At 50.0% G+C, this 103,381-nt stretch overlaps 7 protein-coding genes and 4 non-coding genes across 12 annotated transcripts; 6 read left to right on the forward strand and 5 right to left on the reverse strand.

Moving 5' to 3' along the window:
- The first annotated feature begins 2,035 nt into the window (after positions 1 to 2,035).
- On the forward strand, positions 2,036 to 7,655 carry OTOP2 (otopetrin 2). Its single transcript, XM_058817439.1, has 7 exons — positions 2,036 to 2,168; positions 2,739 to 3,167; positions 3,664 to 3,800; positions 4,389 to 4,447; positions 5,080 to 5,213; positions 5,663 to 6,552; positions 7,111 to 7,655. Exons 2-7 carry the CDS (start codon positions 2,771 to 2,773, stop codon positions 7,279 to 7,281), a joined length of 1,788 nt encoding a protein of 595 aa, XP_058673422.1. The 5' UTR covers positions 2,036 to 2,168; positions 2,739 to 2,770; the 3' UTR covers positions 7,282 to 7,655.
- Positions 7,656 to 13,651: 5,996 nt separating this feature from the next.
- Positions 13,652 to 21,259, forward strand: OTOP3 (otopetrin 3). Its single transcript, XM_058817442.1, has 9 exons — positions 13,652 to 13,679; positions 14,704 to 14,863; positions 14,993 to 15,126; positions 15,515 to 15,924; positions 16,983 to 17,119; positions 17,870 to 17,928; positions 18,492 to 18,610; positions 19,425 to 20,365; positions 21,089 to 21,259. The coding sequence occupies exons 4-9, from the start codon at positions 15,540 to 15,542 to the stop codon at positions 21,257 to 21,259; spliced, it is 1,812 nt and encodes a 603-aa protein (XP_058673425.1). The 5' UTR covers positions 13,652 to 13,679; positions 14,704 to 14,863; positions 14,993 to 15,126; positions 15,515 to 15,539.
- Positions 21,260 to 23,253: 1,994 nt separating this feature from the next.
- On the reverse strand, positions 23,254 to 50,090 carry HID1 (HID1 domain containing). The gene is made up of 19 exons (XM_058817131.1): positions 49,906 to 50,090; positions 42,745 to 42,894; positions 40,261 to 40,431; positions 37,495 to 37,608; positions 35,784 to 35,890; positions 35,192 to 35,308; positions 34,241 to 34,463; positions 33,784 to 33,840; positions 33,548 to 33,688; positions 33,070 to 33,160; positions 32,291 to 32,442; positions 31,038 to 31,116; positions 30,314 to 30,478; positions 28,969 to 29,196; positions 28,357 to 28,490; positions 26,791 to 26,871; positions 26,314 to 26,405; positions 25,843 to 26,001; positions 23,254 to 25,389 (listed from the first exon to the last, which is right to left on the reverse strand). Exons 1-19 carry the CDS (start codon positions 49,969 to 49,971, stop codon positions 25,326 to 25,328), a joined length of 2,391 nt encoding a protein of 796 aa, XP_058673114.1. The 5' UTR covers positions 49,972 to 50,090; the 3' UTR covers positions 23,254 to 25,325.
- A 3,075-nt stretch (positions 50,091 to 53,165) lies between these two features.
- Positions 53,166 to 72,660, forward strand: CDR2L (cerebellar degeneration related protein 2 like). Its single transcript, XM_058817365.1, has 5 exons — positions 53,166 to 53,340; positions 65,717 to 65,829; positions 67,204 to 67,352; positions 68,254 to 68,418; positions 69,916 to 72,660. Exons 1-5 carry the CDS (start codon positions 53,262 to 53,264, stop codon positions 70,799 to 70,801), a joined length of 1,392 nt encoding a protein of 463 aa, XP_058673348.1. The 5' UTR covers positions 53,166 to 53,261; the 3' UTR covers positions 70,802 to 72,660.
- Positions 72,661 to 75,620: 2,960 nt separating this feature from the next.
- Positions 75,621 to 77,787, forward strand: MRPL58 (mitochondrial ribosomal protein L58). 2 transcript variants are annotated; one of them, XM_058817420.1, is made up of 6 exons: positions 75,621 to 75,813; positions 76,132 to 76,168; positions 76,299 to 76,358; positions 76,897 to 76,979; positions 77,079 to 77,263; positions 77,560 to 77,787. In XM_058817420.1, exons 1-5 carry the CDS (start codon positions 75,649 to 75,651, stop codon positions 77,256 to 77,258), a joined length of 525 nt encoding a protein of 174 aa, XP_058673403.1. In that variant the 5' UTR covers positions 75,621 to 75,648; the 3' UTR covers positions 77,259 to 77,263; positions 77,560 to 77,787. The 2 variants fall into 2 exon arrangements, with proteins under 2 accessions (XP_058673403.1, XP_058673402.1); XM_058817419.1 differs by having other exon boundaries at positions 77,079 to 77,248.
- Positions 77,788 to 78,425: 638 nt separating this feature from the next.
- On the forward strand, positions 78,426 to 78,498 carry TRNAR-UCU (transfer RNA arginine (anticodon UCU)). Its single transcript has one exon. It is a non-coding gene; the product is annotated as a tRNA-Arg (tRNA).
- Positions 78,499 to 79,533: 1,035 nt separating this feature from the next.
- On the reverse strand, positions 79,534 to 79,606 carry TRNAR-CCU (transfer RNA arginine (anticodon CCU)). Its single transcript has one exon. It is a non-coding gene; the product is annotated as a tRNA-Arg (tRNA).
- A 2,450-nt stretch (positions 79,607 to 82,056) lies between these two features.
- On the reverse strand, positions 82,057 to 82,129 carry TRNAR-CCU (transfer RNA arginine (anticodon CCU)). The gene has a single exon. It is a non-coding gene; the product is annotated as a tRNA-Arg (tRNA).
- Positions 82,130 to 82,365: 236 nt separating this feature from the next.
- On the reverse strand, positions 82,366 to 82,438 carry TRNAR-UCG (transfer RNA arginine (anticodon UCG)). Its single transcript has one exon. It is a non-coding gene; the product is annotated as a tRNA-Arg (tRNA).
- Positions 82,439 to 88,697: 6,259 nt separating this feature from the next.
- ATP5PD (ATP synthase peripheral stalk subunit d) lies at positions 88,698 to 91,259 on the reverse strand. Its single transcript, XM_058817376.1, has 6 exons — positions 91,204 to 91,259; positions 90,646 to 90,775; positions 90,010 to 90,106; positions 89,448 to 89,519; positions 89,090 to 89,152; positions 88,698 to 88,972 (listed from the first exon to the last, which is right to left on the reverse strand). Exons 2-6 carry the CDS (start codon positions 90,765 to 90,767, stop codon positions 88,841 to 88,843), a joined length of 486 nt encoding a protein of 161 aa, XP_058673359.1. The 5' UTR covers positions 90,768 to 90,775; positions 91,204 to 91,259; the 3' UTR covers positions 88,698 to 88,840.
- Positions 91,260 to 91,367: 108 nt separating this feature from the next.
- On the forward strand, positions 91,368 to 100,433 carry KCTD2 (potassium channel tetramerization domain containing 2). Its single transcript, XM_058817536.1, has 6 exons — positions 91,368 to 91,625; positions 92,920 to 93,028; positions 93,551 to 93,642; positions 94,325 to 94,420; positions 96,158 to 96,283; positions 97,012 to 100,433. The coding sequence occupies exons 1-6, from the start codon at positions 91,368 to 91,370 to the stop codon at positions 97,039 to 97,041; spliced, it is 711 nt and encodes a 236-aa protein (XP_058673519.1). The 3' UTR covers positions 97,042 to 100,433.
- The last annotated feature ends 2,948 nt before the right edge of the window (positions 100,434 to 103,381 follow it).

Raw genomic sequence — 103,381 nt, forward strand, 5'->3', positions numbered from 1 at the left:
TTCCCGGCTGGTGAACCCTCGGGGAGTTGGACAGCCCCAGGAAGCGTCTCCAGCCCCGCGTTCCCGGTTCCCGGGCACCCTCTGCTGTCCGAAAGATGGAGCCAAGCCTGGGTGCTGGCCGAAGCACGAAGCTGTCCCAATACATAACACCCAAGGGTGAATTGGTGGATTTTTGTATCCCCTGGGACATGCTGACGTGGAGGAGGAATTTCCTGCTACTCTCTTGTTCATTTTACCTGTAATGTCCTGACCCTGGGAAAGGAGAGCTCCAGGGCGGGACTGTGTGTGTGTCACCATGGCCCTGGGACAGGCACAGGGCTTGGAGAGGGTGGACAGAGCCATCGGATGGGTGAGAAATGGGAGGAGAGTCGAAAACTGGGGAAAGGGTGTAAGACATCATCAGGGGGGCTTGGAGGGAATGAGCAGAGAGGAAGTAAATGAGAAAGGCAGCTTATTTTTGTAAGGGAAATAAATGCTCCAAGACAGGAGGGTGGCCCTAAAGCAGTGCCAGGTGCACCCACGCAAGCTGCAGTGATTAATCCCTGGGTGGCTGACACAGCATCAGCCTGGGGACACCTGGAAGTGCATCAGAGCCAGAGCCTGCGGGGTTTGCTCACCTCAACAGGTTCATTTGCATCAGCTCAGCCTCCCTGGGCAAGGCCTGATGCGATGCAGTAGCCGCTGAGGCTTTTGATGCTGGGATCCCTGCAGGTGAAAAGCAACACAGTAACGTCTGCAATTCATTACCGACGTTATTTCATGATTCTTGTATTGTTACTAATTAAATTTGTTGCGTTGTACGGTGGCTGCCAGGGGGACTGGGAGCATTGCCCGAGGCAGTGAACACTCTTTCCTCTATTGCTGGCTGGGAAGGACAAAAGAAGCGCAGTAAACGAGCGCCTTTAGCCCGAGGGGCCTCTGAACCTTTGGCCTCTGCAAAACATCACGATCAGCTGGGATTTACTTGTGGGAGGCCTGGGCTTCCCCTGGGAAAGGCTGCAGACTGAGAGGAGATCAGCCACTCACCCCAAAAGGAATCCCGTGGCTCAGCAGAGGCCAGGGAGAGCAGAGCTGGTGCAGCAGGTGGCAGCAGGGCAGGGACGCAGGGGCTGTCCCTGGGCTGGGCAGTGCATCCTCAGCTCTCCTTCCCCATCACAATCCAGTTTGCTGTCCTGCAGTGCGCCAAGAAGGACACAAGCGGGCAGGAACGGGACTGAGAAAACACAGCAAATGGCCCCAGCTCTGTGCTTGCCCTGAAGGGTGAAAGCAGCAGAGACATCTCCAAATGAGGCATCTCAAGGACTAAAACTTGTCCCCATCCACCCAGTACTGCCACGGGACTCCTGTAGCTCCCGCACAAAACATAGCTGGGTGAAAGGGACCTTGAGCAGAAACTTCCCTTACCAGACAAAGGTTTGAATCATCCCTGCCCTGTGGTTTGTGACATGGTTACTCCTTAGAAGGAGAGGAATTAAGGTCCAGAGAAAGGTGATCCTACCCTGAAAGATCAAAGGCACTGCGTCAGCAAAGGAGACCACAAATCCCAGTCCCCAAATCCTGCCCTTCTCTAGTGCTAAACCTTCCTCGTTGATGACAGCATGGCTGGGAAAGGATTAAGTTACTGTGGCACCGAACAGGTACAAATGCAAATTTCTTCCTTTTCCTCAAGAACCTTCGAGGCATGGAGTGGACTGATTTGAATAGCACAGGGTGGGGCACAGTGTTTATTCTGCTCCAGTGAGCAGAAAGCCAAGCACAAAATCATCACCAAAGACAAGTTCATCACCTAAACCATCTCCTCTCAGGGGAGGAGACCTCATGCATGTAGGGAGATGGATTTGGTGGGGTGGCCTTGCTCTGTGGTGGCCATGACCCTGTGACTGAGCAGTCCATGCCATGCTTAGCGGTGTTGTCAACTCATGCTCTTGCTAGGTAAATAACCCTTATCTCCTCATCTCTTTCCAGCTTCCCCAAAATCAGCTATTGCACAAAATGGATCACATGAGTTTCTCTGAGAAGCCCACAAAGCCCTGCTGTCAGCTCCAGATATGGTATAAATCACAGAGACGTCCCAACAGGTATAAATTCTTCAACTGACCAAGCTGCAGCAACAGGGAAACTTCTCAGCCTGGCAGGAGCAGAGATTTGGATCCCAGGCAGCAAAACAGGTTGGTGGAATGGCTTTGTTTGAATGGTTAATTCACTTTATTTCAGGCTTTTCACTGAGAATGAATGAAATGCCAAACTTGGCACAGGCAAGGGGCTTTAGAGGGCGTGACAACTCAAGTATTTCACACCCTTCCTGCAGGAACTGCTACAAATTATGATGTGATAGTCCAAAGATTTTCGGGGGTTTCTTACCTTTTGGAGGCCTGTTCTTCAGCAAGGAAGTGTAACAATTTCTCAGAATATTTAGTGTGTGACATTTAGAATTTAAACCACACTGGCTGTTTGCCCCAGGGTATTTGATCCTGTGAGTGCTTTTTGGTGCTTTTCCAATTCTCACATTAATAAACACGTAAATGTGGTGTGACACGTCATTAAAATGACCTGGGATCTTCCCGAGCAAGAGCATCTGAAGTAAAAAAGTCGTCAGGGAACCAGGAAAGGGAAAGTTTAAAAATCAGCGCACCCTTCTTCTTGCACTCCCTGTCTCTGCAATACATCCTGTGCTGCTCATCACGTGTGCTGGGCTGTTCCAAATGCACCTCTCACTCACGGGCCTCTCTTCTTAACAGCTCTGACCCTCAGGCAGAGCCTTGGCTGAGCCATGACCGAGGAGCCCGGGCAGAAGGACAGCGAGCTCGGACACCTCCCCTGCAGCATGGGCTGCGGGCACAAGGACGACAAAGCCGGCCTGGCTTCGAGCCAGAGCGCGTCCTTCAGCCACCAGCCGCCCTCCACTCCTGCCTCCAAGGAAGTGTGGAAGAAGGGTGGCCGCATGTTCTCCATCCTGCTGGCCGTGCACCTGGCCCTGCTGGCCTGCACGCTGGTGAGCAGCGGCGCTTTCGAGAAGATCGCCGTGCACGACTACGACGTCTTCTTCCTGCTGACAGTCATGATGCTGATTGTCATCATCTGGATCATCTTCTACCTCGCCGGCACCTCCCGGTGCCCCGGTGCCATCCTGGGCAAGGACTCCCACGCCGGGCCCATCTGGCTGAGAGGTAGGTGCTGGGGCTGGAGGGGAGATACAAATTCCAGACCCTAAATCCTGCCCTTCTCTAGTGCTAGAGATGGACAGTTCATGGGAGCATCTGTTATTACAAGGGAAGCAGCAAAGATCTGGGCACAGCCTCTTCCTGCTGATGGACTGGGACATGGCACCATGCCCTGCCTCAGGTCAGCTCCTGGTCCTTGCACTGGATTCACTGCCAGGTCTCCCTGAATCCACAAAGGCTCTTGGCAACTTACACCAGGATCTCTTCTGCTGCTTTTGCAAGAGCTGTTAGCCCCAGCATACCAGGCTGATTGAAAATCAGTTCCAGCTAAAATTATTGTATGATTTTGTTGCTGCCAAGATAATTTGGGTGCTGGGAGAGGAAAAACATCAGTAGAAGCAAAGCCTCTTCATGACAACATTTCCTCTTCTTCCTCTCATCCATCTGCATTAGCCCATGTGCACACATCTGTCCAACCACAGATAATTTTGTTCCCCAACAGGAGGCCTGATCCTATTTGCCATTTTCAGCCTTGTCATGGATGTGTTCAAAATAGGATATTACTCGAGCTTCTACAGCTGCCTGTCTGCAATCAAAATCATCTACCCCATTGTGCAGGCAATATTTGTGGTGGTCCAGGTGAGATGGTTGTGCTCTGTCTTGGGGAGCAGTAGAGAGACACAGGCACCAGTGGAAGGAGCTCTGATCTCTTGGATTTAGTTCAGCTGCCCCCACAGCAAATGCAAGGCCTTAACTCAGCCCCCACCCAGCCCACATCTTCTCCCTCCAACAGCTTCCATCTATGGCAACTCAACTCACTCTAAGGCAGTGATTTAAACTTGTTGGCATTTTTGTCACAAACTCTGAAAAGCCCCCAGCCAGCCAGGCCTCCTTGCCCATGAAGAACAGAGGGGGAGAAGGGCAATCAAGGCAGGGGGCTACCTTGCAGTTTGAGGGGCCACACAGAGGACCCCCTGCTCTGGGACAATGCCAAGGAGGGAAGAGATCAGAGAGGGACAATTTAGACAGAACAAGGATTGGCCATGGGCAGAGCAATGGCAGTGGGAGCAAAGAACCTCCAGCAGAGGGCCAGCATCATGAACTATGAGGCTGAGCCCAGATGGACCCAAGCGAAAGTTTGCTCTCTGCTCTGCTCTCCCTCCTTCGGAGGGGTCCTTTGCTTTCTTGTTTTGCTGGGAGTAACAACTCCTTTTCTCTTCCCTGCAGACATATTTCCTGTGGGTCTCTGCCAAAGACTGCATCCACGTGCACCTGAACGTTACCAGGTGAGCACAGCTGCTCCTTGAACCCCACTGGCCCAGCAGACCTGGGCGTTCTGTACTCTCTCATACAGCTAATGTGTAACCAGGGGATAATCCCTTAATGCTGCCCAAAACGAAACTTGCTCAATCTCCAGCTAAACTTAGATCCCGGCTCAAGCAGCTGTGGTTAATGACCTGTAGATATATCAGGGTTGGGATTCAATTAAAAAATACAAGCATTACTCAAAGCAGATAGTATTAAATAAATAATTATCATTAAATAATGATTCATAGTTGACTTTTTCTTCCCTGGGGAAGATAACTATGCAGTGGGCAAGACTCAGGTTAAAATGAGATCTTGTCCACTTTTGCAAGACTGGATCTGCTGGAGACCAGTTCAGATATTTTAATTTATTCACTATTGAGAAACTCTTTCAAAAGCAACAACGGGAATCAAGTCTTGCTAATTCTCATGAGCATGGACAAAAAAGCCAGGAAGAGAGTGAGGGCAGCAAAGAAAGGATCAAGATTTCTAGCCTGGGCCATTGGAGTCCTCACACCACTTCAGGCAGATGCCACAGTCCCAAATCATGGATGGGAGAAACATGGGCTAGAGCCACTGCTTTAATGTCACAAACCTTCTCCTCCTCCTGCAGATGTGGCTTGATGCTGACACTGACTACAAACCTGGCTGTGTGGATGTCAGCAGTGACAGATGAGTCTGTCCACAAGGCACATTCAAAGCTGAAGAAAAACATGACAGAGGAAATCTTCAGGTGGCTCCTGAAAGGTAATCTGCCTCTTTGCGAAGCCATCTGGTCCAGGGAGAGATCCCACCAGGTAGAAATTGTTCCCTAGCAAGTCAGATTTTATCCCTTTTCAGAAGGTCTGTTTAGAGCTGGAGGTACCTTTGTCAGGGCTGGTTTGTTAAAAGCCAAGTATGGATGTTCATTTCCTAACCTCTGTCGGACAGGAGTCAGAGAGGTGGAAGACTCTGTACAAATGGGATGGGATTGAAGAAGGGAAGGAAAAAGAAAGATTTAACCTAACAGTTAACGTTTTAAGAAAGAACCTGGGCACAAGAAAGCTGAGGGTGAAGTGTCCTTGTTTTTAAAGTGGTCACATATTCTTTTGTTCTTTGTTTTGATTTTCACTGACCCCAAACATCCAGTTCTTCAGGGAGAAGTCTTGTTCCTTGTTTTAATACCATGGCACCTGTCTGGTTTTGTCTTGTTTCAGTGGGAATGAGAAGCAGCTCAGTTGAAGAATGCAATTGCAACAGCCAAATCTGCCAGATCTTCAAAAATGGCTACTTTTGGCTGTACCCTTTTAACATTGAGTACAGTCTCTTTGCCTCTGCCATGGTCTATGTCATGTGGAAGAACGTTGGACGCTTCATAGACCACCACTCCCACCACATTCAGCGCCTGAAGTTCAGGCTCTTCCGAAGGACCTTCTTTGTAGGCATCATGTTGGGCCTCATCATCCTCGTGAGTGGTTTGGGAGTCCTCATCCTGTACGAGGTGCAGGTAAATTCCAGCACTGAATCCAGCAAGAAGAGCCAAGCACTCACCATGTACTACATCTTCAACATTGTTTGTCTGAGCCTGATGTCTCTTGTCTGCATCGGTGGCTCCGTCATCTACCGGTTTGACAAGAGGGACATGGACCGGCATAAGAACCCCACCAGGACCCTGGACGTGGCCCTGCTAATGGGGGCAGCCTTGGGGCAATATGCCATTTCCTACTACTCCATTGTGGCCATCGTGGCCAGCACGCCAAGGGACACTATCAGCGCACTCAACCTCACCTATGCCCTCCTCATGATCGCCCAGCACACCTTCCAGAACGTCTTCATCATCGAGGGCCTCCACCGGCAGCCCCCCAAGGAGGACTGCAAGCATGAGTCTCACCAGAAGGACCTCTACGGGCTCACCTTTGTGAACATCAACGCCGTGTCCCTGCGGGTGCCCGACACTGGCACCACCTTGGCTGCCAGTGCAGCGTCTGGCACGGAAGCCATGCACACTTCTGACCTCGTCAGGTCCCTCACTGCCCCCAAGAAGATGAACTGGAGGAGGAAGTTCTTGAGGGAGATCTCCATGTTCCTGCTGCTGAGCAATATCATAGTGAGTACATGCAGGGAGAAGAGTTTGTGGGGAAGGAGAGGGCTACAAGCAAAAGGGAGAAGGGTCTGTGAAGGAAAAGGTGTGGCCTATGGAAAAGCAGCTTTTTCTGTGCCTCTGCTGTACAGAAAGTACATTAGTTATATTTATAAATGCAGAATTCTGATTCCCTTGTCCCCTAAAAAAACAAAGTGACTGCCCTGAAATTAAGACATTTCAGGCTAGATCAACAGACCTGTCACTTACCACCAGAATATCAGACACAGGAGGTGGATGCAAGAGAATAATCAGTTTCAGTGCTTTTATTGTGCATAAGTGGATGTGTGGGATAGATGACGTTAATAAATTACATTAAACCATTCCCTTCACTCCCCCAAAGAAGGGATGTAAAGTGACAAATATCTGGGGTGAAGTCTGGGTTTTCTTGAGACATGGCAGCAAATCTCTTCTCGAAACCCATGGCCTAGGAGGTTGCTCCTTTCTTGGGAAGCTGTGACTGCAGGCCCCTGATGCAGCACACACCTTTCTCACACAGTGCTGCTCTCCCATTTCCTCCCACAGCTCTGGATCATGCCAGCGTTCGGTGCCCGGCCCCAGTTTGACAATGACACAGAACTGAACTTCTATGGCGATTCCATGTGGCCGGCCATCGTGGACATTTGCCTGCCCTTTGGCATCTTCTACCGAATGCACGCCGTGGCCAGCTTGCTGGAGGTCTACATCATGTCCTAAAGAGCTCCCTTGCAAGGAAGATGAGATCCTCCTCAAGCAATCCACCTTCTTCCTACCCCAGGGCTGGGAGCTGCCCAGATGTCCCCAGGGGTCTCCAACACTGCCTGAATCGTGTCCCCTTGCAGTGTTGGGGCATTTATGAACTGTCAGTGAAGATGATCCAAACATAATCCAGATTTTATTTTTGCTACTTGTGTGTGGATGTGCCTGTGTGTGTCTGAAGTTCTTAATGCTTAAAAGAGAACAGATTTTAAAAAAGGAAGTTATCTAGGGTGGGATCATGGTGATTACCCTTGGTTCACACAGAGACTCACCTTCCTTGTAAAGCCTGTTCACTCCATGCCACTGATGGACTCTCCAGAGCGTTCTCAGCACCCTCGGGCAGTCAGAGCCTCCCTGCACACAGAGAGCTGGAGAGTGCAAGGGCTGACAAAGGCCTGGAAGGACAGAAAGGGAAACTGCTTCACCTCCTCGTATGGCCAGTCGGAAATCACTCCCCTGCAGAGATGTGAAAAACAAATTGGTGACCACCAAAGGCTTTGGGAAACATTTTAATCTTTCCTCTCTGTATTGCCCATGTGTATGGGCCCTCTCAACACTTCTCTGTGCCAGCCCGTGCCTTCCTCTCCAGGAAGCTTCACTGCAGCCTCCTCTTCCCAAGGAGGGAGAGCTGTGCCTGTGGTCCTGGGCTAGCCCTGATATGGGATTGCTCTAGCACACTTTCTTCTCAGCTCTCCTGAATCAGGGCTCAAGAATCATAAAGACGATGTGGGCAATACAGTCTGGGGGATAATAAAGAGATTTTTCTTTTTTCTTTTTTCTTTTTCTTTTTTCTTTTTTTAAATACATAATGATTTTTTAAAAAAATATGTGAACATTTTTGTATGCAAAGTTATTTATTGATTTTCACCGTAACTGAACTCCTGAAGGGACCCTATGATGCAGAAATCAATGCAAGGCCAGTTTGATCTCCAGCACCTTGAAGGGATTGCTGGTGCTGGATCCTCAAGCCTGTGTGTGCTTTGAGGCTTAGAGTACAGCCCTGCACCCAGACCCTGTGGCCCTGGCTCAGGTTTCTGGGTGCCTGCAGCTCTCCACGAACCACTGAATGATTGAGGGGGCTTTCAGAGCACGAGTCCTGGGCTGTAGGAGTAGAAATAGGCCTCTCTGCTGTACCCAGCATCCAGGCAGAGCCTCAGAAAGCCCCCTCTGCCAGGACAGGAGGGTGCATGTCAAACTGGCACAGCTGAGCTCTGTTTGCATCCTGAGAAATTAGGGTTTAACCATTCTAATAAAGGCTTTATTGTTCCATCAGGGTTTATCGTTCCAATAAAAAACACTGCAGAGGTGGCAGAAACCATCAAGCCTTTTCCCATGGACGTTTGCACATCCACCAAAGAAAAAATAATAAATGGAAGTCACGGGACTTGAAATGGAGTGATGCAATTTTCCATCCTACAGACCAGGCTGACGTGTTTCCAGCCACCTTCCCCTCCAAGTCCAGATCACCAAACCAGCAAGGACCAGTGCCTCTGGCTGGTGTGACACCAGTGTTCCTGTCTGCCAGCAGCCTTCCTCTGAATTGGGTAGGACATGGGGGAAAGCCCAACCTCCCCTGCCCTCAGAGGGCGGCGCTGATCCAGCATCTCCACTTGGGTCACTCCTTTCCCTCACCAGTCTGGGAGTCTTCCCAAGCCCAACTGACCCTCCAAAGGCCTGGTTCTATTTTTACTGTTGATCTGGTAAAGATAAAATCTTCCTCTAGAAACCTTACCTTTCCTAAAACAAAAGCCTCATTATTCTGTGGCTCCTGCAGTTGAAATTAAATCAGAGAAGAGACGCAAACAGTGCAGACGTCAGTCCTTCTTACGGCTCCACACATTGTTTGAGCCCAAGCTGCTGAGCACACACAGGGGCAGAAAACACTTTTAATCACCCAGTCTGTTCCAAGGGGGCACACCAGGATTCCTCCTACCTGCTCTTGCTGGGTCCTGCTCCCAGGTTCCCAGGAATGGGTGCCCTGGGTCAAGCAGGGCACACTTTGAACTGCTCTTTTCTTCTGGGCAGCTGCTGTAGGGGCACTTCTGGGGCCAAATAGATTCAGGATGGATGTGAGGAGAATCCCCCAACAACTCAAGCAGCTCTGATAGAGGCAGTAATCCCAAATCAACTTCTCCAGGGTGGTGGGTCAGCTGGAACCACAACATTCAACCACAGTCCTGTTGGGATAAACCAAAACACTCTGGGGATGGTAGAGGCTCCAGAAGGATCCCTGGCTAACCTGAGGTGTCTCCAGGCTGCAAGCACAGGGATGACAGGGGCTTCCAACCAAGGGCTGAATTCTTCTTCTGCCCTTCAGCCACAAACATGTACCTTGGGAAAAGCAGTAGATTGGGAAAGAGCTAGTGAACCCCAGCTATATACCAAAAAAAGGGGTATATAAATATAGGGGGGTATATATATAGCCAGAGGGAAAGTGAGCACAAATGCAAAGAAGAAAAAAAAGAAGAGGCCTAAAAATCTAAACCCTAAGAAAACTCTGCTGTAAACCCTCTTGTGTGCTCAAGGATACCAGGAGGTATCAGCTCACAGTCAGTTACTGTGCAAAGGGGTGTGCTCCAGGGCTGATGGAGAATCATCCAAATGTTCTGGGCGATTCCTTGGCACATTCAGTCTCCCAGGTGTGTCACCCAAACCCAGGCACAGCCCTGGAGCAGGCACTGCCACATCCTAAGTGCACAAATCCATGCCTTTCCTTGGAGCTGCTCTCTGGCAGGTGACACAGCAGGTGACACTGCTGCTGGCTGCTGCATCAGTGCCCGTTTCCCGTCAGAGCTGGGACACAGCTCCCCACAGCCCACTCAAAGAGCAGGATGCATCTTCTTGAGGGAGGGTTTGGTGGAAGGGGAGGACACCACAAACACAGTACGCAAGTTATGGAAGGGATCATGCTTGGCCCTTTGTACACACATCCTCATGTCAGATCCCTGCAGAAAAGCACTGCTGGTAGCTCCATCTTCCTGCCTGCAAGGAGGGAAACCGAGGCACAGGAGCTGGCTGAGCAGAGAGCCTGTCAGAGCAGAGCACGAGGCTGGGCCCCAAGGCCACCAGCAGCATTTTGCTAACTGCTCCTGCCAGAGCATCCTTAGGGAGCAGGGATTCCATTCCCATCAAGGCATGGGGAGCCAGGACAGAGACGCCTCAAGGTGACTGTTTAAATGGCAGTCACTGCAAGTGAAGAGCTACAGGAAAGCAATGGACTGCCATGGGGTGCACTAGGTCCTCACAGGGGCTTCCAGATTCGCCCACTTTGGTATAAAATCCACTTTGGCCTCCCAGGGATTTGAGCACCTGCTGTGCTGCAGAGATTTGGTGGAAACCCAAACCCCACAAATAAAAATTACTCCCCAGGGGTTGGCAGGGTTTAGAGCTCAGCACTGCTTGAGCTCAGCTGCTCCAGTCCCAAGACCTGAGACACCATGTGAGAGTCAAAAAGGTCTCAATTCAGACCCTGGCCTGAGGGACCCTTGCCAGAGCCAGCAAGGGCGAGTAGCAAGAGAGGGAAGAGAGGAAGAGCAGGAGATCAGAAATCATTGCTCAGAAAAGATCAGGGAAGGCCATAGCCAGGATCAGGCCTGAGGCATCATCCCACCCCACCTGGGTTTTGCATCCTCTCCTCTGCTTCTTAATCATCTGTTATTTGAGGGCGAGATTTGTTTTATTAGGGGAAAAAAAACCAAAACAAAACACTATTTATCTAGGTGGTTTGCTCTGAGGTGTGTCCAAGACGGGAGGAATCCGAGTTAATTATTATCTGTCAGTGCAGTAGATGGAAAGTGGATGGATTGAGAAGGTCACAAGGCTGGAGATGAGGGATGGGATTGCAGCACTAGGTGCCTGTGAGCAGGATTGGCTCCAGCAGTGTGCTGAGAGCCAAGTCAGGAGGCGGTGGCAGAGGAGGCATTTCCCAGTGGTCCTTAGCAGTGAGGAGGAACTCAGTGCAGGCAGGAGGTCAAAAAGACCTGGACCAAGAGGCGGCAGGAAAGATAGAGACACACTCACAAGGGGAGCCAGGCCATACCCCCAGAACCCATGGAGGGGATGGAGGGGCAGAGCTGGGCAGTGCAGCACAGCTCACCCTCACCCCCGCTGGATGGAGCTGCTCTTTGCAGTGACCCCAGAAGCCTCTCACTCCCAGCCCCAAGGAGACGTCACGGCCGTGGTTATCAGTGCCAAAGGAAGGGCGTGGGCCGGCCGGGGAGATGTGAGGAGCCCCGCGTTCCTCAGGTGGCCTTTGGGCAAATACAGTGCCTGGGCACGGAGCTCCTTCCTCCCAGGCCCTGTTTACTGACCTGCTGGGCCTGGCCTGGCTGTTATCACTGCTGAGTGCACAGATAGCACCATTAATAAGCACACTGCTGATAGCAGGGGGGCAAACACTGCTCCAAACGTTTACCAGCTTTCTCCCAGCCTGTGAGTAGAGGCAGCTTCTCCGGGGCAGTGATTCCTGTGATCGATCCAGTGACTTGGACTCACCTTCTCCTTCCCAGCACGCTTGCTTACTTAATGATTTAGTTAAACTTGTGTCAATACATTCCAGTAAAATAGCTGCTCTTCTTCAAATTAAGGACCAAATAAGGAGGATTAACCCATTTCCCAGAGCTTTAAAACTCCTCTGGGTTCAATTTCAGCTCCAAAGCCAAGATAGGGCAAGTCAGGCTAGGAAGGATGCCTCATCTTTGCAACACAGATACCCAGTCCCCTTGACAAAACTACTGAATCACAGCAGGCACCAGCATTTTATTTCAGACCAATCTTTGAAGGAAAAACCTCCAGTTTCAGCCAGACTTTAGGATACATTCGGACTCATGGCCTCCATTTCCTACTTCTGTATGGTTACCCCGATTTAGGATGATAGCACTGAAAAAGATTAGATTTGTTAATGACTTGCACAGAAATAGTTGGCTTTGGCCAATAGAGGCCACCAAATGGCTCTTGGGATATCCCAGTTTCCTGCTGATCTCTGGAACAGATTCTGGAAAAGAGCCAGGCCCCTGAAAGAGCTCAATTGCACTCAGGGGATCTCAAAACATGAAAGCAAGGACATCCAAGTAGGCCATCCAGACAGGCTGGAGATGCTGATGCTTTGGGGGAAGGCAGAACAAATCCAACTATGGTATTCATGAACACTTGCCCAGACTGGAGCACCTGGGCTCCACCACAGCAGTGCAAGGGCTTGGTCAGACATTAAACATGACCTTTTGCAGGCAGACATCAAACAATGGCTGCACCAGCACACACCGGGTGTTCTCACCCAGCAGAAATGGGGCCCTTTCAGCCTTGTTTTCCAGCCCTTTCGTCACATCCCCACACACGATAACCTGTGCTCCCCCAACCACTCCCACCCCTAATCAGCTTCTTGGGAATTATTTCATGGCTCTGAACTCCCAGCTCGTGTGTTTGCCAGCTGTAAGGACCTCAGGGCTTGGGGGTTCATCCTGGGACACACAATTAAGTCCTGTCCTGCCAAGGAGAGGTCCATCCTCTCTTGATGGACCTTCTAAATTCACCAGCTCAGAAATGCTGAATCCCTCCTGCCAGCCACAAAAACTGGGACATCAGCTCACCACAGAGTCCCAAGTGAGAATCAGTTTGTCCTGCAAAAAGAGAGGGATCAAGAACAGCACAGGTTGGACCTAAAGCATCCCTGACCACACTTGCCCAAGACTGTGGGTCTCACTCTGAAATCAGCATTAGTAGGTTGTAGTTATCACCCTCAAAAGCAGCACCTTTCTGCCAAAAAGGCATCAAACTGGTGTCATTCCTGCACCAGTGCAGGGGTGGACTGCGAGCTTTACCTTTTGGGTAAGATGTGTGCCCTGGATAAAAGCAAAAAGAAATTGTACACGTGAGGGGAAAAAAAATCTTAGGATCTACCTAAAAACAAGGGAGTGGGGAACTCAAATGCGTTTTGGCTGAGGCAGTGTGGGTAAGCACTCCCAACACAAGCCTGTGCCAGGAGATTAGCTCTACACCTGCCTGAGCCATGGCACAAATTAGTCACCACCGTTGTGGTTTTACCAGTTGGCAGAGCTGTTGGTGTGAGGCAACACAGCAGGTGCATAAAGGAGCTGCTCCCCATTGGCTGCCTGTGGCAGATCTGAGAGCTTCCCACTCCCACTGAGTAATTAATGAAATGACAATAATAGACACAAAGTAAACAAGGTGGAAAGAAAATAAATCAATGGGCTCGGAGCAGAGGCTGCATTTAGTGAGGAGCAGCCCTGACGGCTCCTGTCTGCACCTTGGGCTGTCAGAGTCTCCCGTGCATCCTGGTGCCATTCCAGCCACCGGCTTCAGACCGGCTGCACTCGCGGCTGGGCCGGCTCCTCGGGCAGGTAAGGGCTGGGCTGGGCTGGGCTGGGCTGGGCTGCTCCCCACAGCACAGCACAGCACGGGGGTCAGGGGCTCGGGTCCCTCTGTGGGCAGTCCTGTCTGGGCACTTGGGTGCCTGAATGGGCTTCCTGCTGATGTTATGGCTTCTGAGCTCCCTTTGGAGCACTATGGTCCTAGAAGAGAGGAGGGAGTTTGCCCCTCTGCTACCAAGTTAGGAGAATTTTGGAGAAAAATGAGGAAGAGTTTAGGATCAATCTCCACCAAGAGATGTGCCAAGGAACTCAGGGCTTGGGGGCTCATTCTGGGACACACAAATTATTCTTGTCCTTCCATGGAGAGGTTCATCCTCTCCTAATGAACCCTCCAAACTCACCAACTTATAAAGAAATGCTGAATCTCTGCTGCCAGCCACAAAACCCAGAGGAGAAAGGAGGAGGCTCTCCATCTCGAGGTCCCACAAGGAACAATTTATTCCAGGTGAAGAGAGCAGGACAAAAAGCCCCTTGCTCTATTGTGCAAGGAGTTTTGCTCAGATACAAGTCAGGGGGTGGATACAAACAGCTAACTAACAGGGAATCCTCAGGGGAGCACTGAGGGGATTCCATCAGTGTCTGGGGCCACTTGGGGCAGGAGGGTGGAGAGGATGGGCCTCATGGGCACCTGGGGCTTCCAGGAGTAGGGGAATTCCAAAGGGGTGTTCAGACATGGATTGGCCCCAGGTTTGAGTGGCAGGGAAGGTTCGGGAACAAAAGGGGCTGGGTTGCCTTGCCAGGCAGGGAAAGAGCTGGAACAAGGGCGGGGAATGGCGTGAGGGACAGCTGTGAGGGAGGGTAAAACCCAGGGTTAAACCAACTCGGGGAGAACAGGGGGGTACAACAGAACAAAACACTCAACAAGGAATCAATAAAATAAATTCGAACCGCCACACTTCACTACAACCAGAGCCACACTCTGGAATGAAAGCATCTTTCCATGTACCAAATCTATAGAGAGGCTGACGTTGCCTGATTGCTTTATGTCAACAAGATTTCGCTCTCAAGAGCAGTACAGCCCTACCAAGATTTTACTGGCAGATGGATGGAAAAGCTCCCCAGCTCTGACTGTCGGCCTGGGCCCATCCCTCCAGCTCCTCCGTGTCAGTGCCCTCACGGCCTTGAGCTACAAGAGGAAAAGCAAAGAAAAACAGGTACTGATTGTTTCCCAGTCTCAGCCCACCTGGGTGGGAGTTTGGATCTTCTCCCAGCAGCTTATTCCAAGCTTTACAGATCCTTTGTTTATTCTCTCCAACTCTACCACAATTTGTGTGACCATTCAGGGAGCCTGTAACTCTCAGAGCCCAAAAACAGAAGGAAGAGGTTGGACCCATCGACTGAAAATCAAACAGCTCTGAATTTCAAAGCAGGTCTAAGCTTGCTCTTCATTTCCAGCTAATCCTTACGACAACAAAGGGTAAGGAGAAAACCTGAACCCAGGGCTGGAGAAGCTGTGAAAGGTGAGGGTGGGAATGGTTTGAGCACCTCTGGTCCCAGCAGCTCCTGGAACTGTGGGGCAGGTACAGGTATCAGACACCCACTTTAATCCCGTGTCTCTGAACAGGTTTTGGCAGAAGGGCCTTTCCCCAGTGCCCTGCAATGACTCTGTCCACTGGGAAGTTTTAATGCTTAACCTGGGCTAAAAACCAATCTCCTTTTCCCCTTCATCCAGCTTCTGGAGAAGGAAGGAAAAGCTGCAAGCAAGGAAGGGAGGTCACCACACAGTGAAGTGGCCTTCACAGCAGAGCATACAGCCTCCCATCTCAGCACATCCCCCCTTTAAACCTTCCCTGTTTTCAATGCAGCAGGTGATCCCCAGGCAGATGAGCCATGTCTGACAAGAAAGTCTCCAAGCCCTGCCATCACTGCAAGAGCAGATCAGCATCAGTCCCAGCAGACACCACCACGATCCACTATGAGAAGTTCTGGCTGTACCGTCACTGCTCCTCAGTGGAGCAGAGCCACCGGCAAGCTCAGAAGGCTGGGCAGCTCTTCTCAGGGCTGCTGGCCATGAACGTGGTGTTTCTGGGCAGCGCCTTCATCAGCAGCATGATCTTCAACAGGGTGGCCATCACTCTGGCAGATGTCTGGATTCTGCTCTCCGTCCTCAAGGTCTTGTGCGTGTTCTGGGTTATTTACTACCTGATGGGCACCAGCCGGAAGCCACACGCCGTGCTCTACAGAGACTCCCACGCCGGACCCATCTGGGTTAGGGGTGAGTTGTGCTTTTTTTTTTTCCTCTCATGCCTTCTTCCAAGGCTTGGAAGGCAAAGAAATTCTCCCCCTGTTACTAGAAGAGCTAGAAGCTGTAGGATATGCAGTTAGGGCATTGGGAACTTCCCAGTTCTTGTCAGGCTGATGGGCACAGTGGGTGCCACAGAGTGGAAGCAGAGCAGCCAGGAAAGCCTGAAACTCGGCTTCCCTTCAGCCTCCAGTCAAACTTTGCTCTCTGGTCCCTTCACAAAGAGAAATCCAGGCATAACCCTTTCCAGGACAGCAACTGAGCACCGTGGGAAAAACCATAGGAAAGGTTTTAGGCAGGAGCACTTTGAGAAGTGTGTTTATCCAAGAGCACCAGTGGCCCTATGTCACCATCATCCTCATTTAACATCACCGCAGCCTTGTTGCCAGGGAAGGATTCTTACCCATTGAGTCACATGCCAGTGACACCCAGGCTTTCCTGGGAGATTTTCCCTTCAGTATTTGCCCCACTTTGAGAAATTACCCTTCCCGCAGCAGCCCTGCCTCTGGTCTATCGTGGAGTTTTTAATTAGGCACTGTCTTGTTAACTAAGCATGGAGAATCAATTGAAGGAAGCTGCAAGGTACTTGTGTACCTAAAGCTGCAGAGGCATGTCCAAGGCAAAAGGGAGAAACAATCAAAGGGTTCCGACTACTGCAGATGGGACTGCTACAAGCCTTAGCAGACTTGTGGTTTCCTCCACAAGGCAGAAAGCATGACCCTCCATTAACTTACCCCTGCCATTTCAGGTTGTACAGAAAAGCCCCAAACCCCCATCCCCACCTTCATCCAAGCACAAGAAAATACCTTGCAGTTTCCTAACACCTTTAACCAGCCAAAGCACGCAGTCAGGTTCAGGTTCAGGACAAAGGCTCTCCTTTGTCCTCCTCTCCTCAAATCATAAGAATTCCAGGAGAAAGACTGCCAGCTCCACACAAATCCAAGAAGCACAAGGCCCCCTATCCCCAGACAAGCTCAGATGCTCAACAGACATATCTGGGTTTATTTACTGGTCCTTTGCTCTTTGTGCAGGGTCAGTGCTGCTGTTTGGCAGTTGCAGCATCCTCCTGAATGTGTTTGAGATTGGCTACAGCACAATCCTTGTCCGCTGCAAATCCAATGTGGAAATTTTGTTCCCTGTCATTGCAATCCTTTTTATTGGCACCCAGGTACTGCACATTACCCTTCTGTTCTCTCTTGTCTGTTCTCTCTGTCCCTTTCCTGGGAGCTCCAGGGCTGGGGGGTGGCTGGGAGATGTGGGAAGGTGAACGAACATGGGGCATTCTCCTGAGCACTGAAAGCATTACAGCATCACACACCACTTCAAATGCTACCTGCACTCCCTGTGTGCCACCTAGAGAGACAGGGGAGAAAGATTCAAAAATTACCCTAGAAATACCTGACATACCATAGGATCCAGAGGAATTTGCTTTGAAACAAAGTACGAAGAGAGGAAATTTCACATTTTGCCAGAGATGTCTTTGCACCAGTCTGTGCCTCAGCTCCTCTTTGTACTTGCCAATCCATCCACCCAACAAAATCCTTTCCACACAAAGATATCTCACACCATTTTCACCTTGTTATTCAACACCACCCTTCTTTACAGACCCAAAGCCATATTTGAAAAGTAAACTAATTCCCACCTCAGCAGCAAATACCCACATGAACAGGACAGAGGAACACAGAGCTCCGGGATGTGCATTCAGTGCAGTCACACATAAATGCTGCCCTTACCCAAGGATGCCAGCACCTGCCTCAGCACTGGGGTGCAGGTGCACACATGTTCCTGCACCCTCACACCGAGGCAGCTTTGCTCCTGCTTGGACCTGTACCTTCTTTTCTACCTGTTTCTTTCCACCATGTGTGCAGCCAGCTGCCAATTTCACCCTGCTCACAGTGCTATTGTTCTCCACTTGCAGATTTACTTTCTGTGGCATCACTCTAAGGACTGCATTCAAGTCCAGCACAACTTCACCAGGTAAAAAACAAGGACAAAAAAATGCCTTCTACTGCTCTAAAAAAACTTTTCCTTTATGCCTGTGATGTCCATTATGATTCCTGCTAGAAATGTGTGCATCTGATCCTATACAGACCTTATATTTTGGGTCACACAGGAACCAAGCTATGCGTGGTTCGGACCCATCCTCCCTCCACTGAACTGAGCTCACCAGCTCCCTTCAGTTTTCCTTTGTGCCTTGGAATGCTGCAAAGCTTCTTCCTTCCTCCCAAACATCTTCCTGCTGCCTGTCTCAGGCACCAGCTCACAGACTGGAGGATGGGGGGGGGGGGGGTCTCCCCATTCCTGTTACTGGGAGATGTCCCAGCTGAGGCCAGTTTCACCAGGCACTACCTGCCCTGCTCCTTTGTAAATGGCAAGTGGGAATATGCTCAGGTGTGTTTATGCAAAGCCACACCCCACGGGCCTCAGGTACAGCGGGCACAAATCTGTGCTCAAATCTGTGCGTGGGCCAGCGAGAGGGGAAGGACACGCTGGCTGTGAACCGTCTCCAAACATTGTACAAGTCCTGTGTCTCCTCCCAGGTGTGGGCTGATGGTCGCCATAGCCACCAACCTTCTGGAATGGCTCCTGTCGGTGACCAACGACTCCCTGCACATGGAGATGGAGTCTCAGCTGCGCGAGGTGGAGCAGCGATTCATAGGCAAGGCTCCTTCTTCACATCCCCATTGGTGTTAGGCTGACACAGGTGACTTCTAGGAAAACATTTCACAGAATCACAGAATATACTGAGTTGGAAGGGACCCGCAAAGATCAGCAAGCCCAGTTCTTGGCCCTGTACAAGACCATTCCCAAGTAGTCCACTGTGTGCCCCAGAGCATTGTCCAACACTTCTGAACTCTGTCAGGCTTGGTGCTGGTGCACTTCTCTGGAGACCCTCTGGGTCTCAGTGATTCAGATATCTCCAGTTCCCCCAAATGCTGCAACTTCCCTATTATTGGAGGTTGTCTTGAGGAAATGGGCTGCAAGGGGAGAAGATCTTCACCTGGAGGTAGGGGATCTGCTGTGAAGCCCTAAAACTGAAGTCTAGGAAAGGAAAATCCCACCATGAATTAGCATTTTTGCTCACTTTTTCCTACTAACTGCAAGCACAGGGTTGCCAGACTAGAAGAGGCTCATGTAATTGCTGTGGTCTTCTTTGTGAAGATATAGAGGAGTAAAGGGGAATCTAATATTCCAGGGGGAGAAATAGAGAAGGCTTTGTTGTGAAGGAAGAGGAGTCTCTCATCCAGCACCTGTGGTGTTGACCATAGATAGGAAAAGACATTAGCTAAGCTGTGTTATTCTGAATCCTCATATACTTTAGGACTGAGCAGTAGCCAAATAACTTCCTTGTGATCCCTGTTTCTGAGGCACAGACACACATGTTGTGCCTGTACTCAAGAAACTCCCAAAGACAGCCGTGACATCCAGGTCATCCCTCCCTTAATTGTCACCTTCCTCTTCTCAAGCTCCAGGCAATGAGACTGCCTTGTGCATATGCCCAAACACGACCATCTGCAGAGTCTTCCAGGAGGGCTACATCCTGCTCTACCCCTTCAACACTGAGTACAGCCTGGTCTGCTCCTCCATGCTCTACGTCATATGGAAGAATGTGGGGAGAACCATCAGCCACCACCACAACCTGGAAAAGAGGCCCAAATTCAAGCTCAAGGGAGTGCTCTTTGGGCCAGTGCTGGGCACCAGTGCTGTAATCATCGGGGCTTGTGTTTTCATGATGTACCAGATCCAGGCCGCCACCTTGGACCCCAGCCGCCAGGTCCTTGTGATCTATTTTACCTACTACATTGTGCTCCTGCCCCTGATGAGTGTGTGTGCCGTGGTTGGGACACTCATCCATGCCTTGGAAAAAAAGGAGCTGGACACGGTGCAAAACCCAACCCGCAGCCTGGACGCGGTCCTGCTGATGGGCGCAGCCCTTGGCCAAATCGGCATGTCCTACTTCTCCATTGTGGCCCTGATGGCCAGCAACCGCAGAGACCTGCTGAACAGGCTTGCCCTGGCCTACTCTGTCCTCATTATCATTCAGAACATCACCCAAAATGTTTTTGTCATCGATGGGCTCCACCGGCGGCACGTTGTAGCAGCAGATGAGGCCAAGCATGCCAGACGCTGCGAGCAGCACACGGTGGCTGCAGAGCTGCCTGGGGAAGAGGAGAGCGCGCAGGACAGCGTACAGGAGCACAGCCAGACACCTCCTGCCAAGGAGGAAAAGGAGGAAGACAGTAAAGAAGTGCAGAATTGTGAAGCCTGCCGCCAGAGACGAATGAGCGTGCTGGAGCTGGGACAGGAGATCCGGAAAGTTTCCCTGTCCTACATCCATACCTACTCTCGCCTGACCTGGAAGAGAAGAGTATTGAGGGAGATCTCGTTCTTCTTAGTTCTGAGCAACATCATAGTAAGTATTGTGCTCTCTGCTCTGTCACAGCTCCGGCTGAGCCACGGTGACCTGTGACACAGACGTGACCTCTTTGTCTTTCTCTGTATTCCAAACAAAAAACCTTTGCACACCAAGTCTCAAGTACTGGTGAGGAAAGCCAAGACTGGTTTTGCTGATAATACCCCACCCTCATAATTGGAAAGTCTCTCTTTTACCCTTAGAGTCAAGTATTACTGTGTTTCATGGGAGGAGACAGCTACTAAGTCCTTACTAGCCAAGATTTTAGCCTCTGAGAAAACCCCCACTAGGCTTATTAAGGGTGTTTCATGAGAAACATGAAAGAAAATGTCAGGTACCAGCATTAAGTCTCTGTAAACATGAGTGTCCAGGCTTGAAACTCACACAATAAAGTACACTGTGGTCTGGGATCTTGAATCAACACTGCAGCCTTAATCCAGTGAAAACCCATTGCCCAGGGAAACAATGAAACCCCGTAGAAAGAGAAGCAGGCTGGGGCAGAATGGGGCTGTCTTTAGGTTTCCAGGGATTCAACAGGATTTGAATTAGAGCAAGGAGTCAACAGCATAACTGTGGGATTTTCCTTCTCCTCGCTGGCAAGGTGACTACTGTGATACTCCTAAAATATTCTTACAACTCTTGAGCCAGTGCTGAGATTAGGGTGCAAGTAGGGGACAGTTTGTCATCCTCTGACTTGTGTCTCTTTCCCTCACGTCTCTCCAGCTGTGGATCATGCCCACATTTGGGTCTCACCCCCTCTTCGAGAATGGAATGGAAAGGTCATTTTATGGCTACTCCACCTGGTTTGTGATCGTGAACTTCGGTCTCCCCTTGGCTGTGTTTTACCGCATGCACTCCATCGGGGGGCTCCTGGAGGTCTACGTGACAGCCTGAGCCAAGCTGGACCCCCAGCCCAGGGGCTGGGGAGAATCAGTGATGCTGAACAAAGATGCAGTAAGCAGTAGATATGCACATGGAAGCTTCTAAGACGTTTTCCCTCCAGTTTCTGCTTGGACTTCTTGTACAACATCACAGTGACTTTCAGAAGAGGTTCTTTAATGTTGTCCTTTTCCACCATAGAGAATAGACTCAAAGCCCATAAACAAACTCTCACTGCTCTCAGGAATCACACATGCAGTCAGCAGTCTGCCAGTGGATGCTGTTTGGCAGCAAATGGGACTTTACCAACTCCTATTGAGATCACCCAGATAAAAGAATGCAAGGGCAGCCTTCAGCAAAAGCAATGAAGACTGGCCTACACCAATTCAGAAAATCAAAAGCAATCAAAAAATAAAAGCTATTACATGACCTTGCCTTACTGAGAATAAACACTTCTTCCTACAGGCACTCCCAGAGCCTCAGGTGGGAATCACTAGGGAAGCACTGTGGGTGATCTTTACACACCACGGATGATGTTATCACTGGTGTGGACTAGCCAAGGTCCCATCCTTGTACGAGGGCTAGTTCAAGAGCAAGCCACTGCCACATCCACTGTGAATCTTTCCCCATCCCAACACGTTGGCCCTTGTTGCTGCCTTGCACACCCACAAACCTTTCTTGAGGTCACCATGCACAAAGGAAGGCAGCTGCAGAGGTGCCTGATCAAAGACCCATTGGGATGTGTTCCATAGCAATGCTTGCTTTGAAAGCATGTACGAGAGCAAGGGGCTTGTGACTATGAGTCCAAATCCAGAGCTGATGAACTAAAATAAAGAGATTGAGTTTCCATGTGTGTCTTGTGAAGTCTCTGGGTCTGCTCAAGGTCAACTCACTTAAATTGTTCTTACATTCAGAGGTTGTGTGGGGCTCTGAGCAACCTGGCCTTGAGGAAGGAATTCCTGCCCATGGCACATGAGCTTTATGGTCCCTTCCAACCCAAACCATTCTGGGATTCTCAATTGAAATCTGTCATGACCCTTACCCAAGCATGGCACAAAAGGCATTCTCATTATTGCTTCTGTTCCTTTGTAAATGAATCCCATGATCAGTGTGGGTTTAGGATTAGAGCCTATTTATGGGGGATTTTTGGGATTTGCTAGTAAAGCAAACTCTCCCAAGACAGTAACAGTGAGGATTCAGCATTGAGGCAGTTTTACTTTCTGTGAAACTCGAAGTGAGACTGATTGCATGAGCATGAACTTTGCCCAATAAGTGTTTGTATTTGGGCCCATGTCAACAGAAATATGTCATGAGAAATAACAGCTGGATAAATTAGGCTCCAATAAAGTTAATTATTATTCTCATGTCAGTGTTTGTACCATGGGATCCACAGGACATACATGCTAATGTCTGACCTCAAACCTTCTTTGTAGTGATTGACAGCCTGGGGACAAGGAGAGATGGCACTTTGTGGGCAAACCATGACTTAGATTTTGTCCAGTTTAATGGATAAAACACTGGTTTAAGTTACTGAGCTTTCAGAGAGCAGGTGACTTTGGAATGAACACTGAATACATGACTGAAGACATGATCAGCATGGACAGGAATGAAGCCCACCAGCTCCAACTCTCACCTACAGCCACCACAGATCAGATAAACAGTCAAGACCCTCCATGTCCTTTCCTAACAGCCCCTAGGGCCAGGGTGCCTGTTTTACAGGTCTCAACTGCACAAAGGTTGTAGCACATGGTTCACTAACTCAGAAGACTTGATCCTGTTTGATCTTTGATGATGCTATAAACACAGAAATGGCCAAACCCACACAATTCAGGCTCATTTCCCAGAGTCAAATCTTCATTTTTGATTATAAAAAAAATTACCACTGCAGAGGAAGCCAGCCCACGGTCCACTAGTGGCACAAAAAAAACCTCAACATAAAACAAACAAGATTATAAACCTCCCTCTGCGGAAGGAGAAAAAAAAAAGTACCCAAGTGCATGTTTCAGTTATCTTTATCTTTCTGTCCATAAGTAAGCAAAGAGTTTACAGTGCAAGTTGATTTCCACAGAACAAGGATCAGACTCCAAACACCAAGAAACAAACAAAAAGGCTTCCAGAGGAACTCACAAAGAAATAAAGCAGAAAAGAGAGGACGGAAGAGATCATGAGAACCAGCAGATCCATGGGAGGGAAGAGGCAAAGCACGTGGGACACAGGAGGCCCCATTCCAGCTGTGAGGTGCAAGTGCCATACAATCAGAGTGTGGCCCCACCAAATCACATTCTTATACATGAGATTCTCCAAGTGAAACAGACCCTGTTCACACCTGAACAGAGGTGGGGTCAGGATGGGAGTAGTGGTGGGTGGCAAAGTGGGTTGGAGATGGGAGGCAGGTGGGGGAATAACCTCTCTCTATTTCACGTATTTCTTATCCTTCAGAAAACCGTTCCGATTTTATTTCACTTTCTGCTGGCCTGGGACTCCATTCTCTCCCAGTGCCCAGAGGAGGAAACCACCTGACTAGAGGCCAGTGGGAGCCAGCAGCACACTGGAGCAGCTCTCTGGGAGAGGATGGCCATGCTGTTACCACTGCAGCTGCGAGGGTTAGGCCAGGGTTACAAGTCACAGAGTGTGTCACACTGTCCCTGTACTTAATGTGACAGACCTGTTTCCATGCAGTGACGCCGCTGGGCCTAACCTGTGGCAAACAGCTCACGACCAGCAATCCTCCCAAGAGCCTGAATAAAAGAGCACCAAGGATTATGCTTTGATGGAAAGGTCTCAGTTCATGACAGGACCCCTCACATTTCATTGCCTAAAGACCACGTGGGTCTAAGACAGCAGCCCCTCCCAGCAGAACATAACATTTGACTCAAACCTCAAGAGTGTCTCCACTCACCAATGTGTAACCCCACAATGCTAAACCAAGCCAGCTACAGCAGATCTCCCACCAATTTCCATTCTGGCTTCCCAAAATTTACACATGCTTGGGACCCAATACATTCAAGATCCAATAACTTGGTCAATAAGCAAAATGCCCTGAAGAATTCAACTGTGCCTCAGCACTCCACTCCCTACTGACACGGAGATGCTTTTCCTCCTACAACTTCCAAATTCCTCCTACAACTTCCCTGAGTGGCTCCCTCAAACCCTTGCCTTAACAGTAGAGTGCAAAAGACCGTTCTGCTCCCTGCATTGCATCAGCCTGCCAGGCAAAGATGGAAGGATATGGTTCCTTTCAAATCCAGGTGACGGTGTCCTTTCAGCCAGTGGGAGAAGACTTAAAAGAGTTTAAGTCATGTCTCTTCTCCTTGCTCTAACTGAGCCAGTCCCTTCCTCCCTGTGTGCTCACATGGATTAAAAAGGGCTTTTAAAAGTAAGACAGGCTCCTTTGCAACAGTCCACCATGAAGGACAGGTTGCTGGGCTTGGAAGCCAAGGAAAAACTTCTGACCCACACCAACAAAACTTATCAAGCAACTTTCCAGGAAAGGACTAGAGAGATTCAGAACTGAGACACAAAGTTCTCCTTCAACATCATTTAGGTGGGAAAGACTTCCCTATATGCAACTGAGACACCAGGGAGACACCTGCAGCCAGAAGGGATGCCTTGGAAACTTTATGGAGCTACATGGAAGTAACTGCAGTTTCCAAACCCTGTCTCCTGCAGGAATAGCAGCTTCTCCCTTTGCACCCAATTTACAGCTAGTCTTTTTCAATTAAATGCTGACTCTGACCAGGACAAGGACAGGGTCAGATTGGTTTCCAAACCACATCCAGAAGCAAAAGAGTAACAAAGGAGCTAAGAACAGTCTTGATTTCTAGTGCAACCACAACAATGGACAATCCCTTAGATATCTTTTACTCAAGGTTCGTGGTGAAGGGTGAGGGAAGAGAAGTGAGCTGGGGGGAGGGATGCCCAAGCAGGTCCCGATTAAAGCTTTAAATGACAGGGAGGTAAATGAAGTGATTGTCCTTTTGGTCTCTCAGCTGGACGTGAAATGCAGGAATAGCTGTGATGAAGCAGCACGCCACAGTCCTTAGATCCAGTGTATTTCTCTCAGTAGAGGCAAGTGTTCTCTTCAGACCCGTTGAATTTCAAACAGCTTAACATCTGTGTCATACCAGATGGGGGGATCCACATTCCTGAGACAGAAAGACAAGAGCCACTTTACTCCCTGAGGCCAGTTACATGGAATTCAAATCTCACAGCCACGATTACAGGAGCTGGCTGCACAGCGTGCCTTCAGCTTTGCATAAAAGGAAATCACTGGTTGAGAGACAACACACCTTACAGGGATGACAGTATCTACAACATCCCACAAAGCCAGAGCTTTGCATAAAATCTCTGCACCAGACCCTCTGGGCAGCTTTTCTATTCCCTGCTGCTGCCAGTTCCCAAACAAGCAGCACTCCCAGAACAACCCCCTTCATGTCACCCCCTCAAAGTTTAGGAGTAGCTGATACACCCAAGGGAAAAAAATCTTCCTATCCTGTAAATATGAGATAAGCCAGGGCTGGCTGAGGGCATGCAATTGTCTCTGTAGGCCTCCCAAAAGTCTGGAAAAGACCAAGCCAGGCTGCACCCAGCTGCTTTACCTCAAATAAATAACTCCCCACATGTAGGTGCGGAACCACATGGCAGTGCCCGAGTTTGCCTGGTACTTGCGGATGAGGATGGGGTGAGGCACTGGCAGCAGCCCCACCAAGGTGCCATGCTGCAGGAACTTGAGGATCTCCGACTCATCCGTGAGACCCCTGCCAAGATACAGACCAGGAACATCCTTAGCATGTCCCACAGACACCTCCAAAAGTGCTGCAGCATGAAGGACCAGCCTAAACAAACACAGACACTGAGCTGTGGCCCAGAACACACCCCCTCTCCTCTGGAAACAGAGGGATCAGACAAACAAGATGTTTGGCAAGCCAAGTAACAACTCTATTGAGCCCGGGATGCTTTCAATTAAACTTCACAAGGTTTCCCTTAGAGGCCCTCCAAATTCAAACTCTGCCAACCTCACATTGCTCCTTAAACACCACACAGCCCTTCCTTTCCAAAAATCTCCTTACTTGTCAATGCAGATCTTCTCCACCTGAGGGACCAGCACCTGTAAGAGCCGCATGATTGTCTGCAGGGGGAGCTTTGACTTCCAAGACATCACCTGTAGGTAGGAAAACAGCAGGGAAATCAGTACACTGCATTAGCAGGTTTTTACAGCTGTCTCCACAATCTCTGCAACAAATGAAGTTTACAATAATCACAAAGCTGGTGGGTGAACTGAGTGCACAGGAGCAATACAATAAATCCTAGAGCCCTAGAATTATGAGGCACCCAATAAGACCAGTGGGACATTGGTTTGAAACAGGTAAATAAAATATTTCTTTGAAGATGTCAGTAAACTAAAGTTCTGGAGCTTTGACCTCAAGTGTCTGTGAGGAAATGCTGCTCTTGGAAAGCCTCTGATGGCAGGGAAGGGGCAGGGTGTGTGAGGCATTTCTGCCACAACTCTTTCTCATTATTTATTTCCTGTGTCCAGATGCCCTTACCCAGTCAGGAGTTGGAGTCCACTGTCCACTGGAGGATGCACTGGAGAGACGCCTTCGATCCCTCCGGGAATGTGATGCCTCCTATCAATAAACATTATTTTTAACAAATAAAAGCAAACAAATGCTAATCACACTTAAGAGTAAGAAATACAATCCATTTTCTGCTAATATTCTCCCCAGATTTTCTAGACCACTACTGGGAAAGACAGCTCAGCCTGTCTCTAGAACATGTCAAACCTACCCAACCGTCATTCACCAAACCCATGTGCTCTCACCCAGAGAGTGGCAATATTTGATGAAGCTGGAGGACCCTGTGGAAGGTCACAGCTCCAGTCACCACTGTTGACACTGCTGGAACAATCCACAGTGACAGAGTTAAAACAGCACTGACAAGAGACTGTTCAGAGGGATGCTTCTCTCTTTTGGCACAGAGATGATATAGCTAACAGCCACAGATTTTTCAGCCTCTGTATACTGAGTATCTCTGGGATTCTTTATGTCCATTCTGGAATATCTTAAAGAGCATTTTTCCAAGGGGAGGCTCCCAGCAACTCCTATCTAATAACTCTCGCCTCTTGAGGAATGACACACTCAACTTGGCTTTCCATATTCATGGTGGGAAGGAGGGAAGGAAATAACCCTCTAAAATCACTGTCAATCTCTGCACAAGGTGAAAACAGAGAGGCTTTTTCCTTTAGCAATGCTCCCTGACCACTCACTGCTACAGCACAGAGCTGACTTTTCTACAAAACAAATGGGCACAGCACTTCCTTCCAGCAGCCACCCTGCAGCTCCACACAAATAAACTCATTCACTCAGCACCTTCTCAACCAGAAACAGCCAGCTTGGGGTAGAGCTGTGCCAGTGCTTTTCCAGCTTGGGAACAGTTTGAGCCAGCTGCTGGACACAGATGGAAAGACCCATGATTATGTTTCATGGGCTGCTGGAAGAAGAAAACCTTCCACAAGTTCTCAGTCAAGATCTCATTTAATGACAACATAATTGTGTGCTTAAGATGTCTTGCTAGCCACAGGCTTCACCTGGTACCAGGCAAGGCCAGGAAGGGTAAGAAAATTGGTCCTGGAGTATTTGAGATTTCTGTACATTCCAATTTATTCAAGGCCACTCTGAGGGCAGCACCTTAGCCTAGCCTTCATGGGAACACATTGGGAACACAGCACCAGCGAGTTAAAAGATTCTGATAGAGCTCTCCATCCCAAGGGAGATGAAAAAGCAGCAGCAGTAAGAACCTGAGTTGGAAACATCAGGATCAGGAGGTTTCATGGACATCCTCTGGCAATTCTGCACTCACTGCTCTGTCATAGTTTTTGTGTTGGAGAAAGCTCACTCAAGTGCCCCAGCTCTTGTGTCATAGCATAAACATGAAACACCCAAGATGATGCAACAGCCCTTCTGGACCACGTTGTGTCCCAGCACCCTGCACGTGTGCACGCTGCCTTTAATGCGATGCCCTTCTTTAATGGGCAAACACACCTCTTCTTCTAACCCCTCATTTTTGTTCACTTCACACCCAGACCTTCCCTGCACACCAGCATCCAGCCTTACCCCACTCCAGGACTCCCCATCACTCAGGGCTGCAGGTGGGTTTCCCTCTGGGGACAGCTGGGAAGCCTCAGGCTCCAGCGAACGCATGGTCCCATCCTCTGACACCTGAGACTTCTCCGTGAGCTTGTCAATCCCTGTGTTCAAAAAAAGAAAAGCTCAGAAACACAAGTTAATTAAATAGGTTTAAAAGCTCTTCTCTACCCCACTATGCACAGATATCCCGTGTCTCTGGTGATATTGGAAAACCTCCCCTTTCAGCAAGAGAAGCAAGATTTAGCTTTGATTTCACAACCCCAAAGGAATTTTTCTCTATGAAAATGCTCCCTGAGAAGGAGGAGGAACACAGGTTCACGTGGATAGAGTTAACCTGAGGCAACAGGTCAAGACTAGGACAAATGGTCTTATGGACACTAAGTCTGAGAGGACAGAAACTCAAGGCAGTTTGTTTGTGATCAGCTTGGGCCAACTGATCTGAAACTCACACTGAAAGGCAGTTAAGTTATTCACAAATGTAAACTCTTAATCTCTCCACACCCAGTGAAAGGGTGAGTCCACACCATATCCCACAGAGAAAACAAACCTCTCCTGTCCCAAAGGTAAACTAAAGCTCACCTGGAGTAGCCACCAGACTGGCCTTCAGCGTCCCCGGCTCAGCAGGGGCAGCAGGCCGTGACCCCTCCATGGAGACCCCGTCCTGGGAGTTGGTGCGAGAAATGGGCTCGGGGGTTTTCTTCCTGCGCTGCAGCCCCTTCTGGATGGCCTGCGCGTCCGTGGGCAGGTTGGCCAGCTGGTGAAACACGTTCCGCTTGCGGATCACGGCATAGACCAAATTGGAGTTCCCTGGGAATCACAGCAACAAAACGAGCAGAGAAGTAAGGCTCAAAGAGCTCTGCCAGCCCAGCACAGCTCGCTGGCTACACAAAGCCTGACTGCTCCCACCCACAAAGGCAGTGGCACAGGAAAGAAAGAGCAGAGCTCAATATCCTCTTATCCATTACAAAGCAGTACAGAAAATTCAGTGAAATCCTTCCTAGGCTGGAAAGCTGACAAGAAATGGTTTGGTGAGGGATATTCAAACAGCTGAGAAGAAAAAGGACAGTTTAAACCACATATTAGCATCTATTTTGGAAGAAAAGGTTACTAGCCAAGGTTCAACATTCCTCCATCTTCAAAAGAACTCACAAAACAAATCAGGGCATTTAATCTGAGACACAGGCTTGAAATAGCAAAGCCAAAAGGTCAGAATTCTTACTGCCTGCAAGATAGCACAGAACAGAATGAAACCATCCTCTAATATAAAACACAAATTACACCCACAAAGGCTGCTTTTGGATTTGGCAATTGCCACATGCAAGATTCCTATCAGGGAAGCAGAATGGCCATTCCTGATTAGCAAATTTAAAGCAAAACACTAAATTTTGACCAGGTTTTGGGACCTTACTTTATTATTTATTAGGCAAAAGACTGTTATGCTATTAACAGGGAAAGCATAAGGCATTTCCTGGAAAGTAGCAAATATCAGAACTTTCTTTGGATGAGGTGGTTTGGTCTTAAGCCCCCAGAGATTTGTCAAAGCAGAACTGAGAGGCACTTGAAAATTATTTTGCCCCATCAAGTACATTGCTGAGCAACACGAGCAGTTTCACAGCAATATCCAGCCAGTCACAACTTATGAGTTACACACTCACTTTTTGTTTCTTTTCCTCTCTGTGCATCTCACCTTCTGCAGGAGGGCTGAGGTTATGTTGATAATTAGCTACCATCTTATTTTGTTCTAACCAAATCTGCCTGGGCCAGGACCCAATGGTGATTATCTACTAACCCAACTTATCAGTCCTATATAGCTCATTTCTACACTTCTCACCTCCTCTCATCTCCTTGGACTTCCTCTGAACTTCCATCTGACATTCTCTTGGACTAAACTAGTGCAAACCCACTAAATAAAGCAGTCTGTTACCATCAAACTGGTACTGAATGATGTTGTTGAAAACTTCCAGCAAGAAGAAAACAAGATGGTGGTTCTGGACAGCAGAGAATAGGAACCAGGTGGTGGAAAAAGCCTCCAAGAGATGCAGTAACTTGTTAGCAGCCACCATGGAGAGAGACTTCAGGTATGGAGACACTGTGGGAGGCAAAGCAAATGAAAACTAGGGAAAGAACCAAGGTGTATATATTCTCAAAAACACACCACTAAAAATGTCGCTTTTATGACCTTCCCACCCTTGCACAAATGGTTCCACAAAAACATTTCCAAATACAAAGCAAATGAAACAGAGATATTGCCTGGTAAAATGAGGCATTGCTGGTTTTAGAAGATTTTGTTTAGGCTTACACTAGTAACACCATCTCTGCTGTGCCTCCTGAAAAGCTTCACAGCTGGAGCCACCTGGGCACTCACTAAGTCCAAGGGAAGCACCACCACTGTGAGGAGGTGGCACTCCCTGCTGGAAAGGGACAGTACTGCCAACTACCCTCACCAGGCCTGCTGGCAAATGTCCTGTTGCCTCCCCAAGGGAGCTCCAGGACTCTGCTCTCCCTCCTTCTGCCCCAGCTGACCATGCAGGCAGATCTTATCTGCACTGGCCAGTGCCCTCCAGCAGCAGGGGAGCACAGAGAGGGGCACAGGGAGAGGGCAGTGAGAGCACTGTGAGCTGTGGTTTCTCCCCCCACACAGTGCTCACCGTTCACAACGATGGTGAGCAGGCAGTCGAAGAGGGGCTGCAGCCGCTGGTGCCCGCTGGTGATGATCTTGTGAAAGACCTGTGGAAGGAAGGAGCTCTTGAGCAAGGCAGCACCTTACTGAAAGCACCCTCTCAACCAAAACCAGTGCCACCCCCACACTAATCGCTTCCTGACACCATTCCTACCTAGGCAGGGCCCTGCACACTCCACAATTACACAGGTGGGGAAGGCTGCTCTCACTGCAGACTCGTGCTCCAGGAGTACAAGCTTTCATTTACAAGGAATCCTTTGGGAATGTGATTAGAGCCCTATAACACTGCAAACAGAAACTGACTGTGAGCTGTTCAACAATGCTCAGGCAGCCTGGGACAAAACTAAACCACCAGGAAGTAAGAGACACCTTCACCTCCAATAGACTTTGACTCTGAACCCTTCTGATAGCTGCTTGAATTGCCACAGAACTAATGATTTTACACCTGATTTTAGTGCAGACTTCTAACTCAAATCTTTGTCCTATTTTTAATTATATCCTCAGACATGGAAAGATTCAAGTGCCTTGTAACCAGTTCAGGCCTTCCCACCTTTAGCTGGCATGTCTGTAGAGAAGTCCTAAGCATAATTAAAACAGAGAGATGATCTGAGATTAATGGAATGCAAGAGCAAAACACATAGCATCAAGAGCAGTTATGGTGAGCAGGTTTCTTCCTGCTCCTTTTAACAGGAATCTCCTCTTGGAGATTTATCGGAAGCTGAGAGCTTCTTCTCTGGCAAATGAGAACATGACAGAAGGGAAGCACCTGAGGCTTGTTTTGCAAAGCACACAGCTGCTCATAGGCAGTGTTGTGGGCTGACTGAAAGGTCAATGAAACTTGCAGCTACCCAAAGCTGTAGAGCTGAGCTTGGTATCATTGTTGTCCCCATTGACAGATGTGCTCCACACACCTCTGTCTGCCTGGGACAGAGCCAGATCTCCTGCCTTCCCTACCAGTAGAGCAGAGAGCATGCACTCACCCCCTCATGACAGCAGTGCAGCACCATGAGGAGTCCTGTTCTTTGGGATCATTTAATGCAGATGGAATTACACCTCATGCAAATCCACCCTGGCAGATACATCACCTCAGGTTAACAGTGTGCATCCCACACACTTGCTAGCTATTCAGTGGGCTTCCAGTTTAGGGAGGGCGAGTATATTAAAGGTGGACAATGATTTGTGGAGCTAGGAGGGTTCAAGAAGTGCTGGAGCTGTACTCACTATGATGAGCAGGTCAGCATGTGTCCCTGTGAAGACAGGGATGTCCATAGGCACTCGTACAGAATACGGCTTGTTCAGTCGCACCCCAAAGTTACGCTCCCCACTGAGGAGCAGCAGGATAAAGACCCCAATGTGCATCAAGCCCACTCGTGCTGCATGGAGAAAAAACAACAGAAAAATATGTCACAGAGGGGACAGTGAGGAGAGAGGAGAAACACTATGGGACTGATAAAAAACTGCACAGACTAAACCATCCTGATAAGGGACATCCCACACAGTGCTCCCTTCATTGTCAGCACCAGTGTCCTTCCCAAGCACATCTGTGTTAAGTCTTATCAGTGTTAAGTCTTGGATGCTTTTCTTCATTATGTTCTTAATGTAAACCTTTCATCATAGCAGTGAAGATCTGACTACTTCCCTGCACTACACAATGATGGAGTTATGCCTGATTTACTCCCTACTCTGCTTTAGCAAAGCAGATTAGTCATTTTTCCCTCTTCACTGGATCAGGGACACAATTTTCAATAAGAGGACTCAAAATGTTAACGCATACTAAGGAAGGATTTCCCTTCCCTATATTGCAGGATAGATTGTGTCCTGATTCTAGCCCCCTACAAACATTAAAACCCAATTAACTGGACAACTCCACTCCATGTCTGTAGAAGGTCAGGAACATGCATTCAAAATGCTGTCAACTGGTAGGGAGGAAGCATCTCAAAAACATTCTAGCTCAACTGTCAAGCACAAATTGTTCCAAATATTGAAAATAACCAACTTACACTGGTCTGCTCTGGCATCATTGAGAAAATACAAGATTGGGACAAGAATGTCCAGAACATCGCTGCTCTTCAGCACAAAGAAAAGGAATTTCTGGAAGAAAAGGGAATATTTCAGACAATCATAAGTATATACCCTGCACCATCCACAGGACTCAGCACAGACAGTCTCTAGTTAATCAGTCCCTCAAGAACATTAAAAAGGCTGGTGTATGCAATACCTCATCAACACCAGTGCTATTCGTAGAGTTAAGATAATATCTGTTGCAGAACCTGCTTCCAGCACAGACCTTCAGGAGCTGCAGCCCCTCTCCCAGGCTGTCTCTACAGCCAGACCCCAGCACCTGCATCAGTGGGGCTGATGACCACAGCATCCCAGAGCCACTGCCAACTACCCACCACAGCCCTTCACCAGGGCTTCCTCCAGCCAGAGTAACAACAGCCAAGCTGGGGTGAAGCTCAGCAAGAAGCAGATCCACACCTTGTTGAAGTCACAGAGTTTCCAGAAGAGGACAAGGAGTTCCTGATGGAATTGTATCTTCTTGGCAGAGTTTGGCAGGTAAGTCTGGACCAGTGGGTTTGATAACAAGCGAGCCACTCCTTTCAGGATGAACTGGAAATCCTGCCAACAGATCAGGAAAGAGACTGTGGTGGGCCCAGGGCTAATGCAATCAGCATGAAAGCAGACAGGGAACAGTGCAGGAGGGAACACGTTACCTCCTCCCGGTGTATCCTTGAGAGGTAATTCACAAACAGATTGTCTGGTCCAGGAGGCTGCATTCAAAGAAAAGGAGGGAAATGCTTACTGACAAGGTATATTCAGGAAGTTGAAGTATAACCACCAAGGTTTCTCACTTCAGCTTTCTGCTCTGAGTAATTCAGCTTTAAATGCAAAGAGACAGAGCACTGCATGGAATAGTCAGGGGCTTTTCACTTACATGCTCCTGATTTAAGTTAGTGATCAAAATCTAGCCATGTATTTTGATCTGTATAGGTCTTTAGTGACCACAGGACTGAAGCAGGATTGGAACAGAGAGAGCAGACTGCAAGGGGAGTAGCAGTGCTACTCAACAAGCAGTGCTGGGTCCTACAGCTCAACATTCAATCCAAGCTGGTGTGAGAGGACCCCAGTGAGTTCAGGAGAGCAGCAAACACAGATTCCAGTATCACTCACATCCACATCATCCATGGCTGTGCCAGTGGTCGTGCCATCCACAGTGGGACTTGAACTGGTGGAGCTGTCATAGTCCAAGGTGACAATGAGCACCTGGGCCGCCTCCTCCACCAGGGGCTCACGGTAGTCAGAGAACAGCAGGTGATTGTAAGGGATCCCATAACCCACGGGGTCGTAGGCACAGACGACGTTCAGCAGCGAGGTGAAGAGTGGGAGTGCATGTCTGAGGAGGAGAAAATGTTCTCAGAAGGTAGCAGCAGGAAACAAAAGGCACTGCCTTGGAGAGAGACAGGCATTTCTCTCCCCAGGAGCCTGGGGCCATGAAAAAACACAATCATTTCCTCTAACCTGTGACAGCAGTCCATGACTGAGCAGCTCAGACCCAAGAGCCAAGACTCCAGCTCCCAGCTGGGCTCCTGGACCACAGCTGAGAGGGGAGGGGAGGTGAAAAAGGACACGTGGGCTCCCAGAGGAAACATGTGCAAAATGTTTGTGGAAACGGGAAAAGACCTCAAAGCTCTCTAGCCTCTGGAAAGACAAAACTGTATTTCTTCAACCTCCAGCCAGGTTTGTACTCCCCTATGTTGAGTGTCAGCTGAGGAGCTGAAGTCCCAGAGGTACAATTTCACTAGAGGGCGGCATTCATGCGCCACCAACACCACACCCCCTGCCCAAGGGAACAGCAGGGAACGGGACCTGCCATTTCCCACAGGGCAGGGATCAGTCCTGCAGCAAACTCCAGTGGGCACCGTGCTCAGACTCTGCTGAGGAACTCTCCTCACTAAGCAGAAATACTAATAGGGTGCACATGAGCCAGGGACAAAGTAAAAGAACAGCCCCTGGATGTTGGAGGTAACAAGTCCTGTGGTTACCCATTACCAAAACACTCCATGGAACGGATTTGAAGATATTTCTCCCCCTGGCACCCAGGCCCCTGCCCTTTACCCTCACCTGTTCTCTGTAGAGCAGAAAAACTGTACCCAGGGGTTGGTGTTGCTGCTGTCTGAGGAGGGAGGCAGGTACATGGCCTCAGAGAAACAGGTCAGCAGCAGCTTCAGCAGCTCTGTCCTGGAAGGAGAAGTAAAGGCCTGGAGCCATTCACGAGCAGGGGCTGGGCACAGGAGGCACAATAACCACAACAACACACAAGGAAGGCTCAGTCCTGTCTAGAAAGTCCTTCTGAGGGAGAGTTAAGCCCATTTAATTTCCTAAGCCATACTGCTGTCACCGGCACAGAGCTAAACAGAATCACTGCCTTACAAAAAAGAAATCCAGTACCAGAGCTCCTTGGCATTTCCAGAACAGCAGTGTTTACCCAGTTCCTGCTGCAGACAGTCTGACTCCCACCCTACATTACAAAAAGCTACTCAAAAGGTCAGCTGGCTTTTTTTCTGTGTTGTCAATCCTGTTACCTTGGAAAGGAGCAAGCAGAAAGCTCCTTGGGAATCATGGATACTCGAGGAGGCAAAGAGAGCTCATCTCCCCCAGATCTCCCTTTCCTGAGCCCAGTTTCTTTCCATTTGGCCTTAGCAGAAGCTCTTACCTATTCAAGTCATGGATGTAGTTGGGCTGTGGAGAATGAGCAAAGCCCACTCCTGCCTCCCAGATGTACTCACAGCTGTCAATGGAGTGGATATCTTCTGCTGTGTCCTGTGGGAGAAATAAGAGGCTGAAGCATAGAAGGCAGGAGCCAGAATTGGCAACAATGGTGCATCCAAGGCAGTTCAGCCCCTTTCTCTAGAAAAAAACAGCAGAGAAGCACCCAGACAATTGAACTGTACAAAAGTTCCCTCCCAGGCCTGAAAAAGCAGGTGCTGATGTCTTCAAAGAGCTCAGCCTTTGCAAGCAAGGGACAAAACACAGAGATAAAAGTACTGTGCATGATGGAAGGAGCCCACATTTCCAGCCATAATTTTAGGGCTGACTTCAGTGGGAATATGAGTCAGTCCTGTGTCTCCTTTGCCCATTGTCTCACAGTTCTTCCTCTTTGTGGTGCTGGTACTTCAGCCAACACCCACCACAACCTGTATCTCCGGGGCCACATGCTGCTCTGCCATGAACAGAAGATGGTGGTACCCATCTCTCTGCTCTTAAGCTGCAGTCAGACCAAGCCCAGAGAGGAAAAGTCAGCTCAGCAAAGACTACAGAGGCTGCAGGCAGCAGAAGGGCAGCCAGCAGCAAGGAACATAAATCACTCACAGTCTCAGTGTCTAATTCCAGTTGCCCAGAATCCTGAAAAACCAGTCTGGCTGTTGCCAAGGGAAAAATCACAGGTGCAAGTGGTGGGGGGAGGCTCTCCCAGGAAAATCCGTTGTCACCCTGACTTGTGCAATCCATCCCAGGTGACAGCACTGGACAGGAAGTCCATCTGTTTCAGCACCACTTACTCATAGCATATGGGTAGCCCTGATCCAGCCTTGCCCCTTCAGCCCCAGGTGACACATTTCAACTCTCTACTACTCAGAAACCCCAAGCAATCAATTTAGTACTCAGATTTGTCACAGAATTTTGCAGCCATCAAACATACCATGGTTTAGCATGCTCATTTTTAGTTTGCGTCAGATCTATCCCAAAAAGGAGAACTGGATTTTTTTGTTTATAGACTGAACCTACAAAAAACATGAGAGTCACTTGCAGGGAAAAAGGAGGGAGATGCACCACAATCTGTTCTCTGTTCTTAGCACACCTGGTATAAGATCCCTGCTTCAGGAAACTCCTCTGAGGTACAGACAGTCACCACAAGGATCAGAACATATTTAAATGTCTTTGCTGCCACGATACAAAGAGGGAGAAGAGGTGAAAAGACACAACAGAGGCCATCTACTCATTCAGATCACAGCACATGTGAGCAGACAAACAGCTGCTTCCTGCCCCAGAATGCACCTAACTGCCAGAGAGGGGAACAAGGTGCTAAAGGTCTCTGCTCTGCTGGCAACAACAGAAGAGCAATTGTTTGCCAGCATAACCATCTTTTCCTGAGGGGTAAGCTGTAGTGTGGGGGTAGTTGCCAGCCACTCCATTTGAGACTCAATCACACTGCAACAATCCCCAGAACATCTGTCTTAGAAGCCACAAACACCATAACATGAACCCAAAATGATGATCAATATCACTCACTGCAGGGTCAAGCTCAGCAAATCTGTATTTTCCTGCCTGCAGGCTTGCAGGAAGCTGCTGGCTTTCCCAGGGTCCCCCCCACCATGCAGCTAATCTGCCTCTATGCAGATAATCTCATGATTCAACTTCCAACTCACCACCGTGCTCCTCCGGTGGCTCTGCACAGTGAAGTCAGGACAAAAGAGCAGATCTGTGACAGCAAGGAGCAAGGACTCGGCCAGTGGCCGGGCATTTTCATCATCTTCATCTCCCTGAAGTGACAAACACGAGAGCACTGTCAGGTCAGGGTGAGCAAAGGGCACATAGTAACACCAATATGTCACAGCACAAGAAGACACACTCCCCAAAAACACATAGGGAGACAAGACATTACACAGGAACAGGAGGGAACAAAAGAACAAAGGAACAAAAACCCAGATGGTACAGGAAAGAAATTTGCCCCTGGAAGGTGCTGACTGAACAGGAATGAGCTCTTTAATGACAGCAAACTGAGCAGACAAAGGCCTGGAGATGTCAGGGAGAAAGAAGAGTAGCACTGGGTACACCTTGGCAGGTGGCTTGGTTTATTTGATACAAAAGGGAAGAGAAACATTGACAGAGGAGAGGGTTTCACATTCATGAAGGAGGGTGTTTGGATGGTGCATGGAGACAGCAATAGGGAGAAGCCAACCAGCAGCAATAAGGTTAAAAAACCCCTCCAAGTCCTTTCTGCATGGGCTGCCCAAAACTGGAGGTTACAGAACAGGGTGAGGCTGTGTGCATCAGGCCAGGGGCTGTCCCAGCCTGCCACAGCAGAGTGAGCAGAGAGGATTGTGCCATCTCCAGCATTCAAAGAAATCTCTCCAAGCACGCATGGCTACTCCTCTGCAGGCTGTTGCCACGGGAAACCTTGCCAGATCCTGCCTGTCAAAGAGCATCCTGCCTGGGAGGCCTTCCCACCACACACCGGTGCTGGAGGGAAAGGCAGAGAGCAGGAATGGCAGGAGCTTATCTACCTCAACCAGGCCTCTGTCAGCCTGAGCACAACACACAGCTCTTCAATCACAGCAGGCAGCCATGGAGATAATGGTCTGTGTGGCTCTCAATCTGTCTTGGTGACAGCAGGGAGGATACCACAAACAGAGCCCGGATGTAGGAACAGGCACAGCAAGGATGGATGGAGCCAGCAAAGATGCTTTGACTTGTGCTCCCAGTCAGAGGTGAAATGACAACCATTAGGGTCCAAGGGGATTTCTTTTCCAAGAGTGATCTTTACTAATAGTATCTAGACTGCCAGAAAAAATGTCCCTGCAGGCTGCAGGTATCACCACATCCAAAATGGTGACACACAACAAACCAGTAGATCTGAACACAATACAGACTCCCATAGAGGAGGGAGGAGCCATGGCTCCAGGAAGCTCTGCTATCCATCACTCCATCATGAAGCAGGTGAAGCATAATCTCAGAGATATTTACTAAGTGTCCAGCCATACCATCATCTTCAGTTCCCAGACAGAAATCAGCCACCAGACAGCAAAGCTGTTGCCCCAGATTAGATGTGGTTCCAGCTTCCCTAACATCTCAGGGATGTATTTGTTATCCCAGCCTTACATGCTGAATGCACATGGTTAAAGGACTGAGCCTCTGAACCACAACAGCTCCACCCACACTCCAGAGGGTTCCCCAACACAGCACACGTGGACTGGGCTGGATCACCCTGGGGTGACTCCACCACTCAGACTGAGAAACTCTTTTCTAGGTGCTGAACAAAGTGGAAAAACAGAAATAACAGCAGCCTGGCTGGATCAGAGCACCAGGCACCCCTGCATGTTCCTTCCCAAAACATTGTTAAGCCTCACCAGCACTCCCTGGCCCCTGCAGGGATGAAAGGACTGACAACCACCACCCTCCCAATCGCACAAATCACAAAGCAGGACTAGCAATGACTTCCCTTTTCATCACCTAGAACTTCCTTTTGATGTGCCCTCAGGCAAACCAGATTAGAGGTGACAGGCAGAAACAGCAAAAGGTGCCAGTTTATACTGTACCAACCACTGCCAACCCTTCATAACTGTCCCCAAAGACACTGCACTGCACTTAGGAGAACCACATACCTCAGTACAGCCACACTGACCTGCAGATCAGAAACTCACAGGAGAGGGCTCTCTATGCACAGAGCAGCTGCTGAGGGAGCAAACAGGCAAATACATACTCCTGGTATAATTCAGCTGTGCTCTCACTGCTGCTATTCCTCCTATTTGCAGAAGATCCTAAAGCACTTTCACCCTGCTCCTTTGAGAGATGAGAAAGAGCACTATTGTGCTTGCTGTCCAGACAAAGAAATGTGGGGAGGCTGAGATACTCCCCAGGGTTATGCCCTTCACTGACAGAGCCAGAAACACAACCACTCTTTAACCACTCTTGCTCAGCTGTTGGCTTCATCTCCCAGCTTAGGCCCCTGGCTAAAACTGTATCAGCTCATGGGCAGGGTATTGAGTCATGGTGCCAAGAGCTTCTCTGGCACCATTCACTTTAAATGTGACATTGTAAAATCAGCACAAGCAACACCCTGCTGCATTTTGATTTGAAACTTAAATCAACTGTAATTAATGGAACAAGGACATTTCAGTCTAAGAAAATCATACAGCCTTCGCTGCAGCTCTCATATTCACTAAGAGTCATACCTCCAGTTTACTGGTGAAGCCTTTCCTCACGTATCAGTGTTCTCCTACAGCTACACACACAAATGAAACATCCAGAAGATGCAGCAAGAACCAAAGGACGGGAAAGAATTTAGAAAGTGCCACCTAATTTCTGACCACATAGAAATAATCAGAATAAAACTGCCCCCAAATACACAGTGTCTCCTCACTGCAGCCTCCCCATCACCCTCCAGAAGGAAGAATAAGTGACAAGAGACAGACCTCTCCTCGGCCAGCCCCAGGGACAGTTGACCAGAAGAAACCCCTCCAGTCTGGGTCCTCAAAGATGTAAGGCAGGATACGGGTGAGGAGTCGACAGCAGTTCAAGACAATTTGTCTTTCCTTCTCTGTGTGGCAGCCACTCTCTGCTCCCTGCACCAGCTTCTCCACAGCCTGAAGGAAACAAAACCAAGGAAGGCAGCATTAGCCTGGGCACAAGTTAGCAAGAGCTAGGCAGGTCTGTCCTGCTAGTGATACCCTCACACAGATTTCTAAGCAGTTCTTGGGAGTCCATTTGCTCTCAGCTTAATGGCACAGCGGCTGTTTGAAACTGTAAAAAACAGGGTTAATTATTTTAAACAGACCTTCTTGAATTTCTGCTGTTCCACTGCAAGAGACCTCAAATGCCTGGGCTAATCCATGCAGCACATGTGTGGTGCCACGTGAGACAGACAGCCAAAGCACCAGAAGGCTCCTTCCAGCACTGCTCCATGACACCATGCACTGAAAAGGGCAGATGAGATTAATCAGCTGCAGCAAGTACATGAGATGCAGGCAGGAAGGAGCAAGGCAGCAGCACCGTGCTGCACAGAGGGAGGTGCTGGCAGAAACACAGAGTCTGACAGTTCTGTCTGTGTGATTACAGCAGGCTCAGGAGCTCTCCTGACTCAGGAGCTGGCAGCTAAGCTGCTGCCTGTGTTGTGTGTAGGGATGCAGCCCCCAGCAGCACCTACCAAGGTCCTGCTGCAGAAGAGGGTGGTAGCCCAGGTTTCCCCACTGCCCTGTGAACAGGACTGCTGCTCTGGAAAGAACTTCTGGGCTGAGACCCTGCAGCCCATCCAACAACACACTGCAACAATCCAGTAGCTGCTGCAACTGCCAGTGGAGGGTCACTGGGCTTTTCAGAATGGATGAGGGTCTCACCAGGCAGCAACTACAGCCACAGGAGGCAGTGACAGGAGGTTTTACCCACAGACAGAAAAAAGCAGTCTCTTCCCTCCACAGCTGCCCCCACTTGCTCTTAGTCCCTGATCCCAAGGGGAAACAGAGGGGAAATGAAAGCCAAAACATTTAACAAGGATTCACCTTGCTGCTTTTTAATTCATGAGGTCATGTGTCCCTGCTTATTTTCATGGCAGACTGCCTGGGTCAGTGACTCTGCCCGCCTGCGTCACTGCATTAATGGGTATTTAAGTGCTGTTTGTCCCAGCCTGTCACACACTAACTGAGCTGAACCATTTCTTCAGGCACACTTATGACTGTACAGCCTGAATCTCCCACCATGACTGTAAATGACATTTCCTCACAAACACACAGCATTGCTAAGTCCAGTGGCACACTGCACAAGTCAGGGCTCTCAGACTGGCAAAAGCACTGCTAGAGTGGGCTCAGTGACACTGATACCCCAAGATCTACAGCTCATGCATAAACAGTCCTGCAGTGACAAGGCCTCCCAACACACCTGTTTCCAGCAGGCAGAAGAGATTATATTTTATTCCTGGTTTTGGAAGAAAGAAGACACAGAGTCAAAGGGGTTACAGATCTTCTAAGCCCTTCTCAACTCCCAAATAGTTCATTGCCAGAAGCCAATACTAGGGAAAAACACTGCAGTTTTCCTCATGTTCATATTTTTTCTCAAGTATCGTCTACATGTATCTGTCTACAATTCACAGTCAGAGGTACCTTCACTATGATTCAGTAAGTCTCATTCACATATTGTAGAGGAGGAAAGAAAAACAGGATGGCAGCGATTATTTAAAACTGGAAAAGTGCCATTCCAAATGTTTTAAACTACAAATTCAAGGCTACTCTTGGCATGGCTCAAATCAGGAGCATTGTTAACACCTGCACTTTCCCAGGCAAAGTAAGTCTCAGGCTGCTGTTCACCAGCTTGACAATTTGCCAAACCTGGCAGGGTAGGAAATGCTGTTCAATGTCCCTGTGCTCCATACAAGGACGTGATAATACCAGAAGCAGCATCAGGAATGTTCTGTTATCCCAGCAGAACAAAGAAAAGTCTTAAGATTTTCCTCAAACTTTATCCAGGCAGTGGATAAAGTTGCACAGTGACAGTCTGCACATCCCTCTGGGATTTCTCAGCTTGAAGCCAGACTGGTGCATGGTGAGGTACAATTAGGTGCAGACAAGGAAGAGGATGTTTCAGCCTCAGCACAAATATGCAGCCTTGCTACAAAGTCCCCTGAGCAAGAAGCAGTTTACAGATATAGAGCAGGTAAGACCCAAGAGGACAGAGTGAAACACAGGAAGGGGACAAGAAGAAAAAGGCTCCAAGCTGATCAAACACCAGCTATGATCTGTCCTAACCTGTGAGAGGAACATTGAGGAACCCTCAGGAGGAGACAGGGACAAAAGCAAGCACATTCTGTGGTAGAAGGTACCTGTTATCCCTTGGAAACCACAGTGCTGTTGCTCCAGGGACACCCCTGCCTATCACAGCTCCACAGAATAAAACGGCACCAAACTTACCTTGTAACACAAAGTTGCCAAATTTGAAGGCGATTCTTCTCTCACTGCTCGGATCTCTGCAGCTGGTACAAGAGCAAAGACATCCTGCACTGAAGTGGCTGTGTCTGCCCAGAACTGGTCCCAAAAGGCATTATCTGTGGCCTCCACAGGCTGTGGAGAGACAAATGTGGTTATAGATGTGGAACTACCATTCCATACGATCCAATCATCAGCAATTATGCCTGGCTTGGGGATGCGATGAGGCAAGAAGAGGTTCAATAAAACATACTAGCACTGGTTTTACATGTCAGCCTCTGTTTCCAGGGCTTTGGATGATTTATCTCCCAAATTGAACATTCCTGCAGACGTATAGGAGGCTTCATGTTTGTCTGCAACTGCTGCCAGTAATCCAAGATCTTCAGCACTGCACATGGGCCAGGCTGTCCTTGTGCACTCTGCCACCTTCAGAGCAAGTCAAGGAAGTCCTGAGTGTGCATTGGAATTACTTCTGTTGTAACCAAAATCTCGAGGAAGTAATCAGGGACATCTCATTAGGGCACAAACAGAGCCATGGAACTGACAGACCCACCTCAAAGCACTTACAGATAAAATGCAATTGATCTTTCTGGATCAAATATTTATAGAGAACTGGACTCAGTGCAGCTGGTCGCTGCCAAGGCTTTGTTCTTAAAAAGCACTAAGTGTGCCATTCAAAGAGGAGATGGAAGGAGACCAAAGAAAATCCATTTCAAACCTGTGGTCTCAGAAGCTCAGCCCCCAGCCCAGCCCTGGGAACACACCTCTTTCCACTACATTTTCTGCTAATACTTGCCAAGAAATGGACACTGCCCAAACACAGCTGCAAGTGCTCATCCCACCCCGGGGTCCAGCTACAGGGGCAGGATAAACACATGGCTGTTTGTGATAAGCAGTGTGAAAGAGATGGACTCATGATTGCATTCAGAATAGGAAAATGTGAGCTGTCCCAGGAGTTTCACCAGCCTTGGTGTGGGCATGCTGGGCAGGTCAGAAGAGCTGCTCACCTGAGCACCCCAGCCCTTGGCTTGGGCTGAGGAGGAGCCTCCTGCCTGCCACCAGCACCAGCTCCAAAGCAAACAGCGCTCGCTGAGGGAAACAATCAGCACCACTGGGTGGGTCTTGCATGTCAGATATGAAAGGGGCAGAAATGTGACTGTGTGTTTAATTGAAGCAACTCCTGCCCACTCTCAGATGTGTGGTAGAAGGCAGAAAATTTGTCCAGCTCTATGCTGTGTCTAAAAGCAGCTGAGATGCCACTTAGGGGAGAACAGGCCATTCACAACTCTGACACAGGGAAGTGCTGCATTGCCCTGTTTGCTGTCACCTCCTGAACTAACAGCCCCAGCCCACAGGCATGTGATGTGTCACCACCACAGGCCAAAAAGTGAGAGGGGCCAGCTACCTCAGACTGGTACAGCAGGTTATTGCCCTGCAGCTCTTTGCCTTAATGCTTCAGTGCTGCTGGTCCTAGTCCTTCCAGTCATGCAATGAACCAGCCCAAACAACCCCCAGTCTTCAAAAACAAAACCAGAAAAAACCTCTTGTGTGTTCAGACATCTTATTAAAGTCATCCCTAGTGTTGAAAACCCAATTTTTTTCACCTGGACACCAAAGCAAGATCCCACCAAACCTCTTCCCAAGGGAAGAGCAGCTTTTCCCAAATGGCTCAAGATCACAGATCCTCAGAGGGGATCAATAGGAACAATCCAATCCAATATTCACAGCCTGACTTTCAGCTGAGCATGTGAAAGAGCTGAGCTCTCTGTAACCTGGGCATGAAAAGCTTAAATGGAATGGATATTTTGCACATCTCGTCTCTAATCGTACTCCTCAAAAAGAGCAAAGTATTTGGAAATCTGATCTATGTGCTGCATGACATACCCCACAAATCCTACACCCCATGTCAAACCACACACCACAACCTCATGTAGAACTGCCACATGTACGTCCTGGCTGCCTGCCACAGCCACTCCCACTGACAACAGCAAGCAGCAATTGCTGCTAATTGGGCATCATGCATAAATAATGCCTTCACTCTCATCTAGAGGGGGAGCAGAAAACCATTTCCCTCCAGCAGACACTGATCCCTTTACCTCCCACTAGCCTGAGGCCTCCTCAGAGGTGGAACACAGCCTCTGTTTTACAGATGGCAGCCCAACACAGATTGAGGAACTCTGACTGCAGACCCGTGGAGCAGGGAAGCACAGGGGCAATTCCCTGAATGCAACGTTGGATGTACAGCAGCATTCCTGTCTCTGCTGCCATCTTGGCAACCAGATTACCTTAAAACACCAATACCTTGCATTTTTAATAGTTGCAGCAAGTCAACTCTTCATCAACAGGTGGTATCCCATGTATAATCCTGGGACATGGATTCAGTACTGAGTCACTCACATCCCCACTGTCCCCTGTTTTAATTACAGCCTGGCATCATGAAGCTACTCAACCCACATAATATTCATCTCCTTGACAGAACATTACTGGCTGGTTTTAAGCTGATTGTTTTCTGCATGCAGCATCTCTGGGGATCTAAATATCCATTTCCTCACTGAGCTCACTCAACAGACTGTATCCAGCCTCACAGAGGAGAGAAATACAGACCTACATCAGCCTTGTTCACCAGCCAGGGAGATCTTCATTTGGAAATGTCAAGATTTAGGTACAAGTGTTGGTACAGCACACACTGCAGTCACAAATCCCAGAGCACTCCCAGCCTTGACAATGCTTCAGCCAGAGAGCTCACGAGGAGCTAAATCCTCAGCACAGGTAAGAAATAGCCTAATGTTCCTCCAGCACAGTGCAGACAACCAGCTCTGCACCAGCAGAGCAATGAGGGTAAGAATTGAGGGATCAGTAGCTTGACTCTACTCTGGAAACACAACTGGCACATCTGGAGAGCAAAGGATCTTCCTGACCCACACACATCTCATGGCAGAGGCTGCTGAAGGTACAGAACTGACTGGCAGAGAGATTCTGATGCCCAAGCCAAGCTCCACACCACAAGGGTGAGGTAACTGTAGAGCCCAGTGTTGCTAAGGACGCAGTGGGCAGATCTGAGGTGATGTGACAGGGCGGGCAAGGAGGGAGACTTTTGCCTTCAATTAAGACCTCTCACCTGCATGCTGGCCAAACAAAGGTAAAACCAGTCACTCTGGACACCTCCATTCTTTGTTTTCTACTAGTTGCAAATGTTGTGTTTCTTTGAAGCACACCACACACATGCTGCAGAAGTTAGGAAAGGAAGATGCTCGGTTTCCCAGCCTCATGCCAGTTACTGAGCAGAGAATCACAGCCTGAGCAGGCAATCCCCCAACAAACAGGATACCTCACAGGAAACAGGAAAACAGAGAGGGCCTGACCATGTCCTAAAACAGGAAAAGCTCCCAAGGCACAGTCTCGCTTATTTGTTACTGTCCTCAGCCTGACACCAGCACCACCTTCACCTTCTCTTTTAGACACAGCTCCTCACAAACTCCAGCAGAGTGTGTGTGTGTGTGTGTGTTTGTACCTCCTCCTGACCAAGAGCTCTCTGTGCTTATGACTTCAATCAAATCTCCTAACAATTCCTCCAGGCCCCCACTGGAAGACTCCTGAAACTAGGATTGCTGCAGATCATCAGCAGAGAACCAAGGGACAAGCAGCCACTAGCCTAGCTCAGTGTGTTCTCTTTTTGCTCCTTGCCAGCATGCCAACTAAGCACCCCACCAGCCATGGCAGCAATCCTTTGGAGCAGGGGCTCAAAGCAGAGCAAGGCCCTGGTCCCTGCTCGGTTTTCCAGGCAGTACTGCACAAGCTCAGGTGATCTGTTACAGCAGTTGATTCTTTCCACCCCAGATGTGGCAGAACTGTGGTGTGGAATCACCATTCATGCAGCACCTGACTGAGCTTTAGATCAGGTAATGCTGCAGGGCCAGGGATTAGTTTGAGGCAATTCACACACCTTTGTACCACCTGTTTGTGCAAAAGGAAAGCCTCTGGACAGACTTATTCTAAATATGAATAACTAGTAAGATTTTATCCCTTCAGCCAAGGACAGCACCTCTACACAGGCTTCAGAGCAATAATAATTTTTTTTCTATAGGATCTTTGCAGTCAGCAGTGCAGAATCAATGAGACTTCAAGTTTACCACCAGTTCTGCGCTCTCACACAGAGACAGTGTTGCAAAGCAAACTGGAACATGGGATTTGTAGAAGTCTGGCAGGGAAAGACCAGGACAAAAGTCAGCTGTGTCAAGTGTTAGTTACAGCTTTCTTTTTAGACAACTTTGCTTTTGATCAACCTGAGACTCTTGGACAGCTGAGTCAAGCTTGAACACTGAAAGAAATGGTCTGCCAGGGACCAACCTTTCTCCAAGCACAAGTTGTGCTTTTATCAGACTCAAGCTAACAGCCCATTGTACTCCTGGATTTCCACACCACAGAAAAGGAAAGGACTGGGGTTTGTCCCTCGTGTTTGAGTCTTCCTGTCTCTTTAAAAGCAGAGGCACAGCTCCCATTAAAATCTAACAAGCTGGTACACAAGATTAAAATTGCTTATCTTCTGGCTGCTTGCTGGCAGGAACCCCAACCGACTAGGAAAAGAAAAGGTGGTTCCCCAGCATTTAAAGCTCCCAGACCTGCAATTGACCTGCCCTGATGAACTGTCATATCCACAATCCATGTTCCCTTCATCTGTTAAATAGGCAGCCCTTTTATGGGCAGTTTGGGAGGGCTCACACATTCTCTATTATGAAGCACATCTGTTTTATTATCAAAGGGATGGGCCAACCAGCATAATGTGTGCAGAGTAATGTAATATATACATATATAAAAAGCCTAAAGACCATGTCTCCATGTGTGACTACAAATATACATCTGTAGCATAAGTTAATTTCTTCCTTCTGGTAATACTGCCATTTTTAATCACTGAAATAATTCTGAAGTGATTTTCCTTTTTTAATACTCTTACACCTTTACAGTTTCTCTTTGGCAGTTAAAAAATCAATTAAGTCAATTCCATTTGCGTCCAGATTTGGTTCTACTTTCAAGTTCTGGGCTCCACGTGTGCTGTAAGCATTCAAGTGTTATGTTCCTTACAGATTTATTTAACTTTTTTTAAATGCTCACATGGGAACAGTCATTTTTTAATTAAGAAAAGCCTGGAGATTATAAAAACTTATTTTTAAGAAAAAATTAACTTCTGTGCCAACTCTAAACCTTCACCAATGAGTGAACAGTGACTTTGGCTCAACCACTTCTTCCCAACAGAGCCTTAGGAACACCTCACTGTGCATTCTGAGCTCAGAGTTTCACGTTACAGATTATTTGGCGAAAATCTCTTTGTCCAGCTCTCTAATGTCAGAGGAGAAGGCTGCAAAACAGGAGACAGGCTGCTGAGAAGCAAAGCATGTTGTCAACCACTGGCTTGGAAAGATTTGGCTCTGTCCATTACTGCAGCCTGGTTTTGGATCCAGGATCTCATGGACCAGGAGGTTTTGCTGCTGGTAAGAGATCAGAAGGCTCCAGGAGAGCCCAGTCATGCGTTCTGCACAAGCAAACACGGGTGCCCTTCTACAGAATGTAAATATGGGAGCGCCAACACCCCACCCTTTTCCACATGCAGTCAGTCTCACCTAGATCACAGAGACGTGAAATGAATCCAGCCAAGAATGAAGCTTTAGCTCCTTCCTTTTCATTCGGGGCCCCAGTGAACCTTCTTCCCTTACACAGGTCAATAAACCAGGGGAGGGGAGTGCTCTTGCCTGGGCTGCTGATCCAAGGGATTGCCTCACAGGATTTTCTTTGTGAACAGCACACTGGGCAGAGCCCTGTAGGCCTGATTTACCACCCCCCAACCTCACTTTATAAGCACATTTTCCCATGAAGGAAGGACAGCCCAAAGCTAAGGATACTCTGAACTATCTGGAATGCAGAAAAGACTTTGGAAGAACCCCTTAAAACATTAATTCCCCCACTTCTCTCTTTACCTACATTCACAGCTAGTAGTTTTTAAGAATATATTCACAAAAGCCATTCTTTAGCAATGCAGACAAATGTGATACTGCTTTAGAAAGTATTAACATGTTTTTTTCCAGTCTCTTTCACAGTCTTATCCATCTATAATTCAATTCCCACTAGTAGCCTCTGCCTCTTGAGTTTTCAGAGATTTTCTCCTACCACCCTTTACTCCTTTGCATCCATACCCTTTTCGTGTGAATTCATTCCCCATCATTAACTATCTTTCTGCCATGACCCCCACGTTTTCTTAGCAGCTGCCTTACTTCTAAAGGTGGATCATAACAGCTGTTCTCCATTGCAGCTCAGAAGAACACAAGATGTGACTCGTCAATAGAGCAAAATCCCTCTGCTCCTTAGACAGAAGGACAGGCTACTAATTTTCTGCCAGTGTGCTGCTGCTACTGTGCACTCCACTTAAAACAAAAATTAAGCAAGCTCCCAGGACAGGCACAACATATGTTAGACCTCTAGACAGTGACCCTCCCTTCACACAGCCCTCACTTTCACTTAACTCCTTCTCCACCTCAGCCTGCAGAAATCAAGCGTTAATTCACAAGTCAGAGATGGAAATATCTACTGCCAACAGCACAGCTGATCAACAGCCCCTTCCATCAGCTATTACCTAAAAACAGGGCAAGGTTCTCCACCCATTATGCGCGGGGGTGGGAGAAAGGATACAGAAAAGGGAGCAGTGGCAAACCGTGTGATGTAAACCCGCAAGCGGAATACATCAGGAGCTGTGGACATCCCTTATGACAGCAGCGTCTGCTCTGTTAGCACAAGACGCTGTTCAGCAAGGCACAAGATGTCACCAGAGGCGGTGACAGGGCCCGGCCACGTCTGGCAGCTGCCCCGGGGACCGGCCGGGGCCCCTCCACAGACCGGTGAAACGGCGATGGGCGCAGCCTGCCCTGAGCCCCACGGCCCCGGCCTTCGGGCACGGCCTCGCTGGGAGAGCCTGGCCAGGGCCGGCCGTGACTGCAGCCGCGGCGCCGCGGGTCCCCCAGCCCCGGCCCCACACGCAGGGACCGGGCAGAGCAGCGCCGGGGCTGTCTCGGGCAGGGCCGGGTGTGAGGGGCTCCTCAGGGCGGCGGTTCCCAGGATGGCGCGGCCCCCTCGCCCCCCGCCCGAGATGGCGGCCCTCACCTGGGTCTTGGTGGTGAGCTGGATCACCGCCTTCCTGAAGTTGAGCTTGGAGTCGGCGCTGCCCATGGTGCGGCCCGGCTGCGGGCAGGGCCGGGCAGGGCTGTCCCCTCACGCCGCCGCTCCCCGGGCCGCCGTTGACGCCATCCCCGTCCCCGCACCGGCGGCTCCCGATGCCTCCCTCCCTCCTCCTGTCAAACCGGGGCTCGCCGGTCCCGGCCCTCCCCCGCCTCCTCCCGCATCCCTCCCTCCCTCCCTCCGCCCGAGGCTCCTCCTCCGCCAGCTCTCCATACCTACATCCCGCCCCGCCGCCTCCCCTCTTTTCCCACCTCCGCCTGTCATCCGTCCGCCGATTCACCCTTTCGTTCTCGCCCTCCCTGTCGCAGCCCCTTCCCTGCCACACTTCGCTCCCCACGGCCGTGGTCCCCACAGGCCCTGCCTCATCTCCGCTCACGGCAGAGCACGGCTTTTCTCATTTCTCCTTCCCCGCTGTCCCCTCCTGCCTGCGCTCCCTCCGCCTTCTCTGCCCTGCGCTTTCCTTTACAGCCCTTCTCTTCTGCTCCATCCTTTGCCTTATCCCTGCATCGAGCTCCTCTGCTCTCATGTCACCGCTTTTCCCCTTTTCTTGCCCCTTTTCCCGCAGCCTTTGTGCCCTGAAGCTCCTTTGCCAGGCTCGGGCACAAGCCCAGTGACAGCTCTGCAAAGGCATCCCCGGCCACTCTCCGAGCCTGGTGCCGAGCTTTGCTTTGGTCCAGAGGTGCAGGACAAAAGCCAGCTCCAGTCTGTCCCTAGCCCTGGGCTGAAAGGAGCCAGGTACAAGCACGCTTGTAACACAGACCCTGTTCGAGCACCTCATGAGGAGCTCAGTGCATGTGGTGGCCCATTAACCCTAATGAAATTCCACCCACACACGAGGAGAGGATGTTTTATAACCCTGGGTGCTGGGAATTCAGGATTTGGCACTCACCGAACACCTCAAAGCAGCTGTTTGAGGGCATTCAGTGTTGCCTTTGAAGCCATCGTCGAGGTTTTCTGCTCTGAGCAGCTCTGTGAACTGCAAGCAGGTCTTTTTGGTGTCCCTAAGTCACATTTCACATGCTCTACTCTACAAACCTTCTTCAGAAAAAAGTGAGGTAATTCCAATCGTTCTGCAAAGAAAGCAGTGTGCTGACTCTCCAGCTGGGGCAGACTGTGGGAATTCTCTTTTTTTGGCATATAACCTGGACAGGAGTGATGTTTGATTTGACTGAGTGACATATCAGATCTGAGACATTCTGGTAAAACCTACAGGAAAAAATATTTTCACAAAATCATGTAATCTGGCTTTTGCTGCCAAACAGCCTGGGGCTTTGCATCCAAGTACTCAATATGGCTACAATATACAGATAAATTATAAGAATTTATCATAAGATATCTTATAAGAATTCTGTTATGAACAGAATACTTTTCAAAAGCAATTATTTCTCACAAATAATAGAAGAACTCTAGTCCAACTGCCTGACCACTTCAGGTGTGACCAGAAGTTTAAGTATGTCATTAAGGTCATTGTCCACATGACTCTTCAATAGGCATGAGAAAGTTCAGATTTTCCCATTTCTGTATTAAAATTGCTTAGAAAAAAATCTAAGACCTAGAGATGGCTTTCTCCCAGATACACCACAAGTGCTTGATTATGTTTGCTGAGTTATAAATGCCAGGTTAAAGAGACTCCTTCATTCAGATCTGTGATTGTATTAAAGGAGGTGACTTTCCAAGCAGCCACTGAATTTTCAGGATGTGTATATGTGATGCAGAGGTCTATGAGGAGAAAAGAAGAGAGGAATAGTCTATAATTCCTCTCTTATTCCCATCTGTATCCCCCTCCTCTGCTGCTGTACACAAGAGCTGAGTCCTAGCCCTTGCTTTAATCATCCAGGGGCACCCAGCTGCCTGTCACTGCTGGATTGGATGGAGTTTTTTGACACAAATCCCATCTTTTCTGGATGCACAGTCTGCTGCTCTTGCGTAGACACTTTATATTGCCTTTTCTGTAGGCACCAGTGCAAGGCAATGCCATCAAATTTAAATCTGTGGAGCTCCATCATGCAGAAGGAAACAAGAAAACCCAAACAAACAAAAAAAAACCCCAAAAAACCCACAAGGAAAAAAAAAAAAAAAAAAAAAAAAAAAAAAAAAAAACACGAACAAAAAAAAAAACATTATCCAAACACACTGTTACTGTTGCAGAAGTTGATTTGAATCTATCAGAGATTCTAGGGCTGACAAGCACAAATAAATTCCCTTATGCCAAACTCCAGCTAGGAGAATGACCATCATCTCTAACCCTTATTCCATTAAGGTGGAAAGCAAGCACCAAAATCCAATATATTTTCTGAATTTACTTATATGTAACAGACACATTTTTTCCTGAGAACTCTATAAATCCCGATTTCCCTGAATATTGAGTTCATTCCATCCTTCACAAAGATAAGAAAAATGAAAGAGGAACCTGCATCAGAGGCACTGATTTCCCATCAGAGTGCAAAATAACACAGGGTTATATATAACACACCACACTGAGGAAAAGCTGTGGGGCTGTTTGTATGGGGTATCCCCTTTTGCAGCCCCAGCTAAGGGAGGGTGGATGATCTTGTAGAGCAACCCACACAAACCCAGCAAGGCAGAGAAGGCGCTGAAAGCCCCGCTGAGAGGTCCCGTAAGTGCCCCGAGTCTCCGTGAAGCCCATGGCGAGGCCGGGACACGGCATTCCAATGGCAAGGCGGGATGGGCAGAGCAGGGGCACGGCGGGACAGCTCCCGCTCCCCGCAGCCCGGGTGAGCCGCACCCGGCACCCCGCGCTCCGCTCCCGCAGCCCCGCACCCGCGCAGGGCTGGGCGGAGAGCAGGAGGAGGAGGCGGAGAAGAAGGAGGCGAAGGAGGCCGGTCTCGCCTCGCCTCCCCCTTCCCTCTCGCCGGTTTTCTTTGCAGCATTTCCATGCTAGAGGTCCCCACCGAGCTGCGGAGCGAGGATCTGCCTGGCTGCGCCGGGCCCTCTTCCTTCCTTTGTGCATCCCCCAGCCCTGTGCAAGCCGTGCCCCCCCGCCCCGGCCGCACGTCCCCGCTGCATCCCCTCCTCCGGAGCCCCCCCCGGCCCGGCAGGCAGGAGGAAGCCGCCCCCCCGGGCACGCAGAGCCGGGGCAGGGGCCGGGCACCGGCTGCCACGTCGTGCCGCCTCCTCCTTCCCGGCCCGGCCGGGGCACCGAGGCCGCATCCCCGCCCGCATCCCTGCCCGTGTCCCCGCATCCATCCCGCTCCGCGGTCCGGAGGCGCCGGGCCCCCCTTCGGCGGATGCTGCGCGTCTCCCCGGGCCGCTGGTGCTAAATGCTGAGCGCCGACAGGATGGAGGAGTTTCAGAGCGAGGAAGAGGAGCCCTGGTACGACCAGCAGGACCTGGAGCAGGGTAAGGATGGGGGCACGCCGCAAGATGCCAGGGATGGTGGGCCAGGGGATGCGCGGGCAAGAAAACGGGCGAACCCCGGGGAGGAGAGGGTGGGATCCCTTCTCTCTGGACTGCTATTTGGTTGGCACAGCCAGCGCCTCATCCTGCAGCGGCAAATCTCGGCTCTGCTGCTCCAAACCGCTGTCCTGGCCGAGGAAAGTTTAAAGCCGATGGATAGAGGCAGGGAGCCCAGAGCTGTCCTAAGCACTAGGGCAGTAAAAAATTTGTTGTGTTACATCTTCAAGGTAGCTGGTTCCCCAAAAGACTTGCTGCAGGCAGAATCAAACAGGGATAGTTATGACACTGCTTTTATTTCAGAGTAGTCCAAGGTAGAGTTATCAGGCAAATTAGTTAGAAATTAATATAAAGGAAATAATGTATTGCTAAGGATGCTGAAAGTCTGTCTCAAAAGCTTTGCTGCCCCAGCCCAAATCCAAAGGGATCTTCAGCTTCTTAGTCACCTAATTACTTCTGGAGATTTTTCCAACCAGCCATAATATCAGGAGAAATATGGGAGGAGAAGAAAAAAAATCAAGGCCAAGTTTTGAACGGCAAAAGAAGACTTGTTAGAAGATAAACGTTCATTTCTGTAGTTTGCTTTGAAGTAACTGTACCTAGTTCAATTGAATGTTTATTCTAAGACTGGACAGTTGGTGCCTGTGAGTATTTGGGGCTTTTTTTTTTTTTGTTTTATTTTTCTTATCTTAATATTTTGAGTCAACACGCAGTAAGTAAATAACTGGAAGAAGTCCCATTTCAGGCCAGTGGCCCAGGAATGAACGGGACTGATTTGGCAATGCATAGCAAAAAATTATTCCTACCTGAACACAGTTCCCCTCTGGCACATTGTGCTATAGGTACAGTTTTATATTTGCTTTTCCCAGCTGACTGTCAGCAGGGATGTGCAGTCCAGCTGCAGTGCCTCAGCCCACCATCGCTCCAATACATTATGTCATGATTTGAAGTTTATACAACTTCAGCTGCAGGACAGGGGCCCAGCAAGGAATGATAACCAGCCCCCCAGGGGTTGTCACAGCTGGGCTTTAATCCCAATTTCTCAATTCACAGGAAGTAGTGGGATACTGGGCCCTGTTCTTTGAAACACAACACTCCAACAAAGCCAAGAGCACAGAGATGAAGCTATCAGCTGGATAAACAGTGCAGCCTTTGAATGCTCAGAAATTCACATTTCTGGGTGACGTCTTCCCATGGCTCACAAGGGGCCTGGGCACTGGTCCAGGGGTGGGATGTAGGCTGAGGAACAGCAGAACTAGGGATGAATACAGGGAGTGTTGAACAAAGTAGGACCAATTGATTTTTAGCCTAACGTTGTCCCGGTGTCAGGTTCATGAGTCAGCACTGGCACTGTACAACTGGCTCACAACAATAAGAGCACCTTCCCACTGCAGGCCAGGTTCCCAGCTCTGTCCCAGCAGCCTAAAAACAGAATGACTGTCTCCAGATGATGGACTGAGGCTGGGTACAGGCTCCACTTTTGAGCACGTACAGAACTGGAGGAAAACACACACCCAAAACAAAGCCCAGCTGTGGGTTTGCAGCCTCCTGCATATGAATAGGGGCTGCACAGGCTTCCACAAACTCAAGGAGAGATGTGGGAAGGCTGTAACTGGAATCAGCCAAATGGAAAGGTCCTACGGGGTAATTACAACCGCTATTAATTTGCACAATGCACAAAGCATCACAAAGGACAGTGCTGGACTTTGTCCACACACACTGTGCCTGTGCATGACACCCAGAGGTCTTTGGTGGCGGCACAGCCGTGGAGCCTTGGTTTGGAATGGGGGGTGGGTGTGCAGCACGAGACTCCAGCGTGGCACGATTAGAGGCATTGCTAAGAGGATTGGCATGCCAAGAGCCCGGGGTCGCACACAAACCCACGCCTGGCAGCAGCACCACGGGGGCAGAGGACAAAAGCAGAGGCTTAAAGACCTTTCCTTAGGAGCAAGGGGTGGGAGAAACAAGAAACAATCCAAGCTAGGAGAGCAGAGAAGGTTCTTCCGTGAACCAGTTGGTTGCTGGGCCTTTATCATCATTTCACAGCATCATCAAATATTTATTACATTTACATCCAAAACTGTTTGCTAAGCAACAGATGGCTTAACTGGGAGCTCTGTGATGATTATGTTAATTAACCATTTTAGCACCAGAGTGGAAATCATGCCTCCAGCTCCGCACCAAGCACCTGTTACTTTCTTTGTCATCCTCCATGAGCTTCACCTTGCCAAAGTAACTATATTTTTTTTTCAAAATAATAAATCCCAATCACTCTTTCTTTCCCCTGAAGTGTCCACAGCAACAGGGTACATCTACCACATGATTTAGAAGCAGCAAGATCTGGTCCCCAGCCTCAGGGCCCTTCCAGCCTTGTTCAGATTAAGCCAGTGCCTTTCAGATGCCTTTACCTGTTCCCTGCACACTGTAACACTCTGTGGCTCAAGGCATTGTACCAAGATGCCTTAGCACACAGAAGCAGAGACTCAAGTCCCAGCCAGGACCCTCAGCAATGACATGGTAACAGCAGTGGTGTCCTGTGAGGTTTCCTTTGCAATGATGTTCCCTCTGGGAAGGCTTTCTGATTTGAGAAAAGTGGTAAAAATGGAGCTGCAATTCCCTCTTACCATGACTTAGCTTATTGCTTTGTAAGCATGAAGAGATATCAGTGCTGCTTTGGTCCAGCCACCTTCCGTGGGCCAGGGAGTCTGTGCCTCTAAGTGTTAAAACCAGGATAAAATTCTGGTGAACCTTTTTCCAGCCATTGTGAACTGATGATGTGGCCATAATTGCATCACATCCTGTGCACAGGGCCTACGTGCAGCCAGACCCCAAGAGAATGAATGAGCTAAAATTAGAGAGTCTGAGCTGCAGATAAGTGGGGGCACCTTTCCTGTTCATCAGGAGCATTTGTGTTTGGGAGGGCTGTGTGCCAACTCAATTGCATCTGGATCCAAACAGAGCCAGCAGCTCTGCCAGCCACTTCCAGCCTTCATCTCACCGCAGCATCTCACAAGATGGATCCTCCTTGCAGTCATGCCTCTGCCTTCCCTGATCTCCCCAGCTCCCTATCCCCCTGCCAGCAGTCAGGTCTCAGAGCAGAGTGCATCCAAGAGGAGGCCTCTCAAAGCCACCCTTCTGACCCCTGACCATGGCCTAAGGCACGTGGGGGTTTCTTGGGTGTCCTGCATGGGGCCAGGAGTTGGACCTGATAATCCTGATGGGTCCCTTCCAACTCAGCATATGCTAGGATTCTATAAGTGTGGGATAATTCCTTCCATGTCAATAAACAGCCTCTCACTGCTCTGAGATAGGCAGCAGGACCAGAGGGAGTGCAAGAACCAGCACATCACCTCATTGCCACTGCAAGACCAATTGTCCTCCAGGGCAGCCACAGAAACCTCTGGGCCAAACCATCTGCAATGCAGGCTTAGGACATGACAGCTGTAACCTCTAAAGGTCTCCAGATTTAAGGATCTTTTTTAATTCCTCCTCCTCTTGCCAAGCATCTGATTGATTGAGTACTAAGAAGGAAAATGACACAAGGTGCTGAGCTTGCACCACTCCCAACTCATCCGTGTAAAGACACAGGGTCACCAGTGCTCCAGTGCCCAGCTCCTGGCATTGGGGTAAGCCCAGGGGATGCATGCTGGCACCCATACCTGCACCACCCAGGCTGTCCAGAGCACTGCAATCCATTATCAGCTTACCCAAAGCATTCACTGCACAGGGGAGCTGGTGAAACTCATATTCTACCCCTCAGGAGGCAGTTATCCCAGCAGTCCAGGGACAAGGCACACACCCTGCCTGTCCTCCTCCCTCCCTCCCTCCCTCCCCATAGGCAAGCCAGAAGGACAGAGCTTTGCCTGCAGTAGCTGAGCCACTTATTTATTTAGCAGTACAGTACAGCAGGTAGCTTATGGAAGTGGAAAGTTTTCAGTGACTAATTGCTGAGCTGCTTAGGAATGACAAGAGGGACTAGAAAAGTCACAGGAGACAAGGAAATAAAATGACAGGTTAGTCTAAAGAAGTGATGAGAGACTCCAAATATGGGGGGGGGAAAGAATATATATAGATGTATTTTCCTAGAGCGAAAATTCCCCTGTTACTTGAAGGCAGCAAGCAAAAAGGGGCACAAGAAAGCCAAAAAGGAGCACAAGAAAGCCCCACACAGCAACTTTCAGTGAGAGACCAGAAGGTCCTCTCCACATCTGCTGAGCCTAGGCACATAGTTCCAGCTGTGGGAGGGAGCAGAATTAGAGGAACTGCTGGAAAGGGAAAGGGGAAACAAACAAACAAACAAAAAAACAAAAACAACAAAAAAAAAACACCACCAAAACAAAGCAAAACAAAACCCTGAAAAACCCCACAAAAACAAAACAACAACCAAAAAACCCAAACAAACGAAAAAAACACCAGAGTTTTCCATATTTCCCATCCTGAAACAATCAGCTAACAGCGGCAATTCTCCTTGGCAAGGCCATGCACAGAGGATTTATGGTCTGAATCCTGAAGGACGTTTTCTCCCAGCAGCTCTGAGCCTGAGGGACTGGCAGCCAAGGCACTGGCCACGAACACCCTGTACATGGAGCCTGTCCCCCCAGCCCAGCATTTTCCAATCCTCTCTCTTTGCTGGTGACAGGGCGGGTGCACTGACTCAGTGTGACAGGCAGGAGCCACTCAGAGCAGTGACAGCACCAGGGTCCCATCCTGCTCCTGCTAAAGGCAGTGCCAGCACTCAGGATAACGCACTGCCCGCTCACTCCCACACTCACACTCTGTCTCCTCTCCCAAAAGGCTTTCCCAGAGCAGCACAGTGCTAAATTCCCACCTCATCTCACTCCAACAGATCTGTGTGCTCGCATTAAACACACCTTCAGGGTTTCCAAAGCTTCTACTTAATCTGTCCAAAAAGACTATGTTATATGTGGGCCAAGAATTTAGGAAAATAATTCCAATACAAAATACTCCAAAGGAAGGAGACCAGATGTTACACAACTGCTGCTTTTTGCACAGCTGGGAATTTCAAAGGAATTTTATGTTAGTTTGTTTTGTGTTTTTTTCCATGTGTATTTAACAGTTATAAACCATCTCTCCAAAAAGTGACAGTTCTAATGATTAAAACAGACCATTCCTCTGCAGCTTTCTGGGAAGTCACTGTAGTCTGTGCAGCTGCTCTGGCCCTGCTCAGTTAATCTGCCTCCTCTCTGAAGGATTCAGACCTTCACATGTGTAATATCCAGGTCCATGCTTCTTGGCCTCTTCCAAATATGCAGCTGCAGCACCAGCAGTTGGAGCAAGGATGTGATCGTGCCATCCTCCAAGATTTCTTGGGCCACAAGGAAGTATTGAGTCCTGGGAAGGCACCTGAACTGGGAGGTGGTGGCCAAGCATTGGTGTCTGCAGGAGGAGGCAGAGCAAGGAGCAGCACAGCACACCCCACAAGCATCAGTCTTTGAAGCAGAACTGTGTCAGGGACACTGGTTTTGGTGTTGGGCTCCCAAAAGAAGTATTGCTCTGCATCCTGCTCAGGACTAGTGGTGGACATAACATCATTTGGAGAGTACATCAAGTATTTCATCACTCCCTTTCCCTGCAAGCTCAGACTGGAAGGTTACAGCCCTGTGCTCTTGCAGTGCAGCTGCACAAACAGCACTGATCACTCATCTGAGGTCAGGATCTCTTCCCACACGGGCAGCATCTCCAGCCTGTGCCAATAGCCAGGCACAAGACAGCTGGGCTGTGAGCTGAGCACCTGGAGGAACAGGGCTTCCTAAACTCCCCAGAAGCAGATGGGAAGGGAGCAGAAGTGGGGCAGCACCCTGCAAGAGGATACGCTTTCTTCTAAGTCGAGAAAAAAGGCTGATGGAGAGGAGGTGGGCAGGTTTTTTGCGTTGCTGCAGAGGGTCAGGCTGTTTCTGCATTTAGCTGTAACACATGGAAGAAAGGTCTCTGTACCTAAATGCCTCTGGACATAGGAGGTGGCAGACAGAAGTAACCAGCAGTGGCAGTGCTGGCAGGGGTCCTGGGGGCTGCTACAGCCGCAAAGTGACAGCTGTGCTAGCAGGGTTGCTCCCTGTGCCCTGAGTGTCCAAATCACTCAGAATCAGTGGCTCCACCTGCCTCCCCCTAGCAAGAGGGGAGCAAGGGCATCCGAGTTGGCTGGGAATGGCTCCGAGTAGAGGAATCTATTCAGGAGCAGGGCAGGGCAGGAGAAGTGACACGGTTGTGGCAGCCCAGCGCTGTGGGCACCGTCCCCTGCCACGTGAGCACAGTGACCTGTCCTTCACAGGGCGCCTTTGCTCGGGGCTCTGCACGTGCACAGAGCACCCTGGTGCTCATCCTCCTTGTCCAGCCTGGGTCACTTACAACCTCCTGCCCCCAAACACACAGGGAAGAGGAGTTCTGCCACATGGCAGCCATCCACATGCCTGTGTCTTTAGCTTTAAAAGACTGGAAGCCTTTATTCACGGTTTTCTGCAGCCCAACATAATTAATTAGTTGGAGATTTGCTGCCCGGGGGAGGAGCGCATGCAGGAAAGCTCTGGCTCCCTTTCTCCCTCCTCTTTCTTCACTCCTTCTCTTCAATAGCCCCACTTGTATATATTTATTTAGGACATTCTGATCCAGGTGCACTATCAGAGCCTCGGAGCCACCAGTCACTAAGCTTGTTCAAGCCATTTCAGCCTATAAGGCAAACACAGGCACTGAGGCTGTTTTAGATAAGAGAACAGCAGGAAAAGATGCAGATGGGGCCTCAGCCATGGTCTAATAACATCCTCTGTGTTCTCATGCTCTAACAACTTGGCAAAAGGCACAGCAGTTGCTGTAGGCACAGGGATGGGACTGCTCTGCCTGTGTTTGTAGAGACACAGCTCATAAGCTGAGGTGACCATCCTGGGTCTCAAATATTAATATACAGGGGAGAATTCGGAGTGCAGGATGATAAGAGGGAAGAAAGAAAAGGCATAAATTAAATCTAAAAAGTCTGGTGAGCATCTGAGAAGAATAAAGGAGAGCTGATAGAGGAAATATTGAATAGAACTGAAAAATATAGAAGGCAAGGAAGGGAGCAGCAGGGGCTAAGAGAGCTGGAGGACTTCTCTGCAGCACAGCACAGTACAGACAGTGTGTCCCTGAGCCCCTTGTCAGGGATTTCCACTCCTTGGTGATGCCACTTTTGCCCAGGAGGGCTCAATATACCATGGAAGGAGCTGTTCTCAGTGCACTGGGCTTGCCTTGACCCCCTGCCAAACACCCCTCTGCCACCACCTGAGCCCCCCTCCCCAGCCAGGGACACTTGCACAGCCAAAGGCAGCACAGGAGCACGAAACAGATTACACAAGAGAAAGAAAAGGAAAAAAACAAAAAAAAAAAAAAAAAAAAAATCCCAAGCAGGAAATCCAGCAAATCTCATTAGAGTAACAAAAATGCCAGTGTGATCAACATTAGCTCAGCCCAGCAAGAGCCACAGTTTGAAAGGAGAAGGAAGAGGAGGAGGTGGCTGTGCTGCTGGGGGCTCAGGCACCCTGTTTGCCCTCACCCAGCCCTAACAGAGACTTTTCCCCACCTGCTTCATTGGGGCTGTTTTACAAAGCAAGCCCTGCCCTTGTGGAACATCCCAATATACCAAAATAGCAGATCCTCCCCAAAAACAAACAAAACACCAAAACACCTGATCAGCAATGTCTGAGTTACACCAGTGTAAAAGCAATGGAGAACCCACGTCTCAGCAGTAACACTGGTGACTCTCTGGAAGCTCTGGCTGGCCTTGGGAAACACCATCTTTGTACAATGGGCATGTTGGAAAGGCTTTTTCAGGTTGTGTTTGAGGTGCTGCCAGATGGCATTTGCTTCCCTGCACCCCCAGCAAGTTCCATTGCAACGCCTTACACAGGCCAAGTACAGAGGTTGCTTCCCTCACCTGCCCTGGAGCAGCAGTCAGGGATATACAAAAGCTGATCCTCACTGTGATATACCCACACAGCACAATGCCCTGCAACTATGAAGGAAAATAAATGAGTAGCAAGTATACCCTATCCCAGGGTAAACCAGCATAGCATCGTTCATTTAGACTTTGAAAGGAATAATTGCACCCACCCTTGACTTTAAGTACCCATGTGTAATGGAGCAGACAGCAAATGCCATTAAATTAAACGTCAACAGCATTAAACATCAGTTCTTAACTCTCAATGTACCCCATCCATCAACTCACAAGCACCCTGAGCTTCCTCCAGAGACCTCCCCACCCTCCTCCCTGCTCTTCAGCAGATGCATTCACCGTGTGCAGCACAGGACAGGAGCAGCCCTTTCCACAGCCCCACATTTAGGGAGGGGCCACAAGTCATTCCTTTAGACATGCTCAGCTGAAAAGGACCTGCAAATCCATAAACCCTTGCTCATCTGCACCACACAGCAAAGGACTTCTGTGTCCCCTGCAAGCTGCTGGCTTTGCAGGACAGGGACAGGGCTGGTTTATTAAAGGTGAGGAGCCAAGTGCAGCATCCCCAGTGTGTTCTCTCACAGCCTAAACATGAGAATCCCTCACTGCAAGAGAAATGACAGGGGAGAGTCCAAAGCAGCTGCACCAGATGGTGGCTTCCTCCAGAAAGCTGCATTTATGAGGAGCATCTGAACAGCTACTGGATCATCATTGAGCCAAGAGCAGCCAAAACCTGCTCAGCACCAGGCTTATGCCCTCCCAAAGTCACAACCAGGAGATGCTGGAGGGAACAAAGCCCTCTTGAGGGCTGTGCCTGAGTGCTCTGCTCAAACAGATGCAGACCAGCCCTGGGAAGGCAGAAACAGCTCCAAATCTTCTTTGAGCCTCGTTGCAAGGCTGGGGAAGCATCCAGCTCTGCCACAGCCCCATGCAGGGAACATGCCTGTGCCAGCACTGCCACAGGATGCTGCCATGAGGGAATAGCCTGCAGTTTGTCCCTCAGCCTCCTTCCATCAAAGGTGACAGCTTTTGGATCAGGATGGGTTTTTTTCAAGTTCCCTCGGTGGCACAGAGGTAGCAGAATTATTGCTGGGCTGCTACTGCTGATCTCTGCAGCTCCAGGACGGTGCCTCCTTGATGTTCTGCCCAGCCCTGCTCCTCTGCTTGGATTCAGCTCCTGCTCCCTTCCCACCACATGGTCTCTCTTCCCATCCCCACCCTCCTTGCTCAGAGGCCTTTCCCATGGAAGCTTTCAGAGAAATGCAGCCTCCATCCCTCCCTCCCTCCCCTGCTCCACAGGCACAGCCCTTTGTTTGGGGACACGGCATGTCTCCTTGGCTGGTGTTAATTAGAAGGGTCACGTCAGTGCTTGCAGTGCAGGGAGCCAGAGGGCGCCAGGACAGTTTGCATCCATAGTTCTCTCCCAATAGGATTTGGAAGCATCAGGAGTCCATTTTTGAAGTTGAACATTGGCCATTTCACAGTGGTGCCTTCAGCACAGGCAGGATGTGGAGGAATTGGGCACATCGAGCAGACACACAGCACTTCATTTCTCCTCCTGCATCCAGAGGTGAGGGGGAAGGGAGTCATCAGCATATCTGCTAAATTAGGGCAAGTCCTTCAGCACTGGCTGGCTGATCTGACAGTGGAGAAGCAAAGGAATACAAAAAATTGGGGGAAAACCATAGTACTATGTAGAAAGGATTCTTGAATTCCTAAACAGTTCTTTTTCTCCCTCAAACAACTTGGTGAAATTTCACATTCAGCCTCGGGTTTCCAAGGTCTCTGTGGAGAGGAGCTGTGTGCTCCCTCAGCCCATGCAGAGCCACAATTAGTACAAAGATCAAGAGGGATCTTGTCTAAAGACGACATTAAAGCACTTCCACAGCATCCCCCCCTCCCCTCAGCCCCATAAGCTGGGGGGACCAACAGGTGGGGAAGAGGACTCAGGCACAAGGGGGTGGATGAGACAGGATTACCAAGGATGCTTTGGCTGGCAGGCAGAGAGTGAGGGAGTGTGTGTGACCATGGCTGAGGCAGTTAAAAGACACTAAAAGAACCAATTCCCCCAAGTCCTTCAAGCCTGGAGTCTCCCAGGCCCTTATGCTCAAAATGGAAATGAAGACTCAATTTCCTCCTCAGAGCCAAGCCCCATTCTTTCCTCTTTCCCACTCATCCCCAAACGCTGCCCATTTCCCCCATTAAATTATTGCTGACAGAGCCCTTTAAATTACAATGCAGGATCTTGCACTGCCTAATCCACTTAACTCAACCCCAGCTGATTAAATTGGATGCCATATGGTGGGAGAGCACTGGTGTAATCCACAGGGACGGGGACACACTTGACTCATCACCTGGAGCACAGCACGGAGCCCTCTCATCCACACCTCCACAATGGGGCCCTGCTTGCTGCCAGGGATGTGATTTCCAAGGTGCCACTCTCCAGGAACAACACTGGCTCTGGCAAGGTGGTGCTGACATTAAACACAGCCCCAAGCAGCTTAAAGGCACAAATTATCCTTCATCTCTGCTGGCATCTGGCTGTTCCCCCAGCCCCAGCTGGTGTAGCAAACACTCAGCTCTCCCTAGGGCACTTTATAAACTAGGGAAATTTGGTGCTAGGAAAAAAACAGATAGGTGGAGGAGGTCTGTCCATGGGGAAACGTGCCAATAACTTGATTGCAGGGAGAGCTGCGACTGCAGCCCTCAGACTGGGTCACTGTGCAATGAAGAGGATTGTAATTAAAAAGGTCACAGCCCTTTTAATAATAACACCCTGCAATGCAGGGCACAGCTGGAGAGCACATTCCCATGGAAAGGGGAGATTCGAGGACATACTGAGCAGCTGTTGGGAGCACCACATCTGGGGAGCCAGCAGAAAAAAACACGGGCAACACACAAACTGGTAACAAATCAGCACATCCCAGAGCACAGCAGCATCCCTCAGGAAAGCCCCACCCCAGGCACTGACAGCACTGTGGCTCACCCCTGGCAAGCACTCATGTCCAAGGTCAGCATGAGCCTCATTTTGTGATGTGTGAGAGGTCAGGGCTTTCCCAGGCTCAGAATACATCCCAGGAGTCCTGGTTCCCCTTCTTCCTGTCTTAGTGACCAAACATCCCTCTTTCCCAATCAACTGCAAGGCCAAATGAACCACTGAAGAAAATGATAGCTACTCTCAGCCCTGGCAAAGCCTTTTCAGAACACACCATTTAATGCAGACTAGAGGGGAGAAAATGCCAGGGCAGGAGACCCAGGTCCCCTCACACCCTGCAGGATTGTCACTCTTCAACTACTTACAGCTGCATGATAACCACACCAAAGACAGAAAGAGCAATAGTGCACACCAGGACCTGTTTCCTTACCTTTTGCAATGATTAAGGTCAGATTTTCACTCTGCCATGCTAAGAGCTGTTACCTCTAGAAGCACCAAGAAAAATGAACCCTCCCTGCTCACAGTCAGGTTTTAAGAAGACAACCAATTCCTGTGAAAGCAAAGGGCTGTTCTCAGAGCCAGCTGTGCTGTCCCAGCCTCACAAACAGCATCACCTGTGTGCTCAAACTTTGGCCAACACAGGATTCACATGGCTGGAGGCTCTTTCTTTTCCCATCAGCAAAGCCAACATTTTCAACTGACCACACTGTCAACATCTACTTTTCCCTGCATTTCTCCTGATGTCCAACTTTTTCAGTAGCTTCCTAAGGGCATTTAGAGGTGGCAGAGAGTGAACACAAAGTAGTTTGTCCCTTCCCTGGAGCTGCCCCAAGGAAAGAGCCTTGGATTCAGCTGCTGCAGCGCTGCCAGGGCAGCACATCTGGGAGGTGCCTCCAGCCCCCTCGGGCCACGCAGGGTTTTATTACTCCTGTCAGTCTGTTAGAGGCTGATGGATGGAGGCTGACAGGGAAGGCAAGGCACTCCCTTCGTTAGAGATAATAATGTAATTTATAGAGCATCCCCAAGGCCCTGCAGGGCTTTACCAACCCTTTGCTCCATTCTGACAGGTGCTGAGCCCTCCCCAGTGATAGGGGATGATGGTGCTGAGCACCTGCCACAGCCCAGATCCTGGGCTGGTCCTGGTTGCAGTGTGCAGGGAATGCAGGAGGGTTTTGCAGCCAGCAAAGCACTAAATTGTCATTGCATGGAGGAGCTGCAGAGTCCTGAGCTTGGCCTCCCCTTGCTCCTGCAGCCCAGCAAGACAAGAGGCCAGATCCTGTATGTTCTGTGAGCATACAGCCAGGTCAAAACGTGCCAGTACAACCAGTGTCATGAAAAATGTGCTACTGTGCTTGGTGTGGGGTCACTTTTTGGGGTGGGGGGAGATCCCACCACACCCAGCCATGGGGCTGTGGGAACTGCAGCAGCTTTGTCCCTCTGCTTTTCAGACTTACACTTGGCTGCAGAGCTGGGGAAGACGCTGCTGGAGCGAAACAAAGAGCTGGAGGACTCCCTGCAGCAGATGTATGCCACCAACGAGGAGCAAGTGCAGGAGATTGAGGTAGGGACACAATCGGGACAGGGCTGGGGACAGGGGCTGCTTGGCCAGCGCTGCCACCTAAGGGCAAAGGTGGGAAAGGGGCACTTCCACCAGTGCCAGCAGCTCAGATGCCAGCAGAAAGGCAGGGATGTGCTGTGGGGCATGGAAGTTGAAATATCCTCTGTAAGTGCCTGAAGCAGGACAGAGTAAATTCTGTTTTAAAGTCTGTTGATGGATTAAAGCTCATCCCAGCCCTGGAGAGGGTCTTGTTCCCCTATTAACTTGCATTTTTCCTTTTCTCACATCCTCACTCCCTGCCCAGATGTGCACACCAGATTTTGGCACCAGATTTTGGCACCAGGCTACATCTGGGTCACGTTTGGCCTTCCCCTGCACATCCGTCAGCCTTCACACTCCCTTCTCTCTGCTCTGCTGCAGCTTTCCTTTGATTCCAGAGATTCAGAATCGTTTTTGTTCCCAGCTGGCCCCTTGGCACCCCCATTACACAGCCCCCTTTGTTAGTGGCATAAAATAGCTCTTTCTCCAAGAGCTGCAATCCAAACCCCCATTTCAAGCATCCTATGGGGTCAGAGCAGTATTTCTAAGAGCTCACAGAACTGATCTTAGAGGCTTAAAACCTGCTGTGCCTGGGAGGGTTTTCATCCACTGGAAACCTTCTAGGAATCTGTGAGTTAAAAAAGACTGGACACCCCCTGATTTAAAAGGACACAGGGCAGAGGAGGTCTGCCAGTTCACAGGAGCAGCACATGATGCTGCAGGGATCAGACAGCTGATGTTTGAGGGAACTAGTGGATGGATTTAGTCATTCCCCCTCCAGCAGCCTGTCAGAAACACATCCTCCAGAGGATCTGGAATCTGGCCCCAGCTGAGAGTGAGCACCTGAGTAGATGCCCCTCTCCTAGTCTTCCAAGGATAAGATTTTGCAGTAGCAGACTTACAGAAAAGGGTGTGCAAATCCACAGAAACCACAGGTCTCCTCATATTTCACAGACTCAGAGTTTTAGCCTGAATTCCCAAGGAAACACAGCTTCTGCAATCGATCTGTCAGGCGATCCAGTAACCAACCGGCCAATTTCAGCCAACTTTCAGTCCCAGGGATATCAACTTTCTTTGGTACTGCGAATAAAAAAGCAGCTGAATAGAGACAGATAGAGGTTAGTGCCCTTCACAGAGGGCAAGGGAAATTCAATCATATTTTAGACACAAAAATATTTACAGTGGTTGGAGGGATGAATATTTCATCTGTGGAAGAGGCTTCAACCAGACAGAGCCACAAAACACATTATCAGAGGAAGCAAAGGCTGTAAGAATTTCTGCTTGTGAAAAACCCTGGGTTTTGGATGTGGAGTGCTCACGCTTCACTTTTCCCTGCAGTACCTGACCAAGCAGCTGGAGATGCTGCGGCAGATGAACGAACAGCACGCCAAAGTCTACGAGCAGCTGGACCTGACAGCGCGGGACCTGGAGCTGGCAAACCAGAAGCTGGTGCTGGAAAGCAAGACTTCCCAACAGAAGATCCAGTGGTATGGCCTCCCCTGGATCTTCAAGATCCCAGAACCTTCAGCTCACCTTTCCCCTGCCCCAAAGTGCAGCCTCTCATTGCTATCTGAGCCATTCTCTTTTGTATCAGCCCATCTGTGCAGATGTTTAGAACACAAGTGTGTTGCAGTAGTGCTGGTTAGGAGGGGTCAGCCACAGCACAGACATCCCTAGGATAAGGGCTGGATGAAAGAGTGTCTGAGGCTACCTGGAGAGAGGCACAGCAGGCTCTGCTCAGATGATTTTCCTTGAAGAAAAGGCACATAATCCTATCAGGAAGATCCCCAGCACACAGCTCTGAAGAAATGCCAGGCACAGATCCAGCAACTCATGAAACCCTGGCTAGTCCATGCTGAAACACCAGTTTATCAATAATATTTCTTTCCTAAAACAAGCCCATGATCAAGGTCATCCCTAGAAACAGCAGCCTAAGCCATGGTCTTGTAACGCAGCATCATTTGCAAACAACTGTGTGGAGAAGGAATTTCTGAGCAGAGTGTTTTACAAACTGTCTGCAGACAGAATAAAACAAAATCTCTGCCCAGTCTCTGTGTTTCTCTACAAGATAAACAAAAGGAATAGATGCTTGTTTTAAGTGCAGAGATGTTTCAGGAGAGTGCTTATGTCTCAGAGATGACTCTTTCAGCCAACTGATTTGAGGACAGGACTCCATTCAATCCCCCTATCCCTTTTTTAATAACTAACCCCATTCAAGAGTGAGCACACAGAGAAAGACCAAAAAAAAAAACAAAAGTGCTGTCATGATCCCAGGGCACTGGAAACTGGAAGCACCTTCCCTAGACTGGATTTCTCTATAGGAAAAAAACACCTTTTAGGAACTTGTAGCATCTGATTTCTCACCTGTGCTCCCTCCTCTCTCTGCAGCTTGACAGAAACAATCGAGGGGCTGCAGAACCAGGTGGAGGAGCTGCAGAAGCAGGTGGAGGAAATGCGGAGCTTGGAGCAGCTCCGCATCCGGAGGGAGAAGAGGGAGCGGCGCCGAACCATCCACACCTTCCCCTGCCTTAAGGAGCTGTGCTCCAGCCCCAGGTACGGAGCCTTGGCTGTGGCAACCCCTCCAAACTGCTCCCCACAAACAGGGGAGGTGCTGGGTGAGCAGAAAGCGCTCAGACACAGAGGTTGGGCACCAGAGCCTGAAATGCACGGCTGGAGCTGAAGGGGGGATGTTCCTCTCACCAACCCACCTGCCTAAGGAGGTGTGGGCAAGGCGGAGCCTTCATGATCTCAGCACAGGGATACTTCCCTTCCCAAACCAGCACAGCCCATTTTCCCTTTCCAGCTGCCTTTCCAGCACAGCACCAGCACCTCTGGCTCACTGAAACCAGTTGAGATGGTGCATTTTGTGCTGTATGACTCCAGCACTCCCTAGGAACATCAGTCACACATGCAGATACACCATGTGCTACCAAGTGTTGTACAAACACCTTCAGCACTACTGCAGCCTTAATCCTCCTCAAAACCCAGGACTGTGTTAATTCACTGACCTCACGAGGACATTTCTTGCTCAGCTTTGTCCACAAAAGAGGGTTCTTTAAATAGATAAGCAATCAATAAACTTTGTTACTGAAAGCATCCTCTGCCAGAGGATATGAACCAAAGACATTTTCATTGCAGCAGCAATGAGGATGTTAATCAGGCCATAATGTGACCCCCAGCAAAATCCACTTAATGTCTCTGTGGTTCTTTTCCCCCCAGTCCCCCAATCCCACTCTCCCTGCTGCCACAGGACCTTGGGCCCCCTTGCAGCTCCATAGTTGGCTCTGAAAGTCAGGCTGCCCTTCAGTGCCCTGAAATCTGTTCAATACCCCCCACCACAGCCATGCCTCCCAGGGGAAGCCATGGAGCTCACATTTTCCAGTCTGTTCTAAACAAACAGGATGCCATGGGTGCTTCACTGAGGAGGAAAACCCAAATTCCTGAAGGGAAGGGGGAAGTGTTTGTTATCACTTCCCAGGCAATGAAGAAGGGGCACCTCTATCAAAAATCTCTGTTTGCCTTGCCATGTAAATCTTCCCTCACTCCCTCCAGAGCACCTCCCAGACACAGGGCTGCACAGCAGCAGCACACATGTTTCAGAGTTTTGGCTGGGTGGGTCCGGGGTTGTTGCCGTACACAGTGGGTAGTTGGTGAACTCAGTGGTGCAGAGAGCAGCTGAGGGACTCCAGCTGGAAAAAGCCAAAGCCACCTACTTTCAGCTCAGACTGGTAGCACCTGAACATTCATTCTTGCTTCACTGCAATGCGAGTGGCTTGTCTGTTAACCAGATGTGTCTTTTACATTTTAGGTTCTCATTTCCCTCCTGTCTTTTATTGCTGCTGTCCAATAAAACTGCAAGTTCTGTGGGACAGATTTGTCTTTGTGTCCACACCTTGTGATCTCCTGGCACATGGAGAAGGCACATCTCACTCCATGAGCTCATGTCCTTTTTGGACATCAGTAGAATTACTTACATAACAATAAAACACAAATCCCTCATGGGTCAAACTGCTTGGTCTGACTCTCTCAAGCATCTTTCTCCTCTTTCAGGTATGAGGATGCGTTCCAGGTCCACAGTTCTTCCACAGAATTCAACCAGAAGCCACTGGAGAGGGAGAACAAGCGTCTCCAAGCCATGGTGGACTCGCTGAGATCCCAGGTGAACCAGGAGAAGCAGCGGAAGGAGAGGGTGGAGCGCGAGTACACCTCGGTTATCCAGGAGTACTCAGACCTGGAGCAGCGGGTGTGCGAGATGGAGAACTGCAAACTGCGCATCAAGGAGCTGGAGGCAGAGCTCCTGGAGCTGCAGCAGATGAAGCAAGTCAAGAAGTACCTGCTCAGCAGAGAGGACAACCTGTCCGAAGCCCTCCTTGAGCCGCTGAACAACGCCCCAGAAGCGGATTACATCGACCTGTCCGAGGAGGAGGGAGGGAAAAGCCACGGGACGTCCATGACCCCTTCCCCAAACCACCCGGTGCGCAAGAGCTGCAGCGACACGGCGCTGAACGCCATCGTGACCAAGGACGCCGTGAGCCGGCACGAGGGCAACTACACCCTGCACGCCAACAACGTGCGCAAGCGCGGCATGTCCATCCTGCGCGAGGTGGACGAGCAGTACCACGCCCTGCTGGAGAAGTACGAGGAGCTGCTCAGCAAGTGCCGGCAGCACAAGGACAGCGTGCGCCACACGGGGGTCCAGACCTCCCGGCCCATCTCCCGCGACAGCTCCTTCAGGGACTTCCGAGGAGAGGGGCACGAGCTGGAAGAGCGGAAAACCATGGAAAAGACCATCAGCAAACACGTGGAGGCTGTGGACAAGCGGCTGGAGCAGAGCCAGCCTGAGTACAAGGCTCTTTTTAAGGAGATCTTCTCCCGCATCCAGAAAACAAAAGCAGACATCAACGCCACAAAGGTGAAAAACAAGAGCAGCAAATGAGTCCTGGCTCTCCACAGCTCCCACGTGCAATTGCAACGGCCACGTCTTCTGTTGAGCCCCAGGAAATGCCGTGTGGCCCCTCTGCTTTGAAGGTTCGAGAGGTCTGCAAGCGAGAGAATGTCACAGGGACCCAACTCACTTTTTTAAGCTTAGGCTCTGGACAACCCATTGGGACAATTGTACATTGTAGTTAGAGGATTTCAGAAACCACATGACGGATCTCTGCATGAGTTACTGCTGCTGCCAGACATCACAACAGCAATGTAAACCCCACCATGAAAGAAAAGAAACCAGTCTCCCCCTCCACCCTTTTTCAGCTTGTCCTACAGCCCAATTATCTGCAAGCAAAAGCCTGGATGTCCTCCAGCATGCTGCCACAGCTGGAGTACAGCGCCTCAAAGTAAAACAAAAAGCCATCAGAACTTTAGGGGCTGCCCCAGCACAGCAGCCCAATCCTCCAGTTAGGTTTTATGGCTGAGAACCTATGCTTGAACCCGAGAGACTTCTATCTCTGCCTTCCCCAAAGGGCAGCATGGTCTTGCTATTAAAGCCATTCTCTAATCAGTCAGGTTTTTCAGCTCTTTATAATGCAAGCTCATTGCAACTGGAAAAACTTGAAGAGAAACATAAGACTGATTGTTCCATCTCCATCAGCATCTCTCAGTGTTTCAGTCCACACTCTCCAGACCCTGCAGGCATATGGGATTTACTCGCTCTAAGTCTGCCCTGGTATTTCAGCCCAGGTGAAGCACCATGCCTGATAGGAACTCAGAGCCCAGGGCTTTCCCACAGCGAGACAAGAAGTGCTATTACAATATCAGAGACACACTTTCATCTCACGGTCTGGGTACCAGCTCTCTGTGCTGTGCTCTTCAAGAGGTCATCGTCCCATTGTAGCAAATTCCTTAAAAATAGCTTGCATGGGCTCAAAACTGACTCCCAGGGACTCACACACAAGCCAGGGGATGCAGCACCTCCCAGGTCAGGAGTCTGGCCCTGGCAGTAGCATGGATCACACATCTCCCCTCACTCCTGCTCCAAACATCTCCCCAGCCACAAGGACAGATTTCAGCTTCCTGCTGAAAATAATCTTTCTTGGCTGAGACACTGTTGTCTCTCATGTTCCAGTTCCCTTTCCAGCACTGAAATCTCCTCACTTTGGCTTCCACAGACATGCAAACACGCAGCCAAATGGCCACTGCAGTCTCAGGAATCACCGATTTCCAGCTTCCCTGAACTAGATGATGACCTTGTACAGGCAGACACTTTTAGGCAGAGAAGCAGCATCTCATTCCAGCTTAGGCAACACCCTGAGCATTGAGCCACAAAACCCAGCAGTTCAGTGTAAGCAACCTACTCTGTACCCGCCTGGAGCAACCATCAGCTACATCTGGATTCTCTTTTCACCAGCTTACATCCCAAAATCTTGGGTCAACAGCTGGAATCTTTGCAACATTGAGAGAAAGAAATGTGAATGTGGCTTTGGAAGGGGTAGACTGTTCAACTGGAATAATCCCCTACATCCAGGGGACTGTTCAAATGGAATAATCCCCTACATCCAGGGCTTTGATGCTACAAGGAGCAACCTTTCTTTCACTCCCCATGGAATTAATACAGAACCCCCCCCCAAAACCACCCTGTTTTGTTAAGCTGAGTACCACAGAGGTAAGTTGGCAGGAGTGTGATGAGCAAACCACCCCTGCTCCAGAGGTCTCCTCCTCAAAACCACCAACTGCTCTTCTCTTCCACACTCTGCATTTCCAGGTGCCCCACAGCCCCAGATGCATCAGGAGCTGCACGCACAGCTGTGGCTACCAGCTCTGTAACAGTATGGAGAACCTTCATGCCTTATTTATTTATAATGGAAAGCAGTTGTCTAATAAAATAAAATAAATAAAAATGAACAACAACAGCAAGAGAAGCGTTGTTGATGTCCTGGGAGCGTTCGGCACCCCTTGACTCGGCACTTGCAGCAGTGTTGGTTTAAGGCAGGCAGTGCTTGCCCTGCAGCCAGCTGATGCTGCAAAGGTGTGGGAAGGGAATCACCCTCACTTTCTGTTTAAAACAATCCCATGTGGATCAGCATCACAGTTAAGTGCACAACACATTAAATATATTTATAAATGCCCTATTCTCCTCTCAAACACAGAGAAACACTGATTTTCTCACAGCTCTTACAGCTCTTTTTACTTTTAAGAACAGCACAAGAGCTAATTCTTTGATTTTCAAGTACAATTTAGGTCGAGAAAGTGCTTCAGGCGCCCTTGCAGAAAGGAAAGAGAATATGCTGAACTATTCTGCTGCATTATTTATATAACACACATTTTTGTGCACTTGGGCTGCCAACACTGCCACGCGATCAAACCTCTCTTTTGTCAGCTCGGAAGTCTCTGTAAAACCACACAATTTCTAAGCTTCCAATTCAAATCCTGTTTTTCTTTTGACCTTTTTTTGCAAACCACAAATCCAAAAATGACTGATGTAAGTAACATGATATTAGTACTTGGCTTGACAAAGGCACAGCTGCCATGTATCAGCAGCATGTTCAGCAAAGTGCTGAGGACAATTTTCTTCTGCCTCCAAAAATATTAGTGGCCATATATTCATGTCCTGATTGACTGTGTGAGTCAGAATCACTTGATTCCTGCCTTAAGTGGTGCTTTCCGTGATCAGAGGAGGAGAAAATAAGCATCTTCTGGCCTTTTGTGCCACCTTTGATCTAAACTTTTCCAATTGCTTTTTGGAACACCAAGGAAAGCTACACAACTCTGCTGAGAGGGAACAAGAGAGTGCTGAGCAACCACTCTGCCAGAGAAGTGGTGTAGCAGAGAGCAGCAGCTGCTTAACAGCACACCCCCATGGTTCGTGACAGAAAGGAAAATTGCTGCATGCAATTAAAATGGATGAGGAAGAGTATGATGTCACAGGAAATAGTCCTTAATTTCAGAATTTGGCAAAATCAGTGACATTACTCAGCTCACAGCATTAAGATAATAAGGGCACAGCTTGTCAACTGTGTGGTTGCACGCTGAATTTGAAAGCTGGCATTTAGACACGTGCAGTTCCATCAGATCTGGCCTGGCTTCTCACTGGAATAACACTTCAGAAGGGTTATAACCTGCTGTTATAAACAGGGAGGGGCCACTTGAAGCACAAATTCAAGGATTTTCAGAGCTCGAGCTCCCCACAGGAAGGATTCAGCATCTTCCCTTTCCTACAGCAACTGAGACCTTCTGGAAGGCCCCTGAAAGCCCGGAGGGACTTTGCTCACACGTTAACAGCCTGCACCCTCACTCACACAGGGAGTGACTGCGTCCTTGGACTCCTCAGCCCTCCCCTCAGGTTTCTGGGATGGCTCCTGACAGCTTTTGCTCTCCAGTGACCACCAAGGGGCTGAGGTGGCTTCCTCAGCCAGGACCAGGGACAAAGCAGTTCATTTCTCAAGCAGGAATGCCAAAGGTTTGGCTCTCTTGGCTCACACCAAAGTCAGACTTTGCCATCCCAAGCCCTGCCTGACAGGGAGAGCAGTTTCCAACCACCCAAGCAGAGATCACCCAGCTTTTTACCAAGGCTCTCTGGCCAGAGTGGGAATGAAGTGTTCATTTCCAACACAGCGTGGGAATGAAGCAAAACCCGACAAATGTCCTTTTAGATTGACCTGGCTTCACCTGTGTGACCTTCCAGCTCCTTTCCCAGCCCCTCTGAGGCACTGTCCTTGGAGGGTGTTCCTGCACAACCACCACCAGACACGTTTGACAACAGCTGGTAAATGAGTCATCCTGCCTTGAGTATTGTACCCATCCCTCTGGCTACAAATCACAAATATTTACCTGTTCCCTGTTAGAAATTAAGGGCACCAGATGGCACAGTTTGCCTCTGACAGCTCTGGGTTTTTTCCTTCAAGCACTTTGTTTCCAGCTGAGTTTGGACAAGGGCAGTGGAGCAGAACTCCGGGATTCTGAAGCTCAATTAAAGCGAAGGGAGGAGCCCTCTGTGGCCCTGGGCTGCTCAGCTGCAGCCAGGGCAGAGAACCATCCATGTCCAGGACTTGCTCCCTCCAGAGGATTGAGTTCCCTGACTTTAAACGCATTATCTGGATGGAACTCGGCTCAGATCAGTCACACAGTCTGCATCGGCTTCTGAACACCCATTTTGGCTTCATCCACAGTTTTAAATACGAGATTGTCAGCTCCTGTCAAAACACCAGAGCAAATGACAGCCCATCCCTGCCTATGCATTTTCCTGCTGCCAGGAATAGCAATCCCTGCCCCTCTGGAACGCAAACCCTTCTTGCCAAGCCAGCCTGGCAGCTCCAACAAGAGCAAAAGCTGAAGGATTTCCACAACTGCTTCACTCCCCTGCATCCTACATCCACCGCTGCTATGTCAGCATTCAAAGAAATAATTGCGTATATATACGTGTGTGTTTGCATGTAACTCTTTAGCGCTCTTGAGAGGATAAAAATGTGAAAACTGAAGCACTCCAGGTGCAAAAATGACACAAAACATTAAAAAGCGGGATGTATTTTCATTTTCAGCGCTGGCCACCGCGCAGGTCTGGGGCGCACAGACCCCACAGGCACCCCTGACCTCCCTCACGGCCCCGCGGTGCCCCCAGGACACCCCGCATCCCCCTCTCCTGGCACCCCCCATTAGTGCTGCAGACCCCTCCGCACCCCACAGACCCCCAGCACGGACACCACACGCTCAAGCTCCATCCCACAGCCCCAAAAGAGCCCCTTTATCCCCCTAAATCGCGCCCTCGCTCCCTCCGCCCCGCCCCGGAACGCAGCGCGCGGCCGCCGTTTCCGCGGGGACGCCGGACGGGAGAGCACCGCGGCGGCCAACATGGCGGCGCACACGCTGCGGGGCCTGTGTCGGCCGCGGGCGGGGCTGGCGCTGCTGTGTGCCCGGTTCTCGCAGCGGCCCGCCGCCGGCACCGAGTACCGGAGCTCCCACAGCCTGGACAAGCTGTACCCTCCGCAGCAGGACGGAACCGCCGCCCGCACGACGGTCAGAGGGGCGGGGGGAAAGAGGAAGAGGGCGAGGGACGACGTCTGGGCGGGGTTTAGTTTCGATTGACAGCTGCCGGCGTGGTTTATTTCATCGGATAGGCGGGGTCTTGAAAGGGGCGGTGCCTGTTTGGTGGGCGTGGTTACATTGGGGGCGGGGCTTTTAGGGCTGCCTTGGCCGTGGTGGAAGCGTGGGGGGGCGGAGTGGGTGGGGCCGCCGGCGGTGTCCCCGGGGCCCGGTCAGCCGAGGGGCCGCAGGGACCCCGGGATGCCCCCAGACCCCCGGGCCTCCCGACACCGCCCCCGTTGTCTCTTCCAGGAGGAGCCGCAGCCGCCCGCCCTCGACATCCCCATGGGTGAGGCCCCCCCGCCCCGCACACCCGTGCCGGGAGCCGGGCACCCCCCCGGGCACCGAGTCCGTGCTCCGAGCTCGGCCCCGTCCCGGCTCGGCCCCGTCCCGGCTCAGCCCCTGCCCCTCTCTTGCAGCTCGCCTGACCGTGTCCTACAGCCGGAGCAGCGGCCCCGGCGGGCAGAACGTTAATAAAGGTGAGGAACAGCTTCTCTCTTAGAAAAATCACCATTTTCGGTTGTTTTTCTGTACCATGTGGCAAAATATTGAACACAGCTTCTGAGTCTTCAGAGTGCTGGAGACCAGAGATAACACATTGGATGCTCCTAGGAACACTTACAGGGATCATTCCTGCTACAGATGCCACAAGGGACACCATCTCTATCCATAGATCAAATATAACAGCCAACTGGATTCTGAAAGTTCACTCTGCAATAAATTCTCAGCTTAATTCAAATAAACATAAAATACTGCCTGTTCTACCATTAAAAATGAGGTAGGCAGCGGCTGGCAATAAATTCTGTGGTATCTAGAAAGGCAAATACCACGACAGGTACAAGTTTGTCTTGTAGAGTGATGTATAAAAACACAGCAAGAAAAGAATTGTGACCTTTCAGGAAATTCATCATGGAATCATCCCATGTTGAAAGCCAGCAGAGATCAGGCTGAATTACCTCACAGATCTGAGGAAGGCAGGCTGTGACATGGAAACAAAGACCCTGTTTTTCCTCCCAGTGAATTCCAAGGCAGAGGTTCGGTTCCACCTGGCATCGGCCGACTGGATTCCCGAAGCTGTGAGACAAAAAATGGCTCTGATGGTACCAACCCTCCCCTTCCATGGTTTCACTGTCTCAGTGTCAGAACGTGGCAGTTCCAGCGAGGTTTCAGTGCTCACGTTGTGTTTTCCCATCCCTCAGCACAGGAATAAGATAAACCGGGCTGGTGAGCTGATTGTGACCTCGGAGGAGAGTCGCTACCAGATGAGGAATCTGGCGATTTGTCTGGAGAAAATCCGGGCCATGGTCACGGAGGCCATCGAGAAACCCAGGGTGGTGTCTAAGGAGACAGCACAGAAACTCATAGAGAGGTATCTTTAAATGAGGTATCATTAAAATGCTCTTTATTTGGGTTTGGGCTATCACATTGCACAATTTAGTTTGTAGGATTTTTCAACCATTTTAAAGGTCATACTCCTTTAAATCTCCTTTTTTAAGGAGTATCACTGATCCATTAGATTTTAACTGCTTAGATTTTAACAGTCCCAGAACAGGGACTGTTTTTTTTTTTCTATCTGTTTTTTTTTTCTATCTGAGGATGTTTGTTGGCTCATCAGATCTCAAAAGTTGAATATTTAAATGCTTTCTTTGTACACGGAGGGATCTTTTGGTTTTGTTTTAGGGTGGAAAAAATGAACCGTGAACGGCTACGACAGAAAAAAATACACTCAACTATAAAACAGAGCAGGAAGGCAGATTTCGACTGAGAACAGCAGAGATCCAAGCCCTTGGCATTCCATCTTCCTAAAGAAGTGGTGTTGGCAGCTGTTAATGATGCTGAACTCATGAGCTGGATTGAATAAAAATGGCCTGAAAGTGTAAATAAACATATTTAACATCTTCTTTTGTAGCCAGTGACACACTGTGATGGCTTGTGAATAATTTTTCAGAATAACTATTGTTCACATTTGAGAGGACCTAAAACTTCTGATTTTTGTCAGCCACTCCTGTTTTTAAACATTCTTCGTGTTCTTCAAGCAGCCTTTGCTCCATCAGAGCACCCTCTTCTGCTGAGCACAAAGCTACTCTAGATTTTTGGGGAAAGAAAGGGAAGAGAAAAAGTAGTCTCAACAACACATCTACATAGAAAGTAGAATCTTAAAGCATTAAGTTTGGAAAAGACCTCAAGGATCATTAAGTCTATCCCTTAGAGTATCCCCTGTTTCTTTCCTTCTATTTCCTTCCTTTCATCTTTATTCCTTTTGTTGATTTTTGTCTAACCAAAGTACATAATTTAGTTAAGCTAAAGCCACATCAGGAATTTGGCAGAAATCTCAACAGTAGGAGACAGAACCCACCTGTGAGTGCAGGAAGCTTCTGGCCTTTGAAGTGGGACACCAGAATCCTTTGGATGAATCCTCCAGGCGCCTTAGTGGACCCTGTTTAAGGAGAATGAAGCTCTGTGGTGTGATGTGTTCACCACTGCCAAGTGCAATTACTGTGCGGCTCAAAGAAATCAAAATTATCCCTTTTTTGATGTTTTGCTGGGTCCCAGTGGCCTAATGGATAAGGCACTGGCCTTCTAAGTCAGGGATTGTGGGTTCGAGTCCCACCTGGGGTGGGGAGCAGTGAATCTATTTTGGGAAAACCCCAAATAAGAGAGGGAAGTCATCCCTAAGGTTAATGTTGGGCACATGGAGGTATCACGGCTCTGCTGCATTGCCTTTGGAAGTGGAGCTTTGAGCTCCCCCTGACAGAATATTTCCATCTGCAAACAGCATTCAAAGTGCAGATCCTCCCCAAAATGCAATGGTGGGGGGGATGCAGGAGCACTCCCAATGCATTCTGACATGCCAGGAAGCCCTGCCCTGGTCTCTGCATTCTGACATGCCAGGAAGCCCTGCCCTGGTCTCTGCACCCCTGCTCAGCACCAGGAGCATTTCACACTTCACCTCCTCTCACATTTTCCCCCACCGCAAGCTTTTCTGCAAGGGATCACTGAATCATTCAGGGTGGAAAGAACCTCTAAGATTTATCCAGTCCAACCCAGTACTGCCAGTTTCACCATCAAACCATGTCCCCAAATACCACATCCACACCCGGTTTGAGCACTTCCAGGGATGGTGAATCCCCTTCTTCCCTGAGCGTGGGAGGGGGTCCCTGCCAGCGCCCCTCTCACAGGTGCAGGTGTCTGAAGCTCCGTGCTGTGCCCTCCCTTTACAAACACGGGGATGTCGCTGACTCCGATGTTTTTGTGACACTGAACGTCCTCCCACCATCACCATCCAGGACAGAACCAGCCTCAACCCAGCCTCCCCATCCCCAGGAGACCTTGCAGCCACGATCACCCGCTGCTTGGGGCTCTTTTCCCACCGATTTCAAGAACTTTGGTTCAAGCACAGGCATGAAGCCCTGAACGAGCAGGTGGCACCGGGGCGAGGAGGAGGCGGGAATTTCAGGGATTAAAAGCAGAGTGCGAGGCTGCGGCTGGTTTAAGACCACGAAAAACGTCTGACCGACCCCAAGAGGGGCAAGATGGAGAGCAGGGAACCCCCGCCCGGGCTGCGGGGAGAGAGCATCACGCGCCCCCCGCGGAAGAACCGAGGGATGCGGAGTTTCCGCGGGAGAGCCCCGGCCCCGCCGCAGCGAAAAGAGTCACCCCAGATGGGACTCGAACCCACAATCCCTGGCTTAGGAGGCCAGTGCCTTATCCATTAGGCCACTGGGGCCGTGCAATACAGGGCTCCGGGTGCCGTCACTTAACTCTCTGCTGGCCAGGCGGGCGTGCGGCTGCTGTGGGTGGGGACGGGGGGTTCCGTTCGGGATTTCCGGGATCACCCCGGTCCAAACAGTCCCCACAGCGAGGCCCCGCTCCCCGCCCCCCCCATCTCCCGCAGCTCCCGGCGCGGCTCAGAAACGCCACCGCGAGGTGGGGATGTGGCGGGATGAGATCCCCGCGCGGCGCCCTCGGCCCCCGGGAGCTGGCGGGGCCGGTTTGGGGCCCCGAACCCGCCCGGACCCCGCGGAGGCGGCGCGGGGAGCGGAGTGCAACGCAGCTGCTGTGGCCGAGTGGACAAAGCGGTGGTTTTGTAAGGAGGGGTCCCCGAAAACATGGTGGGTTCGAGTCCCGGTTGAGTTAATAGAGATTTAAACGCCTATTACTCCTGCTGGATCCCACGGCGCCCTGCACTCACAAGGGTGGGCACTGGGTTGATATTTCCCACCGAAACACCCACCGAAGTGATAATCCTCCCCCGAGCCCCCCATTAACTCTCCTACCAGTACGAGAAAACAGCCTTTCTCGTCTCAGCCCTTCCATCTTCACAAGAACCGACCGTAGGTGGCGTCAAACCCCACTGGCAGCCTGTTCCAAGCCGCAGTTCATCCTCCCCCGACAGGTATAAATTCCCCCCTATTCCCGGAGAAAATTTCACTTTAAATCACCTCAATCTGGCTCTTCTACAGGCACATTTTCTGGCGCTTTAGCCAGCTCAATCCCCACGCCGGCGAGCCGCGCAAAATCCCCCACCGTGAAATTGAATTATGTATCGAGTACAGCCGGTGGCTCTAAAACCACCACAAAGGGACTCAAACCCTCAATCTTCGGATCCGAAGTCAGACGCCTTATCCATCAGGCCACGTGCTCACCGACCGAAGGGGGTCTCTAGTAGTGTCACGCGCTGGGGGCTCCCCGGGTGTCCCCCGGCACCCCCTGGGCATCCCCCACATTCACCCAGGGCATCCCCCACTCTCCACCGCTCCTGGAAGCGCGGCTGGCTCTACCGACCCACCCCTGGTGATAGAGGCCCCTCTCCTCTGCGACCCCGTGTGCCAACAGGTCACTGTCACTGTAGATGTGACGGTCACAGCGTCTGTGCCACCAGTGACAGGCACCACTAGAGCAGAACGCTGTAACAATACTGGAAAAAACACCACGGGCCTCATTAACCCCCTGTTTGTCCTCCTCCTGCTGCAGCCACTCTCCCCAAAACCTGTGTTTCTCATCTAATCCCGAAAAAGTTTCCTGAAGCCCACCCCAGGAAGGTATTTTAATTGGTGATCAGTGCCCAGGGCTTGGGTAGGTTCGTTGCTTTCCAGGCAGCAGAGCCTCCCAAACCTAAGAGAGAAAAACAACTTAAAAAGAAACTTCACTTTGTGTTTTACTGGTGTGGCATCACCCTGACCACAGCTGCCTTTAATATGCATTAACTCCACAGGAAAAGACCCTCCAGGGAGATTTTTAATGCCACAAATCTGAGAGGGCATTATCCCAAAGGCATTATTACCAAAGGGGAGGACTTTGGTCCCAGGGCAGCACAGCCGAGCGCTGTGACCCCCCTGCCCAGCCCCTCATGCAGACGTGGTTTCTGGTGGAGTAAAGATTCCCAACATCCCAGCTTGTTCTGCTCCAGGAAGAGGCTCCCCACACAAGGTGGACGTGAACCAGCATCAATGGGATTTTTGCTGGGGCTCGGGTGCAGCTGATTATACAGGAAGGAGAGAAAAATGTAGCTGAAATTCCCTAAAAACAAGGGAAAATGCAGCTGAAATTCAAGAAAAACCCAGCTCTGCCCAGACAAAGGTAATTAAACAACTGCAACTGCTCTGCTTTGGTGCCCTCCGGGACACCTTGAAGGATGTCCATGACCTGGCCAGTGCCATCCTTTCGCTAATCCCTACAAAAATCAGCCTTTCATTAACACCTCTTCTCTCACCCTCGGGTCCTGGTTGTTATCCCCTTGATCACAGCCTCACCTGAGCTCTGGGACCACACAACTTATCACACAAAGCATCCACCTTTGCACCCACGCCTGGTGCAGTTTGTAGCAGCTCCTCGTTGTTTCCCTTTTCTGTGAAATCTAAACAGGGGCCACAGGCCGGGAACAGAGTCACAGCATCCCATCAACAGCGGCTCCTGGCCCACGGAGAGAGCCCGGAGCTGCCACGGGGACTTCGCTGGCCCAAAACACATAATGGACCACCCCGACCTCGCTCTTTGGTCTTTCTCCACATCAGGTTCCGTGTCCCGGGCCGTGCTCGGGCAGGGCGTTGGGGAACATGTTCCCACCAAGCGGCAACAGCCAGCGGCCGCAGAGGGAGGAGGAGGAGGAGACGCGGCGGCGCTGAAACGGGGAGAAAGAGCAAGGAAACGGGGCTAGCAGGGGCAAAACGGAGAGCTCACCCCAGGTGGGACTCGAACCCACAATCCCTGGCTTAGGAGGCCAGTGCCTTATCCATTAGGCCACTGGGGCTGCGCAGGGCGCGCGCCCCGGCCCGCGGGAACGGCCCCGACCCCGCGCTGAGGGGGCGGCCCAGGGACCCTCGGGCCGGGCCGGGGGCACCGCGGGGCTGGGCCGGGGCCGCTCCGGCAGCGCCGCACCCAGCCCGAGCTCGCGTGTTCCCTCCGCCCCTCGAGGGGCAAAGATGCGAGCGGAGAAACGGGAAAAGGATGATTTAAAAGAGGAGGGCGGGAGGGGGGGAAAAAGGCCGACCACGAAGGGACTCGAACCCTCAATCTTCTGATCCGAAGTCAGACGCCTTATCCATTAGGCCACGCGGTCGCTGCGACAGAAGCCCCCAGTGATGCTGCCAAGCGTCGGCAGCGCCCCCGTGCCCCTCCCGGGCACCGCCGGAGCCCCGGGCAGAGACCGTGGGGGACGCGGCACCGGGGAAATACACACCGGGGACACGGCACCGGGCAAATACACACCGGGCAAATACACACCGGGGACACGGCACCGGGCAAATACACACCGGGGACACACCGGGCAAATACACACCGGGGACACGGCACCGGGCAAATACACACCGGGCAAATACACACCGGGGGACACGGCACCGGGCAAATACACACCGGGCAAATACACACCGGGCAAATACACACCGGGGACACGGCACCGGGCAAATACACACCGGGCAAATACACACCGCGCCGGACACGGCACCGGGCAAATACACACCGGGCAAATACACACCGGGGACACGGCACCGGGGAAATACACACCGGGGGACACGGGACCGGCGAGACACCGGGGGACACCGAGGGGGACAGGGGACCGGGGAAATACACACCGGGGAACACACCGCGGGACACGTGACCGGGGAAATACACACCGGGGGACACCGTGGGGGACAGGGGACCGGGGACACACCGGGGAACACCGCGGGGGACACCGGCATGCGAGGGGGACAGGGAACATGGCAGGGGACACGGCTGGGAGGGACCATCCGCTGCCATGGGGAATTCTGCTGCCAGAGGGGGAATCAAGTGTGGGAATTACTGATTGCAATTGCTGCCCTGGAGCCATTTACAGGATCACAGAATCATGGAATATCCTGGGTTGGAAGAGACCCACAAGGATCACTGGGATGACAGCAGAAAAAAAAAAAAAAAAGGCAGAGATGGAGAGGAGGGCAGCAGAGGAATACACAGATACATTAAAAAACCCCAGAAGTCTCTGAGCCCTTCATCTTAACTGTGAGGACTCAGAAAAGAACAAAAGGAGCATGGGAGATCAGCAAGGAGGCAGAAGCAGAAAATCCATGGAGAGCTCAGTGGGAAATGACACAGTGTGGTCTACTGGAAAGCAGGACAGGGCTCCAAGGAGCGCAGCCTCCCCCACAGCCCTCAGTCACACAACCACTCATCCCTGGTCCTTTCCTGGGGTTGCAGCAAACCCTCAGCCCTGTAAATGAGACTAAATTTGCTACTGAGTAGCTCTGGCTCTTTGCCTTTTCTTTGTGGGGATCGTCCCTTTCTTTTCCTCTCCCTCAAATTGTTGGATTCTTTTTTTTAATGACCTTATTTTCCCTTGACCACAACTAAAGGCTACTCCCAAGAGCCAGCTGAGTGCATCAAACCATTAGCAAATTCTTCCCCCTAGCAGATAAAATGTGTTTACAAAAATCCATCCCTCATTAATAAATATCAAATCAAGTTCCACATAACAAATGACGTGTCCTGGACCGGCTCATAAGACTCACGGCACCACTCTCCTCCTAAATTGGAAGCAGGAGATGATGCAGGGAGTTTTTGTAGCCATCCTCACCTTTTCTCTTGGGACAGGTAAGTGCAAGGGGGATTGAAAACCTTCGAGGAGTTCTGTTCTCATCTGTGTGAGAAGGGATTTTTGTGTGTTAATGATGTTTTTCACATCCACAGCTCCACACCCTTTCTTTTTTGATGCATCCTCACAGGTTGCCTGATGTTTTTGTGTTTCAAGTGGGATTTTCTTTCCAGCAGGGGCTGCCCCAAAGTACCTCTGCACCTACTATGACATTGTTGACTACCTGAACATCTCCTCTCATGACAAGCTGCACACATACATCCTGCCCAAGATAAACCTGAAGGAGCCTGTGGAAGTGAAGGTGGATTTCTTTCTGGTGTCAATTCTCTCTGTGGTAAGGACCCAAAATGAGTTTTTACAACAGGAAACTGGGCTATTACTAGACCAGGGTTTGAGTCTTCTGACAGCAAGTCCACAGGGGTGAGAATCAGCCCCTTCCACTTCAGCTTTCTGCTGTTGGAAAGCACTTTTGGAAGATGTGGAGTATTTTCTCCCACTCCTTCCAGAAGTCACATCCAGACAAGCAGCCTGCTTAGCAGGAGGCTGCAAACACCCTGCAGTGCCTGAACTGGGCAGTGCATTTGCAGTACACTGCCATGGAAATGTTAACAATTATCTATTATTTTTCCTAACCATTGCACTTTGTGCTCCCACCCTTCAGCCGTAGGACCAAGAGCCATGAGCTCTCTTCCCAAGCCCCATTACTGCAGTCTGTGCTCAGGGAAGAGCTTCTGCATTGGATACATCTAAGAAAATCAGCTAAACATCTTTGTTTCTCCAGGTGGAAAAGCTGCAGACAGTCAGTTTTTACTTCGTCCTGAACCTGGTAGGTCTCTCAAGAGCATTTCTCTCCTGATGCCCAACACAAAGTCTGGTGCCCAGCCCAGAGCTCATCTCTCTCCTGCAACTTCTTCCCTCAGGAATGGCAGAACCCTTTTGCAACCTGGGACCCCTGGGATTTCTGTAACATCTCTGAAATTGTTCTGCCCATGGATACGTATTGGTCGCCCCCCATCTTCATCTTGGAGCGGTACGTCCCCCTCTCATTTTTATCCACTGGCTTCACAGAAATACAGAGGATGCAAACTGTTGGTTGTATTATAGGAAATGGGATAAACTCAGAGGGCTAAAAGTTGTTCCCTTGAGCTCTCTGTAACCGAGAGCCTCCTAATTTAGATTAATGGTGATGACCACAGTTTATACAAAGCACTTAGTGGCTCTGTAATACTGTAACAGCCCCTGAAATTTCCCATCTGGGCTGCAGCTAAAACTGAGGGAGCAGCAGAAACCAGCACTGCTGTGGAATAAAGTGACCTTTAGTAGTATGTGGAGAGATACAGGGCAGAGCACTGAGGGTCTGACAGAGGGATGGGCACCTCCACCAGCTCTCCAGAGGGAGAGAGGAGTGGGAGGCAGGGCTAGGAATGGGCCCCTGCCCTGGTGAGGGCACAAAGCAGAGGACAGAGAGGCAGGAGGTGCTCAGGAGGGGCAGAGCTACAGCAGACCTTGATCCCAAAGGGCTCAGGAACCCTTCTCCCAGACATGGTTTCCTCTCTTGCTGCTGCATCTCCCACGGCTGGGTGATGGCTCAGAGCCCCCCAACAGGGTGTTCCCATCCTGGTTTTATGGGGCTGAGGCACAGGCAGCATCTCAGGCTCAGTTACTCTCCCTGTCTGCTCCCTGCAGAGTGAACGGGCAGGACCCAGAGCTGAATTACGTGGTGCTCATGCACAACGGCACCTTCAACTCCACCCGGCCCTACCAAGTCACCCTCACGTGCAGTCTGGTGATCTTCAAGTTCCCCTTCGACACCCAGATGTGCAACCTGAGCATAGCTTCATTCCTCTACCCAGGTACAGCTGCAGGCTGAGCTTGACCACCTCTGGGCTGAATTTGGAGGAGGAGGACTGGGTGAAATGGGCCCTGGTAACTCCTGGGCTCCTGAGCAGCCCCTAATGCTATGAGACCAGGGAAAATGAGTTAAAATGCTGCCATTCTGTCCTTGCACATTTCCCAGCAACATCTCTGGAACAATCCAGATGTTCTGTGGCAAGTCCCTCCCAGGACTGGTTTCTACAAACCAAGAGACCTGAGACAAGGAGGCTTCCTGCAAAACTGCCACTTGTTCACATAGAATTTTGCAGGACTGATCTTTAAACACACCTGAAAGCTACAGAAATGGGAGGAAATTAATAATAGAATTCTAAGATTGGAAAAGATTTCCAAGGGAATCAAATGCAACCATTAAAAGGACAGTTTCAGGGATTCAAACTGCAGTTAGAGTTCATCCCACAGGGAGGGCTGAAATCTAAGCAGAGGTGCCACAAAATCTCCCCGGTTCCATCCACAAAGGACAACTGCCCTAATTCAACAGATGTTTCCCCTCTGATCCACATTCCCAGAGGTCCAGTGAAGCCTCTTCACAGAGACCTTTTTAATTTCTCCCTCATGGGCTGAGAAACTTGAGCAGTGCATGAAACCTTCCCCCTTCCTGTCTGCATACACCCTCAGCTGGGTGGGAAATGGAGAGGAATAACTGACCTCTAACAAATTCCTGAATTCTTCAACTTCCCTCCCCCTGTGCCTCCTGCCCAAGCAGTAACAGACTTTGTCATGAAGACGAGACGGACACCAGCTGAGATTGTAAGAGACAGCAAGAGCTTAATCCTAACTGATGGAGAATGGAAGTTTACCAACGTGAGCATCATGGAATTCACGGAAATGATGGATGACAAAGAATTTTCTGTGGTCACCTATGTGGTATGGCAGCACTTCCATATTATATTGCACTGATTTGGCACCAAAAAACCCCCAGTATAAAACAGGACAATTTTTTACATTAGGGGACCAGCATTTGTCAACACATTGAGTCATCTCCTGTTCATCAAATTTTGCTCATCTTCCTCAACAGATTTCCATGGATAGACGACCCACTCTCTACATTCTGAACTTGATCCTCCCAACGTGTGCCCTGTACTTGCTGGACATGGCTGTGCTGTTTGGTCCCAGCTCTCTCGAGGAGAAAATCAACTTCCAGATTGCCATCATCCTTGGCAGCTCCATGCTGGCTGTGATTCTCAACAACAGCCTCCCAACTTCCTCCAACAAACCACCCATCATAGGTACCCACCTTTATCAAATAAACCCCGATTTTCACCCAGGTACCAGCCCTAAGGGGGGGTTTTGGGTGTTGATAGACACATTCATGAACACTGAAGTCATGAACAGCTAAGCTTGTTTAGCTTGCTGGAGTTAGGCTTTCCCTGTTCCCCACCAGGCAATGGAATGTAAGAAAATGCCAATTCTCCAGAGCTTTCTCTGTTTTCCTGTTGCTCTGCAGTGGTGTTTTTCCTGGGCACCTTCCTGCTCATGATCATGGCTGTGTTGGACACCTTCTTCCTGTTGTACCAGCAGCGCAAATCCGGGCGCTTGGACAAGGTCCTCAGGAGCTTCCAGCAAGGTAAAACAGCCCAGAACACCTTCAACAGAGGAGGTTTGGGGCATTTTCCTGCATGTTGGGTGGAGCCAGGGTGGGTTTCCTCGGGGACAAACTGCCCCAGGCACTGTGAGCCATGGTGGCCCCACAGGGCTGACCCTGCCCCTTGCTCCTGCAGACCCACACGAGCTGCCCAAGGCACCCCCAGACAATCTGGCCAAGGGGGGTCCCCAGCTGCTGCTCCCTCCCAAGATGGCCCAAGGGCAGCCCACCAAGCGCCTCTGGCAGCTGCAGGAGCTGGATCAGTTTCTTCCAGTTCTGGAGAAGGTGCTTCTCTTCAGCCACCTCTTCCTGTCCCTGTTCTTTTTTGCTGTGATTTTTGTAAAATGGAGCAGCTGAAGATCAGCTCTGCCCAGTGCCAGATCAGTTGTTCTCTACTGTGTTGCTTCTGACTCCCTGCTGTCATTTGTTCCTGGTCAATTCATAGAGCTGCAGTTCAGTTGCCTGAATAAAATAAAATTAAATTAAAATCCAAAGCCACAGGACCCAAGATCTGCATGTGTAGTGCTTTGTACTCTGGTTCAGTAGAACGGCAGGTGTTCTTGAAGTATTCTGTGAGCTACTAAGGTATTTGAATAAAATAGTTGTAAAATCTGGGGATTAACACCTTCATTCTACCTATCTGTAATTCTGACCTCAAACATGACCAAAAAAGAAAAGGAGCTGATTGTCTTCTCTTAGATGAGAGAAGGCAATCAGCCATCTTGAGTAAACACCTTCCATCTTGAGGGGAGGTGTTTAAGAATTCCACCTCACATTATTAAATAAAACAGTGCAAGTCTTTACTATTGTTTCGGTGAGTTGCAGTGAGATCAGCACCATTCAGAAATCCAGGGCAAAGAGAAAAGGAGCACCATGATTGTTTTAAAAAAAATTTTAAAATAATTTTTTATGTGCATCTCAACACACCAATACTTCTTTACCTCCTCTTGGAAGTGGCTTTTTCCTAAACAATCACAATTAGCCCAGAAAACAGCCCCAGACCTGTGGCTGTAGAAGCCCTGAGACACTCCAGACACCTACAAATCACTGCCAAACACACTCCAGCATCTCAAAGGGCTACACACATTCAACTTCTGAGCAAGCGTCTGCCTGCAAGGGCAGGAGAACTCCATCCCCTGCCCCTCGTGGCAACAGAGAGGGATTGGAGGTTCATTTGCATTTCACAGGGTTCAGTTTGATCAGCAGGACAGGGAGCTTGGTCCTGCTACCAAAACAAGCTCATGGGTAGAAAACACAAAATCCAGAAAAAGTGGAATGTTTGCAAGTTACTGTATTGTTCCACGTCTGTATTACTCAGAATTTATGTCTAAGATCTAAGCCACAGACAGAGAAAGCTCTTTATTTATAAGGTCATGGAGTCTGACAGTCATTAAACTGTTCCCTGAACTGCTCCCAGTTTACAGATCAGCAATTGGCTTGTGGGGCCAGTATGGATATTTCTGCTTGTTCAGTTTGGTTTCAGGGAAGGCTTCACTCAAGTCTTCAAAGGTCATCTGTTCAAAGGGAATCATGTTCTGGAGCTTCTGGAGCTGTGGAAGCAGGGACAGACAATAATCACAAGTCAGAGGTCAGCAAGAAGGAGCAAGGCACAGCCAGGAGAGCGGGGTGTGCTCCAGACCATGCTCCCCAAGCAGGGGCAGCCTCACCTCCTGCTCGTACTGCGCGATGCGCGCCTTGGAAGCCTCGATGTACTCAGCAGTGCTCTTGGCCTGGGGAGAGCAGAGAATGTGGGCACAGTGGTTATGACAAACACACTGCCCCAGAGTGAACCTGCACACACCCCCAGGCTTTCAGCTGGCATTAAAATCCATCACTGTTACACTGGGAAACTGATGCAACCTCCAGCAGACCCCAGCCAGCCAAAGCCTGCCCCGGGCAGGGATCCCCTTACTCGGAAAGCCAGGCACGTGTGTGCAGGGGCACATCCACAACATCCCCTCCCTCTCACCCCTTCCCATCCCCACAGAAGGCAGGGACAGCCCCAGCAGGGAGTGGTTCACTTACAGCTTCCTTCTCCTGGGCATCAATCTTGGCAGTTTGTGTATCCACTGGCTCTGGAACCTTCAGTGCACTGAACTGTAAATTGCAAGACAAGTATTTTTAAGGTTTGTTTGACTGAAACAATCCTTCACATCGAGGTCACCTTCCCTAGCAGCAGGGCAGCATTCTCTCCTGTCTTCCTAGGATTTGCTCACAACCATGTACATTAATGAGCCAAAAGTGATCAGTGCAGCTGTCCCCTGTCCCTCCCAAGCAGCACTTGCTCACCCAGGAGCTTCCAGACATCTCCTCTGTCCTGCCCACCACCCCCAGGACACACACACACCACCCGTTCCCCACAGCACTGGAAGGCAGCTGGAAGGTCCCACACCACAGACTGACCCCATGACAGAGTTACTGCCCCACACAAAGCTCCCAGCCCCATCTGAGCTCAGTGGGTGCCTCCAGTCCTGGGAGGCAAATTTCCATACTGACACAACCAAGCTCCTCTGCTGATCCCAGTGTTTTCTTCTCAGTGCCCCAATTAAACTCCAAAGAGCAATACCCAGCTGGCAAGGAGACTGACCTTCTTCTGGAACTCATCCACCATTCCAGCCTTGGCAACATGAGCTTTGTAGAAAGCCCAGTCGATGGCCGGGGGCTTCTCTGGCAGCGCAGCCAACCTGAAAGGATGGAGCACAGCAGACATGAGCAGCAGCCTGAGCACCAGCACAGCCTGCTCTGCTCAGTTTAGCTGCTCTCCAGTTTGAAACAAGCCATTTCTGCAAATCCCTGTGCCCCTGGAACAGGCTCCTCAGGACAGACAAGCAGAGCTGAGCTTCACTCAGGCCCTCTGGGCACAGCCCTTAAGGAAGGACGAGGCTGTTCCACAACACTGAGCCAGAGGCAACCAGCAGGACTCCCTGCAGCTGCCAGCACTTGCATCAGGCACAGGATGCTAAAGGATTTGAGAACCAAGATGAATTTGTAGAGCATTTAACAGTGACAAAGCTCATGCCAAAGCAAGGTGCGCTCGCAGAGCTGCAGCTACGGGTTTACTCTGGGGAAGATTAACTAAAGGTGATTTGCCAAAAAAAGCCACCAGCTGCCTCAAGGTGACCCGCTTTAATACCTGCGAGGCCACTCCTGCGGGACCGCAGAGGGACAGACAGACAGACAGACAGACAGCGGCACTCGCAGCGGGCTGTGAGCGGGCACTCACCGGGCCGTCAGCGCATCGTTGCGGGTCTTCAGCGCGTTGAACATGGCTCGCTGGCTCGGCGGCACCCGCTCGGCGAACGCCGCCCAGTCCACGGCCTTCAGGGCAGCCCTGCGTCCCGCCATGGCTCCGCCTGGCCCGGACACACCGGTGGGTCACGGCGGGCGGGGACCGCGGAGCGCGGCTCGAGCCGGGAACGCGGCATGAGGGGCGGGATGGGGCGGGACACGGGGCCGGGGACACGGAACGGGGACACTGGGGATCGGGGCACGGAAAGGGTGCGGGCACGGGGATCGGGGCACGGAGGGAAGGCGGGCACCGGGGATCTGGGCACGGGGATCGGGGCACGGAGGGAAGGCGGGCACCGGGGATCGGGACACGGGGATCCGGACACAGGGGTCGCTCCTGAGCCCCGCCGCGACCTCACGCTGGCCCCCGTCCGCTCCCACCGGCCTCCCAACACCGAGCACGTCCCCAGCCTGTGCAGTCCCCCACCCTCGGGACTCGAGATCCCCCGCCCGGCTCCCCCTTCCCGCTCCCGCGCCCCGGGCCCGCTCTCACCTTCACTGACCGACACCGCCGTCCCCGCCGCGGGAAGTACCGCCCCCTCGGCTCCCGCCGCCCAATCAGAACGCGGACTGACCGGACGTCATCATCCCCGGAAGCGGCGCGGGCCGGAAGCGGCGATGGCGGCTATGGCGGCGGGCGGGCGCTGAGGCTCCGCCATGGCCGAGGGGCCGCCGAGGGGCCGCACGCCCAGCCCGGGCCCCGGGGGGGCGCCGGGGCCGCCCAGTCCCCGCGCGGCCGGAGCGGCGGCGGGGGCCGCCGGGGCGCTGTCCCCGCCCGCCGCCGCCTCCAAGTGGGTGCGGCTGAACGTGGGCGGCACGTACTTCGTGAGCACCCGGCAGACGCTGTGCCGGGAGCCCAAGTCCTTCCTGTGCCGTCTGTGCTGCCAGGACGGGCCCGAGCTCGGCTCCGACAAGGTGAGGCCGCGGCGGGGCCGGGCCCCATCCCGGGACAGCCCCTCCCCGTGTCGCCGCCGGTGCCACCGGCGTGCCCAGAGCTGGCCCCGAGCCTCCCGTACGGCCCCGGGCTGTGCCTGGGCCGGTGTGCCGCGGTTTGGGGCTCGTCACTGTGACACATCACCGGCTTGTCCCTCGTGCCCCACGGGCAGGGAGAGGAACGGGGCACCCAGAGGATGCCGCAGCTCCGATCCCTGCACCGCCCTGGGCTGCGCTCACGGAGCCGCCCGCACTCCCCCGGTGCTTACAGCGGGGAGGGAAGGAAGGAAACTCCTCGAAACAGGAATCTTACAATTTCTCACCCTGAGCATGTTTGCTGCTTTTAATATATTTCCCTTCACTCTCATTCATAAAAGATGATGGTGCGCTTTGCTTGCATGGCTGGACAGTTTTGAAGTCACTGCAGTTTGTTGTAAGGATTTTACAAGCAATTATTCTTGCAATTGCAGATTTTCCACGGGATCAGGTGCACAAGGTGTTGTAAATGTGTTGTGAGTGGGTTAGCCAGAATCAGTCGAGTCTGTTGCTGCTCCATTCAGAGTTTAATCTCAGGATAAATCCTGATTATGATTGAAATATCAGTCAGCAGCATCAGTGAGGAGAGGAGAGATTTCTGAGTGGGTTTGCACGGTTTCTTATTGCTTTAGAGTAGATTGGCAGGAGAAACAATGCTTTAAAGTCCTTAAGAGAGGGATGTGAGAGTTCTGCAGAGGGCTTGGCAATGCTGCAAAGCTGCTCAAGAGGTGCTTTTGGCTGTCAGTTGTTGGTTATTTAATGCCAATAGTTGTTGTATTGCTGGACACGTGGCAGGAGCGTTGCAATGTGTGTTTGCAGTAGTGGAAAGGGGAAAAAAAAGAGAACAGTTTTGGCTGTGGAGAAAGTTTGGCTGTTTTAGAAGTGGAGATCCCATCTTCCTCCACAGCCTCCTAGTTAAACTGGTTTGGAGAACAGGCTTAGCCAGAGCAGAAGTGCCAGGTTTTGGTTCTCACTGTAGTGAAAAAACCCTCCTAATCCCAGCTTTCCTCTCCAGGCCCATAAACTGTGCACAAGTGCTTCATGTAAGGCACCTGCCAGCATTGCTGGGGCTGCAATGTCCATAGATCAGACCCTGAAAAAGAAAAATGGTTTAAAAATGTAGCACATCTCTACACAGGCAAATGAATCCATGTTCTCAAAGAGAAACTGTGGCATTTATTGTGTTAGATTGACATTCTTGTTTGCTGGCCCCACTGAGCCGTGCCTGTTTTGCTGTCAGGATGAGACTGGGGCGTATCTCATCGACAGAGACCCCACGTACTTCGGGCCCATACTGAACTACCTCCGGCACGGCAAGCTCATCATCAACAAGGAGCTCGCAGAGGAAGGTGAGAGAAAAGCACAGGGGAGGCTGGAATTCCTGTTTGACAGCGCATCCAGAGCCCTCACCATCAACTGTGTGAGCAAGTTTCCCAGGAGTGCTGTTAGTACTGTTAATTGCTCATCAGCAGGGATGAAGTCAGCTCACAGCACGCCCTGGCACTGTGCTGAGCCCAAGGTCTGGTGCAGCCCATCTGCCCCTCACAGACCATGGTTCTCCCCAAACAGGCAGCTCTGAGGGCTTTCCCTTGATGGGGCTGGGTGAAGAAATGGACATTGTACCATGAGATTTTTGATAATCCCAGGGAAAGGGGAATAATCTTTCTTAAAGATCCTCTTAAGTCACAAGAGGAGGTGACAGCTAGTCAGGCATTTTCTCCTAGCCTCAGAGCAGGAGGTGGGTGGCACATTTGGGATTCTGACATCTGGGCTAGATTTGGAGTCAGCAGCAGGGCTGAATCCTTGTGACAGAATCATCTTCATGCTATCCTGTGCAAAGTAACAGAATCTGTGCTTTGGTTCCTCGTCAGGGGTGCTGGAAGAGGCTGAGTTCTACAACATCGCGTCCCTGGTGCGGCTGGTGAAGGAGCGGATACGGGACAACGAGAACAGAACCTCTCAAGTAATGCACCCCTGGGTCATGGAGGCTGTTCTGGGCCTCAGGAGGAGAGGCATGGCTGCAGCCCTTGCAGCAGCACTTCTTTGGTTCAGCAGCAACAGAGGAATAAATGCTGTTAGGTGGATTGAGGGCATGGCGAGCAAAGAGTCCTCAGTGTGGCTTTATAAAGCACAGACCACTGAGTCATCTCAGCCCTGCAGGGAATGGCAAGGGACACTTACAGGAGAGGGGCCAGGAGCAGGCATGGGTGATTATAAAGCAAAACATACTGCTTTGGCAAAGAACAGCTCAAACTCTTCCTTCTCTAAACCATTTCTTCCCTTTGTCTCTCTGTGACATGTTTCCCATTGATGCTCAGCTGATATCAGCACATCCAGTAGATTCAATTTCAGAAATGTTTTCAAAAAGCAGCAAATGGCTTTGAAAGCTAAGGAAGTTTTGGTTTCACTGTAGCTGAGACACCTAGAAAGCTTTTAAGAGAAGAGTACCAGGCACAGGGTTCTGTTTTGGAATCAGTGAGATAGAAGAGCCCTTAGAAAGCCTGGGGGGCTCTGACTTCCTAAGATGAGAGCAGGAGCAGCTTATTAATTTTTTAGCATGATCCTAGTAATTATATCATGCTAATTTTCTAGCATGATACTAGTAAAGCAATTACTAAACCCAGGCATTGTTCTCTGTGCCCCAGGGACCTGTGAAACACGTGTACAGAGTGCTGCAGTGCCAAGAGGAAGAGCTCACACAGATGGTGTCCACCATGTCCGACGGATGGAAATTTGAACAGGTACCATTACCAAAGAGTGGCAGAATCCTTTTGAAGAGTGGATGTTGAATAAGTAGAGTTGCCTGTTGAGTTGCTTTTCACACTGCTCTGCTCTTCTGAATAAGCAGCCTGACCTGAGCAGCAATCCACTTGTGTCCAGTTACTGACAGGGGAGAGCAGAAGTCACTCAAGCTCCCAGAGAGATTTCATTTTCTCTCAGGGCTTCTTTTCTCCTTGTCAAATCCCAGGGCAGTTCTTTCCTTCTCCTGCATTTCATCACATACACCAGGCCACAGTATAACAGTTCTATCCAGGAAAATTACCGGAGCCATGAAAAAACAGAGCACAACTTTCTTGGAACCTCAAAGCCACAACTGCTGCATTTGCTGAAGAGGCTCTGAGTGACAGGAGAACTCTCTGCAGATGTCTTTGCAGTGCAGCTGGCTCCAGGGCTGTCACTGCAGATGCACAGGGCATTGGGTCCACGTTTGGTTTCTGGAATCAAACACAGTTCTCTTATTTCTGGGGAGGGAGAACTGGAGCCAGCTGGCCTGTGTGTTATGTTATATTAAGAAACTACAGAATAGGGTCTGTGGATTTACAGCAGTGTCTTCCCATTTAGTCCAGCTTCAGAACAGGTGGATGCTGTGGGAAGTGTGCTGACATGAAGTGAGGCAGAGAATTAGGAACAGCACTTCCCATCAGTTGTTCCTTTGGATCTGTTCTTTAATGCCTGAAAACTATCTCAGAGTGGAGAGGCAGCCAAAAACCTGCCCCTGGAAGGAAATAGTGAAATCTTGTGACCAAGAACCACTCATTGCTCCATGAAAATGCAGTTCTCCAACACCCAGGTTTTGCTGTCCAACAGTTTACAGAATCTGCCTTTCACACGTCCATATCTATACCCCCAAAACCTTGAGGCTACAGGCAGTGCCTTTCATGGGAACCTGCACCCTTAGATCTCTCCTAATCTTCCTTTTTAAATCTATAATCTATAAATATGGAGCTGGCTCTTCCAAAATCTGTTTGGACATGGAAGTTAAGGTGCATGCTGCACATTAAAGTTTCCTGGACACACACAGTTGGTAAGAGTCACAATGCTTTCTTCAGATGACTTGGATTTATTTTCTGGAAAGCAGAACTGAGTTGTAAATGACAAATTAGCTCTGTACTCCAGGATGTCCTTTTAATGTAATAATGATGAATGAGACAGATGGCATTTCTTGGATTGAGTCCAGACCCCCTCAACACAACAGTAATAGAATATAATCCTGTTTACACAGATACCAGACTCCATTTTGGCAGCATCCACATAAAGGACAGTGTCTGTTTGCCACATGTCCCCAGCTAATCCAACATCTGCCTGGGGTAAAGAATTCCCATTTCCACATCAGTCACAAGGCAGTTGAGAGCTGAGTTCAGCAAGGACCAGGCAATTTGCAATGCCTGCCCACGTCTGAGTGAACTGGATATTATGTATTGCACAATCTGTTTTCCCTTTCCCACCCCCAGAAGCTGGGCAATGTTCTGCTGTGTTCAGCATTAGTTTCAAGCTGGAATTCCTTCCCGGGGCTCCAGGTGCCACTAGAGGGCTGTGGAGCTCGGATGTGTCCCTGCCTTACACACACACACACACACACAGGAGGCTGCAGGGGACACTTCATCCAGAACAGATCTGGGACAGTCCTCTCTCACAGCAACTGCAGGAATAAAATCAAGGCTCACTGATTGTTACCTTGGCTGTCTCCTGTTGCACAGCTGATCAGCATTGGATCTTCCTATAACTATGGAAATGAAGACCAGGCAGAATTCCTCTGTGTTGTGTCCAGGGAGCTCAACAATTCTACCAATGGCATTGTCAAGGAGCCAAGTGAGAAGGCCAAGGTAAGGCACCTGCTCAGATGTATCAGTTTGAATTCCCCTAGAAAGAAAAACCTTTCCTGCACCAAGCTGCACCAGTCGTTCTGTGGATCAGCTTTCCATTGCCTTCTCCATCCCCTCTTGGAAGATTTCATGATTTACTGTAGGACAAGAGCTAAGGCTCTTTGTGAACTTCAAATTAAGATCAAAATACGAAATAAGATCAAATGAAGGAAAGAATAACTTGAAGAGGGAGAACAGAGTAGCAAGGACCTTTGAGGTTAGGTTTTGTGGTTGAAGGATGTTGCAGGGAGAAACAAGATTTTTCTTCTCTTTCAACCCTCCCCATCCCTGGAAGTGTTCAAGGCCAGGTTGGATGGGGCTCTGAGCAGCCTGGTCTAGTGGAAGGTGTCCTTGCCCATGGCAGAGAACAAGATAAGCTTTAAGGTCCCTAGGTCCCTTCCAAACCATTCCATGAATCCACTTTTTTTGTTGGTTGTTTTTTTTTTTTTCCCCAGAATTAAAACAGAAGGCAACATCTTTACCTCCTGGCAAGCAGCTAAGCAGGATTTCTAGAGAAGGGGCTCACTTACCCTTAACCAGCCTATCATTTGTTTTGGTGGCATAAAAGCCTGCAAGCTGCTCTCACATTAGTCCATGCTTCCTTTCTCTGCAAAACCCAAGGACTCTGAACAGGAACTTGTGCACTTAAACTTGTCTGAGGTTTTCACAGAAGGTCTCTTCTGTTTCAGATTCTTCAGGAGCGAGGATCCCGGATGTAATTCAAGTGTCCACTCCATTAAACTCCCAGATGTCACAGGGCAGTCCAGCTGGGCAGAGCATCTCTCCACAGAGCAACCCAGCCCTTGTACAATAACCAAGCTAATGCAAAGCAAAGCCAAGCCTGTTCTGCCAATGGCAAATAATTCTGGTCATAACCAAAGGCTTTTCTCTTACCCTGGAAACCGAGAAAGGAAAAGACTCTTCCAGTTGGACAGTCCTTTCCACAAGTATTTGTTTGATTTCCTTGGCCAGCGCTGTATTGAATTTTTCCGACAATGGCTGGGCCGGATTCCCAGTCGGAGCCTTTGTGAAGGTTGCTCAGGTCCTCAGGCCCTTGTAATCAATCCCACCTTCCACAGGCTGCTGTGGGTGGGAAGCTCCATATTTGAGCTGTGCCATTGCTTGCACCCAGGTCTGCTCCAGAAAAGTGCAGGGACCTTGCAGTGCTCCCCCTTCTCCCCCAGATCTGAAGAACAGGGCTTTAAAAGGAGGAACAAAACAACCACTCCTAAAAATCCCACACAAACTTTTCTATCCTTGCTTTGTATCTGTTCCTTGTTCAATTCCTAAGAGCTGAGTTTAGATCTGAGGGGAGGGGAGTTGTGTATCCATCTGACACAGGTCTCACTGGTAACACTATTCCACATGGGCTCCTGGTATTTTCCAAAGCCCATCACTTTGTATGCATAAACAAAGAGACCTGTGTTCACCCAAAATAGTGATAGAGTGATAATCCCATCCTTTACACTTCTCCACAGAGGAAGAGTGGTGACATCTTCCCTCCCCAGTACCCTGTCATGGCCATATCTTAGCCTGGTGCAAAGTCATAAGGTTTAGGGACTTGCTGCTGCCAAGTTCAGCTTTGCCTTGTTTGTCTCCAGCAGTGTGGGCTCTGTCTCCTTCCCTCTCACCAGGGAGGGCTTGAGGCAGAATTTCTTTTCTACTGTAGCAAGCAGGCAGGTTTGTCTGACCCCACGAGATCCTTTGCAGAGGAGATCCCTGATTTACACACAGTGACCTGCAGCCCCCTCATGTCCCCACCTTTAAGAGATCACCTCAAATTACAGAGGGACGTCACAGAGCTGGGGTGGGGGGGGTTTGGTGAAAAGTTGCCAAACTATTGTAATGTTTCTTGTCCAAAGTGATGTGTCAACTTTTGTGACTTTTCTTTCCTTTTTTTTTTTTTTTTTTTTTGGAATGCCTTGGATAGATGTGCAAAATGTTTGTTTGTGCCTCTCTTGAATTCTTATCTTAGCCAAACTGCAGTCACTGGTTCCCCTCTGTTACTCTGTGCCACCCCTAACCAAGGGCATGTCCCTCCTAGTCTGGTAAATGGAATTTCATAGGAATTTGCTGCATGTTTTTCCCCTTTCATCCTGGCTTTGTTCTTTGTAGCCTGAGTGTTCTGGCACTTGGGTCATTTTCAGTCCCAAACTGACATTACAGCAAAGCTTAGGAGATGCTGGAATTCAGACATTGACAAGCTCAGAGCAGATGTTTCTCAATAAGCTACCAGAAAATTCTTCACCTGGACTGAGGGGTTGGGCTCCTTTTTGGAGGGCTTCAGCTACCCATGTTCTCCTGAAAGTTTTGGCTCAGAATTAGGCAGGTTTTCCATCTTAACCACTTGTTGCTGAGAGGGTCCTACCAACAGTCCAACAACCAGTTCAGTGCCCAAGATGTGCAGCAGAGACACTGAGTGGCACCGCTGTGCTCTGCCTCTCTGCAGTCCTTCTGCATGTCCTCCTGCCTGTCCTCCATCCTGCTTTGCCAGTGTACCTCCTGCAGTGGAGCCCTTGCCTCATTCTCAAGACAGACTGCTTAATTGTCTGTGCTAGATTAGTCCTGGTAACAACAGGCTGTGCCAAATGTCTTTGAATTCACATTGTGTCAGTGACAGGCTGTTGAATCACAGCTGGCTTTCCATCACACTGAAGAACCCAGCTCTGCTTCCCTCCATCTGCCCTGTTTATAACATGGTGAGCTGGTGTTGGTGTGATCCGACTACACACCTTGGCTGGGCCTGAACAACACTGTGATGTGTACAGATCTCCCTCCTCTGTCCCTATGCTGTAGCCTCAGCCACTGTCTGTGCTCATAGCTAAGAAATCAAGCACATGTATGCAAGTTAGCAGCCTGAAAAGCCCTTTGACACTCATTTGTCTTATTGCCTTCCTCAGAGGAGGGAGTTTTTGGGAACTGGTCAAGAAATACCAAACTAAAGGCAAGAGGAACTGGTCAGGCTGTGTTTGCCACATTGATGCCACCTGAGCACCTTGTTAAACCATGGAGCTCAAAGCAACCCTGGCTGCAGAGGGAGACTTTGTGTCCTGTACAGCTCCAGCAGACAAGAATAACAAACCCTTCCCTGGCTGCTTTGTGTCACACGTGCTGAAGCCCAGGGAGGGTTGCCTGATGCAGTGATGCCATGGCTGTCCCCTGTGAGCCACAGAGAGCCTAAAAGTGACCATTAGCAGGTGAATGGCACAGCTGCTTAACTGATGAGCACAAGAAAGAGCCAAGTTGCATCTTGGTTTTCCCTTTCATGCTACTTTTGGCAGTGAGAAGGTGCCAGGGGACCATGGACTCTTTGAGTTCCATTGCAGGGTCTGTTGAATTTCAGCAGAACAAATTTATGGTACAAAATCAATCATTGGTACTGGATGCTCAAGTTTTTGGGTGATGTTTAGGACCAGGCATGAAGTCCATCCAGAGCAGGTACATTCCAAGTGAAGGATTTCTCCTTCCCTGACTCTGCTAAGTCACCTTTACCCTGAGACAGGGCAGGTCTCAGCATTATGCACCAGTTGCATCCCTTCTGTGCTCAAACAGGGCTTTTCCTTCCATTGCCTTTCACTCAGTCACAACTATATCAAAATTAGTGCTGAATTAAGATGAAATTTGTCCCATTCACTCTAAAAAAGTGTAGCATGTTGTGGTGAGTAGAGTAGGAGAGCAGGGGTAGATCTACTGGCTGTCCAAGAGTGCTTATGCCTCTTGGGAAGGTTCACTTTAAAGCATTGATCCTGGGAATGGAGTGTATGACACTTTAGATTTTTTTTTTTAAACTTTCCCAGTGGCCTAAATTGTTCCATTATGGCAAGACTGGAAATATCCTCTTGAAGTGTCTTTGTTTCTGCACATTTTTAAAAACTGATTTTTCTCAGGGGTGACTGAGTGGGCTGAGGCGAAGGGGGCCTGGTTGGCTGCGGGGCAGGGCCGGGGTAGCCGGGCCTGGGCTCCTACCCGGAGGTTTTGTACAGTTTGTCACATGTCAGTGCCCTTTGCTACTGTTTCTCTTTGTTTATTAAATGTGTTTGAATAACAGTTGAGATGCTGTGAATTTGTTTTTCCCAATAAAGATTCTGAAATGGGTTTGAAAAGTTTGAAAGGCAGTCTGCAGCCTGCTGCTTTGCCTGCAGCACACAGACACTGCATTATGGGGGATGAAATGTGCAGATTGGGCACTTGCTTCTGGCTTCACTTCTAACAATCATTTGCCAAAAGGAGAATCTGGAGTCCTCCTAGGCTGCTTTCAGGGATAAAGGTACAACTGAAGCTTGTTTCTGATGTTTTAGTCTATAAAATAATTTATCCTAACCATTTCCACTGATAACCACAAGCAAGCAGAACATGAATACAACCACTAAATGTGAGTAGCTAAAACGGGAAGAGGATTTTTTTTTCTTGGCAGTTGTCATTTGCTAAACCCCTACTCAACACTGGACCACAGGAGGAAGGGTCTGACTCTTTCAGCTTTGGTGCTGCCAGAAGTTGGATGACATTGGCAGTTCAGGCCCAACACAATGAAAAGGAAGAGCAAGGACACAAGTGAAGAATGAGAAGTCTTGAGTTAATCCTACTCTTGATTGCAAGTGGCTGTTGCCTCCTGTGGGTACTCTGAAGGCTGCCAGTCTCCATCCTCACTGCCACAAGACCCTCAAAGCCACAGAGCAGGGAAGGGCTGACACATCCCCAAACCAGGGTTTAACACCAGCACAGTGGAAGAGGATGAGACTCTCCCCACACAGGGAGCTCACCAGAAACCATGGCTAAGCCAAGTCACCACCCAGCATGAGTTGATTTAAGATAGTATTTTCAAACCTCTAGACCCATTTATCCCAATTCACTGCACTGCCAGTGAATTTGCCCAAAGCAAATCCACTTTTGAAGTGCTAGCAGAGTCTTGGGCAGAGGTGGAAACTGCAGTGCTGGCACTGCTGACACCACACACATATCTGTTCATCAGGGAGGGCTTGTCAGCAGAAATTCAGGTTACAGCCAGCATTTACAGAATGCCATAACCTCCCTGCTACCCCACCTTAGGGCTGTCTGATAAGGCCACATAAGGTGGAAAAAGCTTTGCAGGACCTTTAACCAGCTCCAGGTGTGCCAGGCAGGTGGCTCCTCTAACACAATGCCATGGCACCACGCAGGAGACACAAACATTGCTCTGTGTTCCTACAGGAACCAGGAGCTGGGGCTGCCAGGTCTTTGCACCGTCCCTCACTTTCCCATCCAAGGCATTGGAACCCATTAACTCCTTTAAAAATGAGTTTTTTTACTTGCTGCAGGAAACAGGTGATGCCTCAGCATTAACAAGTGATGAGAGGTTGTGCAGGATTGGCAGCATGTGTTAACTTACCCAAAGTGAAAATCAACCCCGTGGGTCAGCTCTTAATGTGCTGGTCCTGCTGCTGCCAGGAGCCCAAAGCTCAGCTCTCCCCGTTGCCAAACCCAGGCTGCTCTGGAGCTGCTGCAGCAGCAGAAGGGAAAGGGGGATGGTTTGCAGCAGAAGTGACCTCAGCAGAGGGTTATGGGCCCTGACTCTTGTCTGGGTTGATCAGAGCACCCCAGGCTGCCTCCCAGCGCTGTTGCCCCAGGAAGAGGTGGGATACCCAGTGAGGGCACATCCCCAGGCACAAGCAGCTCCTGTGAGTGAGGGGCTCTGTCCACGGGGCTGTGCCACCACCAAGGCAGGAGGTGAATGGCACCACAAAAACACCCAAGGGATTTTGTACCTGCCCATAGCAGGATTTGGTCCCTCCTACCCCCAGAGACAACCAGGGGGAAAAAATTCTCCAGGTGGCTTTGCCAGGTGCCTGGGGGAAAGATGAGTGATGAAACATCACATTTTCTGACAGCCAGAGTAAAGTCAGTAGGTAGTGCATGCACGAAGCTGTGGCAGAGGGACTTGAAAATCCCCTCATCAGACTTTTCTGCATTGGAAAGCACTTAAAAAGAGAAATTTTACATCCTCCTCTGGAAAGAGAGGCTCAGGGCCCCTCTTGTCCTCCAGGCTGTGTCCAGGGCCCACCAGGCTCCCTGGAGCTGGTGCTCACCTCCCCACAACACTCACATTAGTCACCCCAGCTGGCAGCTCACCTTGCCCCTGACAGTTTTGCCTGGAACACAATTAATTAATTAATTAATTGGTTTTTCTGGCCTGCCTGTTCTTGTCTGTGGACAAAGAGGAAATAGTAATTGACATTAAAGATAGAAAATGGTTTTAGCAGTGTCAGGCACCCATCAGCATCCAACTGCTTGGCCTGGGGCTCCAGCAAAATGCAGTGGAAACTGAGGCTGCATTTGCCCTCTGCACACGTGGGAGGGTGAAACACAGCGATGCAGAGGTCCTGCCACAGCCATGCTTGCATCTTGCACAACCCCTTCACATGCTCTGCCTCAGGCTCTCACACAGACGAAGGTCAATTCCTCACTGACCCGCCCACCCTCACCCGGAACAAAGTAATCAAGCCAGATCTGTCTGCAGACGGGAAGCCTGCAGATATTTTCAACTCAGCTTTCGAACTTGTTTGGGAAACAAGGACCTTGGCCATGTCCTTCTACCTAGACCTGGCTCTGAGGCAGTTATTGACGGTTTAACCCAACTTTCACATGGTTAAATAACTGCCTCATACCCTCTTGCTTTCCAGGCTGGAGAAACACATTGGTTACTCCAAACCACAGTGAAGAAAGAATTGCAATGCCCTAGTAATTACCTTCAGATTGTGGTGTAACAGATGAGCAAAGGCTTATCTCAAAAGATAAGCTTTTTTGACCTTCTGGTAATATTCCCTGTTAGAGGCCTCCATCCCTCCTAGGTGTTTCCCCGTGTGAAGTGCACAGAGTCCTCAGGTTTTATCAGTGGGCTGAGAACTCCACTGGTCTCTGTGTCACCAAGAATATCCTTGAGCTCAGGGCCATCTAGGCAGCAGGTCCTTTACCACAGCCAGGAAAACATGCATCAGTGATCTTGATGAATTCAAATGACAGCATCTAAAAATGAGGAAAACCATTTGGGCAACCAAGCAAGGAGACAGGCCTTTAACCTGAGCA

The sequence above is a fragment of the Ammospiza caudacuta genome, chromosome 19, assembly GCF_027887145.1.
Source record: "Ammospiza caudacuta isolate bAmmCau1 chromosome 19, bAmmCau1.pri, whole genome shotgun sequence".
Taxonomy (NCBI): Eukaryota; Metazoa; Chordata; class Aves; order Passeriformes; family Passerellidae; genus Ammospiza; species Ammospiza caudacuta.

Bases quoted from the DNA above. Each gene is read 5' to 3' on its own strand.
- OTOP2 (XM_058817439.1), top strand. From the start codon at position 2,771: ATGACCGAGGAGCCCGGGCAGAAGGACAGCGAGCTCGGACACCTCCCC. The intron at 3,801-4,388 runs GTGAGATGGTTG...TCTTCCCTGCAG, and splicing joins CAATATTTGTGGTGGTCCAG to ACATATTTCCTGTGGGTCTC. The intron at 5,214-5,662 runs GTAATCTGCCTC...GTCTTGTTTCAG, and splicing joins CTTCAGGTGGCTCCTGAAAG to TGGGAATGAGAAGCAGCTCA.
- OTOP3 (XM_058817442.1), top strand. From the start codon at position 15,540: ATGTCTGACAAGAAAGTCTCCAAGCCCTGCCATCACTGCAAGAGCAGA. The intron at 15,925-16,982 runs GTGAGTTGTGCT...CTCTTTGTGCAG, and splicing joins CGGACCCATCTGGGTTAGGG to GGTCAGTGCTGCTGTTTGGC. The intron at 17,929-18,491 runs GTAAAAAACAAG...GTCTCCTCCCAG, and splicing joins GTCCAGCACAACTTCACCAG to GTGTGGGCTGATGGTCGCCA.
- HID1 (XM_058817131.1), bottom strand. From the start codon at position 49,971: ATGGGCAGCGCCGACTCCAAGCTCAACTTCAGGAAGGCGGTGATCCAG. The intron at 42,895-49,905 runs GTGAGGGCCGCC...GTCTCTCCACAG, and splicing joins AGCTCACCACCAAGACCCAG to CCTGTGGAGGCCACAGATAA. The intron at 37,609-40,260 runs GTCTGTCTCTTG...TTGTCACTTCAG, and splicing joins CTGGGGCTGGCCGAGGAGAG to GGAGATGAAGATGATGAAAA.
- CDR2L (XM_058817365.1), top strand. From the start codon at position 53,262: ATGCTGAGCGCCGACAGGATGGAGGAGTTTCAGAGCGAGGAAGAGGAG. The intron at 67,353-68,253 runs GTATGGCCTCCC...CTCTCTCTGCAG, and splicing joins TCCCAACAGAAGATCCAGTG to CTTGACAGAAACAATCGAGG. The intron at 68,419-69,915 runs GTACGGAGCCTT...CTCCTCTTTCAG, and splicing joins GAGCTGTGCTCCAGCCCCAG to GTATGAGGATGCGTTCCAGG.
- MRPL58 (XM_058817419.1), top strand. From the start codon at position 75,649: ATGGCGGCGCACACGCTGCGGGGCCTGTGTCGGCCGCGGGCGGGGCTG. The intron at 75,814-76,131 runs GTCAGAGGGGCG...TGTCTCTTCCAG, and splicing joins GAACCGCCGCCCGCACGACG to GAGGAGCCGCAGCCGCCCGC. The intron at 77,249-77,559 runs GTATCTTTAAAT...GTTTTGTTTTAG, and splicing joins GCACAGAAACTCATAGAGAG to GGTGGAAAAAATGAACCGTG.
- ATP5PD (XM_058817376.1), bottom strand. From the start codon at position 90,767: ATGGCGGGACGCAGGGCTGCCCTGAAGGCCGTGGACTGGGCGGCGTTC. The intron at 89,153-89,447 runs GTAAGTGAACCA...TGCTCTCCCCAG, and splicing joins ATGCCCAGGAGAAGGAAGCT to GCCAAGAGCACTGCTGAGTA. The intron at 88,973-89,089 runs GTGAGGCTGCCC...CTGCTTCCACAG, and splicing joins TCGCGCAGTACGAGCAGGAG to CTCCAGAAGCTCCAGAACAT.
- KCTD2 (XM_058817536.1), top strand. From the start codon at position 91,368: ATGGCCGAGGGGCCGCCGAGGGGCCGCACGCCCAGCCCGGGCCCCGGG. The intron at 94,421-96,157 runs GTACCATTACCA...CCTGTTGCACAG, and splicing joins ACGGATGGAAATTTGAACAG to CTGATCAGCATTGGATCTTC. The intron at 96,284-97,011 runs GTAAGGCACCTG...CTTCTGTTTCAG, and splicing joins AGCCAAGTGAGAAGGCCAAG to ATTCTTCAGGAGCGAGGATC.